The 144179-nt window shown below is 42.3% G+C and overlaps 4 protein-coding genes, 1 long non-coding RNA gene and 1 pseudogene across 7 annotated transcripts in view; 2 read left to right on the top strand and 4 right to left on the bottom strand.

The window, feature by feature from the left end:
* LOC139412101 (protein FAM149B1-like) overlaps positions 1-2085 on the top strand; it is an 8894-nt gene extending 6809 nt beyond the window's left edge. For all 3 annotated transcript variants that reach the window (XM_071158915.1, XM_071158905.1, XM_071158897.1), the window contains 6 exons: positions 1-155; positions 525-648; positions 760-885; positions 1034-1115; positions 1210-1359; positions 1550-2085. The exon at positions 1-155 is cut by the window's left edge and continues 76 nt beyond it. In XM_071158915.1, the coding sequence (XP_071015016.1) occupies positions 1-155; positions 525-648; positions 760-885; positions 1034-1115; positions 1210-1359; positions 1550-1632 (720 nt within the window). In that variant the 3' untranslated portion in view covers positions 1633-2085. The remainder of the gene's footprint in view (positions 156-524; positions 649-759; positions 886-1033; positions 1116-1209; positions 1360-1549) is intronic.
* Positions 2086-7108: 5023 nt separating this feature from the next.
* LOC139412092 (dnaJ homolog subfamily C member 9-like) lies at positions 7109-10120 on the bottom strand (annotated as a pseudogene).
* Positions 10121-13726: 3606 nt separating this feature from the next.
* Positions 13727-22949, bottom strand: LOC139417510 (protein NDNF-like). The gene is made up of 3 exons (XM_071166776.1): positions 22774-22949; positions 21555-21679; positions 13727-15647 (listed from the first exon to the last, which is right to left on the bottom strand). The coding sequence occupies exons 1-3, from the start codon at positions 22947-22949 to the stop codon at positions 14230-14232; spliced, it is 1719 nt and encodes a 572-aa protein (XP_071022877.1). The 3' UTR covers positions 13727-14229.
* LOC139417521 (uncharacterized) lies at positions 18530-20143 on the bottom strand. The gene is made up of 3 exons (XR_011635188.1): positions 19992-20143; positions 19131-19197; positions 18530-18689 (listed from the first exon to the last, which is right to left on the bottom strand). It is a non-coding gene; the product is annotated as an uncharacterized lncRNA (long non-coding RNA).
* A 7077-nt stretch (positions 22950-30026) lies between the features above and the next one.
* On the bottom strand, positions 30027-43037 carry LOC139417499 (SPARC-like 2). The gene is made up of 9 exons (XM_071166769.1): positions 42911-43037; positions 42424-42513; positions 40481-40553; positions 39451-39562; positions 39230-39348; positions 38973-39127; positions 38313-38425; positions 30756-30850; positions 30027-30451 (listed from the first exon to the last, which is right to left on the bottom strand). Exons 2-9 carry the CDS (start codon positions 42472-42474, stop codon positions 30396-30398), a joined length of 774 nt encoding a protein of 257 aa, XP_071022870.1. The 5' UTR covers positions 42475-42513; positions 42911-43037; the 3' UTR covers positions 30027-30395.
* A 4489-nt stretch (positions 43038-47526) lies between these two features.
* Positions 47527-109431, top strand: LOC139412082 (coiled-coil serine-rich protein 2a). Its single transcript, XM_071158879.1, has 11 exons — positions 47527-47565; positions 47952-48091; positions 75071-76397; positions 76570-76775; positions 88216-88333; positions 94341-94452; positions 94761-94950; positions 96496-96567; positions 96649-96741; positions 97656-97784; positions 108699-109431. Exons 3-11 carry the CDS (start codon positions 75074-75076, stop codon positions 109416-109418), a joined length of 2964 nt encoding a protein of 987 aa, XP_071014980.1. The 5' UTR covers positions 47527-47565; positions 47952-48091; positions 75071-75073; the 3' UTR covers positions 109419-109431.
* The last annotated feature ends 34748 nt before the right edge of the window (positions 109432-144179 follow it).

Below are 144179 nucleotides of genomic sequence, written 5' to 3'. Positions count from 1 at the left end.
CGGGTGCTAGAGCAGAGCTCCTCCTCCCTGTCCCGTCCGCCCCAGTCGGCGCTACGCCGTAACCCCCCCCCACGCACCCTTCTGCCCTTGGTTCCCTGCCTGACACAGTTCAGTGCCGCCGGCTCCATGGAGGAGGTCATCCGTGGGACACGTCTGTGAGTTAACTTAAACGGGGTTACCCATTCTCCATCTGGTCCCTGTCCTCTTCCATGTACACCGCCTCCCTCCTCACTACCGTCTTATTTATTGCTCTGAAGCTGGAGAACCGTCTGTGCAGAGAGATTACTTTGAAAGCTGTTTGCCGTTTAACTCTTGCCTTGTGGCATTCTGTTCAGCAGAAGGGAAGTGGAAGAGATGTGTGTGATTAAGTACCAACGGGTGAACTTTTAATGAACCCTGAGTTAAAGAAGATCTGTGTGAAGCATACAGTATAATTTGCCCTCGTGTGGAATGATTTCAGTTTGCTCCATGTTAAAGGGACTTGTGTAACTTTATGGAAAGTGAACAGGGCTGTTACTCTCCAGACCCACAGCCAGTGACCGCCTGGCCTCGCCTCTGATACCTCTGAGCAGGAACACACTCCTTCCCCCCATCGGCACAGAAGAAGCTGAACCCACGCACTCTGGACAGCACTTCAGACCTACTCAGGTATTGGACGAGTAGAACTCTGCATAATAGTTGTACATCTTGCACTGACTTGACAACACTTAATACTATCACCTGCTAATAACACAACACTATTTTATTTTGTGTGTGTAGCGGCATAGAGGCTTGTCCAGTCGTGCCCATAGTGCTGTTACAGATGAAGCTGGTTGTTTGCTTCCTCGGGATCGGCTTCATCAATTGGACGTATTCTCCCGTCCCAACACCACCCACACCTACAGGGTATGGCTATAGTCACACACGATAAAAGTTATTATACCACTACAGAACGATTTAGGCATATTTTGTAGGTTTATATTGTAATGGATAAATATGGAATATGTTTGCCTGCGTCCCAGTCTGTGAGATTTAACTCTGGGTTCTGTTGCAGTCAGACACCCCTTACCGCCGCTCCTTCACGGTGCTGGACAACATTGGACAGGGGCGTCCTGGCAGAGAATCTTTGGGTACAGGTGGGAACCTCGTTTTACATTGAATACTGTACACAATTTCTACGCATTAATTTTTGTGGCTGACTCACTGAGTCTCTGTCTGGGACACTGGCAGACTCTTTGGGCATCGGAGTGATGGGCATCAGTCTGGGCATCAGTCTGGGCATCAGCAGTTCCTCCTTCCTGGACTCCTTCATCCACCACCCTCTGGGCCACTCCCCCATCAAGGATGAGGAGGAGCCTGACACACAAGCCCCTCCCCCAGGTCAGTAGGAGCCATCTGTGGGCCTCATTTATAAAACATGTCGCTGGGTTGCGGTCTAATTATGTTTGAGAGAATTCGGTTGTAGTCTCTGGTTATCTAATGAGAAAAGTCATTATTTTCAGACAGATGATTTGAATGAATATTAACTATCAATGCTCATTAACACATATTTGTCCTGCTCTCCTCTCAGCTGTACTGGTGCCTGTGTCAGTTCCAGCACGCTCCTATAGCCGGGGGGGCTTCACATCCCGCAGTAGCAGACCTGGGTTGTAGTCCCTTCAACCGGTTGTCACTAGTTAACACAGCCACAAAGTCTTAATTATCATTAAACCCCGCCCATTTCTACAATTTCTCTTCTTACAATATGATTTTAAACCTAACCACACTGCTAACCGTATGCCTAACTTTAAAGTGAAAAATAAAAAGCTATACATTTTTTGCCAATTTTGACTTTGGCTGTGGAATTGGCTTTGTGGCTGTGTTATCAACCTCGGCCGCTTCCACCAACCACACACCTCAGCACGGCAGGATGCAAGGCCCTGCTGCCACTCCCAACGGGGCCTTCAACAACACTTTATACAACAAGGAACATTTCTACATTGTACTGTTAGGTGATTTTATTTGATGCTTTTTTTGTTTTTCTAGAGCCCTATTTTTGTATGTTGGAACTCTGCTTACCTGGCTGCCAAAGACAGTAACCCGTCTCATTAAACCTTCCTATCTGTATGTATGTTGGTATGTATATTGTTTATGTTCTCTGATCTCTATACTCTTAAATTCTTCTATGCAGGGAATGAGTCGTTCTATGAAAATGGTGGCTTTTTGACCAGCCAATAAAAAGTTTTTACAAATTAGTCATAATAGTTAATGCCGTAACAATGTTAATGAAAATAAATGACAGCATATTATTTTTTTGTATATTACATTAAAATGCTTGTGTTGCCTTTGTCACTGGTGTTCCCTATATTTTAATGACAATTAAGGCTTTCCAGAATGTAATTTGAGTATTTACTTTAAATATATAATCCAAGACAAAAAAGGTTAATGATAATATAAATTATTTAAACAAAACATATTCTATAACACCAGTGACAAACCTTCAGACTGTTCTAGTAAAAACAGCAGGAACAGTAACCAGTGAAAAAAATCAGCAGAAAATATAGAATATCTAAGATGGTGGCCACAGTAGCTCAAACCACACTTCTTAAATTGTGAATAAATTACTTAATCATGTGATTTGATCAATTATTTTAAACAAATTTCCTTTTCCCCATACTATAAACTGTGTAACACCAGCAACCGATCTTAAAGCGTCGCATGAAATTACCAAATTAATCATAATTGCTAACATGAAGAGACTGCAGACTAGAGGTCGACAGATTAATCGGAATGGCTGATTAATTAGGGCCGATTTCAAGTTTTCATAACAATCGGTATTTTTGGATGCCGATTTTATTTATTTTTTTACACACCTTTATTTAACTAGGCAAGTCAGTTAACACATTCTTATTTTCAATGACGGCCAAGGAACGGTGGGTTAACTGCCTTGTTCAGGGGCAGAACGACAGATTTTTACCTTATCAGCTCTGGGATTCAATCTTGCAACCTTACGGTTAACTAGTCCAAAGCTCTAACCACCTGCCTCTCATTGCACTCCATGAGGAGCCTGCCTGTTACGTGAATGCAGTAGAAGCCAAGGTAAGATGCTAGCTAGCATTAAACTTATCTTATAAAAAACAATCATAATCACTAGTTATAACTACACATGGTTGATGATATTACTCGTTTATCTAGTGTGTCCTGCATTGCATATAATCGATGCAATGCCGGGGGATGATTTAACAAAAGCACCATTTTTGCACGACTACCTGACCATAAACACCAATGCCTTTCTTAAAAACAATAAACAGAAGTATATATTTTTAAACCTGCATATTTAGCTAAAAGAAATCCAGGTTAGCAGGCAATATTAACCAGGTGAAATGGTGTCACTTCTCTTGCGTTCATTGCACAGAGAAGGTATATGCAACAGTTTGGGTCGCCTGGCTCATTGCGAACTAATTTGCCAGAATTTTACGTAATTATGACATAACATTGAAGGTTGTACAATGTAACAAGAATATTTAGATTTATGGATGCCACCCGTTAGATAAAATACCGAACGGTTCCGTATTTCACTGAAATAATAAACGTTTTGTTTTCGAAATGATAGTTTCCGGATTCGACCATATTAATGACCAAAGGCTCGTATTTCTGTGTGTTATGTTATAATTAAGTCTATGATTTGATATTTGATAGAGCAGTCTGACTGAGCGATGGTAGGCAGCAGCAGGCTCGTAAGCATTCGTTCAAACAGCACTTTCGTGCATTTTGCCAGCAGCTCTTCGCAAGCACAGTGCTGTTTATGACTTCAAGCCTATCAGCCTAATGGCTGGTGTAACCGATGTAAAATGGCTAGCTAGTTAGTGGGGTGCACGCTAATAGCGTTTCAAACGTCAATCGCTCTGAGACTTGGGAGTAGTTATTCTCCTTGCTCTGCATGGGCCACGGCTTTTGTGGAGCGATGGGTAACGCTGCTTTGAGTGTGGCTGTTGTTGATGTGTTCCTGGTTCGAGCCCAGGTAGGGGCAAGGAGAGGGACGGAAGCTATACTGTTACACTGGCAATACTAAAGTGCATATAAGAACATCCAATAGTCAAAGGTATATGAAATACAAATGGTATAGAGAGAAATAGTCCTATAAATACCTTATGAACTACAACCTAAAACCTCTTACCTTGGAATATTGAAGTCTCATGTTAAAAGGAACCACCAACTTTCATATGTTCTCATGTTCTGAGCAAGGAACTCAAAGCTTTTTTACATGGCACATATTGCACTTTTACTTCAACACTTTGTTTTTGCATTATTTAAACCAAATTGAACATGTTTCATTATTTATTTGAGGATAAATAGATTTTTATTAATGTATTATATTAAGTTAAAATAAGTCTTCATTCAGTATTGTTGTAATTGTCATTATTACAAATAAATAAATAAAAATCGGCCGATTAATCAGTATCGGCTTTTTTGGTCCTCCAATAATCGGTGTCGGCGTTGAAAAATCATAATCGGTCGACCTCTACTGCAGACTCATCATGTGCTTTTCAAAACAGCTCCAATGAACATTCGACCCATGAAGAAGTTCACAAGGATGTTGTTTTTATAAATTTTATTTAATGGCGTAACACCATTGACATGAAATTGAGGGAGAGCTATTCCCTGTTGACATTAGTTTAAGTAATCCACTAAATAACTAATACTTTCTAATGTGTTATGACATTGAGTGGGAGAAAAATATATTTTCTACGAAATGTTTACATAGACTTAATTAACTCGTTTTTCAACCACTCCACAAATTTCTTGTTAACAAACTTTTGGCAAGTCGGTTAGGACATCTACTTTGTGCATGACACAAGTCCTTTTTCCAACAATTGTTTACAAACAGATTATTTCATTTAATCACAATTCCAGTGGGTCAGAAGTTTACATACACTAAATTGACTGTGCTTTTAAACAGCTTGGGAAATTCAAGAAAATTATGTCATGGCTTGAGATGCTTCCGATAGGCTAATTGACATCATTTGAGTAAATTGGAGGTGTATCTGTGGATGTATTTCAAGGCCAACCTTCAAACTCAGTGCCTCTGCTTGACATCATGGGAATAGGAAAAGAAATCAGCCAAGACCTCCAATAATTTTTAATTTTTTTAGACCTTCAAGTCTGGTTCATCCTTGGGAGCCATTTCTAAATGCCTGAAGGTACCACGTTCATCCGTACAAACAATAGTGAGCAAGTATAAACACCATGGGACCGCGCAGCCGTCATACTGCTAAGGAGACGCATTTGGTCTCCTAGAGATTAACGTACTTGTTGAGAAAAGTGCAAATCAATCCCAGAACAACAGCAAAGGACCTTGTGAAGATGCTGGAGGAAACAGGTACAAATGTATCTATATCCACAGTAAAACGAGTCCTATATCGACATGACCTGAAAATCCGCTCAGCAAGGAAGAAGACACTGCTCCAAAACTGCCAGAAAAAAAGCCAGACTACGGTTTGCAACTGCACATGAGAACAAACGTCGTACTTTTTGGAGAAATGTCCTCTGGTCTGATGAAACAAAAATAGAACTGTTTGGCCATAATGACCATCGTTATGTTTGGAGGAAAAAGGGGGGGGCTTGCAAGCCGAAGAACATCGTCCCAACCTTGAAGCATGGGGTTGCTGCAGGAGGGACTGGTGCACTTCACAAAATAGATAGCATCATGGAGTGGGAAAATTATGTGGATATATTGAAGCAACATCTCAAGACATCAAGCTTGGTCGCAAATGGGTCTTCCAAATGGACAATGACCCCAAGCATACTTCCAAAGTTGTGGAAAAATGGCTTAATGACCACAAAGTCAAGGTTTTGGAGTAGCCACCACAAAGCCCCGACCTCAATCCTTTGGAAAATTTGTGGGCGGAACTGAAAAAAGCGTGTGCGAGCAAGGAGGCCTACAAACCTGACTCAGCTACATCAGCTCTGTCAGGAGGAATGGGCCAAAATTCACCCAACTTATTGTGGGAAGCTTGTGGAAGGCTTCCTGAAACGTTTGACCCAAGTTAAACAATTTAAAGGCAATGCTACCAAATACTAATTGAGTGTATGTAAACTTCTGACCCACTGTGAATGTGATAAAATAAATAAAAGCTGAAACAAATCATTCTCTAGACTATTATTCTGACATTTCACATTCTTAAAATAAAGTGGTGATCCTAACTGACCTAAAACAGGGAATTCTTACTAGGATTAAATGTCAGGAATTGTGAAATACTGAGTTTAAATGTATTTGGCTAAGGTGTATGTAAACATCTGACTTCAACTGTGTGTATATATAGTGCATTTGGAAAGTATTCAGACCCCTTCCCTTTTTCCACATTTTGTTACGTTATAGATGAATCTTGATGAAACCAAGATTTAACTCTTTGGCCAGAATGCCAAGCGTCACGTCTGGAAGAAACGTGGCACCATCCCTACAGTGAAGCACGGTGGTGGCAGCATCATGCTGTGAGGATGTTTTCCAGTGTCAGGGACTGGGAGACTAGTCAGGATAAAGGGAAAGATGAACAGAGCAAAGTACAGAGCGATCCTTGATGAAAACTTGCTCCAGAGTGCTCAGGACCTCAGACTGGGGTAAAGCTTCATCTTCCAACAGGACAACGACCCTAAGCACACAGCCAAGACAATGCACGAGTTGCTCCGGGACAAGGCTATGAATGTCATTGAGTGGCCCAGCCAGACCCCGGACTTGAACCCAATCGAACATCTCTGGAGAGACCTGAAAATAGCTGTACAGCGACGATCCCTATCCAACCTGACAGAGCTTGAGAGGATCTGCAGAGAAGAATGGGAGACACTCCCCAAATACAAGTGTGCCAAGCTTGTAGCGTCATACCCAAGAATACTCGAGGCTGTAATCGCTGCCAAAGGTGCTTCAACAAGGTACTGAGTAAAGGGTCTGAATATTTATGTAAATATGATAGCCCATTTTAAATAAATTTGCAAAAATGTCTAAACCTGTTTTTGCTTTGTCATTATGGGGTATTATGTGTAGATTGAGGAAAAACATGTTTTTTAATACATTTTAGAATAAGGCTGTAAAGTAATATTGTGGGGGAAATCAAGGGATTCTGAATACTTTTCCGAACGCACTATATACAAATAGTTTGATTAACAAAACACTTAAAACAACATGTCATTATCTAACATAAGTGTTTTTCCTGGTGGTTAAGGTAGGGGACAGGAAAGACAATTTTCGTAGGATGACCCGGATGGCAAGTCCAACTATGCAGGGAGAAACAAAAGCCTTTTGAACACTGACATGCTTCGACTGGCTGCTTTGTACTTTTATAAGCACATTACCTTCATTTTCCCATTTAAAAAAGACAAGCACAAAACTTTGGGGTTTCACATAGCATACCTTAATGGGAAGAGAAAAGACAAGCAGAGAGACGCCAACTAAAAGGTAGGTGTTAGATGTTTTCCTAACAAACCTTAATGTGATGAGGGCTTAGTGTAAGGCACAGGAGACTTGAGGGAATAGAGGGGCTGTTTAAGTACTGGGACAATTCACCTCACTGCAGTAGAAGCCATATTCTACTTTCAGCAGAGAGCTAGCGGAGCTTAGATCAGTAAGATCATTTGTATAGAAATACGTGATAGATGTGTGACTAGGGGGCATGCAGGTGTCAAGTTGATAACAATTTGACCTTAACCTCTACCTTGTCTTAACTTCAAGGGTTTGAAGTCTTCACTTTTTTCCATTCCCTCCTGCTTTGGGTTTTCCTCCCTTGGAGTATTTGGCTTCCAGGTCAGACAGGAAAGAGTTAAAATTCTGCTCTCTGGACTTCTGCTTTTGCTGTTAACGCGACAAAAATACACACCATTAATGCTGTACCTGAACCCCTAAAACAGTCACCAGTTAAGATCTTGGTTGTGTGATTCAACTTACCTTTAACATCATTACAAGACTGTCATCAGCATCATTGAGTCCCATCTCTCTCTGCCTCTCCTCAGCTTCTTGTCTTTCTTCATCAGCCTGGAAGAACAAAGTATTCTCACAAATATGAACTAAAAATAATTACCAACAGAGGAAGTGAGTGTGTACAAGTATTTGTATAAAGCACACTGTACCTTATGTTTGCGTGTTTTCTTCTTCCTGGTGCTCTCCTGGGTGAAAGCAGGGTAGGCCGTGAGCTCCCCTGCCTGGATGGCTGTCTGTATAAGGGCTGTGATCCTGGGCTCGTCCTCCTGAGAGCAGCACAGGGCTGAGGCCATGATGGCGTCCATGTTCCCCTGGTGCTGCAGGTAAATCTGCATCACATCCTGCCTCTCCTCCTCCGTGCCTTTGTACTTCCTCTCAAACTCCTGGATGTCCTCCAATGTGATCTAATGAAGGAGAGATGGTTGTTAGAACAAATTCTAATTGTGACATTATACTGGGTGTTTGTTATTTGCTTCCAGGCGGATAAAGGAAGTCAAGAAGCTGGGGAGATACAGAGGAAGATGGTACTGGGTGATGCTGATGACAGTCTTGTAATGATTAAGGTACATTACTCAAAATTACACACGTCTAGTGACTATTTTATGGCTAAGGTATGAAAAAGAAAAGTTCTCTCAGGAGGGCCTAAAAAGTAAATAGGGTGTATGGTGAAGATGTTAATCAGCTTTAGATAGTTATATAGTTAGGATACCTTAGGGAACAGCAACCTCCAGTACTCATCCCAGCATTGGTCCTGCTGCAGTGAGTCAGATTCCTCAGCCACAAGTCCCTACTCATCATACACTGCCCTCTGCTCCTTGTCACTCAACACGGCATATAACTTCCCAAGCACCTGAAAGAAAGGGGTAAATACAGTAAAATACAACTCTAGACAGTTAGCTAGGTGAACTAGGCTAACTGCAGATTTGAGTAGGTGTTTTAGATGACACTTTCCCACCTGAAATTTCTCTGTTGCCTGCAGGTCTTCGGGAGCACGATCTGGGTGAACCCTGAGCGACACCTTGTAGTAGCTGTGTCGGATCTCTGCGTCTGTCGCCTCCTTGGAAACGCCCAGCACCCCATAGAGGCTGGAGGTGTTGAACAGTGCTTGACACTGGTCGAGTAGCCACATCCCGATCTGTTAACTTTAGGTTAAAAGGAAATCTGCGATTGAAACTATGAAATAACACATATCGAATCATGTAGTAATCAAAAAGGTGTTGAACAAATCTCAATATATTTAATTTTTGAGATTCTTCAAAGTAGCCACCCTTTGCCTTCATGACAGTTTTGCACATTCTTGGCATTCTCTCAACAAGCTTCATGAGATAGTCACCTAGAATGCATTTCAATTAACAGGTATGCCTTCTTAAAAGTTAATTTGTGAAATTTCTTTCCTTTGTGTTTGAGACAAATCAGTTGTGTTGTGACAAGGTAGGCGGGTATAGAGAAGACAGCCCTATTTGGTAAAAGACCAAGTCCATATTATGGCGTGAACAGCTCAAATAAGCAAAGAGAAAAGACATTCCATCATTACTTTAAGACATGAAGGTCAGCCAATGAGGAAAATTTCAAGAACATTAAAAATGTATTCAAGTGCAGTCGCAAAAACCATCAAGCGCTATGATGAAACTGGCTCTCATGAGGACCGCCACAGGGAAGGAATACCCAGAGTTACCTATGCTGCAGAGGATAAGTTCATTAGAGTTACCAGCTTCAGAAATGGCAGCCCACATAAATACTTCAGAGTTCAAGTAACAGACACATCTCAACATCAGCTGTTCAGAAGAGACTGCGTGAATCAGGCCTTCGTGGTCAAATTTCTGCAGAGAAATCACTACTACTAAAGGTCACCAATAAGAAGAAGAGACTTGCCTGGCCTCCACAATCACCCGACCTCAAAACAATTGAGATGGTTTGGGATGAGTTGAACCTCAGAGTGAAGGAAAAGCAGCCAACAAGTGCTCAACATATGTGGGAACTCCTTCAAGACTGTTGAAAAAGCATTCCAGGTTAAGCTGGTTGAGAGAATGCCAAAATTGTGCAAAGCTGTCATCAAGGCAAATGGTGGCTACTTTGTTTAACACTTGTTTGGTTACTAAATGACTCCATCTTTAAAAATATTTGTATATATTTCACCTTTCTTTAACCAGGTAGGCCAGTTGAGGAAAGTTCTCATTTACAACTGCGACCTGGCCAAGATAAAGCAGTGTGACAAAAACAACAACACAGAGTTACACATGGGATAAACAAACATACAGTCAATAACACAATACAAAACTATATGTACAGTGTGTGCAAATGTAGTAAGATTAGGGAGGTAAAGCAATAGGAGAAATAATTACAATTTAGCATTAACACTAGAGTGATATGTGCAGATGATGATGTGCAAGTAGAGATACTGGGGTGCAAAATAGCAAAAATAAATAAAAAAGTGTTGAATGCTTCACTATTATACTACAATGTAGAAAATAGTACAAAATAAAGAAAAACTTGAATGAGTAGGTGTGTCCAAACTTTGAATAGTACTGTATATACAGTTGAAGTCGTAAGATTACATATACTAGGAGTCATTAAAACTCGTTTTCAACCACTCCACAAATTTCTTGTTAACAAACTATAGTTTTGGCAAGTCGGTTAGGACATCTACTTTGTGCCTGACACAAGTAATTTTTCCAACAATTGTTTACAGACAGATTGTTTCACTTATAATTCACTGTATCACAACTCCAGTAGGTCAGAAGTTTACATACACTAAGTTGACTGTGCCTTTAAACAGCTCGGGAAATTCCAGAAAATGATGGCATGGCTTTAGAAGCTTCTGACATCATTTTAGTCAATTGGAGGTGTACCTGTGGATGTATTTCAAGGCCTACCTTCAAACTCAGTGCCCCTTTGCTTAACATCATGGGAAAATCAAAAGAAATCAGCCAAGACCTCAGAAAAATAATTGTAGACTTTCACAAGTCTGGTTCATCCTTCGGAGCAATTTCCAAACCCCAGAAAGTACCACGTTCATCTGTACAAACAATAGCAAGCAAGTATAAACACCATGGGCCCACGCAGCCGTCATACCGCTAAGGAAGGAGACGCGTTCTGTCTTCTAGAGATGAACGTACTTTGGTGAGAAAAGTGCAAATCAATCCCAGAACAACAGCAAAGGACCTTGTGAAGATGCTGGAGGAAACGAGTACAAAAGTATCTGTATTCACAGTAAAACAAGTCCTATATCGACATAACCTGAAAGGCTGCTCAGCAAGGAAGAAGCCACTGCTCCAAAACCTCCATAAAAAAAAGCCTGACTACGGTTTACAACTGCACATGGGGACAAAGATCGTACTTTTTGGAGAAATGTCCTCTGGTCTGATGAAACAAAAATAGAACTGTTTGGCCTTAATGACCATCGTTATGTTTGGAGGAAAAAGGGGGGGGGGGGGGGCTTGCAAGCCGAAGAACACCATCCCAACCGTAAAGCACGGGGGTGGCAGCATCATGCTGTGGGGGTGCTTTGCTGCAGGAGGGACTGGTGCACTTCACAAAAAAGATGGCATCATGAGGATGTGGATGTATTGAAGCAACATCTTAAGACAATTGAAGTTAAAGCTTGTTCACAAATGGGTCTTCCAAATGGACAATGACCCCAAGCATACTTCCAAAGTTGTGGCAAAATGGCTTAAGGACAACAAAGCCAAGGTATTGGAGTAGCCATCACAAAGCCCTGACATCAATCCTATAGAAATGTGTGGGGAAAGTGTGTGCGAGCAAGTAGGCCTTACAAACCTCTGTCTCAGTTACAACAGCTCTGTCAGGAGGAATTGGCCAAAATTCACCTAACTTATGGTGGAAGGCTACCCAAAACGTTTGCCCCAAGTTAAACAATTTAAAGGCAATGCTACCAAATACTAATTGAGTGTATTTAAACTTCTGACCCACTGGGAATGTGATGAAAGAAAGAAAAGCTGAAATAAATCATTCTCTCTACTATTATTCTGACATTTCACTTTCTTAAAATAAAGTGGTGATCCTAACTGACCTAAGAAAAGGGAATTTTTACTAGGATTAAATGTCAGGAATTGTGAAAAACTGAGTTTAAATGTATTTGGCTAAGGTGTATGTAAACTTCCCGACTTCAAGTGTGTGTGTGTGTATAGCGTCAAAACATGATTAAAACTGCAATTCTATTCCCGTTGATGTTCAGTCCTTGTAGCTACTGTATGTATGTATGCATGCATGCATAGCTAGTTTTGTCCATCAATTTTGAGTGGTTCGCTTACGTACTTCGCTACATTTCTCCAGCCCTCTTGTTTACCAAAACAGAGGCATTGTCGCCCTTTTTTTAAATGCAGTGCAGAAAGCCCCTGTAAATTATTTCAAAACAATTATTGTCTGCACACGTTATTTGTAATAGCGTTTTAAAACCTCTACCTACCTTGAAACCTTCCTCTTTATCAAAATGGTGGATATCTGGTTGAAAGCTTCACTTGCTTTGTTTACAAAATTTGGCGCGCTGTCCTGTCAACTGAGTGTACGTAGCGTAAACGCACCTTTTTTTTTTAGCGTATGTTACGTTTGTGTGGCTTTCACTAGTTACCACAGCCGCAAAGTCTATCGTAAAAGAGAATGAAAAACGTACTTAATATGTCTTAATTTAAGGTTAGTGTTAGGCATACAGTTAGCAGTTTGGTGAAGGTTAGGTTTCAAATCTCATTTTTAGAAGATACCTGTTTTTTACATGGGTTGGGTTATGACTTTGTGACTGTGGTAACTATTTGTGTCAATAATTTTAGGCACAGGTTGATGAACACCCATTCTGTCTGTTGAAGCAGGTACAGTCACTTAGCGAGTGGCGGGGTGGTCGGGCACAGCATCAGTAGCTGTGCCACTAGAGATTATGGGTTCGAGTGAGTCCAGGCTCTGTCGTATGAAACGCAGTTTGGGTCTTAAAGCACGTGGTCAAAACGCCATTGGTGCGGCTGGCTGTGTCCCCCCCCCCCCCCCCCGGATGGCATGGACCATTCGATATCCCTATGGGGCTAGTAAATAATATAATGTACATGGGCCAATATTTTAAAAAGGTCAAATTTCAATGCCCTAAAAACATCAAACCAGAAATTCATATATGATTTAAAATAAATTAGACAACTAAAAGTTGTGCAACATTAAAATGTCCAATTTACATTCTGTAATTTATTGACAGTCCCTAACTATCCCCAGAGATAGGCTATCCAAAGTCCAAACAACTTTGCCACTATTTCACACCAGCCAGCTGAAGCTAATTGGCAATATAATTTGGCTACCTGTTCCCACCTTCAAACACACAAGAGACACCCACATCAAACCACACCCAAAACCAACTCAAGTTTGAATTCAGACATGGCCGCTAGCATTTCTTAATGAGGTCAAATCAGGAAGTGCAGTGATCTCTCAATCATTATTGCCTCTATATCAATAATATTGTCATCAAAATTATTTTAAATCATGTTCTTTAGATTTGAGATATTTTTTATGATCTTTAGTCTTACTCTTTAGTTTTGTAGTAATCATCCAAGCAGCCTAGAGATAAATAAATGCAAGTTAGTATAGGGTAGAGGTGTGTTGATCTCAATTTGTTTTCTCAACTAACTAAGCAGAGACAAGTCAACCAAAAGAGGATAGTGATGAATGTTGATACCAGGATACAGATACCTAATGTGTGTTTATTGATGTATAGCACAATAATACATCAACGACAATGAAGCTAGTCGCTAACAAATTTTATCTACTTCATGCGAAAGCAGAACACAAGATACACATTAACTTTGCGCTAAGCATCAATAGATTACCCTATCTGTGTTTTAAGCCTGTAGAATATTGAAACAAAACAATGCAGCACTAAATATATACTGTAGGTTCTTGCCCTCTCCCCATTGCAAAGTATAATCAAATCTCTATCTGCTTCTGTTGCATATCTTTTGGCACAGTCTTCACTGAAAATTTGTATTAATCAAAAACTTATATCCTCCTTTGTACTCAGTCACACAATTAGTACCTGGACAACTGGCACATCATCAACAACTATAAACAAAAAGACAAAAAGCACAGGTTACTGAAATGGAATGAATTTTGCTGATGTGCAGTCGCCCCTCTGCTACTCCTACCCAATCCATGAGTACCAGTGTTCAAATGTGACCACTCTTCACAGGGTGTACCACATTTCTTAACAGTCTCCCTCGTAGTAGAATGACTTTTTCATGGTAAGTCTTTGTAAATCACCTCTTTGTTAAGTCCAATGCTGCTGCAGACTGAGACTAGGAGTGGGCAGCAGCTCAGCACTCCTTCCTGGTTCTTACTGTCTTGCTGCTGTACTTTATGGGGATCCCCCAGCGTCTCATTAGATAGACATCAAATATGTAGGCCACCCCAGGCTCCAGGCCTCCGATCACGGCTGTCGTGACAGCCCGTCGAGGGTTGAGCTCCTGGAAGTATTTACACAGGACCCTCTCAGTGTCCGACCGTGACTCAGGCCCCAGGCAGGGTGCCGTGCCTCCCTTCTTACCTCCCCCCTTACCCAGCCTCTGGCGGTACACGCAGTAAAGGCTCCTCTCCTCTGTGCCCATCCAGGCCAGGGTGACAGATTCACAGCTCCTGAGCCTGTTGAAAGACTTTATCTGCAGAGTGGAGGGGAGCGAAGGTATCCCTTGACGATGGTAAGTGGAGGACGCCTGCATCTTAACAGAGGCCTTCAGCACTCCTGGAGCAGCTTGTCTGGGAGCCGCCGTTCCCTGTTTCTCCAAGTGGATGAGGTAGGAAGGGCTGCCCTGGAGCCAGATCTGAGCAAGGTTTTCTCCCACAGCCTGGGAGCTGAGCTCTTTGCCCTTGCTGGAAACAGTGATGTTGATCTTCTCACTGCTTTCGCAGCTCTGTAGAGTGAGCAGGCCACTCTGTTGCCAGCCCCGGGGGCGGAAGCTAAAGAACTCCCCAGAGGTTGAGCCTCCATCCTGGAAGGTCACCCACCGGAGCTCCCCTTCCCTAAGTGGTGTGATAGCTGGTCGGGCCTCCTCGTGTGTTTGAGCAAATGTTCCAGTATATGCGGCACTGGTTCCATTTAGCCTGTCAATCAAAAAAACGTCAAAGTAGTATTGCGTGTCAGGGACGAGCTCAGAGACCGTGCACACGCTCTCTGTTCCCTTACAAACACATTGAAGATGACCATAGTCGTCACGGAGCGCAGCGGGTGACTGGAGCTCAGTGTCAGCATCCCACTGCTGCCACCACCAATCTTTGAGAATCGGCCACACAGTTACTTTCCTCTGTTTGTCCTTCTCCCTTTTCTTGTCTTTCTCCCGCTCCTTCCTGATGCCCTCCTGGGCGGCACAAAGGTTGCGGTAGTTGTGTTTGCGATTGACGAGGACACAGTAGTCATAGCTGCGTTGGGTGTGCAGCCTTTTGAGGGGGGCACTGGGGGCCCAGCTGAGGGTGACACTGGTCATTCCTACACCCAGGGTGTGGACACGGGAGTCAGAGGGAAGCTGTGGGAAGGCCCAGGAGGTCCCAGAGCCCTCATGGAGGTACACAGTAGCCCTGGTGTCCTGGTCCTTGGACCGCAGCCTGAGGATGTAGATAGATGCTGGGGCGTACGAAGGACCTGTGTAGGTGTTCATGGCGTTGCCAGTGTAGGTGTGTATCTTGGCTTCAGTTCCAGGTCCTCTCCACCACACCTCTGGCATACTCTTCTTGGTACTCCCTGTGCAGAAAACACTGTTAAGCCACAGGTCATGAATATTCTGCCTCCTACATGCACACAGTGCCACACACAGACTTACACTAACTAGACAGAACGTGCTCTCACAGTCATTGAAGAGTAATACAGTTCTATATTCATCTTGATTACTTTTAATTCATACAGTACTCAACTATAATCAATTAAGTGCTAAAAAGAGTTTACCTTATTCATATGAACCCCTTTTCACCATAAGCATTTATAGTTTCTCCTGACATAAAGGGGAACTGCACCTGCTGAGTTGGCCTAGTTTTCTGGCTTGCGCCTCAAGAAATGCTGGTGGCATTGAGTCACTGATGTGATCATTCTATCCGGTTTTGCGTCCCCTTTGGCTCGTGCGGTGGGGAAGAACTTTGTGGTCTTTATTACGCCTTTTCTCAGGGTACTAAGTTAGTGATATCACTTTGGTGTGGGCTGTGCTTTGGCAAAGTGGTTGGGGTTGTATCCTGCCTGGTTGGCCCTGCCTGAAGGGGCCACAGTTTCCCCCCGACCCCCCCCTCGCAGTCTCCAGTATCAATGCTACAGTAGTCTATGTGCTGGGGGGCAAGGGTCAGTCTGTCCTATCTGGTGTAATTATCCTGTCTTATCTGGTGTCTTGTGTGATCTTAGGTATGCTCCCTCTAATTCTCCCATCTCTCTCACCGGACGCACTGCCTTGTCCCGGACCTGCTGTTTTGACCCCCCCCCCCCAATCTACCGCACCTGCTGTCTCGACCTCTGAATGCTCAGCTATGAAAAGCCAACTGACATTTCTTCCTGGGGTGCTGACCTGTTGCACCCTCTATAACCACTGGGATTAGTATTTGACCCTGCTGGTCATCGATGAACGTTTGAACATCTTGAAGAACGATCTGGCATTAATAGCCATGTACTCTTACAATCTCCACCCGGCACAGCCAGAAGAGGACTGTCCATCCCTCAGAGCCTGGTTCCTCTAAGTTTCTTTGTAAGTTCCTGCCTTTCTTGGGAGGTTTTCTTAACCACTGTGCTTCTACATCTGCATTGCTTGCTCTTTGTGTTTTTAGGCTGGGTTTCTGTATAAGCACTTTGAGACAACTGCTGATGTAAGAAGGGCTTTATAAATAAATGATCGACGGCCATGATCGAAGCCAAACATGAGTTGGCTTGGAGGTGTCGTTTGATGTGGGTGTATCCTTTCCACCACCAAGACACTCATCTGACAGAACCTTGCCCGCAGCCGTTTCCCCCAAACTCAATCACAACAAACCTCCTGCAGGTTGAGCTCAATAACTACAGGCAGATGGTCAGATGCCGGAGGAAGTTTTGAATAGGTCAGTATCCTACAGAGTGACATGGGAAGAATGCAATTGCTGAATTTATGTAGATATTCTAAACTAAGAGTTTTGATCATTTTCAAAAGTAGTAACAGGCCCATGTAGAATAAACAACCCATCACATAATAAAACATTCAGAGTACAGATTATTGCATGGGACAATATACCAACCTTACCGAGGAAGATCATTTGAAAAATACAATTGAGTAAATGTATACAACTGTTCTCAATTTTATTTGTTGTGGTGAAAATCAAATTTTACAGATTTTTAAGGTCGTCATTAGATTTGGGGTGATGGGGTCGGCAGTGGGTGTCCCCGCTGAAAACGTTTTAATACCACTGCCATAAAAGCAGTGTTCAGCTAACATAACAATGTACACCTTTCATTGTCATTCCCAGGTGATACAGATACTGTGCCTATTGGTATTTTGTCTGGTGGTAATGGGGCTGGCTACCTTGGCAAACATGTCAAGTATGGTCATACCTTTCTGTGTGTTATACTGTATATAACAGGAGTTCCCTGATCACAGTGCAGAATACACAAGGTTTCTCTCTCCCCATATTGACTGAAAGCATTCAATAACAAACAAAAAAGACAATACAAATAAGTTGTGTCTAGTTACATTTTAATGCCGAGTGCCAGGTCTCCATTCAAAAACATCAGTATCAAGCCTGTCTGTCAGTCTGGACTTCATCACATAATCTTGCAAGTCTACATGTGCTGGCTCCATACATGTTTCTGTGAACACATAGTTAACATCCGACACACAAACAGGTTTTATGTAGAACTTTGAACAGGTCAGACTAAACCTACGTGAGTCTGGTCTTGCCATCGACGACCGTTGGTGAGCAGGCAAGAGGTGAGGCGAGGTCTTTGCAGAGCCCCATTGATGGGCATAGCAGCATAGATCAGCTCCTGGCCCCTTATCAAAGATACTGGTTGGTCACACACGATTACAATATCAATGGTGGGTATGACTAGCCTGGTGGAACCAACCTGATCACTGCGTTCACCTTTCTATTTCACTTCAGATATCCTAAAATGTGAAGTGAAGTAGAATGATGAACACAGCGATTAGGCTGGATCCACCAGACTAGGTTATACCCTGGACACTACATGCATCTAAGAATGAGAAAATAAGCAACAAATAATATCAGTTTACATAAATTATGTTTCAACATTTGGGTTATCAAATGTATCATGAAATAGGTTACCTTCTGTATTTGTACAGAAGATGACCCTGTGAAAGCAGTTGCCGCCGATAGGTGAAGGTTGCTAACCAGATACTTAAGAACATGTGATTGACTGTTCCATTCATAGGAATGCTCACAGCCAGTGTAACGGATGTGAAACGGCTAGCTAGTTAGCGGTGGTGCGCGCTAAATAGCGTTTCAATCGGTGACGTCACTTGCTTTGAGACCTTGAAGTAGTGGTTCCCCTTGCTCTGCAAGGGCCGCGGCTTTTGTGGAGCGATGGGTAACAATGCTTCGTGGGTGACTGTTGTTGATGTGTGCAGAGGGTCCCTGGTTCGCGCCCGGGTATGGGCGAGGGGACGGTCTAAAGTTATATTGTTACACCAGGGCATGTCTGCATGATGCTGATGAGGGCCCCCTTGTTGGTCTTCTCTATGCTGCATGTTTGGCTGTAAACTGGACAGCTCTCGAACAACTGTAGCAGGCAATCTTATGAGGTTGTGTTGACAGGGAGGGCCTGTGACAGGGTGATATAATAGTAAAGTAGTAAATTGCATGTTGTTCTATAGAAAGGACAAAGCTTTTTGCTAATGCACTTAACCAAAATGTATCTACTAATTGTATTTGCTTGGCTGGGGAATTAGCCTACTAGTTTATCCAGCCATGTATTTTTTAATACAACTTTTCACATAACACACATTCCCTGTCGTTGTTGATGAAGCCGAACTGTGTCATCAGTGCAGTAACGCGGGCCACTATCAGAGGCCTCATGATGGCGTGTCCTTTTCATCGTTGAGGGAGAATGGCAACAGAGGTGTCACAAGAGTAATTGTGTCACATGACAACTTTTATTCTGAGGTCTTACCTTAGAAGCTGTGAAAATAACAGGTGAACAAAATTATTTTTGGAGGTCTCTAAACCACTGCAATCACATTGCTGGGCATGTTATGATACCCACCTTTGCTCCTTTTGGTAGGTCCATTCATGACCAGGGGATCAGTCTGGCACCCAACTGTGCACTTTATCTAACAGAAAAACAGGGTCAAGGATTATCATCATCCCTCAATTATAAACAGAGCTCGAAAAATAACGTAATTTCATTTGGATCGTAATTCTGTTTTACAGATGTAAAACTGACTGGCTCCAGATTGGATCAGATTCAGGGCAGTTACGCCGTTACCCTATGCAACCAACTATATGACATATTTTGCTATGGCCCTGGGTTGGTTTGAGTTTGTTGCTGCTAGTCACTACACTGTTGTTGTCAGACATGAGTTAGCTAGTACCACCATAACTAGCTGCATTCAGTACCTATTTGTGCCCTACATGGGTTGCATCTCGTCTCTGGGGCTAATGTGACAGTTTCGTCTAAATTACACTAATTTAGAGCTGCATGGAAATATGACGACATTGTTAAAGTAGGCAAATAATTATTAGAAAACAACTTTGCCATATTATGATGTCATCAAATTGACTTTAGAGCGATGCCAATGTTGTCATTACTGTTACTAGAAAAGTTCGTCAAAGATAGCTAGCAATGCTAACGTTAGCTAGCTAAAATATGGTGGTTTCCTCAATCTTAGTTGGCTGGCTATCTGGTGACATCAGAATCATGACAAAAGGTGTTGCTACTAATTATTTGCCTTCTTTTGAAATGTTATCATGTTTCCAAGCCAAATCCGAGTTGTACTGCGGTAGGCTAACGTTAGCTTGGTACCTAACTAGTTAGCTAAAGTCAGCTATGCTAGCGATCACAGTGATAATGATGATCAAAATATACATCACCAGCAGTCTATGGTCTAGCTACCGGTATACTCACCACCACTGGAGACCGCAATAAACTCCAACCACCTATTCCGCCTGATAGGTTCCATCCGCAGGGCATGCAAAAACCATAGTTGTTGGCTGTGCAATCCGTATTGGGCTTTTCACGCTGTGATCCTTTGAACGCGTTGAGGGCGATGAAATAATGAAGCCACATTCAAGGAAGGGAAGCGACGTGGGCGGAGGGGCGATGTGCACGTGGAGCTTGGAAAAAGGGGGCATGATATGTTGACATTGTAATCCAAACCCAACCGTCATTTACTTGCTGTGAAGTACGGAGGTTTCACTCCGTTTTAGACGATACTGACTTTATTACCAAATGTATCCAATGTACACTTTTTAGTAAATTTCAACAATAGAATAAATGTTTCTGACATCAATGCCACACATACTGTTTTCAAAGGGATTCCTGGGTTTTAGGGGAAGTTACTCTTTATTGCTGAAAGTAAAGGGTACCAAATGTTACACAATCAAACTGAATAATTTAGGCATAGGTTGGGAAGCCACACTGAATGATTTACACTGAGTGTACAAAACATTAGGAACGGCTTCATAGTATTGAGTTACACCCTCCTTTGCCCTCAGAAAAAGACTAATGTTTTGTACACTCAGTGTATGTGTCGCTATTAACTTCATAAAGCTGTCTGTCCATCTAGAATACCCACTGATTTTAACTAAGCAGGCTGGTGAGGGTCATGGAGGATGTTCATTGCTGGCCTAAATAGGCAACTTTTGGGTTTAATCGATGTACAATTTTTTTTTTTTTGATGCACAACCATAGATTATTATAACATTTAAATTAATGTAGTTATGTAGCTTAGATTTATCTCTTCTTTATTTTGTCACTCAAGTTATATCTTTGCAACTCTTGAAGAGGTTTTCACCAGATATGCTCTATTTTGGGTTTCACTTAGCCCATAGCATCACAAATAAAAACTGCCGAGTCTGATCTTGGGCGTGAAGATGATACATGTTCAATGGAATGCTAAAGGTCTAATTTAAGCTGAATTTCAGTTTATACTGTACAGGGTAGAACTTGCATGCCGTTCTGTACAAACCTATCTATTTCGCACTCAGTATATGTCTTATTTGAAATGGCAAATGTTTTAACTCTCTTATTCTCAAGTACTGGCAATACTTCAGTCTAATCTCTCTTACATTCAGGAAAAAAGTGTGACATTTAGATATATTACTGTCCTTCTTGCTTTGAAATTAAAGAAAGCAAAAGGTAAAATGCTTGGAAAGATTGTCCAGTGATATACTAAACCGGTTTTATTCAGTATCCTGGGCTCAGTACTGTGTGTGTGAGTAAGAGAGCGAGAGAGAGGAAAACAAAGATGTGGAAAGAGAGAACAAGACCAATTGATTGATTAAGTCTCTCCTATCTTGTAGACATTTATGACCAGGGTTAGTCTTTTAATGGCCACTGTCAAAAATAAATGTCGCCAGTTTGAATTGGATTGTGGTGTAATGAAACCGAATTGATATGAATATAAATTACATGTGAGAGGGTGTTGTGTGTAATTGCTTTTATTGTCTATCAGTGTTTCACACTCACAGTGCAGACTCTTAGGCGGTTTGTCCTTCAGGGTTCGGGCTTCAAGGGTCCACTCGATGGGGAGGTCACAGGGACTGACGGTCACAGACATCATCGCAACCTTCTTCTTCAGTGTGAAGTACAGCCTTCACGAAGATAGGTACCACACAAAGAGGGATTCCACTTCAAACGTTTTCATGCCTTTTTTGTCCCACACTTAGAAAGGTACTGTAACATGTAGCCACCAAGGCATTTAAAAAATGTACAAAATGTCTATCAGCTTTTTTCTCCATACACTGATAAACCCATCAAGTTAACAAGGAGAGGTCAACTAACAATCCGTGATGAACTTCCATGGACCTGCGCTGTACAGATAGAGATCTCTTTGCTCACATCTCTACATTAGACCCACCACATCTCTGTGCTTAGACATTATAGTCTCCTTCTACAAGCTTATTGTTCATCGTCACAATAGAATTAGATTCAAACTCACCAACTGACCACCGGCTGATTCTGACATCATTATTTGATCGTCTTTGTCCTGTCACCAGCATCACTCATCAAGGTGAGTCATTCAATATCGAGACGTAACATAATTGACCTCTATGTTATCACAGCCACCAGAATATTTACTCTGCCCTTTGAAAAGTATCGTCCTTCTTTTACATGTATGTTCTGGATCAACTGCTACTGTGCTGCTGTTTCTCAACAGCTGTGCCATGCTAAAGTTGTGAAGGGTAATACTTGGATTAATTGATTGATTCATTAGAATCATCATTAGCAGATTTTTTTTCTCATTTTCTAAAAATGTTGTTTCATCATGCACAAATGCATCAATGGACAGACTGCAGCTCACACGGATGCCCAGATTCCAATTTACAGCTCCCAGTGTTAGAGCTCTACAACTGGCACTGATCAGCAGAGCCTGGGCCAAGTGGGCTGCTCTTCCTGTCCATGGGGCCACAGCACTGAACCACTGCCTTTCCAACAACTAAAGGAATGGCTATTAAGATTAAGGCTATCATTGTTGTTGCTCAAACCCAAGAAGAATTACACAGGAAATCACCATGTAGGTACCTTGTAATTATAGCCCTTTGTAGTGACAGTATAAAGTTGGACAAAGATATAAAGGATATAAAGGATATAAAACAGAGGCCTCTAATCTATGTCCAGGACATGGAACATAAACATTTAGTGTGCAATACTATCCACCTCCCCTGATGGGGTCTCTGTGCTGTACCTCCGGGTGCGTCCTTTGGGAAGATGTATGGTGGTGACCTTTCCATCAGGCAGCCAGGCGGTGGGGCGGAGTGGCACCTCGTTCTCAGGAGCCAGAGCTGAGTGTCCTTGGGGCCAGGGGGTGCCACAGAGGAGAGACACGGCCAGGCAGAGATGCCAGGCCATCGCTGACATCATTCACACTCAGACACCACTATGCCGTCCCCCAGGAACTGAAAGAACAGGGGAAAGGTAAAAAGCATCCATCAGTTCCATCACATAGTTCTGCTCCTACCATTCATCAAGTACTAAAGAGGTCTAGCAGCAGATGATTCATTAATGTGAGGTAACATTTCCACTGTTCACACGGAATTATTCATGCAGGAAAGCAAACTGTCTTGCTATAATACTCTGGATCTGTATGGCGCAGCTTGACACGTGGTGTAAAATCCCTCATTGTATGACTTTCAAAGTGTGAGGTGGATTGCAAATATCACTCAGAAGTGGATTCCTTTGAATTTACTGTATATCTCTATTTATAGTAAGGTAGTTCAAATGGGTTTGTTCTCTAAATATAGGGTATTTTTTCATGGTCTTTTACATTCCTTGTTATCGGAGAAAAGCAGCCAATTTACTTTGGATTGACGTAAACAACACCTGGAGGTGCTTTAGTATAATCCAATTGGAATACAGATTCTTTTGACAACAGCAGACAAAGCTGCTAGAACTTTGAAACCGTTTTCAGATTGGGATGTTTTTTTCTTTCCTGTTCTCGCTGTTGTGATGATTTGTAGATATGATTACAGGTCTTGGCTCTTGTCTCCAGAGAGAAAATGCATTTGTTCAAAGTCACAGTCTTCAAAAACGTCCTCTTGTTGGCGTGTGTTTGTCAGCGTCAAGGCTGTGCCCTGCAGATCAGATGACAATCGTACATAAGCAGTAGGCAGATTCTTGATCAGGCCCTGGGACCTCCAAGTTCCACACCAACAACAGCTGCATCATTACAAAGTACGGAGGATCTCATTATCTCAGTAGAGGAGTGAGCAACCCATAAAGCTTTACAGGGAGAGAGAGAGATGGGGAGAAAGATAAATGAGAGAGGGAGGGGGAGAGAGCGAGAGAGACTAATGAGAGAAATGACAGGAGTGTAAGGACATGGGATCCAGAGCAATAGAGAATGAGAGTAGGGGAAGGACATGGGGTCCAGAGTAATAGAGAATGAGAGGAGGGGAAGGACATGGGATCCAGAGTAATAGGGAATGAGAGGAGGGGAAGGACATGGGTCCAGAGTCATAGGGAATGAGAGGAGGGGAAGGACATGGGTCCAGAGTAATAGGGAATGAGAGGAGGGGAAGGACATGGGTCCAGAGTAATAGGGAATGAGAGAACGGGAACGACATGGGGTCTAGAGTAATAGAGAATGAGAGGAGGGGAAGGACATGGGTTCCAGAGTAATAGAGAATGAGAAATGGAGAGAGACTGTGACAGGGAAATAAGAGAAAGTGTGATGGAAGAAGACACACAAATTAAGCTAAGTGGTGTTGACTACAGCTCCATGTCTAAAGGGCTCATAACTGGTGCCACATGCATACTATAAACCAGACCTCTGCCCCCCTCCCCTCTGTCCCCTTCTCTATTTTTTTCTCTCTCTGTCCTCTTCCCTCTCACATACCCCTTCTCTCTCTCTCTGTCTCTCTGTGTCTTTCTCTCTCATTCAGACTTGTTTCTTCTCTAAATGTGCCTGCTGATGAAATATGCATACGTCTCCTCAGCAAATTACAGCCAAAAGGATGACCCTTTTTGGTTCCAGATAAATGGTTCTACTTGAAACCAAAAGGGTATTTCCTGGAACGATAAAGGATTGTTCAAAGGGTTCTCCTATGAGGAAAGCCTAAGAACCCTTTTAGGTTCTATACAGCACCTTTTTCTCTGAGAGAGAGAGAGAGAGAGAGAGAGAGAGAGAGAGAGAGAGAGAGAGAGAGAGAGAGAGAGAGAGAGAGAGAGAGAGAGAGAGAGAGAGAGAGAGAGAGAGAGAGAGAGAGAGAGAGAGAGAGAGAGAGAGAGAGAGAGAGAGAGAGAGAGAGAGAGAGAGAGAGCATAGTGAACTTAACCAAAGATCTCTATAAATACACTGCTTTACACACACGGTCCTCACGGACATTCTCCTGCCACAGGATTGGGGCATTGAGTTTATTATCATGTCTCTCTTTCTTCCTCCATCTCTCATTTCTGTCTCTCTTACAGTAAGTCGCTCCTATCTAATTTCTTTATTTTTGCTATCTCTAATCAGCCTTCACTGTGTCTCGGTGCACACAGGCCTGGAGTCAGTTTCAGAGTGCTCAGTCCTACTGTAAGTTATCAGTAGGGACACGGTGTCAGATGCCTTCTGTCCTAGACTCAGGGGTCCCATCTGCCTCCTGTGAGTGGGTTGGAGGGACAGATTAAATGGCATGGGGGGGGTGGAGGGTAGGGGGAGCTGGACCTTGATAAGATTTTACGGCTGTTTTTCTACCCCATTGCTAGTGTCTGAGTGTGTTAGCCTTCTCTCTCTCCCTCACATCCACCACCCCTTCTTTCTCTCTCTCTCTCTCTCTCTCTCTCTCTCTCTCTCTCTCTCTCTCTCTCTCTCTCTCTCACACACACTTGTGCACACACATGTGCACACACATGTGCACACACACACACACACACACACACACACACACACACACACACACACACACACACACACACACACACACACACACACACACACACACACACACACACACACACACACACACCCTTGCTGGATCTTCTTTGCATAGGTCCTCTTTCCTTCTGCTATCACTTCACATTCACCACTACACATTCACACTTAGCAACTCTTATGGGGAACTAGAGGAACAGACTGAGATACAGGCTGACAGAGAGACACAGAGAACGAGGCAGTCTGACAGACAGGGAGCCAGACAAATGATTAACAAGCAAGCAGTCACAGTCAAACATACAATGGTTTAAAGGAAAGCTGTGTAGAAAATGATGTAAATAAAAACAAGAAGAACAACATAAAAGCTTCACTATCTGCGTCATCTATTTGTCCCACCGACAACAAATGCAAAGTACTCCAAACCCCCACATAGCTTTCTCCAACCTCCTGAGACTGAGAGAAAAAAAGGCTCTGATGTAGAAAACAACTTTGAATAACATCCAGGCTTGTTTATCGATGTGAACATTTCAAGATGATGCACACACAGGCACTTGACAACGACAACATGCGTGTCCTTACCTCACAGTGCACTCCAGAGCAGAATACGAAGGATGAGAGGAGAGATGGACAAGAGGAGGATGAGAGATGGACGGGAGGAGGAGCTCGAGTCAACACTCAGATTGTTGTTGGACGCCCCCTTCCCTTCCTTGGGTTTGCCTCTCTGCTTTAATAGGTGTCTGGCTACCACAGCACAACTCCCAATGTGTGTGTTCAGGTCCCAAGGCACAGTATTGGGTATCTGCAGGTCCCACTCAGTCACACGTGGAGCCTTGCTCTGTACGTGTCCTAGAAGATCTGTGATGGCTATGTGAATGTCAGCCAGTCCGTGAGTAAAGCTTATCTCTCTTCTCTCTCTTCTCCTCTCTTCTCCTCTCCTCTCTTCTCCTCTTTTTCTCTCCTATTCTCCAGTCCTGTTCCGAGCTCACTGGCAAGTGAGCAGCAAGAATCGAACAGAGGTAGACACACGTGTGTAGTGTTAATGTGTGTGTGTGTGTGTGTGTGTGTGTGTGTGGGTGTCTGTTCAGACTGAGAGTGACTGAGTGAGTGAGTGGGTGAGAGTGAGGGGATGGATGGTGAGGTCGCAGAGTGGGGGTGGTGGTGAAGGGAGTGTGCAGGGGGCGGGGGGGGGGGGGGGAGTGGGGAGGGGGGGGGGTTGTCAGGAGCAATGGCAGAGGATGGGGAGAGGGTGATGATACAAAACGTGCCCACATTAACCATTCGCTGGAGGATCTGATAAGATCTGTCTTGATTATGAACTGGGAGCTTGAGATCACATCTTGTTCTGGCCTTTGATTTGGTGCCAAGAGTTCCTCTAATTGACTATGAACACAAGAATAATGGCTTAACAGACAGAAGACATGTCAATGAAATACCACTGTGTCCACACCAGCCAGTGACAGTAGCACAACACAGTATAGAAGTGGGGCAAGCAATGTCTAAAGCCGGGAACTAGGTTGGAGTGGTGTGGTGTGAGGAGGTACGGAGCCACGTAGGGGACAAGTACAGCTCTCAGAGGAGCAAGAAGCACATTGATATCAGTGGCTCTCCAACCCCACCCAGCCTTCCCTCTCATCGCCACACAAAGACACACAATAGAGAGCCTCATGTAGGTACTCTCTGCTCTGGTCTTTAATCAATATCGTTTGCATTGTGTGCTACTCCCCTCTTTTTTTCCCGCACCAGGGCTTTTCTGACCCATTCTTTAGCTACTTCAGCAAGGCTATTGAGGAGCTCTGAATGGCGCCAGTTCACCCAGAGGGGGTATTGTCTGTCATTATACTAACCTCAGAGCCCTCTGCAATATGGGGGCTTAAAGCAATACCTCCTGCAAATGTATTAATGAGAATATTAATGATCGGCGCAGTATCAAAATCTGTCACCTTTTTTTAGGAAGGACCCCTCACCGCTGCTGAACTCTTTCTAAGCTATCAGCTCTCCCCCTATTTCTCCCTCCCTGGCCCACTTTAGAATCCCTCTGAAGTTTTAAAAGTTGAAAATATGGCAGAGCACGATATAGCTGATGCTTTGAAGGCTAGATTCTGATTGACCTTTGGGGGTTATAGCCCATTTACAGCTGACTGCGTGTATATTACATTTATTTCAGTGCTGCTGTTTAGTGGGGGGAAATGGATCAGCATATCCAAAAGTAATGTCAGGAAAGTATTCTTGTTCCAGAATCCACCTCTGTCGTCGTTGTATCTATAAGGTAACTCTGCTTGCCTGCTAGCCTATGACAGGTATACCAGGTCAGACACCCACATAACGCAGAGCCTCTCTCCATCTCTCATTTTCTCTTTCTTTCTTTGGTGGGGTCTGCGCCATCAGAGCTGGCCTGGATATTTCTTTTGATCTCACAGCTTTCCCTCTCTTATATTGCCCTTAATAATTTATCAACAAACAGTCACTGGACTAACTGTCCGCTGAGAGCGACAAAAACCAAGAGAGAAAATTTCATTTAAATAATTGCATGAAAGAAACTGCACAATTGCCACTTTCATTCATTATTTATGTCTGCTTACAAGTCATGCATAATGCAGGCACCGTCTTTATGACGATCATGTATTAAATGGAATTTTTTTAGGGTTGGGGGCTCAGTTGTACGGGACAAACAGCATGGTGACTGTTTGTAGAGTGACTGGATGTAGCAACACAGTGCAGTGACTGTGTTGTGGAGTGTTGCCTGGCCAGTGTTTGAGATAGAGATATTTGGCAATGTTAACATGTGTTTCCCATGCCAATAAAGCCCTTTAATTGAATTGAGAAAGAGAGAGAGGTTGCTAGCTGACAACGGGTTAACAGGAATCTTTATTTTTAACAACGTATCATCACCAGCCACCCATCTGCTCCTGAGCTGGCAGAGGGTCCCTAGAGAGAGAGAGAGAGAAAGAGAGAGAGAGAGAGAGAGAGAGAGAGAGAGAGAGAAAGGGAGAGAAAGAGAGTGAGGGAGGGGGAAGACAGAGACATACACTATCTCACCATCTCAGATCAGATCACAACGGGGAGGGGAGAAGGTTGGGTTGGGGGATGTGAAAGATCTAGCTATACAACATCCAACATGTGACAACAGAAAGAGGATAAGAAGATTGTAGGTGAGTGTGAGTAAGAATAGAGGGGGAGGGACAATGGGCAGGACAGGAGGGGGGCCCTGTGCATCAGTTTTACCCTCCCCTGGGTGTGGGGGATGGGGGGTGGTGGAGTTGGAGGTGGGGCAGGAGGTCTTGAGGTAATGAGTGGGAATGTATTAATGTAGGGGATGAAGACGCAAAGAGGGAGGGAGGCAGGGACCTCCAGGGGTGGCCCCAACAACACATTTCATTTTCACAGATAAAGGAGCGAGTCCCCTGGGATGGGGGAGCAATTGAAGGGGGGATGGAATTTGTATTCAGAGCTCCTTTCCACTTGCCGTGGTGACTGTGTTAACAGCTTGATGTGCAGGTCACTCATTAGTAAATACAGCCTGCTCTCAATTGGCTGATCTCCGATCATGCTCCTATATCTGTTCATTTACAGCTCCTCTCACCGTCTGTTTTTTCCTCTCTTCTTTTCTAAAACTCTGATACTGCCTCCAGTGGTCTCGTCTTGATCAAAAGTGACGAGAGCGAATCTGAGACATCAGGAAAAAAATATTGTTTTTATTCTTTGGGGGTTTATCTGGGCACATTGCAAATCTCATTCCTCCGTTGCCCCGTGTCTGAGAAGCATCTGTATCTTATGTTGAATATTGAAATATCTCTCTCTATCTTTCCTCCTCCCGGCAAAGAAAAATGTGAGGGATAATTAATCCAGAGACACCAGTGGAACTGAGGAACCCACCCCGGGCCCCGCACATCCCCTATTGATCTTTTAGAATACACACACGCACAGATGAAACAAAACATAATGAGAGCTGTGGAAAAGCTGAGGCATCAGATCAAATATCTCAAAATTATGTACTAGACTGTGTAAGGGCTGATGATTTGGCTCTTTGACCTTACAAGAGGGCATTATTTCTTCATTTCCTGCTTCCTGTTGACAAATATCATACGCCATGGCTACTATTTCCACAACACCAAACCTCTTCTCAGTTACTCTTCTTCTCCCACTTCTCTCAGACTATTCCATCCCCCTTTTGTTCTTTCTCTCATTTCTGATCCATTTTTCATGCATTACTTTACCCACCGCCATCTCTACTCCCCATTTACAGTGCATTACCCCCCCTTCCATAAACACACTTTCTTACTTCCCTCCTTCGTTTACAGTGCATTACCACACTCCTCTTTCTTCCCCCGTCTCCCCCTATTATCCCTTGTTCCCTTCCCTGGTAACGGCTTCTCACACTAAGCTTCCTTTCCTCTTTTCTATCTCTTCCCTCCATCCATCACAGTATCCCATTGTCTCTGTGAGGCTTTCACCATCTATCTCTCCCTCCACAGTAATTGAATGCTTGATCCATGCAACACGTCCTCCTGGTTCTTAATGAGCCCCTCTCTCCTCCGGCCTTCCCCATATAGATACTAAGATGGTAGCCAAGACTCATAGACATTTATTACAGGCCATTTCTCCACACAGACAAATCTACAGTGGACTTCTCAAAACAGATGATGTCATTAATCAAAAACAAATGCAGTACTGGGTGTGACAGTTAGAGGGAGTAGTGGAAATATGATACAGGCAGTGGATAATTAATTGATGCTGATGATTGTAGAATGTAGATAGCATTGATACACAGATGCACATGTAGACAAATCAAATGAAAATATAATCAAATGTTATTTGTCACATGCTTCATAAACAACAGGTGTAGACTAACATTGAAATGCTTACTGACGGGCCCAACGCAGAGAGATAAAAATGAGAAGTAACAGAACATTTTACAAAATGATAACACAATAATACACAATGTGAGAAGATCCAGGTCAAAGGTGGTTGTCAGTCTTCATGGGACACAGCTTACCGGATCCCATTTTCATAGCTGTCAGAGAGAGAAAGAAACATTTGCTATAATCAATTGTTGTAATCAAAGCATTTGCTGCAATCAAATTTAGTTCAATTAAAGACGAAACAAATTACTCTCTAGGTTTTAAGGGTAATGGTACAGTATACACTCTGTGTATATAGCCAAGTTATCGTTGCTCATTGTGTATTTATGTGTTATGGAAGTACTCATTCCACTGTTAGTCTACACCTGTTGTTTACAAAGAATGTGACAAATACAATTTGATTTGATTTGATAATGTTGCATAGTTTGGATAGTGAAGTTAAGGGATTGCACCCACACATGAAGCTGTGGAACCAGATCTCTGAGCGATCCACCAGACAGGAGATCCATTCATGCAGGGTCACCTTAGTGTTCTTGTTATGGTCACACGACCTGTATGCAGAGAATAAACATACACAATACCACATTTTTTTGTTTTTTTATTTTTTATTTTACCTTTATTTAACTAGGCAAGTCAGTTAAGAACAAATTCTTATTTTCAATGACGGCCTAGGAACAGTGGGTTAACTGCCTTGTTAACTGCCTTGGGCAGAACGACAGATTTGTATCTTGTCAGCTCGGGGGTTTGAACTTGCAACCTTCCGGTTACTAGTCCAACGCTCTAACCACTAGGCTACCCTGCCGCCCCGCCCTTACTGTTGGAAGAACATTTATAGATAACTTTGACACCTGTTGGAAACAGAAGATGCTCTACAGGAATGACGGAGTCCATCCAAATCATCTTGACTCCTGGCCGGGCTTGGGTCATGACTTATCAATGACCCAAGCCCAGCTCAGATAATCCCTACCAATGTGTCGTTGTTGTAATGCTGCAGCAAATGTACATTATCCCAGGGGTGTTGACAGTCACAATGTAAGTAACCTAATTTATGTCCCTCTAACTCCCCTGAATGCCTCTGTCGATCCTACAGCTATTGTATACAGTAATCGTGTGCCTATGAACCAGAGTTATACTGTTAGTACTGAGGAGGTTTGCCCCACTGTGCAGCTCACCCTGCACTATCAGCTCAAACATAAATAACATTGTCATGTCTACTGCTGATAGGTTTCCCAGTAAAGCAATAAAAACAATCTAGCATCCCAGAAAAGTGCTAAAAATAGCCCACATTAAACATACTGTATGCAGCCTAAGAAACAATGTTCGTGGCACTAATAACTTGCTAGTAACAGACAACATTCATATTTTGACTATCTCTGAAACTCACTTACATAATACATGTTTAAAATATATATATATATATTTCACCTTTATTTAACCAGGTAAGCTAATTGAGAACAAGTTGTCATTTACAACTACGACCTGGCCAAGATAAAGCAAAGCAGTGCGACACAAACAACAACACAGAGTTACACATGGAATAAACAAGTGTACAGTCAATAACACAATAGAAAAAAAATAAAGTCTATATACAGTGTGTGCAAATGGCATGAGGAGGTAAGGCAATAAATAGGCCATAGTAGCGAAGCAATTACAATTTAGCAAATTAACACTGGAGTGATAGATGGTGATGTTCAAGTAGAAATACTGGTGTGCAAAAGTGCAGAAAAGTAAATAAAAACAATATGGGGATGAGGTAGGTAGATTGGGCTATGTACAGCTGAAGCAATCGGTTAGCTGATGTTTAAAGTGAGGGAAATACAAGTCTCCAGTTTCAGCTATTTTTGCAATTAATTCCAGTCATTGGCAGCAGAGAACTGGAAGGAAAGGCGGCCAAAGTAGGTGTAGGCTTTGGGGATGACCAGTGAGATATACCTGCTGGAGCGCTTGCTACGGGTGGGTGTTGTTATGGTGACCAGTGAGATGAGATAAGGCGGAGCTTTACCTAGCATAGACTTATAGATGACCTGGAGCCAGGGTGTAGCGAAGGCCAGCAGACTAGAGCATACAGGTCGCAGTGGTGGGTGGTATAAGGGGCTTTGGTGACATAACAGATGGCACTGTGATAGACTGCATCCAGTTTGCTGAGTAGAGTATTGGCTATTTTGTAAATGACATCGCCAAAGTCAAGGATCGGTAGGATAGTCAGTTTTACGAGGGTATGTTTGGCGCCGTGAGTGAAGGAGGCTTTGTTGTGAAATCGGAAGCCGATTCTAGATTTCATTTTGGATTGGAGATGTTTAATATGAGTCTGGAAGGAGAGTTTACAGTGATGATGATACAGTTGAAGCATTACATGGTTGTAAAAAATACAGAAATGCCAATAGGGGCGGTGTTACAGTCTATATTCAGAACCACATTCCTGTAAAGCTTAGAGAGGATCTACTGTTAAATACAGTTGAAGTAATATGGCTACAGGTTCACCTGTCTCACCTAAAGCCCATTCTTGTGGGAAGATGCTATAGACCACCAAATGCTAACAGTCAGTGTCTGGACAATATTTGTGAAATGCTTGATAATGTATGTGATATCAACAGAGAGATATATTTTCTGAGTGACCTTAACATTGGCTGGCTTTCATCAAACTGTCCACTCAAAAAAAAGCTTCAAACTGTAACCAGTGCTTGCAACCTGGTTCAGGTTATCAATCAACCTACCAGGGTAGTTACAAACAGCACAGGAATGAAATCATCAACATGTATTGATCACATCTTTACTAATGCTGCAGAAATTTGCTTTAAAGGTATCCAAATCCAACAGATGTAGTGATCACAATATACAGTGCCTTGCGAAAGTATTCGGCCCCCTTGAACTTTGTGACCTTTTGCCACATTTCAGGCTTCAAACATAAAGATATAAAACTGTATTTTTTTGTGAAGAATCAACAACAAGTGGGACACAATCATGAAGTGGAACGACATTTATTGGATATTTCAAACTTTTTTAACAAATCAAAAACTGAAAAAATGGGCGTGCAAAATTATTCAGTCCCCTTAAGTTAATACTTTGTAGCGCCACCTTTTGCTGCGATTACAGCTGTAAGTCGCTTGGGGTATGTCTCTATCAGTTTTGCACATCGAGAGACTGAATTTTTTTCCCATTCCTCCTTGCAAAACAGCTCGAGCTCAGTGATGTTGGATGGAGAGCATTTGTGAACAGCAGTTTTCAGTTCTTTCCACAGATTCTCGATTGGATTCAGGTCTGGACTTTGACTTGGCCATTCTAACACCTGGATACGTTTATTTTTGAACCATTCCATTGTAGATTTTGCTTTATGTTTTGGATCATTGTCTTGTTGGAAGACAAATCTCCGTCCCAGTCTCAGGTCTTTTGCAGACTCCATCAGGTTTTCTTCCAGAATGGTCCTGTATTTGGCTCCATCCATCTTCCCATCAATTTTAACCATCTTCCCTGTCCCTGCTGAAGAAAAGCAGGCCCAAACCATGATGCTGCCACCACCATGTTTGACAGTGGGGATGGTGTGTTCAGCTGTGTTGCTTTTACGCCAAACATAACGTTTTGCATTGTTGCCAAAAAGTTCAATTTTGGTTTCATCTGACCAGAGCACCTTCTTCCACATGTTTGGTGTGTCTCCCAGGTGGCTTGTGGCAAACTTTAAACAACACTTTTTATGGATATCTTTAAGAAATGGCTTTCTTCTTGCCACTCTTCCATAAAGGTCAGATTTGTGCAATATACGACTGATTGTTGTCCTATGGACAGAGTCTCCCACCTCAGCTGTAGATCTCTGCAGTTCATCCAGAGTGATCATGGGCCTCTTGGCTGCATCTCTGATCAGTCTTTTCCTTGTATGAGCTGAAAGTTTAGAGGGACGGCCAGGTCTTGGTAGATTTGCAGTGGTCTGATACTCCTTCCATTTCAATATTATCGCTTGCACAGTGCTCCTTGGGATGTTTAAAGCTTGGGAAATCTTTTTGTATCCAAATCCGGCTTTAAACTTCTTCACAACAGTATCTCGGACCTGCCTGGTGTGTTCCTTGTTCTTCATGATGCTCTCTGCGCTTTTAACAGACCTCTGAGACTATCACAGTGCAGGTGCATTTATACGGAGACTTGATTACACACAGGTGGATTGTATTTATCATCATTAGTCATTTAGGTCAACATTGGATCATTCAGAGATCCCCACTGAACTTCTGGAGAGAGTTTGCTGCACTGAAAGTAAAGGGGCTGAATAATTTTGCACGCCCAATTTTTCAGTTTTTGATTTGTTAAAAAAGTTTGAAATATCCAATAAATGTCGTTCCACTTCATGATTGTGTCCCACTTGTTGTTGATTCTTCACAAAAAAATACAGTTTTATATCTTTATGTTTGAAGCCTGAAATGTGGCAAAAGGTCGCAAAGTTCAAGGGGGCCGAATACTTTCGCAAGGCACTGTAGTAGCCATATCTAGGAAAACCAAAGTTCAAAAGGCATTGGCCATACAATATGTTTTGTGGTGATTCCTATGTTGATGAGAATATTTTCTGGTCTGTGGAGAAACCAGACGCTGCACTTGACTCATTTATGAAATTGCTTATTCCAGTCACTAATAAGCATGCACCTATTAAGAAAGTGACTGTAAAAACTGTTAAATCAATGTGGATTAATGAGGAATTGAAAAATGTTATCGTTGAGAGGGATGAGGCAAAAGGAATGGCAAATAAGTCTGGCTGCACAAACAATTGGCAAACGTATTGCAAATTGAGAAATCATGTGACTAAAATGAATAAAAAGAAGAAGAAACTATACTATGAAACAAAAATAAATTATATAAAGAATGATAGTAAAAAGCTTTGGAGCACCTTAAATAAAATTTAAGGTGACAATGACAAGCCACCTGGGTCTGACAACTTGGATGGAAAATCCTTTTTGCCATATCTTCAATATAAGCCTACAAGAAAGCCTATACCCTCAGGCCTGGAGGGAAACAAAAGCCATTGCGCTACCCAAGAATAGTAAAGCCCACTTTACTGGCTTAAGTAGCTGACCAATCAGCCTGTTACCAACTCTTATTAAACTTTTGGAAAAAATGGTGTTTGACCACGTACAATGTTATCTTACAGAAAAACAAATTGACAACAGACTTTTAGCACGCTTATAGAGAAAGACATTCGACATGACCAGCACTTACACAAATGACTGATGATTTGCTGAGAGCAAATGATGATCAAAAGATTGTGGGAGCTGTTTTGTTTTGTTGTTTTGACATTATCGATCATAGTCTGCTGCTGGAAAAATGTATGTATTATGGCTTTACACCCCCTGCTATATTGGAGATAAATAGTTATCTATCTAACAGAACACAGAGGGTGTTCTTTAATGGAAGCCTCGCCAACATAATCCATGTAGAATCAGGAATTCCCCAGGGCAGCTGTCTAGGCTCTGTATCTTTTTCAATATTTACTAATAACATTGAGTAAAGCCAGTGTTTCTATGTATGCAGATGACTCTTTACTTTACACGTCAGCTACCGCAGCGAGTGTCACGCCCTGACCGTAGATGGCTTTGTATGTTTCTATTTTTAGTTTGGTCAGGGTGTGATGTGGGTGGGTATTCTATGTTGTAGGTCTAGGTTTCTGTTTCTATGTGTTTGGCCTGGTATGGTTCTCAATCAGAGGCAGCTGTCTATCATTGTCTCTGATTGAGAGCCATACTTAGGTAGCCTGTTTTCCCATTTTGAGGTGTGGGTGATTATTTTCCGTTTCAGTGTTTGCACTGTTTCGGTTTTCATTTATTCTCTTGTTCTTTTGTATTTTGTAATCATTCCTGATTAAAATGTATTATGGATACGTACCACGCGGCATTTTGGTCCTCCTCTCCTCCCACCAACGAAAACCGTTACAACGAGTGAATTTACTGCAACACTTAACAAAGAGGTGCAGTCAGTTTCAGAATGGGTGGCAAAAAATAAGTTATATATTTCAAAAACTAAAAGCATTGTATTTGGAAAAACAATTTACCAAACCCTAAACCTCAACTAATACTGTGGAAATTAAGCAAGTTGAGGTGACTAAACTGCTTGGAGTAAACCTGGATTGTAAACAACCATGGTCAAAACATGTTGTGTGGTCCAGTTGTGTGGTCAGGTGCCACAAAGAGGGACTTAGGAAAATTACAATTGGCTCTGCAGTTTAGAAAATGCTGTCATAATGCTGTACTGATAAACATTGACAATACATGCTTAACTTCATTTAAGATGGCCCTTAAATCTACACAGTGACCTAACATTAATAATATGCATGTCAATCTCTTATGGCTCAAAGTAGAGGAGAGATTGACTTCATCACTGCTTGTTTTTGTAAAAAGTATTGACATGCTCAATGCACCAGGGTGTCTGTTTAAACTACTAGCACACAGCTCAGACACCCATGCATACCCCACAAGACATACCACCAGAGGTCTGTTTAAACTACTAGCACACAGCTCAGACACCCATGCATACCCCACAAGACATACCACCAGAGGTCTGTTTAAACTACTAGCACACAGCTCAGACACCCATGCATACCCCACAAGACATGCCACCAGAGGTCTGTTTAAACTACTAGCACACAGCTCAGACACCCATGCATACCCCACAAGACATGCCACCAGAGGTCTGTTTAAATTACTAGCAAACAGCTCAGACACCCATACATACCCCACAAGACATACCACCAGATGTCTGTTTAAACTACTAGCACACAGCTCAGACACCCATGCATACCCCACAAGACATACCACCAGAGGTCTGTTTAAACTACTAGTACACAGCTCAGACACACATGCATACCCCACAAGACATACCACCAGAGGTCTCTTCACAATACCAAAGTCCAGAACAGTCTATGGGAGGCACACAGTACTACATAGAGCCATGGCTGCATGGAACTCTATTCCACATCAGGTAACTGATGCAAGCAATAGAATCAGATTTCAAAAACAGATAAAAATACACAGTGGACAGCGGGGACTGTGAAGAGACGCTCACACAGGCACAGACACACGCATACACATGATAACACACACACTCTACACACGTGCACACATGGACTTTGTATTGTAGATATGCGGTAGTAGAGTAGTGGCCAGAGGGCACACACTTAATATGTTGTGAAAAGTGGTATGAAATGTAATGTATATAACTGCCTTTATGTTGCTGCACCCCAGGAAGAGTAGCTGCTGCCTTAGATCCTTAATAAATACAAATACACATAAACAAACATACTATTGCAAATACACACACACACACATGCATGCATGCACAAACGCAAACGCAAAGGACTTATGCAAACCAACACATCTGCATACAATATGAACAGACTGACATTTGTCTTCACCCACACAGAAACATTATCTTTGAAGGGTACCGTTTCCATTTGTGCTAATCCACACATTATCATCGCTGGGAATAGGTTGACATTGAGCCAGCCAGCCCCACTCCCACAAAACCTGTCACTGCAGACTGGCAACACACACCAGCTTTACGACTGAGGCGGGAGAGGGGTGGAGAGAGAGAGAGAGAGAGAGAGAGAGAGAGAGAGGATAGACTTAGTAGGGAGGAAAGAGAGGGATGAGGACATGGGGTATGGAGGAGGGAGTGTTAGAGGGATGGATGAGATAGAGAGGAGAGTGTGATGAGTGGGGAGGTGGGTTGGCTGAGTAGTAGAGGGAGAGGGGGGACTCACAGGAAGGGGGTTGGCACAGATGATGTCTGCTGAGGATGGGGTGCAGAGAGAACATGAGGATGGGAGGTGCAACATGGAATGGGGGCGATTGACATTTTAATCCTTTACATTAAGGAAATCATTTGACCTTCTCTTTACAAATAGGTCATTAAAGGATATTGACAGTTGGCAACTGATAAAGACAGGGATAAACATAATGGGGATTTGGACATGTTGTAATTTGTATGCGGTGCATAGAGGACAAGAAAGACTAAGTGTAAGTGTGTATTCAGAGTGGGGCTCACTGGAAGAAGGAGGTAGCACAGTGCTCTAGAGGCATTCTTTTGTAGCGTAGCTTCCTCAGGTCTTTCCGGCTCAGCTTTCCATCCTTGTTCTTGTCCAGCAGGCCAAACCTCCGCTATACAATTCGGGAGAGAGAGGAGACATCGAAGCAGAGAAATATTGAATGACAACAATGAGCTATTCACCCCAGCACTCCTAATGCCAATTTACCTAAAAGGAGGATGAACAGTCTAGAGAGAGAGGGAGGAGGACAAAGCTGGGTTAAAGATGTGGTTAGTTGAATAGATAAAGGGAGGACTAGAGGTCAGGAAGGCAGGAATGAGGATATAATATTACCACCCAGTTATCTTTCTTATTGAATCATTTAGTGATTATTGACTAAGTCTATTTATACTGGGGTTCCTGAATGCTCCCTCATTCTGAGTAGTGGAAGACCACACAATAAGCTACACAGGAGCTTTTCAACCTTGAATGACATCTGCTCCAGATAACTGTAACAATTTCACACCACAACACAAATCAAAGTGCTCTTATGCCAAAGTGCTCTTCATGCTCTTCAAGTTAGTTCATGATAAGTGTAATCAGGTGCGGTAGATCTTGCGAACACTGCAGCCCTCCAGGATCAGAGTAGCCCAGCTCTATTCCTCTGTCTTGTCTGTTACCTGGGCTAGTTGGGAGCGCTGGGTGTGGCTCAGGCAGCTCTGAGGTGGGGCGTAGGGGGCGTAGGACTCTCCCATGCGACTCAATAGGAGGAACCAGTCCATGAGGCGGTATGGGAACTGGCCATACTCCTCCTCTGTACAGTTTGCCTTGGGAACTTGGAAACAAATATAAGCAAGCATGAAGTGGAACCTGATCTTGAAGAAGACTTATTATGTAGGTATAGTACTGCAGTACTGTGTGTGTTTGTGAGTCCTACCCAGACAAGGCCCTTTATGAGCCAGTCCAATGTGACGTCTCTTGCGGCAGGCTTCTCTATGCAGCAGACACTCGTTCCCATAGGTCCTTCCCAGAACACTGCACACTGGTGCCCCCTGCCTGCACACATAGGTCATTACAAGCACAACGACATACTGTAGTGCAAGGCACCTTTCTTTATCACTTGAATACAACTTAATTAAGTTTGTGGTGTGGCCCTACCGTGGGCAGATCTTAGGACACACACACTTTGGGAAGAGGACTCCGTTGTCCTGCACCACCTGGCACCAGGAGCCCATTGGACTGTGACACTTCAGAAGCTCACATAGTAGGACTTGCATATGGATAGATGGAGAAATGGAGAGGGAGGGAGGTGCAAGAGACTTCATGCTTTGAACATAAAATCAGTCGATACAGAACTACAATGGGGTTATTTGCAGTCTAAACAAACAAGGTCAACGTGTATTAAACATCCAATTTCACTATAAATGTGTGCAAATGTTAAAAGATATGTTAATTTGGGGGCATTAAAACCATTTACCTGTGTTACAAAAGGTTAATAAAAGAGAAAGTGTTACTGCTTGACAGACAGTGCCTCTTTGCCAACGTTACCAATTTGGCGCTTTTAGGGTTAATGATGGCAGACTTACAGTTGAAGTCGGAAGTTTACATACACTTAGGTTGGTGAAATTAAGACTCGATTTTCAACCACTTCATAAACTATAGTTTTGGTAAGTCGGTTAGAACATGCATGACACAAGTCCTTTTTCCAACAGTTGTTTACAGACAAATTATTTCACTGTATCACAATTCCAGTGGGTCAGAAGTTTACATACAGTAAGTTGACTGTGCCTTTAGAAAACAGCTTGGAAAATTAAAACCTGACTCAGTTACACCAGCTCTGTCAGGAGGAATGAGCCAAAATTCACCCAACTTATTGTGGGAAGCTTGTGGAAGGCCACCCAAAACGTTTGACTCAAGTTAAGCAATTCAAAGGCAATGCTACCAAATACTAATTGAGTGTATGTAAACTTCTGACCCACTGGGAATGTGATGAAAGAAATAAAAGCTAAAATAAATCATTCTCTCTACTATTATTCTGACATTTCACATTCTTAAAATAAAGTGTTGATCCTAACTGACCTAAGACGGGGAATTTTTACTCTGATTAAATGTCAGGAATTGTGAAAAACTGAGTTTAAATGTATTTGGCTAAGGTGTATGTAGACTTCCGACTTCAACTGTATCTCACCTGGGTCCACTCTACCCAGATATGGTCTCAGACTGCTCTCAGCCTGCCATTGTTTGCGCTGGGCTTTGCCTCCCTGGAACACATAGAATTCGGGGGCAGAAAGAGACAGACTAGTCTGTTATCAGTTTGTAACATGGAATAAACCTTGAACATGTGTTTGTCTTTTAATGCTGTGTTCTTTTGAAAATGCTGTACTAGTACAGCATATTGTAGTGCCTAACCACTCAACATGAGTAGATAACTTAACTTCTCTGTTTTGAAAACAGACTTTTGTGTTGAATTATATTTTGGGTGGTTGGGTTCTCAGACAAATAGAGGCCAAGCAACAGTCAGAACCTCTCCCAAATTTTCAGATTTATCTTCAACCATGATAAATCTGTACATGCCTGACAGTCTGCCACTGATAGCAAATTTCAAGATAATTCAAGTCCTTTCACTGTTCGTATTGAAGCTATGTAAATCGATGACTTGTCTCCTCTATAACCCCTGTAGTGTATGATTTGGGGGGTGCTCCAAACCCCCCAAATCCCCACTATCCTCAATCCACTACTATGGTCTTTGTAGTCTGAGCCAGACCCACATCTGCCCTGAATGCACCTGATGAGAAACAGGTGCATTCACACTGGGCACACACTGGTTGAATCAACATTGTTTCTACGTCATTTCAATGAAATGACGTTGAAATAATGTGGAATGCACGTTGACGTCTGTGCCCAGTGGGTTGTGACCCAAAATACTGGAGCCTCAGCTCCTTTAGCTCCTTCAGCTCCCAAAGCCCAATTGTTTCATTAGTCCATTGATATAGTTGATATAGTCCCCAAAATGTTTTGCATGTCAGCAATCAAGTTTTCAAGATATATCACTTTCAAAATACAGAAATACAGCTGGCATGATGTCACGCCCTGACCTTAGTTATCTATGTTTTATGTATTATTTTGGTCAGGTCAGGGTGTGACAAGGGTGGGTATGTGTGTTTTTGTCCTGTCTAGGGTTTTTGTAATTCTATGGGGTTTTGGTATGTCTAGGGATTGGTAGGTCTATGGTGGCCTGAATTGGTTCCCAATCAGAGGCAGCTGTTTATCGTTGTCTCTGATTGGGGATCCTATTTAGGTTGCCATTTTCCATGTTGGTTTTGTGTGTTATTGTCTATGTGTAGTTGCCTGTCAGCACTTGTGGTATAGATATATATATATATCACGTTTGTTTAGTGGTTTTCCTTCATTAAAAGAAGAATGTATGCATATCACGCTGCACCTTGGTCACATCAATATGACGACCGTGATGCATTTTGCATCATGTGATTTCTGTATTTTGAAAATGATCTTAAACTTGATTGCTGACATGCAAAATATATTGTTACTATATTAATATTGGACTAATTACACAAATACCAAAAGCTAGTTTTGGGTGGAGTTTTCCTTTAACATGAATTTATTGCCTAACAACTCCAACTCAAATCCATCTCAATAACAAACAGAGGAATGTTGATTTATCTCCAACTCATTTCAACATGTGGGAAAATTTCTCAATGTGTATGCTACATCAAGTTGTCCTATTTCAGTAAAGACTTACTATTTTTCCTTCAGTTGTTTTGACATACCAAGTGATTTCCTCAGCTATACACTTTTACCAGGTGCCTGGCTGGATATAAAAGTATGTGTTGACGTCTATGAACATTCTTCAAGGTATAAAAGTCCCAACTTTCCATCCTACTAGAGACGTATTTAATGAGATCAAAAATGTAAAACGTTGGAGATAGATATATAATGAATAGAGCTGACAACATTCACTATTCGACATGACAGACCATAGACTGTGACAGACAAACAATTATATCTGTTCTACAATCTTCTGTAACATTTCTGTCTGAACCTTCTGTGACATTGCACTCTCCTGAACAGGTCTAAGCCCCCTAATGTCTTGAGGAGAAAGGTTATACTCACCATGGCCAGGTCAGGGTGAAAAGCCAGGACCAGCAGAAAGAGCAGGTTCATAGTCAGGCTGAACGCGAGAGAAGAAAGTTTCTAACAGTCCTGCAGGAGAAATAAACCAAACAGAACTATTTCAGTGACATGGCCAATTTATGTATACTACTTGTATGTCAAATGAATTAAATAAAACAATTTCCTTTTATATGATCCACTGTAAAATAACCCTTACGGAAGAGTGAAAGGGAAATATAACTTTGAGATATTTGCTTGGACAACATACACATATTATCTTATTTGGTGTAATATCCCTCCATTATTCACCAGTCATTCGAATCATCCAGAAAAAAACTATGAGGCTCAGTCAAAAGAAAGCAATCATTTCCAATTACTGTGCTGTAGGAGACAGATTGAGTTACATGAACAGGAGGACATTAGCCATCAACAGAGGAAGTCATTATATGGAACAAGTCATTTTCCCAGACAGCTTCAGAAATCTTACCAGAGTTTCACTTGCTTCTATCCTCTGTTGCTATTCCGCTTGCTGTTCTACGTCTTGCCAGCTGCACACTCCTTTACACTCGTTCCTTAAAGGTATCTGTTTTTAAGGTCTGCTGCCTATACTTTCTCCCCCCTTTTATTTGATCTCCTATTCTTACAATCCTGCCTTATCTGCCCCTCCTCTCCCCTTCTTTCTACCTCCTCCTCTTAATCTTCAGTTCACAATAGCCCCCTGTTTATAGGCCACATCAGCAGACCAAAATACTCAGAGAAAATATATGCACCTTCAGTCAGTCAATCAATCAATTAGATGAAAACAGAAAATGCAATTCAGACAGACAGTAGGTGTTGTGAGAGTGTTTATTAGGGGGTTTGATTTTACATATGATGTAAAGAGAGAGAGAGATGCATTGGCTGAATCCATGTGTGCTCTGGCCTGTAAATGTATGTGCCTGTGATGTACTGCCAGCCTCAATGAGAACCAGTTCCCCTTTCCTAATAGCCCTGGTAAGTAGGGGTGATGAGAGTGCTGCAGCAACAACCTGAAAAATCAGAAGAATAAAACAATTACTAGTATTAGCGGACCGTGATACTGTAGCCGTCTGATACAACAGGTGTAGACAAACAGTGAAATGCTTACCCTTCCCAACAATGCAGAGAGAAAGAAAATAGAGTAATAGAAAAGTATATAGAAAATAGAAAAGTAATAACACGTAATAATGAATACAATTCACAATGAGTAACGATAACTTTGGTATATACACGGGGTACTAGTACTGAGTCCATGTGTAGGGGTACGAGGTAATTGATGTAGATATGTACAGTTGGAGTCAGAAGTTTACATACACCTTAGCCAAATACATTTAAACTCAGTTTTTCACAATTCCTGACATTTAATCCTATACAAAAATCCCTGCCTTAGGTCAGTTAGGATCACTATTTTATTTAAGAAGGTGAAATGTCGGAATAATAGTAGAGAGAATTATTTCTTTCAGCTTTTATTTCTTTCATCACATTCCCAGTGGGTCAGAAGTTTACATACACTCAATTAGTATTTGGTAGCATTGCCTTTTAATTGTTTAACTTGCGTCAAACATTTTGGGTGGCCTTCCACAAGCTTCCCACAATAAGTTCGGTGAATTTTGGCCCATTCCTCCTGATAGAGCTGGTGTAACTGAGTCAGGTTTGTAGGCCTCCTTGCTCGCACACGCTTTTTCAGTTTTGCCCACAAATTTTGGGATTGAGGTCAGGGCTTTGTGATGGCCACTCCAATACCATGACTTTGTTGTCCTTAAGCCATTTTGCCACAACTTTGGAAGTATGCTTGGGGCCATTGTCCATTTGGAAGACCCATTTGCGACAAAGCTTTAACTTCCTGACTGATGTCTTGAGATGTTGCTTCAATATATCCACATAATTTTCCTCCCTCATGATGCCATCTATTTTTTTAAGTGCACCAGTCCCTCCTGCAGCAAAGCACCCCCACAACATGATGCTGCCACCCCCGTGTTTCACGGTTGGGATGGTGTTCTTCGGCTTGCAAGCCCCCCCCCCTTTTTCCTCCAAACATAACGATGGTCATTATGGCCAAACAGTTCTATTTTTGTTTCATCAGACCAGAGGACATTTCTCCAAAAAGTACGATCTTGTCCCCATGTGCAGTTGCAAACCGTAGTCTGTTTTTTTTATGGTGGTTTTGGAGCAGTGGCTTCTTCCTTGCTGAGCGGCCTTTCAGGTTATGTCGATATAGGACTCGTTTAACTGTGGATATAGATACTTTTGTACCTGTTTCCTCCAGCATTTTCACAAGGTCCTTTGCTGTTGTTCTGGGATTGATTTGCACTTTTCACACCAAAGTACCTTCATCTCTAGGAGACAGAACGCGTCTCCTTCCTGAGCGTTATGATGGCTGTGTGGTCTCCGGGTGTTTAAACCTGCATACTATTGTTTGTACAGATAAACGTGGTACCTTCAGGCATTTCGAAATTGCTCCCAAGGATGAACCAGACTTGCCGAGGTCTTGGCTGATTTCTTTGGATTTTCCCATGATGTCAAGCAAAGAGAAACTGAGTTCACCAGCAGCATACCACCCTGCATACCACTGCTGGCTTGCTTCTGAAGCTAAGCAGGGTTGGTCCTGGTCAGTTCCTGGATGAGAGACCAGATGCTGCTGGAAGTGGTGTTGGATGACCAGTAGGAGGCACCCTTTCCTATGGTCTAAAAAAATATCCCAAATGCCCCAGGGCAGTGATTGGGGATTCTGCCCTGTGTTGGGTGCCGTCTTTCAGATGGGATGTTAAACGGGTGTCCTGACTCTCTGGGGTCTGTCTCTCTGTAAACAATTATTGGAAAAATACTTGCATGCACAAAGTAGATGTCCTAACCGACTTTCTAAAACTATAGTTTATTACAAGACATTTGTGGAGTGGTTGAAAAACGAGATTTAATGACTCCAACCTAAGTGTATGTAAACTTCTGACTTCAACAGTACATATAACTAGGAATACAGTGACTAGGCAACAGGATAGATAATAAACAGTAGCAGCAGCATATGTGAGGAGTCAAAAAAGTTAGTGCAAATAGGGTCAATGCAGATATGTCAGGAGAAGCTTAACACTGTCACCTAGTGGTCATCGTGATGCATGACCACTATACAGATTCTATTAGACATATCATTACATTAATAACTTGGTTTATTGTACTGTACATAATCCCACAACAGAACCTCAATTTTTATGTATGTATTTTCTATTCGAATGTAAGTTATTCCCTTCGTTTATTGGTTTTAAACGTTTAGACCAGAGAGCTCTCAGGTTTCTCACTAGATTAAAATGTCATGAAGAGAAGCTTCCCTTCACATGGATGATCATCAAAAGGGATTTGAGAGGTAACTGCTAAGAGTGGGACGAAAACATGCACTTTTATCCCTCTGAAAATTGTTAAATGTACATGTATTGATGTGAGAAGAGAAAGAGTCATATACTGCGTCTGTGTGCGCGAGTGAGAGAAAGCGAGCTAGAGAGAAAGAGAGAAGGTAGGGACCATGGTAGGGATGTAACTATACAGGAACGTTTGAGATTATTTATGTGCAGAAATAATCCAACCCCCTATTTTCATTATGTTTTTTATGCAAATGCTTTACATACCTTACTCTCTGATAACACACGTGCCTGCCTTACTGTATATCCCATACGTGCGCAAAAACTCATACTAGCGAGCGTGCACATTTACACTGAGGGCAGGATGAAAATATGACAGGTGACGTCAGTGTCAACACTAATGAGAATGACTGAGGTCGAAGTTTGGGAAGGCAGAAAATCATGACTACTGTCGATCATGTGGACTAGTTATTCAAATTGGGAACGATATGCTACATTTCTAACGGCTTTTACTTTTGTTATCGAACCGTCCAAACGGGGGTTCTACTAAAACGAAATAATTTGCATCACTTGTTATCTCACACGTTGAGATTAGAGATGTTGCCAAACCATAGAGTACCACATTATGAGTCATAATCTTTCAATATTTATTTATTTATTATTTATTTAACTAGGCAAGTCAGGTAAGAACAAATTCTTAATTACAATGACAGCCTACCGGGGAACACTGCCTTGTTCAGGGGCAAAATTACACATTTTTACCTTGGCGATTTGATCCAGAAACCTTTTGGTTACTGGCCCAACACTCTAACCACTAGGCTACCTGCCACCCAAAATAATGCTCACAAATAATATTACTCTGAGTATTTTGGTAATAATACTCATAAAATCCTAGTGGTCAAACAGGGAAATGGTTCCAATCATTTTACCGTACTCATTTTTCCCATATAGGATTTTAGAAACACTTAAAATAAGGTCTGTGTTTTGTGTAGACTTACCCTGGCGTGATGTTTTGATAACCGCGTGAATCTCTCTATGACAAGGTGACTTTTATCAATATATTCACCTGTATTTACCCCCCAAAAATGAAATGCTGATTAGCTGCTAATGAGGCTATCATAAAGAACTACAAATGCTATGATGATCGGGACGAGACTGGTGAATCAAGGCAAAGGTTAGAATCACTGGATTAATGATCTAATGTTAGCTAAATGTAGTAATGAATAAATTGGCAACATTTCTTCAAATGGACAATTCTGTAAACTGACTTGTTCAAGTTTTACATTTACACAATACCTGTTAGCAAAGGTGTCAGCTAGAGATGATGTGCAGGAGCTTGCAGGGATTTGTAGTTTTGCATGTCTACTTTGATATCAATTAGCATTTTTCGAATCTGAGAGTAAATAGAGCTGAATATATTGATAAAAGTAATATTGTCCAAGAGAGAAGTACATGGTTATCAAAACGTCATGCCAAGGTAAGCCTACACGAAACCCATACAGTATTTTAAGTGTTTCTGAAATATCTTATTGGAAAAATTAACGATGGAAAAACGATTGGAACCATTTCCCTGTTTGACTGCTAGGTTTTATGGGTATTATGACACCTCCGCCGTGGGACTCTATTGAGGTCCAGGTGACGTCTGAACGCTCCGCCCATCAAGTAGAGGAGGATGCTGGAATGATAAAGCATCATGCATCTAATCTCCTTTGAGAATTCCGCTGAACTGTTTTCTGATGGACGTTTGAATTATTTGACGGCACGGACACGTGGATATGTATGACTGTTGCTTCCGTACATCATTCGACGTTATCATTACATTGTATCGGTGTTGACACGATAATGCTGTAGTTTGCGTTTATCATGACTAAAGTGCAACTAACCTCGTCCCCAGGCTATTGCGCATATAAAGCGGAAGTGTCTGGGGACGAGATTATAGCGAAACCTGGGGTTATTTCCAAGGTTCTTTACATTAGGCATATTACAATAATTGAATTGTAACCACATTTCAACGTCAAGACTCAAGATAATGTTTTATTGAACAACAATAATAGTTTAGAAGGCTTTAGTGAGAAAATGCGGTATAATTCTCTTTCTGCCATTTTTTTGTTGTTGCGTTTTCCACTTATTGTTCACATTCTAAAGAAAACTGTTCTTACATAGAGAAACAAACTTGGCGATGGTGATACCAAGAGGATAACTTCAACTTCAGGACAGCTACTGCCTTCATCTGACACTTGCCTTCGTTGGACCGTGGACCTTAGTAAACCTGACCGAATAACTTCATAATTCTGTTCTTCCAGGTAGGAGTCCATTTTACTTTAAAAAGTTTACCACTATACTAATTCAAAATGTACCATTAGTTTACTACGCTGTAGTACTTTTCTTTATTCATGGTATTCTGAGCGCATGTCACCTGTGTGATAGGGAAAGAGGTGACACCGTGTATAAATATACAATATTTACATGATAACCACAATAACATGTCAATAACAGAAGTCATTACTCAGGGTAATCCTTTGAGTCCTTCTGTAGAAGAGTAAGGAATATAAAGTACAATACATGGATCACTTGTAAATCATTTTATATAATATTTTCTAGAATGGGCATATTGCAATGGCTCAAATGGTTGTTCTTTGTCTCTCATCACTGTTGTGTTTAGTCACTGGTATATTTAAACAATAAGCATGAGGGGGTACAGGTATATGGCCAATATACCATTGCTACCATGGTATATTGGCCGTATTCCATAACCCCCCTAGGTGCTTTATTGCTCTTATAAACTGGTTGCTAATGTAATTAGAACAGTACAAATATGTTTTGTCATAGTTGTGGTATATACCACGACTTTCAGCTAATTATTATTAAGCAATAAGGCCAGAGGAGGTGTGGTATATGGCCAGTATACCATTGTGATGGTGTAGGCTATATTAAATAGATATTTTTTAAAAACTTTTTAAATGTAGATGTTCCAACGGTATGCTTCTGTGGCTTGTAGGCTATGCGTGGAAGCCAGGAGATGCTAAACGTGTTTATGTTAATTAACGATCAATTACCGTGAGACCGGTAGTTATTTGCATGACAATCACCGGCTGACAAAATGTCATGACTGCTACAGCCCTAGTGGCGGAAAAACTATTCTGGGTCCAATAGATTTTCCTGATCTGGTAACCTAACCAGGTAAAACTCTGGATCTTATATGGTATGACATGATTCATCTGTTGTAAAAAGGTTTAATATGGGCTATGATGGGATCCAAGTTTTTTAGAATCAGGTCACATGGTTTAGAAAAACTCCTCACCTTGGGGAATATAAAAACCCTGTCAAACTGCAGCAGCCTTGTACTTGTTCATATGAATTATATTAAAAAAACAGGGTTTTCTATACACAGAGAAAGCATTATAATTGGACAATAAAACTCACAGGGCTGAGCTAGCTTTATCCAGGTTAACATTGTGTAGTCCTGCCCTATGCAACTGTAGGCCTAATTAAACATTTACTCAATCTATGTCAGCTATTGTGTTTATTGATTAATTCCAGTTAATCATTTTGGATTGAAAAAGTGTGGGTTGCCTAGTCAGCCCAAGTTTGAATTTAAACCAAATGTGATCCCATTCACATTTTCTCACAATCAAATGGACTATAAATACACAGCGTTACCACTTCGTTTACCCTGGCCAGAGGGACAGGGCACATACTGTATGTAGTAGGCTAGACTATGTAGCTGCTGTTGATAGTAGCCTACAGTTGATCAGACGGAAAAATGGTCTCATTTCCATGCCATACAGCATGTCAGATCTCAAGTGTTAGATGTATAGAGTTTTTGCTTGTGTCTGTCGGGAGTGATGTGTTATCACGCTTGTTAAATAAATACTGGAGGAAAGTGAAGAGCACGCGTTGAGCTTTGTGCTTTGTGCACCTGCACAACCTGCGATTTCTGTGAATCTGATTGGCCACGACTTGCAAAGAGCCTGAAGCAACACTCTGATGTGAAGGACAGATAAATTGTGTGTGAGTTGACAAATCATGAGGCAAATCAGTCTAAAAAAACAACAATTTTAATGTTTGCTTCAATATATTTTGTTAAACTAAATCAATAGTGGTGTGGCGCTGCCACACATAATTGAAAAATACTGTGGCAAATGCTGCCCCCCCACACGTTTTCCGACGGCTCTGCATCTGTCAACCGATCATCCTAAGGCCAATAGTACAAACGCTCTCTTTCCCTACTGCTCTCCAGCCATGCAGAAGACACACTGTTATAACCCTGGGGATGTTACTGTACCGTGAATGGTTATGCTATGCTTAGACATTTATGTAATAGTGGTATAAAATAACTATGGGAATTATGTAACTGTTCATTGACGTATTATTATTCATATTTTTTGTTCACATTTGTACTAGAGGGCACTTAATGTGACGCTCCAGATCTTTTGTATAATTTCAGCCAGTAGTTATGGAAGTTGTGCTCACAAGCCAAAACGGGTCCCAGTTTTTGTGTACTATGTCATTCATTTCATATGATCTGTTACGTCCTCAAAAAAAAAACTATACATACAGTTCCTATTCAGACCCTTTGACTTTTTCCACATTTTGTTTTGTTACAGCCTTATTCTAAAATTGATTAATAAAAACAATTCCTCAGCAATCTACACACAAATAACCCCATCCTCCGAGACAGGATTATGTCAAGGCACAGATCTGGGGAAGGGTACAAAAACATTTCTTCAGCATTGAAGGTCCCCATGAACAGAGTGGCCTCCATCATTCTTAAATGGAAGAAGTTTGGAACCACCGAGACTTTTCCTAGAGATGGCCGCCTGGCCAAACTGAGCAATCGGGGGAGAAGGGCCTTGGTCAGGGAGGTAACCAAGAACCCGATGGTCACTCTGACAGAGCTCCAGAGTTCCTCTGTCGAGATGGGAGAACCTTCCATAAGGACAACCATCTCTGCAACACTCCACCAATCAGGCCTTTATGGTAGTGGCCATAAAGGTACCTAAAGACTCTCAGACCATGAGAAACCATATTCTCTGGTCTGATGAAACCAAGATTGAACACCTCGGCCTGAATGCCAAGTGTCACGTCTGGAGACCAGTTATTGTCAATGACATGTGATACTGTCTCCCAAGTGAAATAGATAACCCAGACAGCGCTAAGCTCTCTGTACCATCACCCCAAATGTACAGAACAAGTGGAATTCCTCTGACTGTGATTGTATTCATTGCCAGTTTTGACACTCCATAGTGTAAGTGAGCTGGACAATCCTTGGTGCTCTGATGGAGGCGTTCTCCTCCACTTCCACATATCTCTGTGTGTGTTCCCCTGGCACCTGTCTGTGTAGGTCCCAGCCTGCTGTGTCTGCTACTTTGTGTTTAGTACCACACTACCCCACAACAGCTGAATGTCTCCACAGAGGTTCTGCCCACGGAGGACCTCCATAACTTGTAGTATCAGGGTATACTCGGGTTGTGTGTATGTCTGTGTATATATGTGCGTGTATTTCTAATACACGCACATATATACACTGACATACACACAACCTAATCTGTCATGGCCGGTGTGTGAAAGCAGCACAAACCAGTCATACCCAGCAATGGTGGTGGCCTTGAAAAACTGCCTAGTTGAGCAGATAAGATGTCATTACTAGACCACACCAGCATAAAGGTTGCATGTTTAGTCACAGAACTGTGTCACTGAGAGTCAAGAGTTTACTTGTATCTCAAGGTCTTGAATTTACAACTAACCTGCTATTTTTAAGGTGAGTGAGCATTGAACAACTGAGTATTTAACAGCTTGGTTTAAACTCAACACCTTTATTGCCAGAGTGGCCTGGCAGTGTAATCTCATGTCTGTTGTTTTGAATTGTATTGTGGTTTAGCAATGTGTTATAACATCACTATAACAATTGAATGTCTGACCCCAGAGAGGATTTGGGTAGCAGTGCTCAATAGAAGACTGTGTGTGTAACAGTAGAACATGAATGTCAGAGTGGCCCGCAAACCCCACTCTGAAAAGTTTCAGTAGAGCTGGTTGTAATGTGGGGTTGATGTGACTTTGACGGTAGTCTGATCTGTTTCTCCGTCTCCACAGTCTCACTATGGGGCCTATCATTACAGCTATATTTAGCCCTGCTTATTGCTGCTATCTGACAGAGCTATGTGTTTCACGGTCTGGTGGAAGGTGAGCGTGGCACTGTTTTTAGTCTCTCATTGTCAATAATTGCAACATTTATTCCCATATCTTAGTAATAATTAAGAATAAGTAAGAATTAGTAATAAACAGACTCTCAGAATGTATGATTGGACTTTCCACTAGCCAAAAGCAACACTGTGACATGGATGTGAAGGGATTGTGTGTACACAGGTGTGTTGGGTAAGATTATGGATCTTTGTTTGATTGGGAGTGTTTTGAATCATAGGATATTTATGAGCCTCGTTGCGCTTAAGTAGATTATTAATGTGCAGGGGTTGCTAGTACTGGCAGACAGGTGTGTTGTATCAATGTGTATACTAAGGCTAGACAAGGCATCAGCATGATGTGTCCCACCTCAAGTCTGATTTGTGCTGACTGCCATCTTGGCTCTAATGTGTTTGGATGACAAGTAGCATATGTGCTGTTTCCAGTCTCTTAGTAATGCCCTCCAGCTCTCAACAGCAGCTGGCAGCTCCATTGAGACCTTCCTATACGAGCCCCTAGAGGCCCCCTCCATTAGGCCTCCATGTTGTTTCATTCAATAATACCCCCCCCCCCCCCCATGTCATGTGATACTAGTTTCAGCATAGGGTCTGCTCTTTGCCCCCAGGGCTAGGGCTGGGACCAATAAGTCCTGCTTATGGACTGCTGCTGCACTCTGAACTGGTGCTTTTATAGAAAGTGCACATGGGTGTGTGCATGTCTGTGTGTGTGAACAATATGTAAAAGCTTTAATATGCTGGCTTTGGATTTCTGCACTCTAAACTGCTGAGTCATTCCAATTCCAAGCATCACCATGTCTAATGTAGTCTGTTGCTCTCTTAAAAAAGCTCTTATACATTTAAAATAGCCATCCAGTATGCAGGCTAATGTGATGCTTAACTGCCATGAGGGTGTTTTCCTGAACATATAACACACAAGAAAGCGAGGATGACATTCAGCGTCCTCTCTTTTGAATTGGTTTCTTCTTGTGTCAAATATTGGAGTAAATCCATTCCACTATTTTTCATGTTGTTATTCAAAATTGCCATAAACATTCCACCTACTGCAAGCTCTTATTCTTCCCAAAGAGTTTGCTTAGGATATGCCAAGATCTCTCTTCCCACCTACCACTACATAGCCTCTCTAACAACCTGATTGTGGTCTTGGTAACACTTTGATTTCACTTATTTATGAGATGGTGACATTTGAAACCAGTGCTCTCCTGTTCAATACACAGCCCAATAGCATGCCCCTCCTACTGGCCAAAGACATGGAAATGAGATGGAGCTAATAAAATACTATTTTAAACACATTGTGGACTAAGAAGCTATAGGGTGTGTATTGAATCCAACTGCATTAGCATTGATCTCCATCACTCTCATACCCCCCATTACGATTGGCTAGCATCCATCATATGACTCATAAGCAGTCATGGTTGTCTGATCTTGTTACATATGTCAAATGAGATATGAGAGGAGTGTCGTATCACTTTACAGCAAAGGGAGGGTTGTGAGTGATGTCATTGTTGGCATCAGTGGATTGTGGCTGAGGACTGCAATTGAAGTGATTGAACTTGTGGCATGTCTGTTTTGAGCATCTGTTTTGAGTCTGCCCGTCTGTCTATGTCATGTGAGGAGAACCCTAAACATGTCAATGAAATTACGCCGAGCTTTCACCTCAGTGACTGTCAGTGCAGTGTTATTGGTCTTATTCTTATTTTCAATGACGGACTAGGAATGGTGGGTTAACCACCTTGTTCAGGGGCAGAACGACAGATTTTCACATTGTCAGCTCGGGGGTTCCAATCTTGCAACCTTACAGTTAACTAGTCCAACGCAATAACGACCTGCCTCTCTCTTGTTGGACTCCACAAGGAGAGCCTGTTACGCGAATGCAGTAAGCCAAGGTAAGTTGCTAGCTAACATTAAACTTATCTTATAAAAAATAATCAATCATAATCACTAGTTAACTACACATGGTTGCTGAAATTACTAGATATTATCTAGCGTGTCCTGCGTTGCATATAATCTGACTGAGCATACAAGTATCTGTAAGTATCTGACTGAGCGGTGGTAGGCAGAAGCAGGCACGTAAACATTCATTCAAACAGCACTTTCGGGCATTTTGCCAGCAGCTCTTCGTTGTGCGTCAAGCCTATCAACTCCCGAGATGAGGCTGGTGTAACCGAAGTGAAATGGCTAGCTAGTTCGCTCGCTAATAGCGTTTCAAACGTCACTCGCTCTGAGCCTTCTAGTAGTTGTTCCCCTTGCTCTGCATGGGTAACGCTGCTTCGATGGTAGCTGTTGTCGTTGTGTTGCTGGTTCGAGCCCAGGGAGGAGTGAGGAGAGGGACAGAAGCTATACAGTTACACTGGCAATGCTAAAGTGCCTATAAGAACATCCAATAGTCAAAGGTTAATGAAATACAAATGGTATAGAGGGAAATAGTCCTATAATTCCTATAATAACTACAACCTAAAACTTCTTACCTGGGAATATTGAAGACTCATGTTAACAGGAACCACCAGCTTTCATTTGTTCTCATGTTCTGTGCAAGGAACTGAAACGTTAGCTTTCTTACATGGCACATATTGCACTTTTACTTTCTTCTCCAATAATTAGTTTTTGCATTATTTAAACCAAATTGAACATGTTTCATTATTTACTTGAGGCTAAATAGATTTTATTGATGTATTATATTAAGTTAAAATAAGTGTTCATTCAGTATTGTTGTAATTGTCATTATTACAAATAAAAAAATACAAAAATTGGCCGATGAATCTGTATCGGCTTTTTTGGTCCTCCAATAATCGGCATCGGTATCGGCCTTGAAAAATCATAATCAGTTGACCTCTAGTCAGGGTGCTCTCGATGGTGCAGCTGTAAATTATTTTGAGGATCTGGGGACCCATACCAAATATTTTCAGTCTCCTGAGGGGGAATATGTTTTATTGTGCCCTCTTCACGATTGTCTTTGTGTGCTTGGACCATGTTAGTTTGTTGGTGATGTGGACACCAAGGAACTTGAAGCTCTCTACCTGCTCCAATGCAGCTCTGTCGATGAGAACGGGGGCATGCTCGGTCCTCTTTTTCCTGTAGTCCACAATCATCTCCTTTGTCTTGATCACATTGAGGGAGAGGTTGTTGCCCCGGCACCACACGGCCAGGTCGCTGACCTCCCTATAGGCTGTCTCGTCATTGTCGGTGATCAGGCCTACCACCTACCTATCATAGACAAACTTAATGATGGTGTTGGAGTCGTGCCTGGCCGTGCAGTCGTGCGTGAACAGGGAGTACAGGAGGGGAATGAGCGCGCACCCCTGAGGGGCCCCTGTGTTGAGGATCAGCGTGGCGGATGTGTTGTTACCTACTCTTACCACCTGGGGGCGGCCCGTGAGGAAGTCCAAGATCCAGTTGCAGAGGGAGGTGTTTAGTCCCAGTGTCCTTAGCTTATTGATGAGATTTGAAGGCACTATGGTGTTGAACGCTGAGCTGTAGTGTTCCTTTTGTCCAGGTGGGAAAGGGCAGTATGGAGTGCAGTAGAAATTGCACCGTCTTTTGGGGCGGTATGCAAATTGGAGTGGGTCTAGGGTTTCTGGGATAATGGTGTTGATGTGAGCCATGACTAACCTTTCAAAGCACTTCATGGCTACAGATGTGAGTGCTACAGGTCGGAAGTCATTTAGGCAGGTTACCTTAGTGTTCTTGGGCACAGGCACTATGGTGGTCTGCTTAAAACATGTTGGTATTACAGACTCGAACAGGAAGAGGTTGGAAATGTCAGTGAAGACACTTGCCAGTTGGTCAGCGCAGGCTCGCAGTATACGTCCTGGTAAGCTGTCTTGCCCTGCGGCCTTGTGAATGTTGACCTGTTTTAAAGGTCTTACTCACATTGGTTGCGGAGAGCATGATCACACAGTTGTCTGGAACAGTTGGTACTCTCATGCATGTTTTAGTGCCATTTGCCTCAAAGCGAGCATAGAAGTAGTTTAGCTCATCTGGTAGGCTCGTGTCGCTGGGCAGCTCTCGGCTGTGCTTCCCTTTGTAGTCTGTAATGGTTTGCAAGCCCTGACACATCCGACTAGCATCAGAGCCAGTGTAGTACGATTTGATCTTAGTCCTGTATTGACGCTTTGCCTGTTTGATGGTTTGTCGGAGGGCATAGCGGGATTTCTTAATAGCTTCCGGGTAAGAGTCTCACTCCTTGAAAGCGGCATCTCTTTCCTTTTAGCTCAGTGTGGATGTTGCCTGTAATCCATGGTTTCTGGTTGGGGTATGCACATACGGTCGCTGTGGGGACGACATTGTCTTCGTCTGTAAGTGGATCAATGACTGATGTGTTGTACTCCTCAATGACATCGGAGGAATCTCAGAACATATTCCAGTCTGTGCTAGCAAAACAGTCCTGTAGCTTAGTATCTGCTTCATCTGACCACTTTTGTTATTGATCTAGTCACTGGTGCTTCCTGCTTTAATTTTGCCTGTAAGAAAGAATCAGGAGGATAGAATTATGGTCAGATTTGCAAAAATGGAGGGCGAGGGAGAGCTTTAAATGCGTCTCTGTGTGTGAAAATAATGCTCTCCCTCGCCCTCCATTTGGCAAATCTGACCATAATTCTATCCTCCTGATTCTTGCTTACAAGCTAAATTAAAGCAGGAAGTACCAGTAACGGTGGTCCAGAGTTTTTTCCCCCCGTGGTTGCATATTTAACATGCTGAAGGAATTTGGTAAAATGGATTTAAGTTTCCCTGCATCAAAGTCCCTGGCCACTAGGCGTGCCGCCTCTGGGTGAGCGTTTTCTTGTTTGCTTATGGCGTAATAAAGCTCATTCAATGTTGTGTTAGTGCCAGCCTCTGACTGTGGTGGTATGTAAACAGCTACGAAAAATACAGATGAAAACTCTCTTGGTAGATAGTGTGGTCTACATCTTATCATGAGATACTCTACCTCAGGCGAGCAACAACTCGAGACTTCCTTAGATATCGTGCACCAGGTGTTATTTTCAAGAAGTACAAAGTCCGCCGCCCCTTGTCTTACCAGACATCTCTGTTCTATCCTGCCGGTACAGTGTGTAACCAGCCAGCTGTATGTTGATAGTGTTGTCGTTCCTCAGATTTGCTTTATTAAAGTCCCCAGCTACAATAAGACCGAGGTGAAACAGATTTGACAACAGAGAGGAGATTAGTTGAGTGTTGGTGGTTCAGCTCTCCTGTCTTGATCTTTATCTGTGATCTACTGAATGGTCTCCAATGTAATGCTGCTGTCCTATTGCATGTGGATGCATTTTCTGTGTCTTCTCATGTTGTGATATGAGCAGGTTGTGTGATCATGTCCACTTTGCCATAGAACGGGCGATCAACCAGCTGTCTTCCTTTGTGCTTTTGGCAACATAATACTAGGGTATCTGATACAAACTTCCTTAAAAAGGTATTTTACTTCAATATATGACAGTATGGTGAACACAGTGACCAAGCTAACTCATAGTAGCTTGATGCACCATTTCTCAAGGTAAATTATTTCCATATTTTCTTTGTGCTGTTCACAACCCTCCAGTGTAATTGTGTGTGTCTAAAGTACATGAACGCTGGGTCATATGAATGTCACATGACTTCCACACAGTGGTACAGCCACAGAAAGAAAAAGCAAGGCTTATCTCTCTCCAAACAAAATAATTGGTTGGTGGTTCCCTGGGCACATGCCCAGCGTGCCTGTTCAGCTCCTTATAACATGTCTTTGCTCAGGCATTGCAAGGGACATTCCTCCTCCACCAGCCAGGAATAAAGACGTGATTTCCACATCAGCAAATAAAGAATATGGCTATGTGTTCTAAAATATCAGAAGTACTGAGCACAGATTTGATGCCTACTTTAGAGTTGAAGTCATTATTGAATTAAGAAGAGCATCTGATGATGGCGACTAAAATGTAACTACCAATGGATTCTCACCTCTACCCTTTTATCAATGGCAAAAGGCATGTGAGCATAAATATTATATTATTTTCTATGGGTGAGAGAGTAGAGTTAAGTATGTCCTCCTGTCGCTCGATAAACTCCTTTAATGACTTCACTGACAGTGATTGACACCACCAACGCTGCTGCAGGACACTCATCAGCCTCGCTCTCCCCCGCAGCCAATCAGAGGCCAAGAAGTAAACGGGTTGTCAAACGCACTGCAGTCTTCTAACAGTGTTTGATGTCGAAGGTCATGTGAGCACTAACACGCCTGCACACTGCACAGGACACGGCTGAGTGTTAAGAAGATAAAAGATTACTGTTGTTGGGAAATGTGATTTCAGTGATATAGCTGTTCAAACCTTTTCAAGTCACATTTCCTATATTAAAAATTTAACCTGACTCCCATTGCAGCAACGCACAGGGCCATTATCCGGAAGCACACATCATATTAGGGAGTCATTATAAATTTTAATGGAGAAATTAGATTCAATGTTTGAGACGGCGGTTCTGAGTTGCTACTGTATCACTATTAGTCATTTTCTCTCGATATTGATTCAGTAATCAATAGACAATTTATTTAAATTGTATTTAAGCTTTATTTAACTAGGCAAGTCAGTTAAGAACAAATTCTTATTTACAATGACGGCCTACCCCGGCCAAACCCACTGCTAACCCGAACGACACTGGGCCAATTGTGCGCCGCCTTTTGGGACTCCTGATAACAGGCAGTTGTGATATAGCCCGGGATTGAACCCGGGTCTGTAGTGATACCTCTAGCACTGCGATGTAGTGCCTTAGACCGCTGCAACACTCTGGAGGCCTGGAGGGGAGCAGTGATTGATAAGAGACATATGGTAAATCCATATGAATTCAAGCACTTTTTAACAGCATCCCTTTTAATTCAACAAAACCTTCCATACATGTTTGTCCACGTTTTGGACCTGAATGCCAAAACATTCAAGAGATGGAGTTCCTCAAAGTTGACCCATTTTGCATACCCCACTATACCATGAGACATCCATGTCTTCATCACTGGTAAAGATAAACAGTTGAGTTTGATATCATTTAAAATCTTACAAACAGGGTTGTCATGGTATAGTGAATTTAATGTGAATGATCTAAAAATTTGTTTTTTCTTCATATTCACATATGTTGTACTTTATATCATCTGAGGTTTTTGTTTTGTACTTGCCATCGGTTGAGACACAATATGCTCTTGAAGACAGGGTGGGTCAGTGGTGTAGTGGAGGGTATATGCAGGTATATACCGTATACCCACTTATTTTTCAGTGGGAATTGCGTGTACTCACTTCTTATCCCCATGCTGCATATCAAAGTAGTCTAGTGGAGGTATACACAGTATCAAAAGGCTGATAGAACAGATCACAATGTTTAGCTTAAAATGTTGATTAACTATTTTTTCCTATTAACGCAGCAATGTGCGTTAATCAATAGGCCTATGGGTGAATGTTCCAAAATGTGCAGATAAACACCGTTCTGAAATGCGCACTGCTCATGCAAGCGGTTTTATGGACAGAGATGGAAATGAGAAATATAGAAAGAGGGGAGATTTTAAGATTCAACAACTATCATGGGTTGCTAATATGACTAGGATAATGCCTTTGGCTGCTAGACAATGAAAGAAAGTTGAAAGAAAACCAATAGAACAGGAGAACGCATATGAGGATGTCTTTCTTTATAAAACACAGTGCCTTCAGAAAGTATTCATACCCCTTGAATAATTCTAAATTTACAGCCTGAATTAAAAATGGATTACAAAAATAATAATTCTCACCCATCTACACACAATACTATATAAGTGAAAACTTGTTTTTAGAAATGTTAGCAAATATATTGAAAATTAAATACAGAAATATCTAATTTACAAAGGTATTCATACCCCTGAGTCAATCAATACATGTTAGAATCACATTTGGCAGTGATTACAGCTGTGAGTCTGGGTAAGTCTCTAAGAGCTTTGCACACCTGGATTGTACAATATTTGCACATTATTTTTATTATTCAGGCTTTGTCAACTCTGTTGTTGATCATTACTAGACAGGTATTTTCAAGTCTTGCCATACATTTTCAAGCGGATTTTAAGTCAAAACTTTAACAAGGCCATTCAGGAAAATTCAATGTCTTCTTGGTAAGCAACTCCAGTGTAGATCTGATCTTGTATTTTAGGTTATTGTCCTGCTGAAAGGTGAATTTGTCTCCTAGTGTCTGTTGGAAAGCAGACTGAACCAGCTTTTCCTCTCCTCTAGGATTATGCCTAAACTCCCCCGTCCTTGCCAATGACAAGCATACCCATAACATGATGCAGCCACTCCCATGCTTGAAAATATGAAGAGTGGTACTCGGTGATGTGTTGTGTTGGATTTGCAACAAGCATAATTCTTTGTAGTCAGGACATTTCATTGCCACGTTTTGTTTTTGTTTTACTTTAGTGCCTTATTGCAAACAGGATATATGTTCTGGAATATTTTTATTCTGTACGTGCTTCCTTCTTTTCACTCGGTCATTTAGGTTAGTATTGTGGAGTAACTACAATATTGTTGATGCATCCTCAATTTTCTTGAATCAAACCAATTTAAATCTGTAACGGTCACCATTGGCCTCATGGTGAAATCCCTGAGCGGTTTCCTTCCTCTCCGGCAACTGTAGTGACTGGGTATATACATCATCCAAAGTGTAATTAATAATAATAATAATTTCACCCTGCTCAAAGGGATATTCAATGTCAGCTTTTTTTCTCTCTTTAAAAAAAAAAACGAATCTACCAATAGGTTCCCTTCTTTGCAAGGCATTGGAAAACCTCCCTGGTCTTTGTGGTTTAATCTGTGTTTACAATTCAGTGTTCAACTTTGGGACCTTACAGATAATTGTATGTGTGGGGTACAGAGATGAGATAGTCATTCAAAAATCATGTTAAACACTCTTATTGCACATAGAGAGTCTGTGCAACTTACGTGACTTGTTATGCACATTTATACTCCTGAACTTATTTAGGCTCCCCATAAAGAGGTTGAATACTTATGGACTCAAGACATTTTAGCTTTTCATTTGTAAAAATGTGTAAAAACAGAATTCCACTTTGACATTTGTATTTAACCTTTATTTGATCGGGGAGTCATACTGAGACCAAGCTCTCTTTTACAGATGAGCTCTGAATTACATACTGTACATTACAGAAAATACACACATCAAAATGCCATCAGAAAGAAGAAAACACTGTCATAAAAACCTAACACATTCATCTCATCCGTAATAAGGTCCTCAATCAACCTTCTGAATTGCCCTAGAGGCACCAGAACATCAAATTTAAGAACATTTTGAAGATTGTTACGCAAAATGAGGTGCAAGAAAATAAAACGCTAATTCACATAACTAGGTAAAGACCAAAGGAATGTCCAGAGTTAGCTGTCCCTGAGACCGGGTGGTGTAAGTTTAGTAATGATGTTAGGTACAGTGGGTCTTCTTGTAGAAAGGCTTTATCAATAAAAACATAGCAATGTATCAACCTACGTGACATCAAAGAGGGCCAACCAACTTTCTGCTAAAACTGTCGCCCTTAATAAAGCACAGTGGGCTATGATAAACTGCATCTAACTGCTTTAATGAAGTGGCAGCTGCGTTCATATAGATGATGTCACCATAGTCTAGGACTGATAGGAACGTCGACTGAATGATCTCCTTTCTACTATTTAGCGAGATTTCTATAGAAGAAGCCCATTTTTATGGCCCTTAACTAACTCATCAATATGCTTTTTAAAAGACAGGTTTTCATCTATCCATATGCCCAGATATTTGTAAGCAGGGACACGATCAATATGGACATCAACCAAAGTACATGTGCTTAAATCATTAGTGTTATTTGTATGCACTCTAGAGAACAACATATACTTATTTTTTTTAACCTGCAATCAGCACTAATTTCAGGTCAATAAAGTTGTTCTGTAATCAAGGATGCAAACTAGTCACCTTTCTACGAAGTTTGCCGTTTTGAATCCAAAATAGATGACCTCAGGTGACAGCTTCATTTCAATAGTAGGCCTACGATTAGCCTACTTGCAGAGTGAAGCTTGGGTTGGCCTGACTGAAAGAACAATATGGGATTTATGATTTTAGGTCATTCAGAGTATATGTCACTGTTTCATAAAATGTTCACACAGGGCGCCTATTCGTAAGTAAGCATTCATTCCACTGTAAGGTACCTGAATACCTGTTGTATTCGGCGCATGTGACTAATATGATTTGATTTGACATGTATTGGCGTGCACAATTGTGGATTGATTTAAAAAACAATAAATGAATCTTTAAATTCTTTCTAAAACTCACAGGCTGCCAGTGCAGACCTTGAAACCGCTGTATTGTGTGCTCTCCGTCTGGTCTTGGTCAGTACCCATGCTGCAACATTCTATATTTTTTGCAGGATTTTTTTGGTAGACCAGACAGGAGAGCATTACAGGAGTCAAGCCTTCTAGTAAAAAAAAGAATGGATGAGTCTCTCTGTAGCAACCTGAGAGAGAAACGGACGCACCTTGTCAATGTTCCTCAGTTGGTGAAAAGCTATTTTGGTCACATTACTAATGTGTGATTTTAAATTGAGTTCAGGAATATAAAATAACACCTAGGCTTTTTAACTGAGGTTCTATCTTTATTGCCGTGAAATAAAATGTGTGGCCAGATTCTCTCTCTGTACTTTGGCTCCAACAATAAGTACCCTGGTCTTGTCTTGATTTAGCTGGAGGAAGTTGTGAGCCATCCAAGTATTTAAATCACTAATACATTCTAATCATTTATCTTTGGAGCTAAAATCCTCTGGTGACACAGAAATGTAAAGTTGTGTATCGTCTGCGTAGCAGTGAAAATCAATGCTGTGATTTCTGATAACGCTGCCAAGGGGTAACATAACTGAACAGTACCAGACCCAAAATTAAACCTTGTGGAACGCCAAGGGTGACAAAAAACTCTTGACTGGTTAAATACGTCCTAAACCAATTTAGAACTGGACCAGAGAGGACAACCCATCTCTACATTCTGTCCAGAAGGACATCATGGTCAACAGTGTCAAATGCAGCACTTAAATCCAAGAATACAAAGACAGAGAGCTGTTTGGCATCTGTATTGGCTCTAAGTTCATTTACCACTTTAACTAAGGGGTTCTCTATGCTGTGGAGGGCCCGGAAACCAGATGGGGATTTTCAAAAATAAAGTTATCATTTAGCCGTTTGAAAACCAATTGCTCCAGAATTTTGCTTAAGAATTTAAGGATGGAGATAGGCAGAAAATTGCTAAAACCTGAAGAATCCATCATAGCAGGTTTTTAGTGCAGTGGGTTTGAAAGCGCCTGTTAACAGGGAGGGATTAACAATAGTTTGCACTTCTTCAGATATGCAGTTAAAAACTGTTTTGAAGAAGGTGGTGGGGATAGGATCGAGAAGGCAGGTAAACGGCTTAAATTGAGAAATCACTTTCCTGAGCAGGTCTGTGTCAACCACTGAAATGTAATCCATAGTGCCTTTGCGTGATATGCTAGGGCACATGTCATCAAACTTCAGGTCTTGCTTGACTGATACCCAGCCTAATAATGGGTGTCATCTCTGAAATATGCCGCAAACTCATCACATTTAGATGTGGAGGAAAGTTCACATAGGTTTTGCAGGGGTAGGGTTTATCAGGCCATCAATAGTCGAGAACCATTCTGCAGCTAGAATAAATGTGATGTGAAAACAAGCCAAGGTTGAATGCGAATCAAAATGGTGTATGACATCAACAGACGCTTGTAAAGAGTGGCTATTGAGGAACATTCTCAATAGTTCTTCTTTTTTACTGGGCATGTCTGGCTGACTGGGGAACAACTTGAAACCAGTGGAAGCTGCTGAGGGGAAGACTGCTCATAATAATGTCTGGAAAGGAGTGAATGGAATTCCATTTACTCAATTACAGCAGTATTATGAGCCGTCCTCCCCTCGGCAGCCTTCACTGATTGACACTGTGTCTTTAATAGAACGATAACAGATCCTGTTTACTGGCAGATATCCCTCTGAAATGTGTCTGTTGAGCCCTCTAAAATGGGTTCTCATAGCTATTGCCAAGTTGATATTTCTTTTAGTAGTCACAGTTGTGTGCTTGTGACTAGTTTCACACTGAGAAATGCCACATCAGCCTTTTCTGAGTAAAGTGTGTGTGAATGATCTCTTGGTGGCATGTACCCTTTCTTTCATTTACAGTACTCTAACTTTGCCCCTGTCACTTTCATTGCTCCGAACACTGCCTTGTGTGAGAGACTTGTGTGAAGTATGCTACACATCTCTAACCTGGCCCCTAAAAGACGCCCCATCAAATACTAAAGGACCCTTGAAGGCCCTTTTCAGTTCCCCCTTAGCTCCCCACCCAATCTCACACACATGCTGTATACAGTCAGACTGAATACATAGCCAACTGTAACTGAAAAGGTTATTTCTGTGTCCTTGCGTAGCAATATCGCAGCTGGGTGACAGTAAGACACGGGAGAAAATGCATGAGCTGTACTGAATGTCTAAACAGTATCTAACTGTGGTTTCAACATTGATGTCTGGGAACTTGAGTAACTAGAAGACTTTGTGATGTCAAGGCAGGTGGACTGCAAAGATAATGTATTATTCCCGCGGAAAGCGAAGTGCTGCTTGTAATGTCTACAGGGGTGTCCCCTGCTGTCATTGAGTCACTGTGAGAGATGGGTGGTGGCATAGTGTGGTCTAATGCGTTGCTCTGATAGAGCAGCACGGTAATGGAAGCCTATCCTGCATCACTCTTCCTTGTCCATTTGATTTGCTTGTTAGAATATAGCACTAGCATAGCTTTCCATGCTCTCTCAATCATTTAGCATCACATGGCGTAGCATCAGTATAGCTTTGCTAACGCATTCAATTTTCATTAGTTAGCATAGCCTCAGTGTAGCTTTTCTCGCTGTCTTATTCAATTAGCATCGGCTAATGGCTAGTTTGGGATCCCTTTGGGAATGGTGGAGGGAGGTTACACTACACTGAGGCAGTGTTTCTCAACCCTTTTCCAAGGACTGGCACGCAATTGTTCTCTAAGGCCCTCCGATTGTACAACTTGCATTTGAGAACAGTTTAAATTAGTTTCAGCGAACCATCTGCTTCATGTATCGGGGTTTGAGAAACACTAATGGATGTCTCTCTTTCACACAGCCTTCTGTTTGCAGAGCCAGTGGAAGGAGTCCATGTCCAGATATGGATGAACTACTGCATCTGGGTTAGACTGACAGGGTTGTGTTGCATTGGGGGCTGTGAGTTTACCTCCACTGGGAAAGCTCTAGTTCTCTATTTCTAGGCGTATGTCTGAGAATGGGACCAGTTGCCCATCAAACTGATGGTGTAGAGTAAATGATCGGACAAATTGATTCACTCTAAGAGTCCGATGACAGTTAGATTTACTGAGGCTGCAGTGCAGAGAGCAAACTGTGGAGCCTGGCACAGCTCTGCTCAGTAAGAGGATGAAGAGAGAGGACTTGGGAGAGGCCATGGTCTACTGTAACCTCCTGGAAACTAGGAGGTTACAGTAGATACCGGTATTATTTTCCATGACAAAACTGATAACAAGAAGCAGACCAAACTTTGGTAATTTAAAAACCTTTTATACATAAAATATTGTCTGCTAGAGCTTGGAAAATAAGCACGTGACTCTGGATGACAACATAATGATGTATGTTTCCAACATTAGGGCTGTTTTCCTAAAGACGTTATTTCTGCTTTGCGCTTTGTTTCGTCATACTGGTATCATCCCGGCCCTACTGGAAACCAGTGCCAAGGCCCATTAATGGAAAGAAGATACAGCATGATAACCCAGTTTCCCCCTCGCTTTTCCTATCTCTTCCCTCCTTCATTGCTTACCGCCCTTATGACCTAGCTCTTAGTATCTAGACAGAGGCTCCCTTGGTTGGTTGGTTGTGTTTGTGTTTGAGATGAAGATAGAAGAGAGATACTTCTATGGAGAGGAAGGCCTAGTAGTTATTGGTCGCTCCTGTACTCAGACCTATCGGCAGATAGTGGAGACTGAAGGGCGTGGGGAGGGTTATAGCAGGGCAGCATGGGGTTTTGGAGATGGGGGCCGGGACGGCTGCTGTATGATGCACTCATGCGTAACCCCACTTCCCAATTGATCACAGCCCAGGAGCTGTCATGTGCTATCTGTGTCCATCCTGTTGCTCTTGAAGAATGCTAGTCTGTATTTCAAGGGGGCGTGGACTGATTCGAGGCTGTGTGTGTGTGTGTGTGTGTGTGTGTGTGTGTGTGTGTGTGTGTGTGTGTGTGTGTGTGTGTGTGTGTGTGTGTGTGTGTGAGTGAGAGATTTGCTAGAGGAGTAAGTAATAATTATTTGCTTAATGCAATCTCCATTCCTTGACCCTCTCCCACTGCTTGTCGGGCCATCATATCACCCAATAATTTAAACTCTAAACATTACAGAAATGCCAAACAAGAAAACTCAATTATCTAACTCAACGTCTATACTGTCTGTATTTTGTCCTGCACAATTCAAACCATTTTCTAGGCTTGCTGTATCTTTGCCAAGTGCTACCTGTAGCCTCTGGGTCGGAAATGCGTTCCGGAAAGCTGCACTGACAAATCAAAAGCTCTCCAAATGCATAAGGGAGTAAGGAAAGATCCACTCTCTAAACAGATGATGTTGCAGCTGCAGTGCACTCTGATTTAATGGAGGACACATTAAGACATGGCCATGTCTGAGCTTTGTGTCTAATCTGTTTGATATGGATTATGTAGGTTACATTAGACACTACATTAGAGATTTCACTTACAGGTACACCCACCACATAGTATTACTTTGGCAATTAAATCATACACATTTTATAGAGAATATATATATCATACAATGTAGAAAATAGTAAAAAATAAAGAAAAACCCTGGAATGAGTAGGTGTGTCCAAACTTTTGACTGGTACTGTGTGTGTGTGTGTGTGTGTGTGTGTGTGTGTGTGTGTGTGTGTGTGTGTGTGTGTGTGTGTGTGTGTGTGTGTGTGTGTGTGTGTACACACAGTTGAAGTCGGAAGTTTACATACACCTTAGCCAAGTACATTTAAACTCAGTTTTTCACAATTCCTGACATTTAATCCAAGTAAAAAGTCCCTGTCTTAGGTCCGTTAGGATCACCACTTTATTTTAAGAATGTGAAATGTCAGAATAACAGTAGAGATAATTATTTATTTCAGCATTCCCTTCCACAAGCTTCCCACAATAAGTTGGGTGAATTTTGGCTCATTCCTCCTGACAGAGCTGGTATAGCTGAGTCAGGTTTGTAGGCCTCCTTGCTCGCACACACTTTTTCAGTTCTGCCCACAACTATAGGATCAGGGCTTTGTGATGGTCACTCCAATACCTTGACTTTGTCCTTAAGGCATTTTGCCACAACTTTGGAAGTATGCTTGGGGTCATTGTCTATTTGGAAGAGCCATTTGCGACCAAGCTTTAACTTCCTGACTGATGTCTTGAGATGTTGCTTCAATATAACCACATAATTGTCTTTCCTCATGATGTCATCTATTTTGTGAAGTGCACCAGCCCCTCCTGCAGCAAAGCACCCCCACAACATGATGCTGCCACCCCCGTGCTTCACGGTTGGGATGGTGTTCTTCGGCTTGCAAGCATCCCCCTTTTCCTCCAAACATAATTATGGTCATTATGGCAAACAGTTCAATTTTTGTTTCGTCAGACCAGAGGACATTTCTCCAAAAAGTACGATCTTTGTCCCCCATGTGCAGTTGCAAACCATCGTCTGGCTTTTTTATGGAGGTTTTGGAGCAGTGGCTTCTTCCTTGCTGAGCGGCCTTTCAGGTTCTGTCGATATAGGACTCGATTTACTGTGGATATAGATACTTTTGTACCTGTTTCCTCCAGCATCTTCACAAGGTCCTTTGCTGTTCTGGGATTGATTTGCACTTTTTGTAGCAAAGTACGTTCATCTCTAGGAGGCAGAACGCGTCTCCTTCTTGAGTGGTATGACGGCTGTGTGGTCCCATAGTGTTTATACTTGCGTACTATTGTTTGTACAGATGAACGTGGTACATTCAGGCATTTTGAAATTGCTCCCAAGGATGAACCAGACTTGTGGAGGTCTACAATATTTTTTCTGAGGTCTTGGCTGATTTCTTTTGATTTTCCCATGATGTCAATCAAAGAGGCCGTGAGTTTGAAGGTTGGCATTGAAATACAGCCACAGGAACACCTCCAATTGACTCAAATGATGTCAATTAGCCTATCAGAAGCTTCTAAAGCCATGACATAATTTTCTGGAATTTCCCAAGCTGTTGAAAGGCACAGTCAACTTAGTGTAGGTACACTTCTGACCGACTGGAATTGTGATACAGTGAATTATAAGTGAAATAATCTGTCTGTAAACAGTTGTTGGAAAAATTACTTGTGTCATGCACAAAGTAGATGTCCTAACCGACTTGCCAAAACTATAGTTTGTTAACCTCTCTAGGGTACGTGGGACGCTAATGTCCCACCTGACCAACATCCAGTGAAAGTGCAGGGCGCCAAATTCAAACAACAGAAATCTCATAATTAAAATTCCTCAAACATACATGTATTATACACCATTTTAAAGTAAAACTTGTTGTTAATCGCACCACAGTGTCCGATTTCAAAAAGGCTACGACAAAAGCATACCATTCGATTATGTTAGGTGCGTAGGCACCTTGTCACAAAAATCACAGCCATTTTTCCAGCCAAAGAGAGGAGTCACAAAAAGCAGAAATAGAGATAAAATGAATCACTAACCGTTGATGATCTTCATCAGATGGCACTCATAGAACTTAATGTTACACAATACATGTATGTTTTGTTCGATAAAGTTAATATTTATATCCAAAAATCTCTGTTTACATTGGCGCGTTGTTATGTTTTGAAAGTGCAGAGAGCCACGTCAATTTACAGAAATACATAAATGTTGATGAAAATACAACTGCTATGCATGGAATTAAAGATATACTTCTCCTTAATGTACCCGCTGTGTCAGATTTCAAAAAAGCTTTACGGAAAAAGCACACCATTGAATAATCTGAGTACATCGCTCAGAGACCAAAACAAGCAATACAGATACCCGCCATGTAATGGAGTCAACAAAAGTCAGAAATAACATTATAAATAGTCACTTACCTTTGATGATCTTCATCAGAATGCGCTCCCAGGAATCCCAGTTCTACAATAAATGTTAGTTTTGTTTGATAAAGTCCATCATTTATGTCCAAATACCTCCTTTTTGTTCGCGCATTTAGTACAGTAATCCAAATGCGCAGTCACTAGGTCCAGACAAAGTCAAAAAAGTTATATTACAGTTCGTAGAAACATGTCAAACGATGTATATAATCAATCTTTAGGATGTTTTTATCCTAAATCTTCAATAATGTTTCAACCGGAGAATTCCTTTGTCTTTAGAAATGAAAGGGAACGGAGCTAACTCTGGCGCGCGCCTGACTGAGCACATGGCCTTCTGGCAGACCCATGACTCAATCAGCTCTCATTCTCTCTCACTTCACAGTAGAAGCCTCAAACAAGGTTCTAAAGACTGTTGAAAGCCTTAGGAAGTGCAATATGACCCCACAGACACTGTATATTGGATAGGCTAAGACTTGAAAACCTACAAACCTCAGATTTCCCACTTCCTGGTTGGATTTTTCTCAGGTTTTTGCCTGCCATATGAGTTCTGTTATACTCACAGACATCATTCAAACAGTTTTAGAAACTTCAGAGGTTTTTCTATCCAAATCTACTAATATGCATTTCCTAGCATCTGGGTCTGAGTAGCAGGTAGTTTACTCTGGGCACGCTTTTTATCCGGACGTGAAAATACTGCCCCCTACCCCAAAGAAGTTAACAAGACATTTGTGGAATGGTTGAAAAACTAGTTTTAATGACTCCAACCTAAGTGTATGTAAACTTCCGACTTCAACTGTATATACATCCCTGGATTACTGGATCTCTGCGAGGTTTCATCAGACTTGATGAGTGTGGATAGAAGGGCAGGTGGTATAGTGTGTTAGTTCAGGGATGTTTATTTACCACAATGCTTTGGGGGAGGGGGTAATGTAGGAGCTTTGAGTGAGTGACAGATGGTGTGTTGGTAACCCTGACTCTATGAACTTCATATACTGGATGTGTGTCAGTTGCCCTGTTTGCTTACAGTTGCGATTTGTTTCTGTTTAATGAGGCTGTGCTAACATGTTTGTACTGGTCTTAGTGCAGGCCACAAATTAAGCTGTGAGGACAATGAGTTAATGCCTTCAGTACAGCAGCAGTTGTTAGCAATTTTGTTCAGGTGAATGGGTGTATATCGTACATTACAGAGCAGAGAAAATGTGTATTTTACATTTACTGGTCTAGTGATTCTGTTTTGGTAATTCAATTATTGGTGTGAATATTCTTGAAATAAATATATTTAAGATACAGTATGTTCTGTGTGTGTGTGTGTGTGTGTGCGTGTGTGTGTGTGTGGGGGGGGGGGTTATAGGATATAGGATAAGTACGCACATATCAGGCAGCCTTGCTGGCTAGCTGAAGATGGTTGCCGAAGCTGCGTCAGGGTGTAGTCGTGTGTCACTCTGGATATGAATGGAACCTGGGTGAGGTTATTGAACTATGACAGCAGTGGGTCAGTGAGAAACTCCGTATATGCCCGTCCTCCCCCACAACCCTGCCCTACCCCCTCCCTGGGCAAAGAGGCTTTGGCTACGTTGTCTCCAGTGACTGACCTGATTTCTAAGAGTGTGTGCGCGTGCAAGGCAGATTAGTGAGGCTGGCAGCAACTCTATTCTCTATTACATTGCAGTGTCAGTTTGGGCTGGTGATGGCACAGTGTGTGCGTGTGGGAATGTGGGTCAATGTGTAGTGTGAGGTCAGTGTTCCCAGACACACACACAAAAACCAGCTTTGTGGATTAATGGCCCAATATCATCCTTTAGTTTTACGTACACTTCTGTAGGTTTTTGGTCCAAAACTCAATGATTTACTCAGCAAGAATAGGAAGTGGCACATCAATGTAAAAGGGCAGGGATGGGCAATTTTGATAGGGTTGGCCCCCCACCTTGCGACCAACAATTTTAGCGGACCTCTTCTTGACAGCAGAGAGGAAAAAATGTATGTTAATTTCCTGCAATTGTATAAATGTTACCATGGGGCAGAGAAAATGTTGCAGTTTTAAAGCAAGTTTGTTGCAATTCTAAATCTTTTGCCATGGGGCGGAGAGCAGATTTTGGAATTTTATAACACATTTCATGCAATTCTACTCATTTTGTCATGGGGTGGAGAGAAAAATGTGCAGCTAACTTCCTGCAATCGTATACATTTTGCCATGGGGTAGAGAGAACAATTAGATTTCTGAGTGAGAGTAACTAACAAAATCAATGAGGGCCCCTCGGTCAGTGATTTGACCATAATTAATACAAGTGTAGATAGCTAGCCGCTACACTAACTTGCCAAAAGCGGGGCCGCCAGTTGCCCATAACCGGTTTAGGGCGATTCCACGGGAACAGCGTGACACTGAGACTCTGAGTTTTCTAAATGTATGTCAAACAAAAACCAATTATTGCAAAGTTAAAGGTGTCACGCCCTGACCTTAGAGATCCTTTTTATTCTCTATTTTAGTTAGGTCAGGGTGTGACTCGGGTGGGCAATCTATGTGTTATATTTCTTTGTTGGCCGGGTATGGTTCCCAATCAGAGGCAGCTGTCTATCGTTGTCTCTGATTGGGGATCATACTTAGGCAGCCTGTTTTCCACCTTAGTTTGTGGGATCTTGATTTTTGTTAGTTGCTGTATAGCCTGCAGAACTTTACGTTCGTTTTGTATTTTTTTTGGTGTTCATTTGAAATAAAAGTAAGATGTTCGCCTACCACGCTGCACCTTGGTCTAATTCATCTAACGACGGGTGTAACAAAAGGTCCAATGCATCCATTTTGTTCTCAATATCAAGTGGTACCGTAACGCCAAGTCTAGGTCCATGAGTCTTCTACCCCCAAGCCATAAGACTCCTGAACATCTAATCAAATGGCTACCCAGACTATTTGCAACCCCCCCTCCCTTCTACATTGCTGATACTCTCTGTTATTATCTATGCATAGTCACTTTAATAACTCTACCTACCTGTACATATTACCTCAATTACCTCGACTAACTGGTGCCCTCGCACATTGATTGACTCTGTACCGGTACCCCCTTGGATATAGCTTCACTATTGTTCTTTTACTGCTGCTCTTGAATTATTTCTTACTTTTATTTCTTACTTTCTTTAGGTATTTTCTTAAAACTGCATTGTGGGTTAAGGGCTTGTAAGTAACCTATTGTATTCTGCGCATGTAACAAATAAAATGTTATTTGATTAAATCCTTTCTGGGTAACAGTTGAAAAGTTTGTTAACAGAATGACAGTTTGTGCTGTTACTGTCATCCGGTTTGTTACCAGACTTTGCATCTGCACTGTTCTTAATTAAAGTAAATGTGTTTTTGTAAAAATGTCTTTGGAAATTGTTAAAATAAATGATTGTGCATAGAGTTGCATGGTTTGTTTAACTTTGCAATTATTGTTTTTTGTTTGACATAAGTTTTTATGTGAAAGTCTCAGTGTCCCTGAGAGTCTCAGTGTCCCTGTTACTGTGGAATTTCCCTTTACCAATAGAGCAGTAAATATCCGTTATGTATTAGGTTAACTAGCACCCCGTATTCTGTGGTTGTGTATGAATACTATGGAAACACATATTAGTCCTCTAGAATTATTTATTTTTGAAGTTGACTACTAGTTATTACAGGCAATGGTGTCTTTTTGACAGGCTTCGGACTGGAGTCTGACAAAACACTGCCCAGACCACCCAGGCTGCATTCATTATTTGAGTTGAATGGTTATAACTGAAGGATAATGGAGTTAGGCCTAAACTCACCAACGGCTTACGTCCATCCTCCATTCAGTATTGACTGAGCTGGCCTGAGTCCCAGCCTCAGTGTCCTACTTGGGGTCCAGTCCTGTACTTGGCCAAGCCCTTTTGGCATCTTACCCCCAGGTTCTGATGTCCACATCTCACATGGCTGCACTGTGGGGTTGGGACTCAGGCCAACACATCCCTTTAAATTCTATTTCCTTCTATTAACACATTTCTTCTTTACCCCATTATGTTCTGATAGTCTTAAGTTGACCAACTAAAACTAACCTGGAGTTTCCTCTTAAGCCGCTACAGTTCCCATAACTATCTGGAATTTCCCCTTTGAAGGGATTTATCTGATGATGGACAATTAAAAAAACAAAAACAATGATGCCAGTCAGCATGGCCCTTGGATGAGCGACACCGTGTAGCAGTTTATCCATGCTCATGAATTAAATGGACTATACTTGTCCCACTGTTCCTGTGTCAGATAAGCCAGACATGCAAATTCCCCTCCTCCACAACCTTCTGACCTGGTTAAGGGGTCCGGCACGTATATCAGCATCAGCAAGGTCTTTACAAAAGCCCTTGTTATTGTCAATATGAAGTGACCTGCTGTGTGCCTCTGTGTGTGTGTGTGTGTGTGTGTGCTGCCTTAATGCAGCCTCTGTTCTGGAGCTGATCCAGATGAGTAGTAATGGGTCTGGGAATGGGGAACCGTTGGATAAGGAAGATGAAGGTTCTTTACCAGATGCTGCAAGAAAAGGAAGCTATACTACATGCAGAACCTAAAACTTCCCCTTCCCTTTGAACCAAATATGATTCACTATTATGCCCTATGTTTCTGTGATATCATAAAGCCTATGGCGCTCTGGTGTTTTTATGATAAGGTAGCTGTGACTCATCAGCTTTGTTAAGTGTGGAGGGGGGGGGGAACCCAGAGGTCCCATTGAAGCATATCTAAAGTGGTAATGAATAGAGAAGACAATGGGGAAAGTCCGCCAAATATCTTTCAAAGTTCATTCTTCATTGTCTGTGGTTTAAAAATCTAACTCTGTAGATTTAGAGGAAAAGGCTGATACTGAAATAGTGAAATAACAGACTGTTGTTTCTGGTACTGTACAGTCCAACAAAGGATTCTGTCTATCAGGGATTGACTCCAGAATGTTTACTCTTTTCAACTTGCATATACAAAAATAACAATGAGTTAGTGTAACGGCTAGCTAGTTAGCGGTGGTGCGCGCTAAATAGCGTTTCAGTCGGTGACATCACTTGCTCTGAGCCCTTGAAGTAGTGGTTCCCCTTGCTCTGCAAGGGTCGTAGCTTTTGTGGAGTGATGGGTAACGATGCTTCGAGGGTGACTGTTGTTGATGTGTGCAGAGGGTCCCTGGTTCGTGCCCGGGTATGGGCGAGAGGACGGTCTAAAGTTATACTGTTACATTAGCTTTGATCTTGTGCCAGACTGCCACGCTCGACACAGAACGGCGTAGGGCCGGAATCCTTGTGTCAATGCCGGTATCCAGTCTAGTCATTGACCCAAATAAATTATTACTAATCTAGGAATCATGGCATCATGTCATTGTCTGTCTCACTGCTACAACATACTGTATATATACTGAACAAAAATATAAACGCAACATGTAAAGTGTTGGTCCCATGTTTCATGAGCTGAAATAAAAAATCTCCTACATTTTCCACATGCACAAAAAGCTTATTTCTCCAAAATGTTGTGCACAAATGTGTTTACATCCCTATTAGTGAGCATTTCTCATTTACCAATGTAATCTACTAGACAGGTGTGGAATATCAACTAGCTGATTAAATAACATGATAATTACACAGGTGCACCTTGTGCTAGGGACAATAAAAGGCCACTTTAAAATGTGCAGTTTTGTCATACAACACAATGCCACAGATGTCTCAAGTTTTGAGGGAGAGTGAAATTGGCATGCTGACCTTAGGAATGGCCACCAGAGCTGTTGCCTGGGAAGTGAATGTTAATTTCTCCAACATAATCTGCCTCCAACGTTGTTTTAGAGAATTTGTCAGTACGACCATCCTCACAACTGCAGACTACGTGTAACCACACCAGCCCAGGACCGCCACATCCACGCATGCATGAAAGTATGAATTTGCAACAGAAATGTAATTTTGATCTCTCTCTCTCTCTCCCTCTCTCTCTCTCTCTCTCTTTCTCTCTCTCACACTGTGCTGGCAGCTGATGGAAGAGAAGACACCCATCAAGCTTGCCATGGTGTCCAGACTGCCTAAGTTCGGTGTCCGCCCCACCACGGGGGTCACCAGCCCCCTGCCCAATGGAACCACCCCTTCACCCCAAGACAGCAAGACCACCCCCCCAGTAAGACCCAATGGGGTGGTCCGTGCCTCCTCCTTCTCTCTAAAATGGAGGAAAGACGGTGGCAGTACTCCAACCACCCCCACTAGCCTTGAAGATGATGCATGCCCAAAGGAGGGAGGGGACAAGCCCAAGACTCAGCACTCCACATGGGGGAGGGAGATCAAGAAACCGTCCCCATCCACCCCTAAGAGGGCCAGGAGTTCTGGTTCGTCTGAGTCATCTACTTCAAGCCCCAGGGCCATCCCCCGCCAAGTCGCAAAGACCAGCCCCAAGGCAGGGCCCAGACAGGGGCAAAGCGCCTCCTTCAGTGGAGGCCCCAAACTAGGCCAAAATGGAGCTACTGATGGCTCAGGACAGTCAGGTTCAGGGCTGGTGAGGCCACGGGCCAGCTCCAGCTCCCCGCGCAGCAGCTCTAGAGATAGCCTGTCCCAGTCCAGCGACAGCCTCAAGTCCCTCACACTGGACAACATGGTGCGCTCGCAGAGTTTCACCCACTTCAAGCAGATCCCGTCCCCGACCAACTTGCCCATGGCACGCTCATTCTCCTTTAACCGGGCAGTGGAGCTGGCCAAGCCTCTGGCCAACACCCAGCTACAACCACCCAGGACCAACCACATCAGACCCCACCAGCTGTCGAATGGGAGGCAGGGCCTGGGGATGGGCCTCGGCCTGGGGACAGGGCTGGGGGGGCTTCAGTATCCTAGGAGCCTCTCTTCAGCCGGCTCCCCCTCCACAACCCCTAGTGCCCTGAAAAAACCTCTTCTCCCCAACTGTGTTCTGAACAAGCCTTCTGCTCTGGGCTATAGACTGACACGGCCTGGCCAGGTCAAGCAGCAGAAACCCCTGTTTACAGGGAGGGTGAAGGGGGAGGTCAGGGCTGGAGGAGTGGGGGACGGGGATAGGGCAGAGTCACCCCCCCTCACCCTCACTCCAGACCCCCTTAGTGACAGCGACAGGACCTCAGGGGGGCAGCTCAGGGGGACAGGGGAGGGGCTAGAGGACATGTCTCTCTCCTCAGCCTCATCGCTCTCTCGAGGAGACACCAGTGAGGAGTTCTTGGATGACTTTAATAACCTGGCTGATGGGGATGTCCCAGACAACAGGACGAGAGGTAGTACTGCCACTCAGACCCGCCTGCGGAGCTTCCTGAATGAGACCATGGACTGGAATGAGATGGGCCTCTCAGGTAAGCAAAAAAAATAAAAAACACCTGCTGAAATCTTATCTTCTTTTGTTACTACTAGTTGCCACGATTAACCACTCTAGAGCTTTTATAACACTGCTTCAGTCCCATAATTCCTGACAGTCAGTAAAATGTACCGTATGAACTGTTTGTCCTGTTTGTGTCCCCTGTGTAGGGCGGAAGGAGGAAGTTGGGGTGAGGACAGCCCTTGACATCCTGCCCCCAGAGAGGGGAGACTTCCTTCAGGGCTCGTCTCTGGAGCTGTCCCCCTCCAACAGCTCGGGGGGCACCTACATGTGGGACGAGGAGGATCTGGAGCCCCTGGGACCCAGAACACACCCATGTGAGAGCTATGACGACTCAGACCGCCTCAACAGCATGGTGAGTTAACGCTTGGTTTGCCCCAGGGTACCAAATTCATACACACGAAAACACCCATATTTACCTGGCTGGTCAGATACAGTCAGAACATAGAGACTGTCAGGAGAATATTTAGTCATTGTTTAGAAAAACAGACTGTTTTATTGTCAGCAATTGTCTTGTCTTTCGCTTAGCATACACTTCATATAGTATCACTGAGTAGTAATGACATACTGTCATTTCTGTATGATGCACAGTGCAGTACAAAGTTAATTCATCAGATTGACTAGTGTTGGTATTCACCAGAGGCCTGATAGTGTGTACCTTTGACCCTATTATGTCAGTCCAGTCCTCCCAGCAAGAGCTACCTGCTTTATTCTATCAATTGATCCCGCTGCTAAAAATTCAGTTAAATTAGATCCTTAATTAGGGATTAGGAGAACAAAGACTCAGGTCAGAAAGGGAATGTGAATGCCAAGGCTGCCAGCCACCCACTCCCAACCAAGGTCTCCCTCTCGTGGGGTTCCCAGATTCTGGAATGTCTGCATAGCTCCTTACAAGCCACATATTATCTCCTGGAGATAATCGAACAGTTTCTTTCTGTTTTCCTCTCGGTGTTCCGGTGCCATTGGCTCTGGAATGTTTAACGAGCTTAATGACGGGGATTTAAAACAGTTAATCAGCTTAGTCTTTTCTTCCCTTCCTCTGGGGTTTACCATTACATGAAGACACAGAATTGTTGACAGAACAGTGGTGCATAGACAACTGAGACAGTGTGTTTTGGGGAGAGAGCTGTCTGGGGATGCCAACTGTTCTGAGTGGGTGTGAGTGACTCTCTCTAATATGTAATAACAATATTTAGCAGACACTTTTATCCAAACAACTTAAAGTCATGCGTACGGCTTCGGGAATCGAACCCACAATCCAACTGAGCCATAAATCATTGCACTGATTCAATGACAATGACATTCATGTATCTGGTAAGCCTAGTAGAATAGGGTCCATCTAACATACTGTTTCCTAATTGTTTGGCCTATTAGGTCAAAGCACCCTTGAGATGTGCTGCATTTGTTTGGAACATGTGATTCAGAGCAAACACAGCAAAGTAAAGCATGTATGTAGGGTGACACCATGTGGCCAAAGCCATTTGTTACACCGATAAAGAAGTATAGATTGGAGTAGAACAGGGGACTCTAATAACATATTGTACGGAACACAGTTGTACTGTAGTGAAGCTGTCTCTAGAGTAATGCAAGGTGTCTTTCATGATCATGTGAAACGTCAATTGCTATGGAAATGCTGGGATGTGTTTTTCAATGATGTTAAAGTTAATTATGATGCAACTATGACAGTGATACAATATGGATTACAAATATCATCATGAATATTAAGGCTATACGCACTACATGTTACACACACAGACACTCAACCATGCAAATTGGCAGAGTTATTATTTATTTGGACAGCACACATTATAATCTTATTCTTATACAGACATCGTACACACTCTCACTAAATCCCATCCTATATCATACACACCAACCTACTCAGATTTACTTCACACATAATATCTTGTCTCAATTTTCTAACATCTGTGGCATTGGCTCACAGGCAAACAGGCAAGGGAATAAAACCGATATTGCTAGAACCTATTTCTTAAATTCTATATATCAGACATTTGAAAGCTCTAGTTTTGACCGTCATAATACCTCTGATGGAAGTAACTTTACAAGCACTAATTATGGTCAATTTAGACTGAGAATAGTATCTAGTTATGGTAAGGGGTGAAATAGGTATAGACAGTTATAATTGTAATGGTTTAGCAGATTCCAAAAAAAGAAGATCAGTCTTTATGCGGCTAAAAGAAAAGGAATATAACATTTACTGTTTACAGGAAACTCACTCTACATCCTTAGATGAAGTTGTGTGGAAAAAGGAATGTGGTGGTGAAAATTTTTTCTGTCATGGACAAAGGAACTCCAAAGGTGTGATGATATTAATTAACAAATGTTTTTATCTGAATTTGCAAATAGTCAGGAATGATTCGCAAGAAAGGTGGAACTTTTTGAATATGAAAGTTGACGAAAAAGAGATTTGGCTCATTCAACTATATGGTCCAAATCAGGATGATCCATACTTTTTCGAAAACATTTGTACCAACTTTTTGAACGTACAGGCAACAAATGATCAAATCATTATGTTAGAAGACTATAATACAGTGTTAAGTTGACTACTTTCTTGTCTCTTTCATCAAAGGTTAAACATTTTTTAATAGGAGACAGAATGCGATCGGATTATCATTTAATTGGCATTCACATAACTCTTATAGATTTTCTATGAGGACACGGATATTGGAAATTGTATCGAAGTGTATTGGAGGACAACACATTTTTAACTAAGACAAAATAATTTATAACTGAATTTTTCCAGGATAATATAGGTTCAGCAAATCCCCTTATTGTTTGGGTTACCTTCAAATGTACCTTCAGAGGTCATTCAATTCAATATTCATCAATAATAAAAAAGCAGTTTCTGTCTAAAGAGACAAGACTAACTAATAGTACAGGTAGATAGCAATAAAAATGACACCACAGAGATACAAAATATGTTAGAGGAAAAACAAAAATAACTTTAGGAACTTATTCAAGAATGATCTAATGTAATCTATTACAAAAATAAATCAAACTGGATGGAATATGGAGAAAAAATGCACAAAATGCTTCCTGAATCTCCAGTACAGGAACGCTAACAAAAATAATTTGGAGAAACGCATTACTGAAAACAGAGTCATCCATGATTCTCCGAATGATATTTTAAAAGAGGAAGCTAATTATTTTAGGCAGATGTTCTCTTTTCCGTCCCATTCTATCCCACTGAATGAAGATTACGGTAAGGAATTCTTTCCAAATAATATAAAAAATGAAAAATTAACAAATGTACAGAAAAATCAGTGCGAAGGCCAAATATCAGAGGAAGAACTTTTTGAGGATATTAAATCCTTTCGGTCTGGAAAAACCCCAGAACTTGATGGCATACCAGTAGAGGTATATCAAGCCTTTTTTGATATACTAAAAGCTCCATTGTTTTAACTACTCCTATAGAAATGGTTGTCTGTCGGGTACTCAGCAGGAAGGTCTGATTTCTCTATTATTAAAACAAGACCCAGATGGCAAATATAAAGACCCAGTCTATCTAACACTTCAATGTTGTGATGCAAAAATACTAGCGAAATGCATAGCACTCAGAATTAAAAAGGTTTTACCAGGTATTGTTCATCCTGATCAGACAGGTTTTTTACATGGACGATCCATTGAAGATAATATATGACAACTACTATAAATAATAGAATGTCATGAAACATCTAAGAGGCAAGGCCTTGTATTTATAGCGGATTTTGAAAAGGCATTTGATAAAGTAAGACTGGATTTTATTTATAAATGCCCAGATTTTTTCAATTTCAGTCATTCTCTTATAAAATGGCAAAAATTAATGTATAGCAACCCCAGGTGTAAAATAGTAAATAACGGCTACTTCTCAGAGAGTTTTGAATTGTCAAGAGGAGTTAAACAAGGGTGTCCACTGTCACCATATCTATTCGTTATGGCCATCAAAATGCTAGCCATTAAAATCAGATCCAATAACCACATTAGAGAAAAGCTCACTCAAAATAAAACATAATAATAAGTATGTTTGAATGACACCCGAGGATCAGTGTTTTTACAGCTAATGCCGGTTTGCCTGAGGCTGATGCCATGCAGGTGTTTGTGCACATACATATACACACACTCTCATTCAAATAAATGCATACAAGAACACACGCATACATGTAATAGTGCCAGACATGCACACAAACATATACAGTTGGCATTGTCCTTGATGTCCTTTGTTTTTTATAGATTTTTTGTTTGCTGTTTTCTTCTATCTTTTTCTTTTTTCTTTTTAGTTCATTCTCTTGGTTGTTGGTGCATTGGGGGATTCTTGGGGGTGAAGAATGAAATTAATTGTATTTAAAAAAAAATATATATATTCTTAGGGGTTTGGGAGGGGTCTTGAATGGTTGAGGGACAGCTAATTGGGAACTGTGAGGGGGGATCTTGGAGTGTTAGGGTTCATGTTTTTTGGCCAGGTGGGAGATCTATCAATGTGCCCTTGAGCAGGACATTGACCCTGGATGCTTCTGTGTGTCGCTCTGAATGGGAGTCTATTGGATGACTGGTATGGTGTAGTTGTTGAGAGGCTTCACTGCAAGTATATTGTATGTTTCGAATATTCAATTTAAAATAATAAATAAAAAAATGTTAAGGACCCTGGGACTAAACACCTCCCTCTGCAACTGGATCCTGGACTTCCTGACGGGCCGCACCCAGGTGGTAAGGGTAGTCAACAACACATCCACCACGCTGATCCTCAACACTGGGGCCCCTCAGGGGTACGTGCTTAGTTCCTTCCTGTACTCCCTGTTCACCCATGACTGCGTGGCCAAGCACGACTCCAACACCGTCATTAAGTTTGCTGATGACACAACAGAGGTAGAGGGCTGATCACTGACAACGATGAGACAGCCTATAGGGAGGAGGTCAGAGACTGCCAGGACAACAACCTCTCCCTCAATGTGAGCAAGACAAAGGAGCTGATTGTGGACTATAGGAAAAGGAGGGCTGAACAGGCCCCCATTAACATCGACGGTGCTGAAGTGGAGCAAGTCAAGAGTTTCAAGTTTGTTGGTATCCACATCACCAACTAACTATCATGGTCCAAACTAAAGGTCGACCGATTAATCGGAATGGCCGATTTAATTAGGGCCGATTTCAAGTTTTCATAACAATCGGAAATAGGTATTTTTGGACACCGATTTGTTGCAATTGTCATTATTACAAATAAATTTAAAAAATCAGCCGATTGTATTGGCTTTTTTTGGTCCTCCAATAATCGGTATCGGTATTGGCGTTGAAAAATCCTAATCGGTCGACCTCTACTCCAAACACACCAAGACAATTCTGAAGAGGGCACGACAACACCTTTTCCCCTTCAGAAGGCTGAAAAGATTTGGCATGTGCCCAAAGATCCTCAAAAAGTTTTACAGCTGCACCATCAAGAGCATGGTTGACTGGTTGCATCACTGCCTGGTATGGCAACTGCTTGGCATCTGACCGTAAGGCGCTACAGAGGGTAGTGCGTACGGTCCAGTACATCACTGGGGCCAAGCTTCCTGACATCCAGGACCTATATACTAGGCGGTGTCGGAGGAAGGCCCAAAAAATGGTCAAAGACTCCAGTCACCCAAGTCATAGACTGTTATCTCTGCTACCGCACGGCAAGCGGTACCAGAGCGCCAAGTCTAAGATCAAAAGGTTCCTTAACAGCTTCTACCCCCATAACCATAAGACTGCTGAACAATTCATCAAATGGACACCCGGACTATTTACCTTGACACCCAAACTCTATTTCATGAACTGCATTGTTGGTTAAGGGCATGTAAGTAAGCATTTCACGGTAAGGTATACCTGTTGTATTCGATGCATTTGACAAATCAAATTTGATTTGGTTTGTATGTGTGCCATTCAGAGGCTGAAAGAGTGTGCAACTCAATAGTAGGAAGGTGTTCCTAATGTTTTGTACACTCAGTGTAGACAGACAAGTCTCTTAAGAGGCAACAGCCAGCCATGATGATCTGTCATCTGGTGTAGGATTAACCTGACAAACGTCTTATGATCCTGTGTTGTAAAAGAGCTTCATAAGACAGAACCCAGACAAAACAAATCACAGTCATCCTAGTTAAGCTGTGCTGCAATACCTCTGTGACTCCGCTTGATGGCAGTGTTACGTTAAATATGACATAAGTGTGTGTGTGGTAAGAGAAATACATCACTTGGTTTCCACGTCTTTCACTTGATGATTTCCTATAGCCTGCTGTTGAGTAGTAGACAGCCAGCTTCATAATTAGAAGTACTCCTGCCCTCATATTAGAGGTTTTAATGCATTATAATAGCATTTTTATTCATCTCTGTTTTGGATATAAATGGCATGATATTTTGTTTAACTTGAGCGATACGTTCACATTCCCATTCTTCCGCCTGCTTGCGTGTGTACAAGCATCCTGCAGATGAAAGTTGACGCTTGTCTGTTTTGTGGATATCGGCAAAGATATGTCCTAAATGGGCTATAATGATATGGCAACAGCTAATATTTATTTGGCTTGATTTGGTTGCTATAGAAACCATCACTATCATCACAATGGAAACAAGAATGTAAGTGCATGCATATGCATGAAGTGTAATGCTTAAGTCCAACAAAATGAAATATAACAGTCTGGATAAAGTTCGAAATGACACGGTTTCATATGTACAACATCTAAAGACCTGCCTCACTATATTGGGAGCTTTGCTGTTTCTAAAATGCAGTATTTGGGTGTTTCTGTAGCCGTTGTTCATGTTTTCTGCTTCCCCTAATACTGCCTAATGAGTCCGAGGAGGTCTATCGCTGGTGGGGTAAGTTTCTCAAAACCAAGTGAAATCAAAAAGTGTAATGACACTTCTGTAGCCTCCATTTACATAAAAACGTATGATTTGGTTAAAAATAGCCAGTGGAAGACATATTGTAGAGTGGCTGTCTGTATTCATTCTAATGTACCTGAAATGGCTATTTCCACCGAAATGGTGTTACTGATAGACATTGGAATAAACAATGTGAAGCCACTCTCCCTTCTATTCTTTTCACTTACTCTCTCCTTGGCCTCTTCATTCCTTATTCCTGCAGATACCTAGTATTTGCTGTGTTTTTATTTTAACTCGGCTTCTCTCATGTGAGACATATCCTCTCAGTAGCAGAGCAAGCTCCTGACGGCGCTCTGTCTCTAATCCTCGCCTCCTCTCTGACTTCAAAGCTGCAGAGCTGCTGCTTCTTGATTTATTTATTTGGATCTAATGTTAGGCTTTGTAGCGCTGGGTGGTGACAGCCTAATTCATTAGCAGATAAATGAGCTAGGTGCTTAAGCCTTTCTCTCTGCAGTACACTGCTGTTTATAGTACACACACTCAGCAAGCAGACTGTTGTCGTATTAGTTAGCTAATATCTAGGCTGCTTTGTTTGCCGTGCAGAAATTGCCAACATGTCCCTACATTGTCTTGTCTGATCATTCATTGATTTCTTATTTCTCTCTCTTGCCTTCTGTCTTCCCTCTTAGTATATGACATACGCCTGCATGCATTTATAGCTGCTATACTGAACCAATGTGTGTCGTCAGCCAGAACAAACACATTTGATAGTGGTTACTACTGTTTTTTGAAAGTAGCTATTTACAATGATGAAAGTGATCTGTGTCAGCCCTAAGATTAGTGGGCTCAATGTAGTCATCATATTTTCCTGTTGGTTGCTGACCACAGTGGTAACTATTAGTAACTCCCTTAGTCTGTTTTAAATGTGATAGTCGAAGGTCTCCATTTAATCTCCATTTAGACTCATTTTGTTCCTCAACATAACGTTCTAAAACTGGCTAGTTTTGCCTCCTAGCGTCTTTCCTTATGGAGTCTGCTTGATGTAAACCAGGCTTACTTTTACTTTGCTGCTTTTGGGTTTATCGAATTGATTATGAAGTTGATAAAAGCAGTCAAGTGTGGGCAGTCAGGCAAGGCAAAGGCAGGCACCTGGTTGAAGGAGGCATAATGAAGGCAGAGGTTTATGAAAAGAGTGGAGGACGAATCTGTCACTCACTTATCCCCATAGCTCTGTTCACATCAAATGGAGATGACAGGAGGATGAAAATGGAGTGAAGAGGGAGAGATGTATGTAGTGTAATTATGAAAGGCCTAATTCCCTCATGCCAAGTACAAAGAGACACCGTATCAGAAACACACACACACACCAAATACTCACACCACTTTAGCACTGCCCTTAAATACAAAACCCTGTAAACAGTGTTGTTTCAAGTAATTTATTATAGTCAGCTAGATGGACAACAGCTTCTTGTCTTGTCATTTAGCATAAATCCGACCGCCGCCGCTCTCAAGCCGTATTCACACACTGGCGTCAGAATCCGCTTCTGCTTCCGCAAATGAAAGCGTGCATATAATGTCCCCTGTTTTTCCCATTTTAAATCTGGATGAATTTAAACCAATCTACACCGACCACTGTCCATCCAACACATTCTGGTGGGTTCGGGTTGGCTGAACTAAGAGGCACCTGTCACCAGAAGCAGAGAAAATAGAGCAGTGACCTATTTCCCACCACGTCTGCCGCCCATATGACCAAAGCAGAAATAAAATGTTCGTTGATTCTATGGTGTCAATGCGGATTGCGCTTTTTGGACCGTTTCTGAATGTGAGGTCACTGTAGGCAGTCAGAGGGCAAATGATCCTGGCACCGGATTATTTCCTCACTGGAATAGCTGGTTCTAATGGAAAATGTGAAAATTCTGCTTGTGTTCCCAACAGTACAAACTCCAGCCTGTGAGCTCATAATTTTTGTGGACAGACACACGTAACGTAAATGGTATCGTAGCGTCTGTCAACAGACTGCGGGATATGACAATGAATGAGAAATGTTGTTGTGTTTTGCTGGTTTTTAGTCTCTGATTATCTGGACACACACGATTTTGAAGGTCTTTCAAATGTAGCTGTTATAAAAATTTTTTTTTAAATGTACAGGGAAACCTTTGCCTATCATCTTTAACCATCCCAACCCTGAATGTCCCAACCTAAAGCAGCACAACTGACCTTAGATCAGCGCTATGGGGCCATCTCTCCTTAAATCTCTCTTTTGTGCCCAAGTCAGTATCATTCTAGTGTCCTTGGAAGGGAAGTTCTGCTCTCATCAATCTCTCTAACACTTTCCGTGCTCATAGTGACCCTCTAATTGTCCCTGTAAAAGTCAATAAGCCCTTTGCAGCAACGGACGCCTAGATTACACCACATTACATCCTTTATAGAACCACAGAGAATGGTCATATGCAGTTGGCTAGAGCCTGAGAATTGGGTTTGGGGGAAATGCATTAGTTCAAGAGCAGTAAATGAGTCGAATAATTGGATTACAAAGAAGTGCTATCATTGTAGAGGTAGAAGGCATATTTTATATTTAAAGGACAAGCTTAGTGCCTTCAACTCAGAACTTCAGTGTAGAATAAGGTCAACATAATGTCATTGTGGAGGCATTGCAGAGGCACACTCACACATAGGTTAGAAAAACTTTATTTGGAGATACTGTATGGGTCTTTTATCAAAGACACAGTTTTGATATCTTCAGTATCTCACATTGCAGTAAGCCCCACTGTGTTACATTTAGTCTGGGATTGACCTTCAATTAGAGTGAAGATCTACTGAAGGAGCAGCAGTTGATCTGCAGGCAGCTCTGAAGCCTTCATTGAGAGTTATGGGAAACAGAATGGACATGTAATGAAAATGCCATGATAATTCTAATCTCAGGCAGAGGGGCTGGTGACTACGTCTGAGAATCTGCGACAGCTATTGACTTGAACAGTTTCAGACTCATTTCTTAAGCCTCTCTAGGATATATTAGAAGTTTGGATGTTTATATTTGTACCCATAATTCCTTATACAGTAGAACAATCATGTTTTATTTGTTCTAGTTTCATTTTGTATTGATTACGTTTCTGGGTTAGACAGACTGAAGTTCTGTAGGGCTTGGGTTGTGGGGGCAAAGCTACATCATATATTAATCACCCTAGTGGGTCATATGAGGTAATCTCTGTGGGTTTTTGAGCCTCAGCTAACCTCAGATTCATATCTGAACAGAGAGTTGTGTTTGTTTGAAGTTTCAATTCAATATGGGGTTGAATGGGCCAAGGCTTTTCCTTTGGTTTATTATTCTTCATTGATCTCCCCACCGGGTGCCGATTGAGAGGGTAGTGGGGAGAAGATGGGGAATGTGAGGTTAGCTGACTGAGGGACACAGAATGTTGCAGGAATTTACATAGCAAGTTACAGTCCCTGTGCACAACCACAGCAAAATGCATTCTGAATTGATGTAATCATAATGTGAATAATATGTAACTTCAATCGATTAAATATTTGAACAACGTGTAAGCTCAATGAATTAATTATCTTTATATGAAAGATGTATGACGAGAGAGAGGGATAATCATGCTAATCCTGTAAATCAGTTGCCCATTAGTCTCCATCTACTGAACAGGAGGTGTAGCACCACTGAGGGGACCACCACTGGAGCTAGCTTAATTTCAACATGGGGACCTGCTGTGGTACTGTGGTTCTGTTGGATCCCCCAGTCCTCTCTGTTTGGCTGGCGGTTCCAACGTCAGAGCCCCAGGGCAGTCAGCTGGAGTGGGATTTGTGTGAAATATGACCCCAGATTCCCAGTTCATTCAACCAGCCTTTTTCTCCTCCTCCTTGGGGGAGATTATGTGGCCCGCTCAGCATCTAAGCTGCAGCCTACCGGTGTGAAATGCCATTTCCTCTCGAGCAACGTGCCGTAACTAAGGCCTGCTCTGCATGAGGAACCTCTAGAGGAGAGAGGGATAGAGTGGGGGAGGGGGAGGAGATGAGGAAAATGGAAGAGAGCGAGGAGACGAGAGGAAGAGGACAGAGAAAGGGAAAAGAGAGAGTGGGAGAAGTAAAGAGGGTGATAATAGAAGTAGTAAAACGCAGAGGAGGGAGCAGAGGAGAGCAGGCATGTGGGAGAAAGACTGAGTACAGTTCAGTTGGGTGCACTGGCAGATATAAGTATGGATCAGAAGATATTGGATGTTATTTTTCTGTTTTCTATCATGGTTCCCTGCTTCAATGCCAGTTTTTGATTTAGATAACCTTTAATAACACAACATCCATTAAATACCACCAACCACCATCATGTTATGGGTACATCTTCAAGTAGAGGCCTTGCTATGTATTTTCATTTTCTGCTGAAGCACAAAATTGCCTGGGAATTGATGCTTTGGAAAGCAAAAAGGTGAGGAGTACAAATCAACACTTCATTCTTTGAACTAGTAATTTGTACTCTTGCCTTTTTTGCTTTTGGGTACGTTATGCTTTGAATTCAACAACAAGCAAAGTGCAAACTATTTTAGCTTTAATATAAAAGACATACTTACCGATTTTACATTATTATACTCATTCAAGAGTGATGTTTCTTTTGAGAAATTCATTTCTGCAAATCTTTTGTTGTCTCCGACTCTGCTTCTCGTTGTTTTGAATAACAACCTGTGTTTGTCCGTGAGAGTCTGATTCAAAAGGAGAACTGTTAGCATAAAAATGTACTCACTACTTTTACACTGGCAGACAAAAACAGTGAACTAATCATGCCTTTACAGATGGGAGCATTATGAGATGTTTTTTGAAATACCCCGACATTCTGTACAATCTTTTTTTGAGGATCTCTTGTGAACTGACAAAACAAAACAGTTGGCTTACTAGCTTGAGTATTGTCATAATATAAATTGAATCAAAATAACATAACATCAATTGAACCAACTTTTGTCTCTTCCACCATGCAGGACATTCTGAACAACCTGGACCCCCTGGAGCCAGCTGACCTGGAGGATGACGACCTCATGCTGGACGTGGACCTCCCTGAGGACGGCTCTCTACGAACACAGACAGCAGTGGCTCCAGGTACAGTCATCGCTTCATTCATCTTTCCCCAGGCTTGGTGCTCATTAACACTAGTGATTGGTTCAGTAGAGCCCTAATCATTACAATGAAAGCCTAATCACTGTGACCAGACCCTCTCACCTTTTGAGTGTAGCTTTTGATTCCATTCTGTAAATGTAATCATGGAACACCTATGGAAATGACAATTTAATCTCTAATCATGACACATTCATCTGGTCCTATTTCAACTGCTGATTAGGTAACGAGATATTTTTGGTGAATAGGTCTCTATTCTCAGAGACAGCAGGATTGTATTTGTGTGTGTAGGTGTGCTGTGGGTGTGCGTGGGCACCTATGTGTGTGTCTGCGTTAGCGAAAGATTCTGGCATTTTGTTACATGATACAAGCCATCACAAACTCCCCACGTCAGTGCTCATCGGTCATTGATCATGAATCTTAGGTTATGAAGTCTCTCCACTGTATTGTGAATGCCATACTGACAGTGTCATTCATGGCGAATGCAGTTCTTTCCACTGCTCTGAAAACACTCGGCCCAGTGTGAGACTGCTGACCAGTCTTGCCAAAGGATTGCTAACAAGGGTCCCTTTATGACCATAAAACTCACAGACAACCCAAAGTGCATCTCGTTCTGTCTCTATACACACAAACACACACACAGCCTGGTTTTTCAGTTCACAGAGCACTACATTGAGTGTGTTGTGTGTGTGACAGGAATGTTCACTCTGAAGGATTGTGAATCCAAACGACATCCTGGAAAGAGATCGTATTTATTTATAGCGCTGTATGTCGTAGCGAGGGGTCGTAGTTAAGGGACAGGGGAGCGGACAGAGGCTCCAGCCAAGCTCAGCCCTCCGTGGCAGGCCTAAGGAGAGGGGAGGAAATTGAGGGAGCTTCAATGTAGCATAGCCTTAGGCCCATCCTCCATCTCCTCCCCTTCCTCCCTCCTTCCCATGGGCACAGGCTCTGCCAGCCAAGCAGGAAGGGGAAAGGGAGAAGGGAAAAGGAGGCCCTGCTATTTTCTCCTCCAGGCAGGCTCCAGCTCCAATGACAGGAGAGGTCCTGATGGCCTCTCCCCACCCTGCCCAAGACGGTGACTCCCAGCCTGGCCACAGACACAGCCACCCCAGCCTCTCCCTCTCTGGCCACTTGGGGAGTTTCTTCGAAAACAGACAGCAGGGTGGAAGAGTTTCTCCAGCCCTTTAAAAAGCTGACTAGGACTTTAGCCCACTCTTTTCCCTCTTCGTTTTACCACTTTGGATTTGTAATGTTTGGATTTGAGTTTTGTACATGTTGAGAAGAAGTTGACGGATGTAGCAGAGCATGTTGGAATGTAGCAGGTCACGTGTGGAATTACTGGACTAACTATTTAGACAGGCTCGTCTTCAGTTGCGGTATGTGGAGAGGCTGCGTGAGGTATTTGTTTAGTCCTCAGCTGAAGAACTCTCATGCTACAACAGTAAGATTGAGTTATTTGAAGACTGGCAATTTGAGTTATTTGAAGACTGGCAATTTGAGTTATTTGAAGACTGGCACACAATTTTATTTTGTCTCAGTTCATTAATGGCTTGTTTGATTAGAGTGTCGCCAAATATTTATGATCCTTGGTTGCTCTGTTTGGAAGATAAATTGTGTGTCTGTCTGTGTCTGTAATGTACAGTGGGGCAAAAAAGTATTTAGTCAGCCACCAATTGTGCAAGTTCTCCCACTTAAAAAGACGAGCGAGGCCTGTAATTTCCATCATAGGTACACTTCAACTATGACAGACAAAATGAGAAAAAAAATAGAGAAAATCACATTGTAGGATTTTTTATGAATTTATTTGCAAATTATGGTGGAAAATAAGTATTTGGTCAATAACAAAAGTTTATCTCAATACTTTGTTATATACCCTTTGTTGGCAATGACAGAGGTCAAACTTTTTCTGTAAGTCTTCACAAGGTTTTCACACACTGTTGCTGGTATTTTGCCCCATTCCTCCATGCAGATCTCCTCTAGAGCAGTGATGTTTTGGGGCTGTTGCTGGGCAACATGGACTTTCAACTCCCTCCAAAGATTTTCTATGGGGTTGAGATCTGGAGACTGGCTTGGCCACTCCAGGACCTTGAAATGCTTCTTACGAAGCCACTCCTTCGTTGCCCGGGCGGTGTGTTTGGGATCATTGTCATGCTGAAAGACCCAGCCACGTTTCATCTTCAATACCCTTGCTGATGGAAGGAGGTTTTCACTCAAAATCTCACGATACATGGCCCCATTCACTCTTTCCTTTACACGGATCAGTCGTCCTGGTCCCTTTGCAGAAAAACAGCCCCAAAGCATGATGTTTCCACCCCCATGCTTCACAGTAGGTATGGTGTTCTTTGGATGCAACTCAGCATTCGTTGTCCTCCAAACACGACGAGTTGAGTTTTTACCAAAAAGTTATATTTTGGTTTCATCTGACCATATGACATTCTCCCAATCTTCTTCTGAATCATCCAAATGCTCTCTAGCAAACTTCAGACGGGCCTGGACATGTACTGGCTTAAGCAGGGGGACACGTCTGGCACTGCAGGATTTGAGTCCCTGGCGGCGTAGTGTGTTACTGATGGTAGGCTTTGTTACTTTGGTCCCAGCTCTCTGCAGGTCATTCACTAGGTCCCCCCGTGTGGTTCTGGGATTTTTGCTCACCGTTCTTGTGATAATTTTGACCCCACGGGGTGAGATCTTGCGTGGAGCCCCAGATTGAGGGATATTATCAGTGGTCTTGTATGTCTTCCATTTCCTAATAATTGCTCCCACAGTTGATTTCTTCAAACCAAGCTGCTTAACTATTGCAGATTCAGTCTTGCCAGCCTGGTGCAGGTCTACAATTTTGTTTCTGGTGTCCTTTGACAGCTCTTTGGTCTTGGCCATAGTGGAGTTTGGAGTGTGACTGTTTGAGGTTGTGTACAGGTGTCTTTTATACTGATAACAAGTTCAAACAGGTGCCATTAATACAGGTAACGAGTGGAGGACAGAGGAGCCTCTTAAAGAATAAGTTACAGGTCTGTGAGAGCCAGAAATCTTGCTTGTTTGTAGGTGACCAAATACTTATTTTCCACCATAATTTGCAAATAAATTCATAAAAAATCCTACAATGTGATTTTCTGGATTTTTTTTCTCATAGTTGAAGTGTACCTATGATGAAAATTACAGGCCTCTCTCATCTTTTTCAGTGGGAGAACTTGCCCAATTGGTGGCTGACTAAATACTTTTTTGCCCCACTGTAAGTGTTTTGTGGGTGTGTATAAGTTTGTTAATTTTCTCTGTTGATGTTAACCCCTGAGAGTCCTACTGTCTGACTGTTGGCCTTAGCTTAAAGCCTTCTTCTTGGGTTTGATGTCTTATTCAGTACAAATCAGTGAATGTGTTGTGAGATGAAAAACTGCTTGAAGTATCATTATTTCACTATTTGTATTGTGGTATTCTATATATATATGGATGGATGGATAGATAGATGGGACATCCCCAAGGTAGCTTAGAAGTGTGTGTGTGTGTGTGTGTGTGTGTGTGTGTGTGTGTGTGTGTGTGTGTGTGTGTGTGTGTGTGTGTGAGAACAAATAAAAGTCCCCTAAGTTAACCTTGTCCCATGAGGCAATGTTTGTGTATGCTTGGCACAGTGTATACAGGACTCTGCTTACCAGTGGTATTGAACACATCAAACAAATGGAAGCCACATTTGACTCCATTCTAGGGCTGACCCCACTTAGTCGACTGGTCGATTGTTTGGTCGATAGGCTGTTGGTCGACCGAGATTTCTTTAGTTGAGCAGTAGCAAAAAAAACACACAAAAAAATCATGATGTACAAGACACCTGTCTATTGTGGAGGCCGTGGGGACGCCATAGTCCATCAGTCTAAGACGTGCTACTGAAATTGTATATTGTTATATTATGTAAGAACAATGGTGCAACACAAATACAAATGTAATTATTTTAAAAAACAAATGTGCTTTTTCACTTTCTCAGAAAGTGAGGCGAGAGGATACCCTGACTTAATTAGGTCCATAATCAATAGCCTAACTGTTAAATGTGCCTGGCTTCATAAATCATCCATATACAGTGCCTTCAGAAAGTATTCAGACCCCTTGACTTTTTCCACATTTTGTTACATTACAGCCTTATTCTAAAATTGATTCAAAAATCCTCAGCAATCTACACACAATACCCCATAATGACAGGTTTTTAGAAATGTTTGCAAAAAAACAGAAGTACCTTATTTACAAGTATTCAGACCCTTTGCTATGAGACTCAATATTGAGCTCCGGTGCATCCTGTTTCCATTGATCATCCTTGAGATGTTTCTACAACTTGATTGGAGTCCAACCATCTCTGCAGCACTCCACCAATCAGGCCTTTATGGTAGAGTGGCCAGACAGAAGCTACTCCTCAGTAAGAGGCACATGACAGCCCACTTGGAGTTTGCCAAAAGACTCTCAGACCATGAGAAAAAAATTCTCTGGTCTGGTGAAACCAAGATTGAACACTTTGGCCTGAATGCAAAGCGTCACGTCTGGAGGAAACCTGGCCCATCCCTACGGTGTATCACAACCGTTCGTGACTATGAGTCCCATTGGGCGCCGCACAATTGGCCCAGCGTCATCCGGGTTTGGCCGGTGTAGGCCGTCATTGTAAAGAAGAATTTGTTCTTAACTGACTTGCCTAGTTAAATTAAGGTTAATTAAAAATTAATGTAAAAAAATTAATACAAAAAATAAGGTGAAGCATGGTGGTGCCAGCATCATGTTTTTCAGCGGCAGGGACTGGGAGACTAGAGCAAAGTACAGAGATTCTTCATGAAAACCTGTTACGGAGTGCTCAGGAGCACAGACTGTGGCAAAGGTTCACCTTCCAACAGGATAACAACCCTAAGCACACAGCCTAGACAATGCAGGAGTGGCTTTGGGACAAGTCTCTGAATGTCCCTTAGTGGCCCAGCCAGGACCCGGACTTGAACCCAATCGAACATCTCTGGAGATACCTGAAAATAGCTGTGCAGCGACGTTCCCCAGCCAACCTGACAAAGCTTGAGAAGACCTGCAGAGAAGAATGGGAGAAACTCTCCAAATACAGGTGTGCCAAGCTTGTAGCATCACACCCAGGAGGACTTGAGGCTGTAATCGCTGCCAAAGTGCTTCAATAAAGTACTGGGTGAAGGGTCTGAATACTTATGTAAAAGTGATATTTCAGTTCCAAAAATGTTATACATTTGCAAACATTTATAAAAAACTGGTTTTGCTTTATGCGGGTATTGTGTGCAGATTGTAAAAACAATTTAATCAATTTCAGAATAAAGCTGTAACGTAAACAAAATGTGGAAAAAGTCAAGGGGTGTGAATACTTTCCGATCTACAGAAATAAGATTGATCCTGCTTGTGTTACCTATATGAGTGTTTGTTTAATAGCCTACTGATTCCGTGAGCACCAAGCCTCACGCAACCACATGTCGAATACAATCAGAATTGGCTGTAATTATGTAGCACGATTAACACTGTTGATGTTCTGTGGTGGTTGCTGCAGCAGGGAGGAGATAGAGACAACGGGTGTTAGTCACACAGTCATTCTGTCTGAGCCCGGCACAATCAAATCAATTGCAGTAGGACTCCCTGTAGTCATTTGTGTGTCTTAATTATTTAATCAAACAGTTTGCTTAAAGCATCAGACAAGCTCAGTGCATAATACAGTTGATTAAAAATATTTTGACAGATTGATTCGTCGAAAGAACACTTGGTCGACAAAGATTTGTTTTTGTCGTGGACAGCCCTACTCCATTCCATTTATTCAATTTCAGCCTCCCACCAGCCTCCTCTGCTGTTTACATGCAACATATAGAACCACTATCACACACACACACACACACACACACACACACACACACACACACACACACACACACACACACACACACACACACACACACACACACACACACACACACACTTCTAAGCTACCTTGGGGATGTCCCATCTATCTATCCATCCATCCATCTAGACGCTGATGAGATGACCCATTCTGACCACTCAGAGAGGGGGGGACGAAAGGGTCACTGGAGGAGGAGGCAGCCTCGCTGGAATGGACTAGACCACTTCCATAATGACAACAGGTGAGACTCAGCAGCTGTTCTACAGCATGAAAATGGCAAAAAAATACCAAACACAACATTGTCTACTAGGTGTGCTGTATTCATGAATATAAAGCTGCTGTGTGAAATATGATGGGCCATTATTGGATATTTTCTGGATAAATCCAGAGTGCATTTGGTAAGTGACTTAATTTTCCCATTTAAGCCTAGTCAATGTGGCAAAGGTCCTTCTCTTACTGCCTCTCCTCTTTCTATAATATAATAATAACACATGCTCCTCTTTTTCTCTCTCCTCTCTCTCTGTTCTCTCTCTATCCATCCTCTCCCAGGGGTCCAGTGTTCCAGCAGTATGAGGGTTACACTTGTCATGGAGGGTTCATGGTTGGCCCCCGTCCTCTTCCTCCTGTAGGGAGACACGATGGCTACTCGGGGGCGCTGGACGATCTCACACTCAAACACATGGCCCAGGACTGCAGCTCTGTGAAAAACAAGCTGCTCAAACTCAAGAGTTTATTACAGGTAACACACACACACACACACCCTCAAAGTCTCGAAGGCAGTCTTTAGGAACTCAATACAATTCCAATCTAATCACTTAGTTGATTTGAGCTATTTACTGACTAAGCAAGTGGAAATCACATCTTGTCACTGGCGTCAGCTCCTTTTAGAATCAAATAGATTTAGCGTCCAATAAAATGTCACTTGATTAGGATAACTATGATGTCAGGTTAGAGTTTTTTATTTGCCAGACGGAGGCTGCACATGTTTTGTTAAGCAGTAGCTTTATAGGAGTTTATCACACATCAAAATATCCAGGTGACAGAAGGCTTCTGAAGTTTAAAGGCAGTAGAAATATGCACTGCCACATGCCTGTCACAGTGACCCTTTAGGCCTGTGTAGCAGAGATGCACTGGTTTAATCCATTTTGTGATGTAGAAAATAGCTGATGGCTTTACTCTGAATGCCATGTCTCATGCCCATGTCTTGAGAGTGAGCAACAGTTAAGCTGTGGCACAGGGTTTTATTCTGTGTGTCAGTCATCTCTTCTTACCTGTTATTACTCCTGGAGCCAATCCTCCTCCCTTGTGGTTACCTGTGGTTCCTTAATCACTTAATAGATCTGTCAGATGAAGCATTCCATTCAACAGAGACACACACACAAACACACAGAGTCAGGGATGTGATGTGTGAGACAGTTAATCAGTAGTGTACAGCTTTTGACGGTACAGCGTCTCTGTCTGGCCCTGTAGGACCCCATTATCTATGTTAGTTTTCAGGCTGGGTGATATTGGCTTTGCCCTCACAGCCCTCAGCACATTACATTCCTCCAAAACAAGTCAACTGTGCCCAAAGAGGGTCTGTGACATGACAAAGCACCACACAGCCACTCTGTGATAGTAATTTGATTTGCTTGTCAGAGCCTAGAATATGTTAATTATCTCCAAAAAAGGAACATCTTTTATTGTGACCAAAGTGAGTATAAATGTGCGTTATTTGTACCCATGTTTGATTCATGTTAATTTGACCTCTGACTGTGCAAAATGTAGAGATCGTAGCAAACGGGACGGGACGGGGGGGTCATAACAGGCCTACATATGCAAGGTTCGTTACACTAAGTAATGCTGTTGCTGTTGATTATAGTCATCTAATTGCTAAATGACAAAAATGTCTAATTGAGAAAGTCTGAAAGTATGTCTGTCTGTTTGTTGTCTGTATTTAGCAGGGTAGTTTGGCCTTGGGCACCATTAGATGTTCTCTTCTTAATTATCTTTCTTTGGAGCTGTGATGATGTGCTGTGGGCAGCAGCTGTAGAATGACGCTCTACTTTAATCGTAATTGATCTCTCTGAGCTACGAGCAACTGGCTTTATCAGTGTACCCAGCTGGCTATAGGCTAGCTAGAGCAAGGCCTGTCTACAGAAGACATTACAGAAGAGGCTCCAAACTTAGTAGCAATTAGTAGTGTCATTATAATCAACTGTCAATATCCATACAGCTAGTCATGCTGGCTGCCCCCATGTAGTATAGTTCAGAATACTGAAACGTGTGTGCTTCGTGTTTGTAGATGGAGGATGGAGGCCCAGAGCTTGTGAAAGAGGGCGAGGAGGTTGAGGAGGATAACAGCACAACTATACAGGTACAATCAGCCACATCCAGGAACCAAGACAAGTAGCATTGTTAGCCGTGTTCAGAATGAACCACTGTGTATGTGTTCCAGTTGGAGGAGCTAATGAAGGAGGTGCGGGAGCTCAGGGAGGAGCTGAGGGATAAGGACAGGACAATCACGCAGCTCACACGACAGCAACAGGCGGTGAGTCTCCAGGAGGGGTCAGTGAGACAACGGCAGTCATTCTCTGCCAGTGCGTTTGCCTCCATCATAATGCAACACATTACACGTGGGAGTTGTGTTTCTACGAATTCCATAGTCAAGACACCGACATACTAACCTCAGTTATGTTTGCTTTCACATGGATCCATCAGTGTTGTGACGTTCATTAGTGTCCAGGGCCTAGTGTGCTCGTTAGGTAAACAACCAGACTGTCCACTGACATTATTCAAATTCCCCATGTAGAGCAATAGCAAATGTCAGAGCAACGTAAGGTACAGTAATAGCAAATGTCAGAGCAACATCAGTGTTCCAACCGCTCTAGTTCTCCCAATTAGGGGGAGGGGGAGAGGGAGAGGTGGAGATATAATAATAATTCATTACTATGGAGAGAAATAGTAAGGGAGTTACTGATTGAATAGTAGATGAGAGAAAGAATAACAGAGAGAATGATATAATTAGCCAAATAGGGAGTAAGAAATACTGAATGCTCTGTGGGTTGAGCTGCCAGGAGTTCATGCAGATGTTCTGTTTTACTCATTAGCAAAGGGTGGTTGGTGTTGTTTTTATTGAACTGTGAGGAGAGAGACAGACGTGGGTATGTTGAATTTTAATGTAGCTCAGTTTAATTGATTATATGAAGTTACCAATTGGATTGAATATTAGCCTCCCCTCATCTGACCTTGGTGCTCCTGGAATGAATACATTATTTAACGACAAACTGTGAATTAGCAACTGATCCACTGCTATAGTCTAAAGTTGAAAACCCACTGGGAATGACCTCCATAGTATTAGAGTTAATCAGGGTCTAGTAGTTTTTGAATACCTACTCACCTTAGTGCATCAGTTGTTATTGTATTTTCCTGATATATTAATGGTAACTCTCTCTCCTGCCCCAGTCTGCTCACGCTGACCAGCCTGGGAGCTGTCACTGTCACCAGAGGGCACCGTCGCTGGAAGAGGACAGACAGACGCACCAAGACAAGGCCACACAGACCCCCTGGAGAGGACAAGGAAACAGCCATGCCGTGAGTACACCTGTATAATATATACCTGGAGAACGGAGACCCACAGCCAGTCTCATCTGTCCACCTGTCAGTCATCAAGTCAGTCCATCACCTATAGTCCCCTTCCTCACATTCAACTTACTCACTGGTACCACACCTCCAGATCCCCCACCCCATCACCATTGTCCTAAATGGTGGAACCACTTAATGGAGAGTGAGACTGTCTGTGTGTTTGAGACAAGCCGTCAGCCCTCAGCCATCTACACACAAGGCAGGTGTAGTGGCTACCTCTTTTATCTTTCTACCTCTGTATTTGTCATTCTCGCTTATTCTTTCCCTATTTAATTATTATTGTTGTCTCTCTCTCACTCAGTCACTCACTCATCCACTCACATACTCTCTATCTCAACAGACAGTTCAAAGGGACTGTTGGAGCAGGTGGAACATTGGCCCAATATTTGACCTCTGATTAATTATTTAATTAATAAGATGAGGTCTAAGGGCATTCCATAGTGACATCGTCTGAGATAAGTCATGCTTCAATCACTGTACCTGCTAGCAACATGTGTCCCACATCCGAAGATACAGCCATAATCTGTAGACGGTTCTGATTGGAGAATCGCCATTGGCATCACATTCCATGTTGTATCCTCACTTTGCGTGCACACTGGTCTGTGTTTCACACCTGTTTGTCTAGCTAATCAGTCTTGCAGTAGAGGAAATGTGTGCGTGCAAAACCAGAACAAAACATTGGCATCCATATTAGATTTTGATTTGTGGAGGGGTGTGCATCTAAAAACTGGGTTTAATAGTTTCTTGTTCACTGATCGGCGATACAAATGGCGATTCTCTAATCAGAACTGTCTACCAATTATGGATGTGTCTTCGGATGTGGGACACATGTCGCTAGCAGGTACAGTCACCTCATCTTATTAATTAAATAATTAATCAGAGGTCGAATATCTTCTCTGATCCTAATTACTACCGATACTGTTGTTGTGTGACATCCAGGTCCTTGCCTACCAGTCTCTTTTTGAGGTTTACCCAATACACTACTCAGAGTTTACCCAATACACTACTGATGATCAGGATGTTGTCAGGGCTTTCTGATCTCTTATGGAACGGAAGTCTTCTACACACCACACTTTGATAGATTTAACGTAGTCCACATTAACTACAGAAGATATGAATGGTACTCATGTTATGAGATATAACTCCCTATGGCTTAATTGATACACTGTTAATGCAATGCTGGGATTCGAGAGCGACAGAGAGAGATCGAGAGAGTGCGCATGTGTGCCTGGAGGTTCAGGATTGAAAGAGGACAGGAGAAGAGGTCTCTGAACAAAGGGCTTAGACAACAGGGGAATACCAAACGGCCTCATTAATAATGTAGAAAATCAAACAGGCAGGAAGAATAATAGAATGCAAAACCTTGTTTCGTCACACCAAGACAAAAGGCTAATTACTGTCTTCCTGTCTCTCCTCCTCAAACTTTTCTATTTTCTTTTCCTCCTTCTCTCTCCTTTCCCCTCCCTTTCTTTCTATCATTATCAAAGTGGTAATTAGACACTATGCTCTTGTCATCCTGTCAGCAGGAGGCAGAGAGGGAGAGAGGTAGAGAGAGAGAGAGAGAGACCCCAGAGATTCCACACTCACCGCCCTGCCCCCAGCTACCACCAGAATCCTGCTGCTTTGTAAATCAACTTCATATTATCAGACAGGTGCAAATTTAATTGCCAGAACTACCGAAGTAAACATTTGTGTACAGACCTGGGTTGTATCACTTTTCTTGGTGCTGTCCTCAGTCTAGCGAAATACTTTTCATCTAGGTGATGATACAAGGTACTTCAGGACACTGCTAGCAGAACTGCTAATGCCTTGATCATTTGTAATGAGCAATGACACCATGCTCTACAAATAAGGCCTCAGACCAGTTTGTAAGATGAAAGGGGAAGTGAACACTTTACTAGTATAACTGCTTGTGCTTTGCTTTATCATGAACAAATCAACAGCAGTATGCACACCTTATTACTGCTTCACACTGACATGCTAGGCCGAGACACTGTTAGCATGCTAATGACATCATGATGAAAGACAAATCCATCTAATAACGGGTCCATCTACTTGTGTGCTTGAGGCCCAGACAAAATCGGTGGACATGTGGGGCAGAACATGGCTAATGAACTGAATGTTTTCTTCTCACAATTTGAATCAGACGAGGTGCAACTAATGAAAGTGTCATTACAAATGTGTGAGAGGGTTATTGTTAAATAGGTTGATGATTTGAAATAGTTCAGGGAATGTAAAACACACGAAAGCCCAGGCCCAGACAAAATAGTGTTAACGTTCTGTGCTGAACAATTATCTGGTGTTTTTACCATTTCCAATCCTCCCTCATCCAGCAACACCTGCCACTGTTGTGGAACAACTCAACAAGTATACCCATTCCTAAAGAATCTAATACCTCTGTGCTGAATGACAACTGCCCTGTCGCCTTGACATTCTTAGTAATGAAATGCTTTGCGGAAATTGTGAAAAGCCATGTTCTCGACGATCAGCCCAGCAGAGGAGTTGATGATGCCGTTCTTACGCTGCTCAACATGATCTATAGATATCTAGAGGGCGCCAAATCCCATGTCAGAGTTCTGTTTGTTGACATTTCTTCTGCCTTTAACACAACCCAGCCGTACATTCTGGCACAGAGACTCACTCGTAAGGGACTTCTTCTTAGATGGGGGTGGGGGGTTGTGGCTGTTGGACTTCCTGAGCCAGAGGTCAAGGTGGGTCCCCGTGTATCAGACCAACGCACCACCAAGACAGGCTCCCCACAGGGATGTGTTTTGTCCCCACTCCTGTATATCTTGTACAGCAAGTATTCACTTTTTTAAAACGTTTTGTATTGTTTGTTGGTTTGGCAATGCCACTGTCAGACAGAAAATATGCTGAGAAGGATTATTACCACAGCAAGCAAGGTACTTGGAGTCAAACAGACAGGCCTGGATGAGATCTTTAAGGTCAGGGCCCTCAGCAAGGCTCACAAAATACTTTTAGACCCAAACCACCCCCTGTACCTGGACTTTGAACTACTCCCCTCTGGGTGCAGGTATAGGACACCCCCGGCATGAAAAACAGAACTGGACAATCATTTGTGTCAGGTGTGATATACCTTCTAAACAGCTCTGGTTAATGTTCCGATCTTATCCACCCAGTAAGGTCAGCAGGCTGGTCTTCTTTCATCGGTATACACTGTATGTAACTGTTATTCATTTTTTATTGTCAATTTGTATTTAAACACCACTTTAAGCTTGTACATGATACTGCAACAATATTTCACTGGGACAATAAAGTCAGTAAAGTAAAAGTGTTCCCCCTGAACTGTCAGACATGGGAAGTAGCTACGTCTTCACCCCAGAATGTTAGATGAAGATGGGAAAGCTCTCCCTGATCTGCAGACAGCCCAATAAAAATGCCAGTCACTGTCAGCTCTAGGCAAGCCCAGGCCCTCTTTCCCATTTCAGACTTTCCTTTCTGCAAATGAAGCCGTGGCAGGTGGCCATGCAGAAGGGTTCTGCTGTAATTGTGTTGTACAAGAATGACAGGGAGGAGGTTGATCAGAAACCTCATTTCTTATCCACTTCCCTAACCGTGGGGGTCTTTGAAATAGCGCGGGGACCCCCAGGGAGTCCAATCTCTTTCACCCTGGATGCATATATGTCCCTCTCGGCTTGAGGAGATTTGAGCAATTTAAGAGCCGGCCCCAAACAGTCAGGAGAACCTGTTGACTGTCATCTCTGGTTAACGTAGCGCCTGCGGCCGCCCCTCCACTCCTCTTTTACCCAGAATGCTTTTATGTTTATGCCCAGTTTGGGACTCTTCAGGTGGGATTGGGGCGGTTATTGAGGACAGGCATTCGCCCTCACACACAGACAAACATTCTGTCTGATTATTCAGTGCTAAACGTAATAGACTGTGAGAAGGAGCGAGTGAGAGAGACACCGATTGAAAATAAAGGAAGTATTGGAGAGAGGTTCACATAAGTACAACATGCATTTTAACTTGTATGCCTTTCAAAAGTGTTATGTTTTTGCATTGACATCCTAGAGCAGGGAAACAGAGACTGAGGATGTAAGAGGAGACAAATAACAGACAGAGTGAGTGATGTGGTCTTGGTGGTAGCGGTGAGAGGAACAGTGGGGTACAACTGATTCGGGCTACTTGCTGTCTGCTGACTGACATTGATGTCTGTCCCTGGCTGCAGAGTGAAATGGAGAGATTGGGTTGATAACCCTTCCTTCTTCCTCCCTGCACCCCTTCACCTGGAAATGAGAAGTCAAATTAAGCACTAGTTCTGCGACAGGGTGACTGGCTTTACAATATGTGACTCTACCTTTCTTACTTTTGTAGATGGTCTTTACAAAGTCGAAACGTCATGCCACTAACGTTAGCATGTTAACAGGGTGTGTGTTTTTTCATGCTCGTCGACGTCATGCTTCCTACTCACACAATCGCTCATAACATGGCTGGATGTCCTGTGGAGAAAACAGTGTCAGTGTGTGTCAGTTTCAGTCAGTGTGTGTGTGTCAGTTTCAGTCTGTGTGTCAGTTTTAGTCAGTGTGTGTGTCAGTTTCAGTCAGTTTGTGTGTCAGTTTCAGTCAGTGTGTGTTTCAGTCAGTTTCAGTCAGTGTCAGTGTTTGTGTCAGTTTCAGTCAGTTTGTGTGTCAGTTTCAGTCAGTGTGTGTTTCAGTCAGTTTGTGTGTCAGTTTCAGTCAGTGTCAGTGTTTGTGTCAGTTTCAGTCAGTGTCAGTGTGTGTTATTTTCAGTCGGTGTGTGTCAGTTTCAGTCAATGTGTGTCAGTTTCAGTCAGTGTGTGTCAGTTTCAGTCAGTGTGTGTCAGTTTCAGTCAGTGTCCGTGTGTGTCAGTTTCAGTCAGTGCGTGTCAGTGTCCGTGTGTGTCAGTTTCAGTCAGTGTCCGTGTGTGTCAGTTTCAGTCAGTGTCCGTGTGTGTCAGTTTCAGTCAGTGTCTGTGTGTGTCAGTTTCAGTCAGTGTGTGTGTCAGTTTCAGTGAGTGTCAGTGTGTGTTAGTTTCAGTCAGTGTCGGTGTGTGTTAGTTTCAGTCAGTGTGTGTGTCAGTTTCAGTCAGTGTCAGTGTGTGTTAGTTTCAGTCAGTGTGTGTCAGTCAATGTGTGTCAGTCAATGTGTGTCAGCGTGTGTGTTAATGTGTGTGACTGTCAGTGTATGTCAGTGTGTATGTCAGTCAGTGTCCGTGTGTGTCAGTCAGTGTGAGTGTCAGTGTGAGTGTCATTCAGTGTCAGTGTGAGTGTCATTCAGTGTCAGTGTGTGTGTCATTCAGTGTCAATGTCAGTCAGTGTGAGTGTCAGGGTGAGTGTCAGTGTGTGTGTCAGTTTCAGTCATGTCCGTGTGTGTCAGTTTCAGTCTGTGTCAGTGTGTGTTAGTTTCAGTCAGTATGTGTCAGTCAATGTGTGTCAGTCAATGTGTGTCAGTGTGTGTCAGTCAATGTGTGTCAGTCAATGTGTGTCAGTGTGTGTGTTAGTGTGTGTCAGTGTGTGTCAGTGTGTGTGTCAGTCAGTGTCCGTGTGTGTCAGTCAGTGTGAGTGTCAGTGTGAGTGTCATTCAGTGTCAGTGTGAGTGTCATTCAGTGTCAATGTCAGTCAGTGTGAGTGTCATTCAGTGTCAGTGTGAGTGTCATTCAGTGTCAGTGTGTGTGTCATTCGGTGTCAATGTCAGTCAGTGTCAGTGTGAGTGTCAGGGTGAGTGTCAGTGTGTGTGTCAGTTTCAGTCATGTCCGTGTGTGTCAGTTTCAGTCAGTGTCTGTGTGTCTGTCAGTGTCTGTCAGTCAGTGTGTGTGTGTGTGTGTGAGTCAGTGTCAGTGGCAGTGTGTCTGTCAGTCAGTGTGTGTGTCAGTGTGTCTGTCAGTCAGTGTCTGTGTGTGTGTGTCAGTGTCTGTCTGTCAGTGTTAGTGTCTGTCTGTCAGTGTCTGTCTGTGTCAGTGTGAGTCAGTGTCTGTGTGTGTGTCAGTCAGTGTCTGTGTGTGTCAGTGTATGTCACGCCTCCTTTGTCTTTTCTCTGTGCAGGGTGTGCTGCCCGCCCCCTTCCTCTCCCCCTGGCAGAGCCAGTACCAGGGGCCGCCCCGCACCAGCATGCCCCAGCGCAGACAGAGTGAGTCACTAACCCAATCCCCCTCTGACCCTCTCACTTACCCTTCTGTCTCCTTCTCTGCTCCCCTCAATTATCCCGTGTCTCTGCCCCCCTTGACATGTTTCTCTCTATCATTACTTTCTTCCTTTAATATGATCTACCCATTAACACTTGAATTCAGTTAGGAGGGTGAGTGGTGTTCAGTTCAGTCACCTGTGTGTTTGGGGAAATCAGTTGGTAGCAAGGTTGAGTGAGCAAATGCAACGGGTAGTTTTAGTAAATTGACTTGGATCGTTATCAGACACCCTAGTGTAAAGGAACAAGACTAGCTAATGCTTGAATGAGTTCAGTGACAGGGAGTCAAGACTCCAAAGAAGGGTGCGTTTCCACAACCTGGGGCAGTCTATTGGCTGCTCTTGTATTAGGATTGACAAACATAATGTGGCAATCCCGCTGTCAATCAAAGGGGTGCATTGACAAAGTTATGAGTCCACACACGATATTATCCTGCGTTTAGATGAGGGACGCAAAAACAGTTATACCAGTCGGCATAGCGGGACAAGAAAGCAAGAAAGACTGCGACGGCAAAAGCAAACGAGCACGATGGAATGCGTTGCTATGGTGATTTCAGTAACCTCAATGGCATTGACCGTCATGCTCTTATTGAAAACAACGACATCCGGTTTGCCGTCTACCTCGTACCATGTAAACACAGAATGAGAGTGAGAAAGAGGGAGAGAGATGAAAGAGGGAGCTGTTTTAATGTGTTGTAGCCAAATGCACTGGATTGAGCTTGTTTGCAATTAACCATTTAACCCTTGAATTCAGGTGTGATGTGAGTATGTCTGTCTTTTTCTGTGCCTGAATGGGACACTGAGTCATTATGATGGAGTGGTTATTGGTCAAGGTATTTGTCTGCGAAAATGTGGATGCCAGTGAAGATGTCATCACTCAAGTGCTCCTTTTCAGCTACCTTACTATCTTAACCCTGTTTTAATCCTGTGTGTGTCTCTCCTCTGTCTGCCTTCTGCTCGTCTTTCTCATCTGTCTATCGATCTCTCATCCCATCTTTCTCCCTCTCTCTCTCTCTCCCTCTCTCTCTCTCTCTCTCTCTCTGGGAATACCATGTCAATGTTCTTTCTCTGCCTCTCTCTCTCTCTCTCTCTCTGGAAATACCATGTCAATGTTCTTTCTCTCCCTCTGCCTCTCTCTCTCTCTCTCTCTCTCTGGGAATACCATGTCAATGTTCTTTCTCTCCCTCTGCCTCTCTCTCTCTCTCTCTGGGAATACCATGTCAATGTTCTTTCTCTCCCTCTGCCTCTCCCATAATGCCTTTGGCAAGGAATGGAGCACGTTGTGCATTACATCACTGACAAAGCGTGGTACAGTAACCGTCTAACCATCACCCTGGGCCCTGCACGCTGGCGTAGCATGACGTGGCACAATGAAAGCATGCCAGTGTTGATGTGCATCTGCATGCCTTGGCTTGAGTTTGGAGTCTACCTTGTCTTCCTGCTGGGCCTGCATTGCTCTGTTAAATGATAATGCATGCATCAATAAACATCAACTGTATTTTTAAATTGGCGTTCAAAAAAAAAGTACAACTCCTGAACAAGGCCACATGTATTTGAAGCCCCATTATCGCTGTTGTCAGCTTTCGCTGTCCCACTATGTAATCACAAACAGTTTAGCTAAGCCAGCAGTCGACAAATGAAAGCAATCAGGCTTCTCTCCCCCTGTATCATTGGCTCTAATCTGAGCAGTATAATATAGACAAAATTGAAATTGCCACTTTTCGCAGCAACCAATATACGATTGTGCACTAAACTAGAGCTGAAATAGATAATGATCATCATTGGCAATATTCAGAGGGTTATAATAGGGGGATTTCCAGGGAGCTAAATTAGTATAATTTTTGAATTCCACAATATCTAGGTCCTTCTGCACTCATTATGCTTAAATCACTGTAGTTTTATTGACACAGTGGGATGGGTTGTTGAGATTGGTTTGATAGCCCGGGCAGATACTTGTAAATGGTGTTATAAACTCAAAATCACAGACGTAGAACCTCTTATTTATACACTGGCCACTCCTGTGGGATAGAAAACTGTTCACTTGATTTCTCATTTAATTACACATTTATGCTTTAGATTTCAATATGGTGTGCTATTTTTTAATACATACAATACATCAGCAAAAGTATGTGGACACCCCTTCAAATTAGTGGATTTGGCTATTTCAGCCACACCGGTTGCTGACAGGTGTATAAAATTTGAGCACACAGCCATGCAATCTCCATAAACAAACATTGGCAGTAGAATGGCCTTACTAAAGAGCTCAGTGACTTTCAACGTGGCACCATCATATGATGCCACCATTCCAACAAGTCAGTCTGTCAATTTTTTGCCTCAGGAAGCAACGTCAGCACAGGAACTGTTTCGTCGGGAGCTTCATGAAATAGGTTTCCCTGGCCGAGCAGCCACACACAAGCCTAAGATCACCACACGCAATGCCAAGCGTCAGCTGGAGTGGTGTTGAGCCATTGGACTCTGGAGCAATGGAAACATGCTTTCTGGAGTGATGAATCACACTTCACCATCTGGCAGTCTGACGGACAAATCTGGGTTTGGTGATGCCAGGAGAATGCTACATTCCCCAATGCATAGTGCCAACTGTAAAGATTAGTGGAGGACGAATAATGGTCTGGGGCTTATTTTTTATTGTTCGGACTTGGCCCCTTAGTTCCAGTGAAGGGAAATCTTAATGCTACAGCATACAATGGCATTCTAGATGATTCTGTTCTTCCAACTTTGTGGAAACAGTTTGGGGAAGGCCCTTTCCTGTTTCAGCATGACAATGCCCCCTTGCACAAAGCGAGGTCCATACATTAATGATTTGTCGACAGTTGGTGTGGAAGAACTTGACTGGTCTGCACAGAGCCCTGACCTCAACCCCATCGAACACATTTGGAACACCGACTGCGAGCCAGGCCTAATTGCCCAACATAAGTGCCCAACCTCACTAACGCTCTTGTGGCTGAATGGAAGCAAGTCCCCACAGCAATGTTCCAACATCTAGTGGAAATCCTTCCCAGAAGAGTGCTGGCTGTTATAGCAGAAAAGGGGGGACCAACTCCATATTTTAATGCCCAAGATTTTGGAATGAGATGTTCGACAAGAGGTGTCCACATACTTTTGGTGATGTAATGTATTTTGTTACATTTGTTCTTTTTGGTGGTTGTGCTTGTCAATGTCTAGAATGTTATCAAAAATTAATTGTAGGCAGGAGGTACTCATGGTAATCTAATAAAAAGCATAATCACCAAAGACAATCATGATGTTTACCATATCCGATTGGTGTAGTACGGGAGATGACCACCAGGTGGAGCTGTGGGCCTAGTCATCCCATTGCCTCTGTCAGGTTACTGCTGGAACAGACGCCTCCCTGGTCTCCTGTTGGATGTTTGAGGCGGACTGCCTTGGCCAGACCAGGGCCATCATAAGTATGCTCCGTTTGGCTTAGGAGGGATTCACACAGAGCAGGGTTGGGCTCAATTCAGTTTGTAGGCAGTCAATTCAGGAAGTAAACCAACAATACAATTCAATAATCGAAATAGGATACTTATTTTTAATGACTTCTCAATAAACAGAAAGGTAGAAGCACATTTTTTTCTTCTGATTTTAAATTCAAATCACTTCCTGAATTGACTGCCCAACCCAGCCCCACCCTGACACAGGGCCCTGGAGCACAACTAGAGTACTGACTCATGCTAGATCATAAAGATGGCAGCCTCCTAAGGATTTGTAGGATTTAGGAGGATGATCATCACAAGATAGTCACTTTTTATTGACTGCAGGTTTACAGACAATAAAGGACTTGAAAGCATGAACTTGTTAAGGACTAGGAGCAGAGGAGGCTGGTGGAAGGAGCTATGGGAGGACTGGCTCATTGTAATGGCTGGAATGGAATACATGGAACGGTATCAAACATATGGAAACCGCTTGTTTGGCTCCGTTCCATGTATTCCATTCCAGTCACTACAATGAGCCAGTCTTCCTATAGCTCCTCCCAACAGCCACCTTTGACTAGGATGTATATAAGCCCACAGACCAGTTAGTATACCAGTCTGTTTTATGTCTACAGACATCTGGTTGATGTATGACCCTCAGGCTGTCTTGAGAGACACTCCCCCGACCACCACAACATCAAGCCTTCATTCTCCTCTCCCTGGATATCACCACAGGGTAAAGAAGAGTGGAGTATGGTTGCCCTCAAAACCCTGCTCTAACCATGGCCTTTCCTTGCTCCAGCCTGGTTCTCTCCCGACAGGAGAATAATCTCGTACCACATACTAACTGATAGGTCACCCTGAACTCAGGACCCACAGCTAGCAGCCAGCTGTGCTCTTCCCCGACTCTACCCAGTGTTAGATCTGCTGTTTGTCTGATGCACTGGCCTGTGCTAGGTGGGTGGGAGGACCACTGTTTGACTACTGCTACTACTACTCTCACTGATTGTTAGAGAGTACAAACAAGTCCTCAGGGCAAAGAATCTTGGCTCGCTGTCCACAGTCTACAGTTTTCACCCATTTTTAAGGGCAAGTTTTTGTTCCAAGAATGAATTGAAAAAGTGAATGGGGAAACCTCACCTGAAATTGTAGATAGAATACATTTACATTGTAAATGAACATCTTCATCAATTATAGACCTTTAAGAAGGATAACTCACTACTAGTGAATTGATAATAATGTGTATGTTTTTTGTTTTTCTTCCATAGCTTCAAATACTACAGCCTTCCAGCCCCAGCCACCACGAGCACCTCACCCAGGAAAGACTAGTAAAAACAGCCCTCACCGAGGGCCACAGTGACCCCCAGAGAAGGAGGAGCAGGGGAGATGGGTCCCCTTGCACAGACTCTGACCGCCCTGCTAGAAGCCCGGCCAGGGGTGTCGACACTCCCCCAGTGTCCAACCCAGACGAGTTGAGTGTGCTACTCAGCACCCAGCTCAACATCAATGACAGAGAAGGGCCTGGGACCACCCCCAGCCCTACCCAGGGGCTCCCTGCAGCCAGCAGCCCAACAACAGGAGCGCTGTCCAGGCCAGACGGGGGGCAGCGAGCCTCTCCAGAGGGCCCTGGCTGCCCTCGCTTCCTGCAGCGGCCTCGCCTCCACAAGCGTGTGTCTGTCCCAGCTCTGCCTCAGAGGTACACTAATGGCTCTCTTCTCCGATCAAGCTCTGTAGGACTGCTGGCCAACCACAGGACCAAGCAGCTGCCGCCTCCCTCCAGGGGTCTACCCTGCTTCAATTCTGGTCCCCAGGCAGTGGGCCCCTCCCTGGGCCACGGTGTGCTTGCTCAGCCCCGCACGCTGGGGGTCAGGAGGGACCTCGAGAGCACCAGCCCTCCTAGTCTGGAAATGCTAGACCTGGGACTTCTCAGAGCTAGAGTCCTGGTTCCCCCCATCCTGTCACGTCTCCCCAAGCCAAAGATCCATTGAAGAGTTCACCTGAATAAACCACAGTTCATGTTGTCGTCCTATTCCACCTCTATGAGTATGTAAGGTGATGTGTGTCTGTGTGGGTGCTCTCCCTTTCCTCTGAGATCAACATCAGTGTTTATTGTATTTTGAGTTGAGGGCTAAGGTCAGTTTGAGGATTTGAGGGTTATGTTTATCGTTTGGATGCATCCAGACATGGAGAGTGTGTTTAACAGTTTCTGACAGACTATGGCAGCTTCCATGAATGTGGGCTATGGCTGTAAGTTAATGCATCTGGCACTCTCTGTTTTACAGTACCCATTAATACCATGCACACATGAAACACACACACATAACACACATCACACACACACACACACACACACACCAAATACTCTCACCACTTTGGCGCTGTCCATAAATTAAAATCACTGTACACAGTAGTGTTGTTTCAAGTAATTTATTACAGTTAGCTAGATGGTCAACAGTGTCTTGTTTTTTCATTTAGTATAAATCCGACTGACTGAGAGACACACACACTTCTGGAAAGTTCTCATAGGGACATTGATCCATCTGTCCCCTACAGCAAGACAAGATGGGTGCCAGTGTGGTCCTTGGGGACTGAGCTGAGCCCAGGTGATGACAGGACTGTGTGTGTGTGTGTGTGTGTGTGTGTGTGTGTGTGTGTGTGTGTGTGTGTGTGTGTGTGTGTGTGTGTGTGTGTGTGTGTGTGTGTGTGTGTGTGTGTGTGTGTGTGTGTGTGTGTGTGTGTGTGTGTGTGTGTGTGTGTGTCTGTGTGTCTCTGTGTGTGTGTGTGTCTCTGTGTGTGTGTGTCTCTGTGTGTGTGTCTCTGTGTGTGTGTCTCTGTGTGTGTGTGTGTCTGTCTGTTTTGTGGGAGAGAGAATATTTGTGTTTGCCATGGTGAGATGTCCCATGCCATCCGGACCTGTCAGTCAATACTGCTTGATAATTCCAAACAGAGAAATCAATAGGACCTTGGTTTTTAGTGAGAAGGGAGGATGTGTGTGAGTCTCTAGATACACCAATCTGGCAGTGTTTTCATTGGGTGTGTGTGTGTGTCAGGTGTACAGTATGTGCCCACAGGCCACAGAAATAAAGCCAGGGAGAAAGGGTAATGCTGTTCTCTCCATCAGCCAATCAATAGCTTTCATCAATTATTCTAAAGCAGGAGTATAACTATCTCGGGGGTCCAACAGGTCGATCTCGCATCCCGTACTCTGCCATGATGTGCACTAGGCCTAAACAGATAAATCGCTAGCCAAACACATTCGTCTCTTGCTAGGTGTGCACTTGAATTAAAGGGGAATCACACTCAAACGTATACATTTGTTATTTTTTTTCAAGACCGTAAATTTTTTATTTTGATGTGATTTATGCATTGACATGGACTCTGAACATCCAATGTTGTTGTTTTTCAATAAGTAATTGTAATTGTCTGAGTGAAACAACTGAAAAAAGTAAGCAAATAAATGAGTAACTCGCAGCATTTTTTGAAGTAGATCTCATGTTAGAAATTGCCGGAGACCCCTGAGCTAGCTAAACCAGAACAAAGAGCCCACACTGCAACTGTAACAGTGTAACTTTAGTCCATCCCCTAGCCCCGACCCGGGTTCGAACCAGGGACCCTCTGCACACATCAACCACAGTCACTCACGAAGCATCATTATCCATCGCGCCACAAAAGCCACGGTCCTTGCAGAGCAAGTGACGTCACCGATTGAAACGCTATTAGCGCGCACCACCGCTAACTAGCTAGCCATTTCACATCGGTTACACAACAAAACAAGAGGAATTAATTAATTAGCCATTTCTAACACGTTCTCTTTAGTGGCAAAACTAGCAAGCCTTGTTCATCGTGTTAGTTAATGGAACATAGCTGCCTGCCTATCATCATTAGGATATTATACTTTACTTGTTTGTAGCTGTTGTTAAAGATGACATATTTGATGCAATTGTGCAGGTTCAGTTTAGGATAGGGTTGTCCACTCTGCTGTTTGGTTTTACTCTGAATACATTTCTAACAAAATGGGGGTTAAGTAATATTTGTAAATCTACCTCCACTGTTAATGCAACAGGACTAGAGTTCCCTCCTGTTTCTCCACTACTTACACATTAACCACTAGACGTTTACACACCAGTTAACTCATTTGCTGATTACTTACTTAGTTACTAAAGTGTACAACCGTTACAACCGTTGTGACCGTTGTGAGAGGTATTTGTCTATCTTCAATGCTTAACATTTCTTGTTTCTGTATTTCATGTCAAATCACCTCTCCACCCATCCTGCTGTAATACATTATCCCATTGCATAACGTGCAATATTGTAAGAAACAACAGCTATATTAACCAATATAGATACTGATATTGAAGCAACGCTATATGCCTAACAACTGTTGTTTACCTATATGCAAGTGATTTTTTTTTTTTTGTAAGCTAATCAGCGATGCACTTTAAATGACAGTTGAGACTGAAGGAAACACTAAACTGGAGATTTGTTAAAGATTTGACTGGATTTGTTCGTGTTTTCCTTTCTCCGTTTGTACTGTACGTCACGTTCTCTCTCCTGGAGGTTGTGTGAGACAGCAATAAAGACTATCAAACTTGCCAAGTCTGTTTTGGAGTCATTTACCTCAGGTCAAGCAGTGAAAGATGTCAAGTTGTTGTTGTGCAGGATTGCACTTATTCATGCTTTAAAGCAGGCAGCATCAAACCCTGTTATTCATGCTTTAAAGCAGGCAGCATCAAACCCTGTTATTGTGGGCCATTGTTGTCTGTTTCTTGTTTTCATCCAGGCCTTTTCATCAACTGATTCAGACCTGATATGCCAGATATATGGATGTCAAGTGGCATTTATTAATGTAATACTAGGAGGAAGAGAGAATGAATGATTCTGCAGCCAACTTCGTCTAGGGTGACGGCAACCATAGAGAATTATAGGCCATATTAGCATGGGTACTGTAACTCCATTTTAATGTAGTCAACTGGGTGGGACTTACAACTTCATTGGTTGATCCCTCCTGGTGACCCTGTTGTAGTCCATGTCTAACTGGGTCATCAGGAGGGATCAGCCAATCGTGAAGAAAATTGACTACAATAAAATGGAGACGGCCTCAATGGCGCTGCTCATGTAACAGATGCTTGTGCTCCCGAGTGGTGCGGAGGTCTAAGGCACTGTGTCTCAGTGCTAGAGGTATCACTACATACCCTGCTTTGATTCCAGGCATCACAACCGGCCGTGATTGGGAGTTCCATAGGGCGGCGCACAGTTGTCCGGGTTCAAGTTTGGCTGGGGTAGGCTGTCATTGTAAATATGAATTTGTTCTTAACTGACTTGTCTAGTTAAATGAAGGTTAAATAAAAAGATAAATATGCTAAAATGGCACAGATACAAAGATGAGTCCTCTGTCTATATGATGGCAACAGATCTATGGTTTTCCTGATGTGTTGTGCCCCTACTGTATGAGTTTTGTGGATGGAATAAATGGAGATTGTGCTGAAACTACTGTGTCTTGTTTTCTGAATTGTTCAAGTTCTAACTAAGTTGCTCTGGATAAGATTTAGGATTTTTTTAAATTATTTTATTCGGATCCCCATTAGCTGTAGAAGAAGCAGCAGCTATTCTTCCTGGGGTCCACACAAAACAGCACATGACAAAATTAGCTCTCTAATGGACAGGAACAGCAACACAAATTTTAACTAAGAACACTATGACTAAAGAACAACACGACCAATTATACATTTTAGGTCTTGTGAGCGGAAACTTGACATTTGTGCAACTTCCGGTGCGCGTTTACAGTGAACACTGAGGCTGTACCCTTACAGTTTTTGACAGTAGCCAATAGGCTATTGTGACTGTTTGAGCATAGTGTAGGCCTACCAACCAAACCAATGTAACAAATCCTATAACATTTTCACATGGAAATAGCTTTGATTTCTATGATATAGCCTATAGGTGGTGTTCAATGCAGGCCTACATTGCATGAGACTTAAAAACGTTTTTACATTATCAAGGGCTTGACATTATTTTATTATTATTTACTTGGTCTGTGACACCATGGGTCAAATAGGTTACTGTAAATTGCATTGTATTGTGTTGTATGATGCAAGAAACCACTTTACAAAATATAATTAATTATTTTTACCATACAGAAAATTTGACAATACCCATCTGCCTATTGGCTTATTTGCATATTCAAAACTGTCTCAAAATATAACAATGCCCCTTTAATTAAGATGTAAGCTTAACCTGACTGGCTTTTCAAAGACAGCTTTAAATGTAGCCTCCACGTTTTGTGCTCTTGTAGGAAAAGAGACCCTTAAACTCAGACTTGGATCACACACCCACTCCACTAATGCTTGCAGTAAGCCACTTATTCCTTCAAAACACATTGTTGAATTTGCGATTTCCAACTTCTTGTATAATGTTTATGTCCAATGGCCAATGAGCCCTGATACGTTTTATCTATAATTTCTCTTCATTTATTTTCATATTGAAAAGGATTTGCCAGTAGATTGTCAACTTGATTCATGATGATGACTGCTAGCTAGCTAGCTAAGATTTTGAAAGTATGATGTTGACATGATCAGTCCAATCAAAACTACGGTAGATATAATGTGATTTGATGTAATTTTATCTGTGGCCAATGACCTTGAGCCTTTTTGGATGGGCACTTCTAATATAACTCTATGGCAGCACCAAAGGGACTTGAATTTTCGAGCTCTCCCCATAGATTTTGCTGTGACGTAGTGTCCCCATGAGTGACAGAACACAGAGCCAAACACAGCGCAACTAGAGAACATTACCAACCCCGACACCCTGTATGTTCCACTGGCTGCCCTACAACCACAGAAAGCACTGAGCTAGGCTGAAACACCTGCATTTTGGAGCTGCTTTACTCAAGAAAGCAAAAAAGAGACCATGTTTGCATGTGCCTTTATTTATTTTTTTATACATTGTTTGCAAACTGATATGTGACATGTATTAATTCCTAAATAAATGCAAAACAGGCACCATTTTCTAAATTTAAATGAAGTATTTCTTGTGTATATATCTTTTTTTAGCTTAACAGGTGGGGCTCAAATGAATGCCGTGTCGCCACTGAATTTGACTAAAAACACTACGACTAAAGAACACTAGCACTATTTTAAGATGAAAGAGAAGATAAAGAAAAATGAATAATAATAATAATAATAATGTATGTAGGCGTGTGTCTCTAGAGTCTGTGTTGTTTCTTGAGATTTTGTTTTATCTGGTTTTTTAAACAGATTTTATTGCTTGCCTGAGTTACCTGGAAGATAATTCCATGTAGTCATTGCTCAATATATCAGGGGTATTCAACTCTTACCGTTTGAGGTTTGGAGTCTGCTGGTTTTCTGTCCTACCTGATAATGAATTGCACACACCTGGTGTCCCGTGTCTAAACCAGTCCCTGGTTAGAAGGGAACAATAGAGAAAAATACTGTGAAAGTGGTTTTAATGTCCATAGTTGAGTTTGAGGTCTCTATACAGTGCTGTGCTTCTTCCAGCCTCTCTTCTGGTCTTGGGTACTGTGAAGAGACCCCTGATTGCATGTCTTGTGGGGTATGTATGTTTTTTTTTAGCTGTGTGTTAACTGGTTGAACAGACAATTAGATGCTGAAAGTATGTCACTACTTCTTACAAAGACCAGCAGTGACGCAGTTCATCTCTCCTCAACTCTGAGCCAGGAGACTGACATGCACGTTATTGACATTGGCCCTCCATGTACATTTGAGGACCAGACGTGCTGCTAAGAGCATCTGCTAAACGACTAAAATGTCAAAATGTTGTAATATTTCACTAACAAAGTACAGAATCTTTCCGCAACTGAAAGCTGAATCCTTATGAGCAGAATGCTGACTTCAACATCCCATGTCAGAAGTTGTAGTGATATTCCCTGTAGGTTTGATAGACGAATGAGAAACCCCACATACTGTAGATAACAGCACCGTTTGTAGAGGTCTTTGGGGTGTCATGGGCCTGTATTGCAGCTAGTAGCCTAGCTTTGAAGCTTTGGGAGAGTTATCAGTCAAAGGGGAGTCTGGAGGATCCAGTCATCTAAGGTGCAATAGGGGGAAGGGAGCGAACCAGAGTCTTTGAAGACACTATCCTTTTGAAGCCTCACTTGGCAGGACAGTGTATGAACCCTGACCCCACTTCCGCACCAATCACCCTCGCTCTATTGAAAGCTTGGCATAGCCACGGTAAGTAGGGGTGCTGAAGGTGATGCAGCACCCCTTGAAAAATCGGAATAAAAAACACAATTCTTAGCTGTGTACATACAGAATGTGCAAGCTTTCATCCTAAAAATATATATCTGAGTCCACTGTGTACTGAGTTCCAGGTTTTGCAGAAGTCAGGTGAACAAACATCTCCCAGTTGTCTATGGTTGTCTGTTTGAACAAGCAGGATCTTCTTGTTTCATATTTCCTCCTCTATGATAGCTATGTCCAGAAATACAGATTGAGTCCCTGCATCCTTGTTAATAATCTGTCAGCTACAGAATATCGCCTGTGGAAAATAACATAGTAATTAAAACGAAAGATTTTAGAACAAAATCTCTGTTGATAACATGTAAACTATATTTTGTCTTTAATGTTTATTGAAAACATACAGTACCAGTCAAGTTTGGACACATCTACTCATTCAAGGGTTTTTCTCTATTTTTACTATTTTCTACATGTACACCTCCAGGCTGTGTAAGGGCTATTTGACCAAAAGGAGAGTGATGGAGTGCTGCATCAGATGACCTGGCCTCCACAATCACCTGACCTCAACCCAATTGAGATTGTTTGGGATGAGTTGGACCACAGAGTGAAGAAAAAACAGCCAACAAGTGCTCAGCATATGTGGGAACTGCCAAGAGTGTGCAAAGCTGTCTTAAAGGCAAAGGGTGGCTACTTTGAAGAATCTCAAATATACAATTTATTTTGATTTGTTTAACACTTTTATGTTATTTCATAGTTTATGTCTTTACTATTATTCTATAATGCAGAAAATACAAAACATTAAGAACTACCCTTGAAGGAGTAGGTGTGCCCAATCTTTTGACTGGTACTGTAAATAAAGTTGCACAATGAGCACATGTCCCTCAAATACATCGTTACAGTTGTTGGTTTGCTAACTAGCAAATGTTATCCATATTAGCATAGACGTGACCTCAAAACAAGACATGGTATCAAGAACAAGATCAAACAAGCTTTAACAAGCCACTTACAGGTTCTTGTAATTGTTGCTAGCTACAGTATCTGGCCATCCAGAACCATAACAACACACAGCCTTCTTCCCCCTTGAAGCTCAAGCATTGTTTTCGTGACATTGTCATCTAACCCATATATAAAGCAAGATGCATGTGTGTGTGTGTGAACTTGTTGATCACATAACTCTCTGAGGAAGTGCTTACTTGAACTTCAGTGTCAATATAGACAGTGACAAAACAACACTAGTCATGGTTGTCATGAAGTGTCCCTGTGTGATTTTAATGAAGAAATGAGCCACTCTGTCACTCACAACGTCAAACAGAAAATCTTTTACCCGCTGTGTTTGTTTCTAGAGACACCAATATCCCAATGTGTTGTTATTGAATGTGTGTAGTGCGTGTGCCTACAGGGCAGAGGCAAACCATGCCAGGGAGAAAGGGAGTTAAAGGGAGTCACTTCAATTTCCTTCCAGTCCAGTATTCTCTACAGTGCACCATATTCTCTACCATCGATCTCTGCATAGGACGCCCTTTAAGAGTGTGCTCACTTTAACCTCTCTCCACGTGACAGCTTCTAAGAATATGGGAATATCAATCTAATTCTGCTGAAGCATTCAAGAAACTGTGTACTTGAACTTACTTACAGATTAGACTGGTATGAGGTTGATTAGCTGAGAAGGGAATGAAAACTGCTGGGAAGCACTTAGACTCTTGGTGACTGATTGACAAGAAATCTGACAGGTGGTCAAGGTTCTCCCATCCCCACTTATTCTGTATTTCTGGCTATTCTGTACAAAACTATCAGATTCGATTGATTATCTCTACTTTGAGGCCAGGGTAAAGAAAAAATATCCATGCACAGATATAGATTCCAATGTTTAATTAGAGCGACCACACAACTTCAGGGGACTAATAAAATGCAAGGAGAGATCATATGAGTAGAGAGCTGGAACCTTGGTTGTAATCATTAGGCCAAACGGGAGTTTCTAGTTCCGTTTGTTTCCGTTTAAGAAACATTTTGCAACAGAATAGGCATAATGAACACGCCCATGCCGTGGCACGCAAACCCTAAACTGAGGAGCTATCCCAGCAACCCCTGCTCTTTATGCCCTGGAGCTTCAGCTTCAGCTTCCGCTATCAAAATCAAAGTCACTTAATTACGGTCCCACACTAGCTTTACCAGCTAGAGCTAATTAACATCTAGTGAGTTTTGGAGTTGTGGGTAAGGAAAGTGTTGGCCTTGATTCCGACGGTTAACTTTTCAGAAAATCTCACTAGACCCTGGAGAGTAATGATAATTCCATCTATAGTGCTTGTTTGATCAAGTACAAATACATTTTACTCTGTCTTTATTATGCATTAAGTACATGTCAAGTAAGATCTTACCTTAATGAAACATTTACAGTATTAATAATGTGCATGGCAAGTCTGTGATTTGTCCATTAATGAGTTTTAATCTAAAGGAAATGTATTGAAATATTTTATATTTTTCTGGTTTTATCCCTCTCATCTTTGCTCCATGAAGCAACATTTGTCAATTCATACAAGGGCTTCTAAATACCTAAGCTGTGACACAGCACAAAGGCACAGAGGAACTTTTTACATTTGACTTGCGTTGTTTGAGGGGTTTCCTGCCTCACTTCCACAGTGTAGGCTGCCTCTCTTAAAGGGAGATGCCATCTCTCCTCTCTTCCTCAAGGCCATACTTTCAAATATTCACAAACGCTGCAGGCGTGACGGCGTGTTTTGAAAGTGGGAAAAAAAGCGACATGAGAGAGACGATGGCAGCAGAACACGGTCATAATCAGATCCCCAGACGCTAACCTTCATTCTAAAAATCCCTTATTTTGGACTCCATTTTGCTGATTTATTCAAACACTGCTCATGTGGTTTCATACACATTTCAATGAGTCAGTGCAAAGGATAGATGTTACCATTCCTTTGCTGCAGGACATGCTGATCGTTCTTGCTGTGGACTGGCTGGGCACTGAGAAACATGTGCTACTCTATAGAAAAATCTGTATGATTCATGTTCAAAGTGAATGTATAATGCAAACTGATGGACACTATAATTGCAATGTGACATCTTCAAAGAGATGTAAATGGCCTGCATCAGCGCACAATGATCAATTATCAGATTGCATATTGAGCAGTAAGACTGGTAGGCTAAGCAGTGGTGTCAATAATGGGATTTTACAGAGGGTTTGGGTTAAATGTGGAAGACACATTTCAGTTGAATGCATTCAGTTGTCTAACTGACTAGGCATGGTCATTTCCCTTTCCCTTTATATTCTAAAAGCTGATCCTGTGAATGAATGCAATCCAATATTAATTTGTAACAGTGCTGCATTGTTTATAAAAATGTACATTTACTCGATTATTGCTGCGGGAAAAACACGTTTGACAGTATTACAATGTAAAACACAGAAGGGACATGAACCTGGTATTACAATGTAAAACACAGAAGGGACATGAACCTGGTATTACAATGTAAAACACAGAAGGGACATGAACCTGGTATTACAATGTAAAACACAGAAGGGACATGAACCTGGTATTACAATGTAAAACACAGAAGGGACATGAACCTGGTATTACAATGTAAAACACAGAAGGGACATGAACCTGGTATTACAATGTAAAACACAGAAGGGACATGAACCTGGTATTACAATGTAAAACACAGAAGGGACATGAACCTGGTATTACAATGTAAAATACACAAGGGACATGAACCTGGTATTACAATGTAAAACACAGAAGGGACATGAACCTGGTATTACAATGTAAAACACAGAAGGGACATGAACCTGGTATTACAATGTAAAACACAGAAGGGACATGAACCTGGTATTACAAAGTAAAACACAGAAGGGACATGAACCTGGTATTACAATGTAAAACACAGAAGGGACATGAACCTGGTATTACAATGTAAAACACAGAAGGGACATGAACCTGGATTTACAATGTAAAACACAGAAGGGACATGAACCTGGTATTACAATGTAAAACACAGAAGGGACATGAACCTGGATTTACAATGTAAAACACAGAAGGGACATGAACCTGGTATTACAATGTAAAACACAGAAGGGACATGAACCTGGTATTACAATGTAAAACACAGAAGGGACATGAACCTGGTATTACAATGTAAAACACAGAAGGGACATGAACCTGGTATTACAATGTAAAACACAGAAGGGACATGAACCTGGATTTACAATGTAAAACACAGAAGGGACATGAACCTGGTATTACAATGTAAAACACAGAAGGGACATGAACCTGGTATTACAATGTAAAACACAGAAGGGACATGAACCTGGATTTACAATGTAAAACACAGAAGGGACATGAACCTGGTATTACAATGTAAAACACAGAAGGGACATGAACCTGGTATTACAATGTAAAACACAGAAGGGACATGAACCTGGTATTACAATGTAAAACACAGAAGGGACATGAACCTGGATTTACAATGTAAAACACAGAAGGGACATGAACCTGGTATTACAATGTAAAACACAGAAGGGACATGAACCTGGATTTACAATGTAAAACACAAAAGGGACATGAACCTGGTATTACAATGTAAAACACAGAAGGGACATGAACCTGGATTTACAATGTAAAACACAGAAGGGACATGAACCTGGTATTACAATGTAAAACACAGAAGGGACATGAACCTGGTATTACAATGTAAAACACAGAAGGGACATGAACCTGGTATTACAATGTAAAACACAGAAGGGACATGAACCTGGTATTACAATGTAAAACACAGAAGGGACATGAACCTGGTATTACAATGTAAAACACAGAAGGGACATGAACCTGGTATTACAATGTAAAACACGGAAGGGACATGAACCTGGTATTACAATGTAAAACACGGAAGGGACATGAACCTGGTATTACAATGTAAAACACGGAAGGGACATGAACCTGTTATTACAATGTTACATTATATAACTGCATGCTGTTACTGTACATCAATATGTTGTTACAATAGTTTCTCAGAAAGACTACCCATTTTGATTCAGTGTTGATTTGCAGAGAAAAAAGTGTTTGCTAGGTGAGAAAAGAATATAGAGTCATTATTTCACAGGTGCCTCCAAGGCAACATAATTGAATTTCCTACTCCCAGCAAGCTATTCACTCTAATCAGGAGTTCACACAGGTCTGAGAGAGGTGAGAAAATCTGTGTGTAATCATAACCTTGACCTAGCCTCCGACTGAAGATTGTAAACACACAAGCCTGAGGGATAGAATGCTTTTGGAAATATAAAGAGAGCTCCTTAACCTCTTTTTCAAGTTTGAGTTTGTTATTATTAATTAGTGAACACAATCCATGTTTGAGATGTTAATGTTTGATATAATTCACACTTTTCTGGCTAATCTTTTATCTCAAATTTTAATATTCATTATTCGAGAGACTTTGACTTTAGTGGAATAATTCATCCAAGTACAGAATTCAGACATGAAATCAATTGGAGCTGCTTCACTACTGTGTGTGTGTGTGTGTGTGTGTGTGTGTGTGTGCGTGTGTGTGCGTGTGTGCGCGTGTGTGCGCGTGTGAGTGTGTCTGTGTTTCAGACAGCAATAAAGGGAGAGACAGGTACATACAGAAAATGCCACCAAGCTTTGAAGATATTTCTTATGTGTCCTTTCTCTCCTTCCCACCTAGTGACTACTGTATGTTCAGACAGAGAGATCACTCGATATTGATGAAATCCTGCTGGCATATAACAAATACATTACAAGAACCAGCCTTTGAGGACAGACTTATTTGTATGATTTTACGACTTGCATCTTTATGGATGAAAATAGATAAGAGTCTGTCATTAGGTTGTCTTAGCTGGTCTGCTTGATGAATTCTACACATATTGTATACTCTGTATCCAAATAGACCCATTAAAGAGTTGGGAAAGAAAGTCTTTGCAAGCAGTATTTCTGACAATGTATTCTGCGATTAAACTACTTTCATCAGGGTATCCATTGGGCCTTGTCAATGATGATTAAATAGTTTGTATTGGGTAGACTGACGCCATCAATGCAATTAGTTGAACTCCTCTCTTCTTTATTACTCAGTATCAATGCATTGATCATTTGTTGCCTTAGCTTTGAAGTTGTCCATATCACTTGTAAGCACAATTTTCTTCCTAAACTGTACGTTTCTCTGTATCTTGCAAATTTCAAGGGATGTTTTGTCGTGTTTTTATTCACCTCAGCTTTATGGTCTGTTAAAATGCATCTTCCAGAACAAATTCCAGATGAAACACCACCTCACTTGGCCTGTATGTAAGGCTCATGAAGAAAAACTTGCCACAATTACCGGGTGAATCTCAACACTGTCAAACGCCGACCGGTGCATCAAATGATCTCTTCCGTCAGACTAAAGACAACAAATAGAGAGAGAGACACTGAACACAGGATCACGGCCTAAACTATCAGTCGTTTCTCAGTTGGCCTCAAATTAGGAGGACTGTGTCAGTACTTGAGAGATCAAACAACCTCGCGGATGGTTTGAAGTGTGACTGAGATAGCAAATCATCATTTCAGGAGCAAAACGAAGAACACAACATAACCGTGATAGGAGCAAGAGAACGTGTTGCTCCCTACACGTTTATGGAGATCAATAGCACTTCACTATAAAGCCGTCTTAGGATGCAGCCTGGTTGCTAATGATGGTAGTGGAGGTGATCCTAAGGGGGCCTGTTGCCACTGATTTATCAACACCTACCGCGTCAAAGATTTATCACTCGCTCACCACAGGCCAGACTGTACAGCAGGGAACACCGGCTAATTGCCCAAAGTATACACACGGTGACTAGAGGACCTATGAAAGATTAATGAGAGGTGCTCCAAGAACAAGGGGCTGTTGAGATGACTGGGAATAAAAATCACAAACACTCCTAAACACACAGTACACTCACCCACACATAGGGCATACTATGCTATCAGACCCACGAATACAACACACACACACTCATCTTTGAGTAATAGGTCATATCCATGAGAAGCTTCACCCATACACGAGAAGGGATAATCATGTCAGGAGTATTATGATGTTAAAATAACATTACGGCAGTGAGAATCGATGATGTATAAACCCTGGATTGCTGCTGCTATGTATTGGCCATCGAGAGGCTTTAAAGTCAACTGTGTGCCATATTGGCACTCCCTAGTAGGAGCAGTCCTCCATAGGAATTAATGGAATTCTACAGTAATTCAATTAAATTTCAAGGACAAAGTTTCATGTATTTAAGCATGTTTTTGTTATATTGGGGAAGGTACCATAAGTAATAAAAAATAGATATACTTTAAAGAATAAATACTCGTCAAAAGTTTGGACACACCTACTCATTCAAGGGTTTTTCTTTATTTTGACTATTTTCTACATTTTGTAGAATAGTAGTGAAGACTTCAAAACTATGAAATAACACACATGGAATCATGTAGTAACCAAAACAATGCTAAACAAATCAAAATATATTTGAGATTTGAGATTCTTCAAAGTAGCCACCCTTTACCTCGATGACAGCTTTGCACACTCTTGGCATTCTCTCAACCAGCTTCACCTGGAATGCTTTTCCAAAAGTCTTGAAGCAGTTCCCACATATGCTGAGCCCTTGGCTGCTTTTCCTTCACTCTGCAGTCCAACTCATCCCAAACCATCTCAATTGGGTTGAAGTCGGGTGATTGTGGATGCCAGGCAAGGCCTGATTCACGCAGTCTCCTCTGAACAGTTGACGTTGAGATGTGTCTGTTACTTGAACATGAAGCATTTATTTAGACTGCAATTTCTGAGTCTGGTAACTCTAATGAACTTATCCCCTGCAGCAGAGGTAACTCTGGGTCTTCCATTCCTGTGGCGATCCTCATGAGAGCCAGTTTCATCATTGCGCTTGATGGTTTTTGCGACTGCACTACATTTTCAAAGTTCTTGAAATTTTCAGCATTGGCTGACCTTCATGTCTTAAAGTAATGATGGTGATGGACTGTCGTTTGTCTTTGCTTATTTGAGCTGTTCTTACCATAATATGGACTTTTACCAAATAGGGCTGTCTTCTGTATACCACCCCTACCTTGTCACAAGACAATTGATTGGCCCAAACGCATTAAGAAGGAAAGAAATTCCACAAATGTACTTTCATAAGGCACACCTGTTAATGGAAATGCATTCCAGGTGACTACCTCATAAAGCTGGATGAGATAATTCCAAGAGTGTGCAAAGCTGTCATCAAGGCAAAGGGTGTCACGTGTGCTCCCTCTCCAGCCTCTAGGTCAACAGGCTGCTCGTTAAGGCGCACACCTATCACCATTGTTACGCGCATTAGCGCATAATGAAACTCACCTGGACTCCATCACCTCCTTGATTACCTGCCCTTTATTAATATCACACTCCTTTTGGTTTCTTCCTCAGTCGTCATTGTTTCTGTTTCAGCTTCAGGTCTGTGCGTTGTTCGTGTTTCGTGGTGTCAGGTCCGAGGGTCAGGACCGAAACATCCGCTCCTGTTTCCCGGGATCGTCATTTTGGTCGGCTTCCTGCGGCTGGAGCCGCACGTCGGGTAGGGGGTACTGTCAAGTTTGCTCCCTCTCCGGCCTCTAGGCCACCAGGCTGCTCGTTAATGCGCACACCTGTCACCATCGTTACTCGCAAAATGAAACTCACCTGTACTCCATCACCTCCTTGATTACCTTCCCTTTATATGTCACTCCCTTTTGGTTCCTTCCCCAGTTGTCATTGTTTCTGTTTCAGGTCTGTGCATTGTTTGTGTCTCTTGTTTTGGATTATGTTGCATTTTTTCATTAAAACACTCACTTCTTGAACTCGCTTGCCGACTCTCAGAGCACATCGTTACCAAGGTATTTTGATTTGTTTAATACTTTTTTGGTTACTATATGATTCCATATGTGTTATTTCATAGTTTTGATGTCATCACTATTATTCTACAATGTAGAAAATAGTCAAATATAAAGAAAAACCCTTGAATGAGTAGGTGTGTCCAAACTCTTGACTGGTACTGTATATATATTTGTTTATGTTTAGCTCACATAATATACTTTAAAAGTATGCATTAAGGTGTCTGTAATTGAATACAATGTGGCAAAAATGAATGAAGACATTAATAAATGCCTTTCCATAGTTTTGAAAATATTTTCATAAAGGTGAGGCATTACCAAGATGGAAGCAAGGTGGTTTCACCTAGATTGTTTTTGAAATTATAAATCCTCACCTCAGAGATTTCCAACCACTTTAAATCTTAAGTAGGGAACCTGTTTAATGTGTAGCACCTCAAGATTTTAATAATTAGTCTGAGTAGTAGAGGCAAAGCAAGGCAAGGGCCCTCTACTAGAAGGAATGGCTCAGCACATTTGTTGGGGAGTTCATTGCCAGCTGTTCTGCCACTACATTGATTTTGCTGACATGGAAATGATTCGCCATGTTAGAGAAATCTTCTAGTCTGTTAAGTGGGTCATACTGTACCTGTGCCCGACAGAGGCTACCGGTATGTCTTCCTGTTTCTACTGACTGCCACACAACATTTTTCAAAAGCCTATCTGTTCTCTGTAGAGAGAGATGAAAGGAATAGGGGAATGGCATACTCAGCGATGATTTGAACTGTTTCATTTCTGCAACTTCCTTTGTGCTTTCTCGTCCTTGACTTGTCATTAGATCATAGACAACATATATTTCCGATATTTGCTCAAACTATTTTATTTCAAATAGAACACCACTGCCTTGAAGTCATATTACTGTTTGCCTGTTTCGTTCCTATTTGTTACCTCATGATTGAGTCTCCAAAGCCCATATTTCCCCAGCTGGCAGTGTTATTGCTGTCATTACAGACTAATGTTTGTTGGTGTAGGGTTGGAGCACTCTCAGTAGGCAGCCCTGCGGGGCAGAGGGGGCCAGGTGGGTGTTGAACAAAAAGTGAGGGATGGGGGCATGAAATATACTTTCAACTTATGTCTGTAGCTCTCTTGAGCAGCCAATCATAAAGACGTACACCTCCACTTCAATAGAGGTATTGTGGCTCCAACAACATAATTGCAACCTTTAGAGAATGAAAAGGATTAAAGTGGTGTGAAATCAATCTTCATAATAGACTTGAATGACTAACAAAGAAAAATACACAGCCAGCCAAAAACGAAAAGTAAGGTGAAGGGAAGGGAAAACGGCAACACATGGAACCTCATTCACTTCAATGGGAAGGTCCTTCATCATGGTCAGAGCAACACAGTTCAATGACTGAGAACCTTCCGTTTAAAGTTCTGCCTCTCATCCAAAAATTGTTCCTTTACTTTAGTGTCAGTTTTTTTAAGTGCCACATATTCATATTTTATTGTCCAATTTATCAATGAGTAACAAAATATTGTGTTGACGTCAACAAATAAAAAAATGACATCAATGATCTTGAGTGTGTCACACAAGATCCTCCACTTATCTCCTGCCTCACCTAGATGCTTTTCCTCTTCTTTATATGACACGACAGAGGGAGGTCACGGACACCCTTCTGATCGCTCTCCCACCTGTCCCTCAGTTGGTGGGATTAGGCTAGATTGATGTTGCCGGTAGCGTATTTGTCAGAAATTGATAAACGTGGCCAGCCCCACTGACGGCCGCTTTATCATCTCAATGGTGGATTGATTGAATTCCACTTCCTCCCAACAGGAGAACATAGAAGCACAGCTGCAGAAGGTGTGGCATTCTAGCCTCTGGGCTCCACTGAGCTCCATACTTAGAGAGCTTTGCCTACACTTAGGGCCCTATAAAAATCCATGATGCAGAGAACGCGGATGGAATCACGGAATCAACAATAACAACTGAATTCAACAATATTCAAAAATGTACTTAGAATTTTGTAGGAAATCAACTGAATGTATTGAATTTATTTGAAAAATAATTCATATGCCCAAGATTATCATAAGACATGAACACAATTCATCAGTGAATCATATTTTCCTTCAACTTTCTGATGAGGCAAACCCTGACTGAGATATTTGCAGATATTTGCTGCATTGGACCTTTAACTACAAAGTAGTAGAATGATATCATGATTATTTGCATCAATTCAGTGACGATTTGTTAAGCAAACTCTGCAATAACATGTGTGCTATAGAAACACCATGACCAAACAAGTCTCTTGCCGGTGTGCATTTGAATTAAAGGGTATCTACACCCCAAAATAAAAATGAGATTTTTCCCAGACATCCAAAGTGGTGATGTAGTTGTAAGCATTGTTGGTCTATTAATAAAAAGTGTGATTTTGAAAGCGAAAAACAAAAAAGACTGAGACAAATCTGATACCCGGAAAAACAAAACTGAGAAAACAATCTTTTTTTGAAAAAAACTACAGAAATAGGCAAAAAATAAAACATTTTGTATGGCCCTATACTGTACACTCCAGCACAGAAAATGGCTAAATGTATGGCCCTCACACATGAGGATTTGAGGGGTGAAAAATCACTGGAATAATTGATTGATTTCCTTTTACTCTTGCGACTTTTCCACACCATTGGTGGTGCCATTCGTTTTTTACTGTTAATGTTACAACTGTGGAAAAGTTTGTAATGACCTGTCAGTCAAACACACGCCGGTTGAGTCTGAAGTGGGCTCAATGGAATACAATGGTTTTTCGTTGCATCTATAAGAATGGCAACTCTTGGTATTGGATTTAATGCATCACCTCAACACTTGTATCACAAAAAAAATGAAGAAAGATAACTTTATTTTGGTGGCTGTTCAATGTTTGTGCAATTGAAAACAGTAATAATTTAATATAGTTGAAAAGCAACTTCCAAAAATGAAAACGTGGATTATAGTGATTATGTCTGATCTCACAAACAACAAGTATGTAGAGATGTAAGATCTTAATTTGATCAATATTGTCACAGCAAAATAACCCTGCAGCAACAGGATTTTAACGTTTTGTCCATTCACAATTTCCTGCCGATGTAATGTTGCTTGATCGGTGGTTAGGCTATTAGCTAGCCAAAATTAAGCTACATTAATATAATCGTGTGTAAGTGCAGGTTTTCAGTGAATTCATGTCAATTCTGTGGTGCAGGAAAATTCTAGAGCAAGGCTTGTTGATCGGGTTGGTGTCCTTCTCTTGACACACTTGTTGAATTACGCAAGAGATTGTGAGAACAGTCATTCGTGAATATAGCTGCGAGCAGCAATGAATGATGTTCACAGTATGACAGAAAGGACACAAGATCAGTTGGATAACAAAGTAAGTGCTCTATCATGTAGGAACTATCTTCCTTTATGTGCAATGATGAGTCTAAAAACAACATCTGGAGTGAATCTGACTTAAGGTTCATTAGAGGAAGATGATTTTGTGCATTAGCGTTACAAATGCAAAAAATGAGTTGTTAATAGTTTTCTTGTTTTTTGAAAGACCAACACCAAATTCAGTGTGGTTCATCTTAGAGATGCCCATGATATGTTAATACATCACTATAGAATGGATTTATACTGGTTTAAATGGATTTATAGTGGTTTAAATGGATTTATAGTGGTTTAAATGGATTTATACTGGTTTAAATGGATTTATAGTGGTTTAAATGAATTTATACTGGTTTAAATGGATTTATAGTGGTTTAAATGGATTTATACTGGTTTAAATGGATTTATAGTGGTTTAAATGGATTTATAGTGGTTTAAATGGATTTATACTGGTTTAAATGGATTTATACTGGTTTAAATGGATTTATACTGGTTTAAATGGATTTATAGTGGTTTAAATGGATTTATACTGGTTTAAATGGACACCCTTTTTTTTTACCATTCCCTTAACTTTTCTCAAACTAAGCTAAGACATACACTATGGGTCTACATTCCAAATTTGGTGTCATTTGGTACTATGGTTCATGACAAGAAGATTTCTGAAGTATTGCATTTTAGCATATTAGCATATCTGGTAATATGCAACTTCTGGTATAGTGTGGCCATCTTTGAATGGATCAACGTTATTTTCTCAAACTCTTTAGGGACTATTGTGATTCCAAAAATATAAGTTTTATGTGCTATAATTCAGTCGATATCTAATGGAGCTTAACTTCAAGTTTGGAGTATCTTCATCCATTGTCACACTGTTGCATCTATCAGAATTGTATTTTTAACCTTTTAACAATTTTGACGACCATTGCTAGGATGGGATGCTGGCTGCTTCAGTGAATGGCCTAGCAATTGATAATGCCTCTCAAGCACAGCGGAGACGGACGGCTCAGCTTAGTTTTAAGAGGAACATCTGCCTTAAAAGTGTGTGTATTCTTAAAACTGGGTAGGGAGAAATTAGTGCAGTACACACCAATCACTGTATACCTGCCCGGAAAATCTTAGATGTCATATACAGTGCCTTCAGAAAATATTCATACCGCATTATTTATTCCACATTTGTTGTGTTACAGCCTCAATAAAAACATGATTAGATCTATTTTGTCTGACTTATATACACACGATACCCCATAATGACAAATGGAAAACATGTGCTTAGAAATTTAACAAATGTATTAAATTAATTACAGAAATATGTAATTTACATAATTATTCAGTCTACTTTTCAATGACACTCTAAATTGCGCTCAGTTGCATCCAATTTCCTTTGATCATCCTTGAGATTGTTTAGATTTAGAAAGAAACACACCTGTTTATATACTGTATGGTCCCACAGTTGACAGTGCATGCAGAAACTATACCATGAAGTCCAAGGAACTGTCAGTAGATCTCAGAGAGAGAGTTGTGATGTTAAACATTTCCAAGAGCACAGTGGTCTCCATCATTGGGAAAGGGAAAAAATATGGATCTACCCAGATTGCGCCTAGAGCTGGCCGTCCAATCAAACTGAGCAACCAGGCCAGAAGGGCCTTCGTCATGGAGGTGACCAAGAACCCAAAGACGATTCTGACATAACTACAGAGTTCCTTGGCTAAGATGGGAGATCCTGCCAGAAGAACAACAAAAATGTAACTCTATGGCCTGAATGCAAAGCATTTTATCTGGAGAAAACCAGGCACAGCTCATTACCCGTCTAACACCATCCCTAACATAAAACATGGTGGTGGCAGCATCATGCTGTGGGGATGCTTTTCAGTGGCAGGGACTGGGAGACGGTAAGGATAGCAGGAACAATGAATGGAACCAAATAGAGGCAAATACTTGATGAGAACGACGGACTGGGGGCGAAGATTTACGTTCCAACATTCAGGCTATAACACAACAAAATGTGGAATTAGTCATGGGGTATGAATACTTTCTGAAGGAACTATATCACTACTCTCCTCCTCCAAAACCTAATAGTCCTTTATTCAGAGACACCCTCCTGGTCACCTCTCTTTCAGAGCACTTAAACAGACAGACACACACAAAGCTCCCCTCTCTCCCATTCTGTGGTGCTCCACTGAAATGGTTTCTGTTGATAGACAGGCACAATCTTAGAACGTGTTCTTTCCTCTCCACATCTATCATTGACCTTCGAATTGGACACGTGAACCATACAATTCACAGCGATGAATGGGAAGTGATGAAACAGAAATTATGGAGCACTGTTAGGTTGTGTAACACAACAACACATGTTTTTAAGGTATCTTCATCCATTGTCCAACTGTTGCATTTATCTGTTTTTTTTTTTTAACCTTTTAGCAATTTCTATGATTGTTGCTACAGGAATAGGGATGGGAGGTTAGCTGCTTTAATGAATGACCTAGCTATTGATAATGCCTCTCAGGCACGATGGAGAAGGAAGGCACAGTTTAGCTTCAAGAGGAACAGCTGCCATAAAAGTGTGTGTACTCCTAAAACTGGGAAGGGAGAGATTAACTTGGTACACACCAATCACTCAATACCTGCCCAGAAAATCATATACTGTAGCACTGCTCTCCTCCTCCAAAACCTAAAAGAGTTGTCCTTTATTCAAAGACATGCTCCTGGTCAACACTCTTTCAGAGCACTTAAAAACACACACACACACGCACGCACGCACGCACACTCACACACACACACACACACACACACACACACACACACACACACACACACACACACACACACACACACACACACACACACACACACACACACACACACACACACACACACACACACACACACACACACACACACACACACACACACACTCTCTCATTTTCTGTGGTGCTCCACTGAAAATGGATTCTGTTGATAGACAGGCACAATCTTAGAATGTGTTCTTTCCCCTTCACATCTGTCATTGACCTTATTATTGGACATTTCATAGCGATGAATGAGAGGCGTTGAAAGAGATATGATGGTGCAGTGTTGGGGAATAGCTGTGATATTCTACATACAGAATCATTTTGATGTAACATTATTAGTCATGCAGAGACCTCAACTCTGGGATGATAACTGGGTTCTGGACTTCCTGACGGGCTGCTCCCAGGTGGTGAAGGTTGGAATAACATCTCCACTCCGCTGATCCTCAACACTGGGGCCCCACAAGGGTGTGTTCTCAGCCCTCTCCTGTACTGCCTGTTTGCACTTGACTCTGTGGCCATGCACGCCTCCAACTGAATCATCAAGTTTGGAGACGATTACCAACAACGACGAGACCGCCTACAGGAAGGAGGTGAGGGCACTCGGAGTGTGGTGTCAGGAAAATAACCTCTCACTCAATGTCAGAAAAACAAAAGAGATGATCATGGACTTCAGGAAAAGGCAAAGGGAGCACACCTGTATCCACATCGACAGGACAGCAGTGGAGATTTGATTTGATTTGGATCTCTTTTAGTTCCCATTTGGACTAATCTTCCAAGAGTTCTTAAACATTAAAATACAATTTATAATACAAACACATTTTCACATATAACACACTATTACAAACATACATAACATAGGTAGGCGAATAATTACAATTTTGCAGATTAACACTGGAGTGAAAAATGATCAGATGGTCATGTGCAGGTAGATATACTGGTGTGCAAAAGAGCAGAAAAGTAAATAAATATAAACAGTATGGGGATGAGGTAGGTAAATTGGGTGGGCTATTTACCAATGGACTATGTACAGCTGCAGCGATCGGTTAGCTGCTCAGATAGGAGATGTTTAAAGTTGGTGAGGGAGATAAAAGTCTCCAACTTCAGAGATTTTTGCAATTCGTTCCAGTCACAGGCAGCAGAGAACTGGAAGGAAAGGCGGCCAAATGAGGTGTTGGCTTTAGGGATGATCAGTGAGATACACATGCTGGAGCGTGTGCTACGGGTGGGTGTTGCCATCGTGACCAGTGAACTGAGATAAGGCAGAGCTTTACCTAGCATGGACTTGTAGATGACCTGGAGCCACGTAGCGAGGGCCAGCCGACTAGAGCATACAGGTCGCAGTGGTGGGTGGTATAAGGTGCTTTGGTAACAAAACGGATGGCACTGTGATAAACTGCATCCAGTTTGCTGAGTAGAGTATTGGAAGCTATTTTGTAGATGACATCGCCGAAGTCGAGGGTCGGTAGGATAGTCAGTTTTACTAGGGTAAGTTTGGCGGCGTGAGTGAAGGAGGCTTTGTTGCGGAATAGAAAGCCGACTCTAGATTTGATTTTGGATTGGAGATGTTTGATATGAGTCTGGGAGGAGAGTTTACAGTCTAGCCAGACACCTAGGTACTTATAGATGTCCACATATTCTAGGTCGGAACCATCCAGGGTGGTGATGCTAGTCGGGCGTGCGGGTGCAGGCAGCGAAAGGTTGAAAAGCATGCATTTAGTTTTACTAGCGTTTAAGAGCAGTTGGAGGCCACGGAATGAGTTTTGTATGGCGTTGAAGCTCGTTTGGAGGTTAGATAGCACAGTGTCCAAGGAAGGGCCAGAAGAATACAGAATGGTGTCGTCTGCGTAGAGGCGGATCAGGGAATCGCCCGCAGCAAGAGCAACATCATTGATATATACAGAAAAAAGTGTCGGCCCGAGAACTGAACCCTGTGGCACCCCCATAGAGACTGCCAGAGGACCGGACAACATGCCCTCCGATCTGACACACTGAACTCTGTCTGCAAAGTAGTTGGGGAACCAGGCAAGGCAGTCGTTAGCAAAACCAAGGCTACTGAGTCTGCCGATAAGAATATGGTGATTGACAGAGTTGAAAGCCTTGGCCAGGTCGATGAAGACGGCTGCACAGTACTGTCTTTTATCAATGGCGGTTATGATATCGTTCAGTACCTTGACCGTGACTGAGGTGCACCCGTGACCGGCTCGGAAACCCGATTGCACAGCGGAGAAGGTACGTTGGGATTCGAGATGGTCAGTGATCTGTTTGTTGACTTGGCTTTCGAAGACCTTAGAGAGGCAGGGCAGGATGGATATAGTTCTGTAACAGTTTGGGTCCAGGGTGTCTCCCCCTTTGAAGAGGGGGATGACTGCGGCAGCTTTCCAATCCTTGGGGATCTCAGACGATATGAAAGAGAGGTTGAACAGGCTGGTAATAGGTGTTGCGACAATGGCGGCGGATAGTTTCAGAAATAGAGGGTCCAGATTGGCAAGCCCAGCTGATATGTACGGGTCCAGGTTTTGCAGCTCTTTCAGAACATCTTCTATCTGGATTTGGGTAAAGGAGAAGCTGGGTAGGCTTGGCTGAGTAGCTGCGGGGGGGGGGGGGGGGGGAGTTGTTGTCCGAGGTTGGAGTAGCCAGGAGGAGGGCATGGCCAGCCGTTGAGAAATGCTTGTTGAAGTTTTCGATAATCATGGATTTATCGGTGGTGATCGTGTTACCTAGCATCAGTGCAGTGGGCAGCTGGGAGGAGGTGCTCTTGTTCTCCATGGACTTTACAGTGTCCCAGAACTTTTTCGAGTTTGAGCTACAGGATGCACATTTCTGCTTGAAGAAGCTGGCCTTTGCGTGTATTGGTTCCTGACTTCCCTGAACAGTTGCATATCGCTGGGACTATTCGATGCTATTGCAGTCCGCCACAGGATGTTTTTGTGCTGGTCGAGGGCAGTCAGGTCTGGAGTGAGCCAAGGGCTATATCTGTTCTTAGTTCTGCATTTTTTGAACGCAGCATGCTTATCTAAGATGGTGAGGAAGTTACTTTTAAAGAATGACCAGGCATCCTCAACTGACGGGATAAGGTCAATATCCTTCCAGGATACCCGGGCCAGGTCGATTAGAAAGGCCTGCTCGCAGAAGTGTTTTAGGGAGCGTTTGACAGTGATGAGGGGTGGTCGTTTGACTGCGGACCCGTAGCGGATACAGGCAATGAGGCAGTGATCGCTGAGATCCTGGTTGAATACAGCGGAGGTGTATTTGAAGGGCCAGTTGTTCAGGATAACGTCTATGAGGGTGCCCTTGTTTACAGATTTAGGTTTGTACCTGGTGGGTTCCTTGATGATTTGTGTGAGACTGAGGGCATCTAGCTTAGATTGTAGGACTGCTAAGCATATCCCAGTTTAGGTCACCTAACAGAACAAACTCTGAAGCTAGATGGGGGGCGATCAATTCACAAATTGTTTCCGGGCACAGCTGGGAGCTGAGGGGGGTCGGTAGCAGGCGGCAACAGTGAGAGACTTGTTTCTGGAGAGAGTAATTTTTAAAATTAGTAGTTCGAACTGTTTGGGTATGGACCTGGAAAGTATGACATTACTTTGCAGGCTATCACTGCAGTAGACTGCAACTCCTCCCTCTTTGGCAGTTCTATCTTGACGGAAAATGTTATAGTTGGGTATGGAAATCTCAGAATTTTTGGTGGCCTTCCTAAGCCAGGATTCAGACACGGCAAGGACATCAGGGTTGGCAGAGTGTGCTAAAGCAGTGAGTAAAACAAACTTAGGGAGGAGGCTTCTGATGTTGACATGCATGAAACCAAGGCTTTTTCGACCACAGAAGTCAACAAATGAGGGTGCCTGGGGACATGCAGGGCCTGGGTTTACCTCCACATCAGCCGCGGAACAGAGGAGGAGTAGTATGAGGGTGCGGCTAAAGGCTATCAAAACTGGTCGCCTAGAGCGTTGGGGACAAAGAATAAAAGGAGCAGATTTCTGGGCATGGTAGAATATATTCAGGGCATAATGCGCAGACAGGGGTATGGTGGGGTGCGGGTACAGCGGAGGTAAGCCCAGGCACTGGGTGATGATAAGAGAGGTTGTATCTCTGGACATGCTGGTTGTAATGGGTGAGGTCACCGCATGTGTGGGAGGTGGGACAAAGGAGGTATCAGATGTATGAAGAGTGGAACTAGGGGCTCCATTGTAAACTAAAACAATGATAACTAACCTGAACAGCAGTAAACAAGGCATATTGACATTTGAGAGAGACATACAGCGAGGCATACAGTAATCGCAGGTGTTGATTTGGATAGCTAGCTAAAACAACAGGTGAGACAACAACAGCTAATCAACTAGCACAACAACAGCAGGTAAAATGGCGATGACTAGGCAGAGAGGGTCGGATTAACTACACACAGAGCCTGAGTTCGCGGCTGGGGCCGACAGATAAAACATAAACAAACAGAATGGAGTACCGTGATTAATGGACAGTCCAGCAGGCATCAGCTATGTAGCCAAGTGATCACAGTGTCCAGCAGGCATCAGCTATGTAGCCAAGTGATCACAGTGTCCAGGAATCCGGCGTTGTTGTGGAGAGACAGTTTGATACTGGTAGACTGGCGAGTATTATCCAGGCTAAAAAACAGGGCTGGCTATGCAGAAGGTAAAAGCTGCTAGCAGTGGCTAGCAATGACTAAATAGCTTGTAGCTAATTAGCTGGTTTTTTTATTTTATTTTTTTTTATTTCACCTTTATTTAACCAGGTAGGCTAGTTGAGAACAAGTTCTCATTTGCAACTGCGACCTGGCCAAGATAAGGCATAGCAGTGTGAACAGACAACACAGAGTTACACATGGAGTAAACAATTAACAAGTCAATAACACAGTAGAAAAAAGGGGAGTCTATATATACATTGTGTGCAAAAGGCATGAGAAGGTAGGCAAATAATTACAATTATGCAGATTAACACTGGAGTGATAAATGATCAGATGGTTATGTAAAGGTAGAGAGATATTGGTGTGCAAAAGAGCAGAAAAATAAATAAATAAAAACAGTATGGGGATGAGGTAGGTGAAAATGGGTGGGCTATTTACCAATAGACTATGTACAGCTGCAGCGATCGGTTAGCTGCTCAGATAGCAGATGTTTGAAGTTGGTGAGGGAGATAAAAGTCTCCAACTTCAGTGATTTTTGCAATTCGTTCCAATCACAGGCAGCAGAGAACTGGAACGAAAGGCGGCCAAATGAGGTGTTGGCTTTAGGGATGATCAGTGAGATACACCTGCTGGAGCGCGTGCTACGGATGGGTGTTGCCATCGTAACCAGTGAACTGAGATAAGGCGGAGCTTTACCTAGCATGGTTAGCTTCTGGAGGTTCTTGAATGTGTTCTAAAATTTAAAATAATAGCGATTCCGTATCACATTGGGTGAGGCAGGTTACCGGAAAGTATAATCAAATTAAAAATCGAAAAGAGATTGAAAATAAATATGGGTCCAGTGAGTGGTTGGGCTGGCTGGGGACACGGCGATTCAGAAAGTTAGCAGGCCTGTGCTAACAAGCTAACAGTTAGTAGGCCGGGGCTAAACAAGCCCTCAGTTAGCAGACTGGGGCTAAACAAGCTAGCAGTTAGTAGACCGGGGCAGGTTAGCAGTAAGCAGGCAAGCAGATAGCAAGCAAGCAGATAGCAAGGGCTAGAAAGTTAGCCTTTGGGGGACGTCGCGATGGGGTTGAGTCTGTATTTTGCCTCTTCATGCGGTGACGTCGATAGTAGCTCTAGGTAGCTAAGCAGGCCTAGCTGGTTAGCATAACGGGCCTTCAGCGGGCGTCGCGCCTGAGTCCTCGGGCAGATTATGTCGGTATTCTAGTCGTAGGGGATCTGCGGGGTTCCATGCCCCGTACCGGCTGTAGAAGGGGTTCGGATATTGTAGCCCAGGAGTATGCTTCGGTGGTAGCACAGGAGCTCTGGCCGGGCTAGCTTCAAGCTAAGTGGATGGAAACGCTAGCCAGGAGTAGTCATCCGGGGTTGTGGATAGATAGCTAGTTGTGAAGATCCAGATGAAAATGTTCCGTTTGCGGTGGGAATCCGGGGATAAAAAAAATAGGTTCATTATGCTCTGCTCTGGTTTGAGTCACGTTGTTCGAACTGGCGAGAGCTTTCCGAGCTAAAGGTTAGCTGATGACCGCTAGCAATGGTTTGCTAGCAATGGTTTTCTGACTGATAGCTGGTAGTTAGCTGGCTAGCTTCGGTTGAGGGATTCCAGATCCGAAGTAAATATAGACACTTTAGTAGAAAAAAAATCAGATCCACGCTACATTGGGTGAGGCGGGTTGCAGGAGAGTATTTAGATGTTGAGGTTTAGCAAAATATTTTAAAAGATATGCGAAGAAAAATATGTGAAAACGATATATACAAGGGACACACAGGACAAAGACATCTGACTGACTGCTACGCCATCTTGGAAATAATGTTAAAATAATGTTTACATTTATTATTGAAAGGTTTATAGTTTGCTCAGTTGATTGATTCCATTTCTTTATTGCTCTAAATCTAAATGTTATTTTGCCTATTTCTCTTTTCTGTCTGAATAACGCATAGATGATGGACAATCTATTCCTAGTATTTACGGAATGTCTGTCTCTTACCAACTGAATACTGTTGTGAATAGAACTTGGCCGTTTTAAATGATTATATTATGAAATAAATAAGCATGTTTTTTCAATTATCTTGTCGATTGATGACCAACCAAGAACACTGCGCATGACTGCAACAGAAGAACCATATCTCTACCTTAAAACAATCCTTGCTACTTTGTTCTGTGCATTCTGTGCAGCCTCCTAACTTCACTTGATGATGCATTTCCCCAGACCACCGAACAGTAGTTCACCTGACTCTCAATTAATGCTTTTGTTATTTGCTGAAGAATTTTTCCTGGTAAATATTTAGCTATCCTTCTGATTATGCATGCTGTTTTAATATCTTTTTTTTTTTACATAGATTAGTTATTTGAGATGACCATGATAAGCAGTTGTCTAGCTGCACTCCCAACAGTTTGGTTTCTGCCACTTCTTCAATTTGTACTCCTCCCATACTTAATTGTATCCCATGCTGTTTTGGCCTTTTCCTAGTTGAACAGACCAAAATAACTTTGGTTTTCTTGGTGTTTAAAACAAGTTTGTTTTGGCAAACCCACTCCCTGATATTCTCCAAATCTCCTTGTAAAGCTTGCTGTTCCTGTTGAACCGATTGTCTTGCAGCATAAATTGTAGTATCATCTGCAAATATAGGAGCTTAAGTTTCAGCTAAGGCATAGGGAAGATAATTGGTATATATTAAATAAAGAAGTGGCCCAAGGTAGCTGCCCTGCGGTATTCCACAGTTTAACACATGAGGGGAAGAAAATTAACCATTGATATAGGTGGACTCTTTCCTGTCAGTTAGATATGACTGTACCCAATTCAATGCTACCTTCTTAAAACCATAATGCATTCATTTTGTCCAAATTATTTAATGATCCACTAAACCAAATGCTGCACTTGAAATCTAAAAATAGTACACCCACAAACTTGCCATTATCCATAGCATTGAGCCACTGGTCAGTCATGTCAACCAATGCAGTGGTAGTGAAATGTTTTTGTTGTTGTTGCGATAAGCATGCTAATTGGCTGTAATCATTCTTTTCCATGTACTCCCACATTTGTCTACTCACAATACCCTCCAATATCTTACTGAGTGTAGGGAGTAGACTAATTGGTTGACTATTGGCAGGAGTAATGGGTTCTTTGCAGTCTTTCGGAATAGGACACAGTTTCGCATGAGTCCATACATTTTAAGTTCCTCGGTGTACACATCACGGACAAACTGAAATGGTCCACGCACACAGACAGTGTGGTGAAGAAGGCACAACTGTGCCTCTTCAACCTCAGGAACAGCGCCTCTTCAACCTCAAAAACCCTCACTAACTTCTACAGATGCACAATTGAGAGCATCCTGTCGGGCTGCATCACCACCTGGTACGGCAACTGCACCGCCCACATCCGCAAGCTCTCCAGAGGGTGGTGAGGTCTGCACAACGCATCACCGGGGGCAAACTACCGGCCCTCCAGGACACCTAAAACACCCGATGTCACAGGAAGGCAAAAAAGATTAACAAGGACAATAACCACCTGAGCCACTGCCTGTTCACCCCGCTTCCATCCAGAAGGCGAGGTCAGTACAGGTGTGGCTGCCTCTCTGTAGTCTTAATATCATTGGCCACTTTAATAAATGGAACACTAGTTACTTTAATAATGACACCTTAAAAATTGTACATATCTCACATTACTCATCTCTTATACGGTATACTGTATCCTTCACAATCTATTCTTTATGATCTATAGCCGCTCTGTCACTGCTCATCCATATACGTATATGTTCTCATCCCATTCCTTTACTAGATTATGTGTATCAGGTTTTGTTGTGGAATTTGTTAGTGTTAAGGGAATTTTTATCAATGATGACTAATTATGTATACATTTCAATCAGGATGTACTAATCAGAATACTGTTATGTTACTGTATATGTACTAATCAGAATACTATTATGTTACTGTATATGTATGAATTTTCTTTCTTGATCCCAGTACTGAATATAATGTGTGTGAATGTGGTCAAGAGTTAGAACAATGACTGTCTGTTCCTTGGTACAAATGAATGAACGATATCTTCAGACTGGCTAGAATGCTTATCTACACGAGAAAACCTTGGCTCGTAAATTATAATGAATTGGTAAGGAGACGGATGTGGGAAGGCTTGAGATACAGCCTTTGTACTGGAACGGAGATGGCACGGGTTGGTGTTGAAACTAATGACGTCATTTTCAGTTTATAACCTGTGGTAAACTGTATCGTATTCAGTTCTCTCGTGAATAAACTCTGCTGTTTGACTTTAAGACTGGGCTCTGTCCAATATTATAGAATAAGGGTCTTACAAATCCTTATGAATTGACAGAGTGTTTAATTTTAATTGGGTATTAAAACATAGAGCAATTTAATTCCTTTAACAGTTAGATATTAGGTTTTGTTGTGGAATTGTTAGATATTACCTGTTAGATACTGCTGCACTGTCGTATCTAGAAGCATCAGCATTTCGCTACACTTGCAATAACATCTGCTAACCATGTGTATGTGACCAATACAATTTGATTTGATCTGAAAACCAGATATAATATAAATATAACTTGTTTTACAATATGTGTGTATTCCACAGTAGAGGATGGAAGGGGGGGAGACAGACAGGGAGTGACGGAAGAGAGAGAATTATGAGGGAGAGGGGAGAGAGTGTTTCGCAGAGCTGCAGTAAAGAAGTTCAAGAGGGGAGAGGGGTGGTCTGAGGAGGAGAGATGAAGATGGGTGAGATGAGCCTTGTTAAATCTGCCCTTATTACTGTGCGTGTGCTAACACTTCCCCCCAGGCTCTCCCTAATGAGAGTGCTATGGGATAGGTCTGGAGAGCCAAACAGATCGATGGGAACTGCTCCGTACATGCTAAACTGGGCCATGTCTATAATGAAGGACTGTCTCCCTTGAGGCCGAGAGAGAGCGGGAGGGGGAGGGAGAGACGGATACAGGGAGCGAGAGCAAAGCTATGTAAATGGGCAGTCCAGAAAATAGTATTTAATATCATATTGCCTTGTATAACTAACGCATTGTTTAGACAACCTTGAAATATGTCATTGTTACATTTTCTCAGACGCCAAGAACATCTCCTTTGAAAGACGTCAGGCCTTGCAGGGCTCCATGGCCACAATGCTCCCCAACCACTCAGTGCAGCATAGCAACGAACCCACAAACAACACTGTTCTATTCCCCCCAAAATACCTTGTTCATCATTATGTGGTGGCTAACAATACACAAACAAAACATCTAAACACGGATTATCTGAGAATTCCAAGCTAAGAGTAAAGTATTGTACATTCAAGTCTAGGGAGCTTGGCTGCCAAAACGCTTAATGTAATGAGCATATGGAATATCAACAATTTCCCTGACAAAGCAAGAGGGCAGCCCTATCAGCCTACCAAAGCCACGAAAACCTCACAATTGGGGAGGCCAATATTGGTGAGACGGTAATTTGATAAAGTAAAACACCAACATTTTATTTTCTGTGGGAGAATATACTATTCTAAATGCATTCAACCATGTTGATTAGCTTTAGAAAGAACGCCTATCAGTTTCAGACCTCAGTTATGAAACAGCAGCAAACAGATTTGCTTTCACTCTCATTGCTGCAAATGCCAAGTCTGAAATGATGTTGATTTGCAGCAGCCAGGACAGCTGGGTCTTTCTCTGTGCCTTTGCTGGACTCACCCAGGGAATCTCTGGAGATTGATTGGGCTCTAGTTGCAATTCAATTGGATTCTGACAAATGCAAAACAAACATTGCACCTAGGAGTGTAGTTGCAGTAACCTCAATTTACCTATTCCTTACTTAACTATAAGAAGTTAAAATGGTAATTGTGCTGTATAAATTCATTAATTTCCTGTTGGTGGTCTGGTGGGGGGGTGAATGAATGCCTATTCTATTTTTCTTTTTGGTTTTCACTTGGGAACATGGTCTTTATCATTTACTACAAAGCAGAATTACTCTGTTACTACAAGCCCAAGACCAAATCTGACACTAATCATACCTCAGTGTGTGGGCACTGATCTAGACTGCCATAAAGTGCCCACAAAGAAAAGGCAAGGAAGGAGAAAAGTGCCAACACCATCAGACAGCAGCGGAAATACCTATCAGTTCTATTTAAGTGGTCTCTAACCTGCATCTTTAGTGACAGAGCGCTCACTCAACCTCACGGCTTCTGTCCTGATCGCTGATAGTCAGGATTAAAATGACTCAGCAACTTTGCTCTCTCTCTCCCTGGTTGAAAACGTTGACTGCTGCACTATACATTTCTCAAGGGACACTACACTGCTCTCTAGCCCTCTGGTCTTCCTCTTTCTAATGCCTGTCTGATCCATTTAAAACACTAAACATCCCGGACACACAGCTCAGCAAAGAATTGCTAAGCCATTTGGCCGTGCTACTGTAACCGGAGTGGACAGTAGTGGAAGGTTACCTGTCGACCACGGCCCTCTAATGCAGCCTGTCTGGGCGTTCGTGCACTGGAGGAACAAGGACACAGCGGAGAACGGTGACGGTGTGTTCCAGAGGCACGGCAGAGCTGCGTCAGGTGTGAACTGATGTAGAGAGACAAGGCGGAGGGCCGACTGTGAAATATTCATCAACCCAGCCTGAGCAACTATCCTCCCCACCCCCATCTCACCCTCCCCTAAAGAAAGGGGCATCAGGATCAGTGACCAAGTGTGTATTAAACAATGTTTCCACACTCAACATCTTACTGCTCTGTCCTCTAAAAGTTTATGATGAGATGGAACTCCTAAGAAAAGTAAGCCACCCAGAAAAAAATACTATTCTTAAATACTACCAAGTAATACTCTACGCTCTACCAACTGTCTTGTCAAGTTATCAATGTTGACATTTAATTTGCATTGGATTACTGTGTTTTAACTGGGAATTACAGCTGTGAACAGACTTTGCCAAAAGCGTTTGACTGGTCAGGTCATATAATGTACTCTCTATGGCAGGCCTTCCTTTCAGGTACTGAAAGGAACTCTGCCAGACTAGAGTCACCTCATATGGCAGGTACTCTGCCAGACCAGAGTCACCTCATCAAGTAGTGTGATTGAGTGATTGGCCAACACTATAGCGGCCCTCTACCCTGTCCTTACTCTATCCTGTCCCAGCCAGAGCATTAATGAAATTTTAAACTTCAAACGGCAGACACCACTTTCAATTACCACACCGTGAAAGGCAGCTAATTCCCATTTGTACGGCTCACCCCGTTCATTTAAAGCTTTGTCAGTTAACACTGCTTGTGTCGTGTTTTTTCCCCCTTTGTTCTTATGAGCAGCAGGATGCAGAGCTATTGTGATTATATTCCCTGTGGTTAATGAGCTCTCTCCTTCCTTGGTGATCTGCCTGCTTCACTGAACCCCTAGGAGCCTCTCTGGATAAGGAGCTAGTGGGCCCGGCTCACACTTCATCCTTAGGGATATCAGGCAGCAGTGTCATGCACTGCAAAAATCTGAGGGGGCACTGAATACGTGAAGACGGCTGCAGGATGGTCTGGAATAGGCAGAGTTGCAAAGAAAAAGCCATATCTCAGACTGGCCAACAAAAGTAAAATATTAAAATGGGCAAAAGAACACAGACATTGGACAGAGGAACTCTGCCTAGAAGGCCAGCATCCCGGAGTCACCTCTTCACTGTTGACATTGAGACTGGTGTTTTGAGGGTACTATTTAATGAAGCTGCCAGTTGAAGATGTACCTGTCCTCTTGCTCAGTTGTGCACCGGGGCCTCCCACTCCTCTTTCTATTCTGGTTAGAGCCCGTTTGCGCTGTTCTTTGAAGGGAGTAGTACACAGCGTTGTACGAGATCTTTAGTGTCTTGGCAATTTCTCACATGGAATAGCCTTCATTTCTCAGAACAAGAATAGACTGACGAGTTTCAGAAGAAAGTTATTTGTTTCTGGCCATTTTGAGCCTGTAATCGAACCCACAAATGCTGATGCTCCAGATACTCAACTAGTCTAAAGAAGGACAGTTTTATTGCTTCTTTAATCAGGGACAACAGTTTTCAGTTAAGCTAACATAATTGCAAAAGGGTTTTCTAATGATCAATTAGTCTTCTAAAATGATAAGCTTGGATTAGCTAACACAACGTGCCATTGGAACACAGGAGTGATGGTTGCTGATGATGGGCCTCTGTACTGTAGACATTCCATAAAGAATCTGCCATTTCCAGCTACAATAGTCATTTACAACATTAACAATGTCTATTCTATGTACACTGTATTTCTGATAAATCTTATGTTATTTTAATGGATCATATCACCTCCATCTTATCTGTCACCCTAGACCCACTTCAATTTGCTTACCACCCCAATCGGGCCACAGACGATGCAATCGCCATCACACTGCACACTGCCCTATCCTATTTGGACAAGAGGAATACCTATGTAAGAATGCACTTCATTGACAATAGCTCAGGATTCAACACCATAGCACCCTCCAAGCTCATCATTAAGCTTGAGGCCCTGGGTCTCAACCCCACCCTGTGCAATTGTGTGTTGGACTTCCTGGCAGGCCGCGCCAGATGGTGAAGGTAGGAAACAACATCTCCACTTCGCTGATCCTCAACACTGGGGCCCCACAAGGGTGCGTGCTCAGCCCCCTCCTGTACTCCCTATTCACCCATGACTGCGTGGCCACGCACGCCTCCAACTCAATCATCAAGTTTGCAGACGACACAACAGTAGTAGGCTTGATTACAAACAACGACGAGACAGCCTACAGAGAGGAGTGTGGTGTCAGGAAAACAACCTCTCACTCAACGTCAACAAAAGGAGATGATCGTGGACTTCAGGAAAAAACACAGGGAGCACCCCCCCCCCCCCCTCCCCCTATCCACATTGACGGGATAGC

The sequence above is a fragment of the Oncorhynchus clarkii genome, chromosome 1 (assembly GCF_045791955.1).
Source record: "Oncorhynchus clarkii lewisi isolate Uvic-CL-2024 chromosome 1, UVic_Ocla_1.0, whole genome shotgun sequence".
NCBI classification, from domain to species: Eukaryota; Metazoa; Chordata; class Actinopteri; order Salmoniformes; family Salmonidae; genus Oncorhynchus; species Oncorhynchus clarkii.
The sequence above is the reverse complement of the archived record's forward strand: the minus strand, read 5'-3'. Positions and strand labels throughout refer to the sequence as shown.

Coding starts and splice junctions, on each gene's coding strand:
- LOC139417510 (XM_071166776.1), bottom strand. CDS start 22,949: ATGATGTCAGCGATGGCCTGGCATCTCTGCCTGGCCGTGTCTCTCCTC. Junction 21,680..22,773: donor CCCAAAGGACGCACCCGGAG/GTACAGCACAGA, acceptor ATCTTCGTGAAG/GCTGTACTTCACACTGAAGA. Junction 15,648..21,554: donor ACCGCCTAAGAGTCTGCACT/GTGAGTGTGAAA, acceptor TTTTCTGCACAG/GGAGTACCAAGAAGAGTATG.
- LOC139417499 (XM_071166769.1), bottom strand. CDS start 42,474: ATGAACCTGCTCTTTCTGCTGGTCCTGGCTTTTCACCCTGACCTGGCC. Junction 40,554..42,423: donor TTCACCCTGACCTGGCCATG/GTGAGTATAACC, acceptor TATGTGTTCCAG/GGAGGCAAAGCCCAGCGCAA. Junction 39,563..40,480: donor TCTGGGTAGAGTGGACCCAG/GTGAGATACAGT, acceptor TCCATATGCAAG/TCCTACTATGTGAGCTTCTG.
- LOC139412082 (XM_071158879.1), top strand. CDS start 75,074: ATGGAAGAGAAGACACCCATCAAGCTTGCCATGGTGTCCAGACTGCCT. Junction 88,334..94,340: donor ACAGACAGCAGTGGCTCCAG/GTACAGTCATCG, acceptor CCATCCATCTAG/ACGCTGATGAGATGACCCAT. Junction 94,453..94,760: donor CACTTCCATAATGACAACAG/GTGAGACTCAGC, acceptor ATCCTCTCCCAG/GGGTCCAGTGTTCCAGCAGT.